Below are 128858 nucleotides of genomic sequence, written 5' to 3' on the forward strand. Positions count from 1 at the left end.
AATCAACAGTGAACCTTGACTCATCTGAAAACATCACATTGCTCCAGCGTCGATTATCCCAGTGTTGACGATCCCTACACCAACGACGTCTTGCCTGAATGTGATGATCTCTCAAACAAGGGATCACGCGAGGACGTCGGGCGCGAAGGTGACCCCTATGCAGTCGATTCCGAATCGTCTGGCCACTCACTCTCACACCAGTGTCTGTTTGAAGACGAGCGCTGATCTGATTTGCTGTGATGACACGATTTCTCAAGGCCAAGGTACGGATAAATCGATCCTGGGCTTGAGTTGTCGCCCTTGGTCGACCTGAGCGTGGTCTGTCCTGTACAGATTGTGTATCACGTTATCTGGACCATAGCCTGCTTATGACAGACTGAGAAACATTCATCGTCCGCGCCACAACCGCCTGTGTTGTGCCGATCTGTAGCATGCCAAGGGCACGTAACCTTTCATTTTGGGTAAGCCGACGCATATCAAAATTTGTTTTCTGGTCACTAAAACAATTAAACTGATGTTTCCACCCTGGAATTCAATGCCACAATGACTGTAACATTCAAAGTCAGAGTCGTGCAAATCTTGGGTTGGACCCCCATGATGATCCCAAGCATCACCTGCATTCCATGCGGTAGCTATTGGTGCGTTTGGGCGTCACATGTAACTGGAAATGTTTCTTCTGTTAGGTTCTATAGTGACTTTTTTCGTAGTCATTTGCATATTTTAGTATTATGCCCCCAAAATCAAATATCCCCTACTTTTTTTGAATAGTATAGTATGTAAGATTTAGGTAAAGAACTGGTCGTTCTTGCTATAGTAGTTAAAAGAAAATTATGAAAAATGAATTTATTGAAAATGTCAATCAAATTGCTTTAGTCTGTGCAAAGTTATGAGTATTTGAAGTTTTGACAAAATGTAGCGTAGATTGTTTATTATTGTAGCAACGGTACATGACAATCGAAAGTTATAGTCTCGGTTATCTATTTCATCGTTAAACTATAACAATTTGTAACGTTTGAAGGTAGAAAATAGGCAGATTTAATTCTTACATAATGCATCTTTACGAGATTTCTATAAGGTTAATATTGCACTGATGTATGAGGACAAGATTACTGTTAAGGTCGTTTAATAAACAAATGAAATTAAATGAAATGGGCTTTAATATCCTCCTGGTCTGCACCGAATGGGATAATATCAAAATCTATCTCAATTCGTTGCTTCTCGATATATTCATTCAAATAGATCACATGGTCTACCATTGAGTCAAGTGGCGTGGTTTCAGCCCACACTTGTACGTGACAAGGAGTAGGGTCCCCCAGTTCCCCCCCCCCCCAACTGCTAAAGATTCCTATGCGAAAGTGAACCATGTTAATACCGAAATGACTTAGTTTGTGTCGAGTTGACGTGTTATCACGCCCACGCGCCTTCTCTATCTCTCTCTTCATGAGGCTAAATAATCATCATACAGATAATACTGCTTTAAAAAAAAAAAAAAAAAAAAAATTACAAATGGGCTTTTTGATATTCAATTATTATTTATATAAATCACCGATAGCAATGTAATAGGTCTGATATTTAACTTAATTACTCATTTCAAAGAATGTATCATTTCTGGATAAGGAAATATGACGTTGGATGTATTTTCGTTATGGCTTGATAAGGGAAATTCATTTACCTTACAGGATGTGCGAAATATTTTGGGGTCGGAAACATAATTTCCAAAATAGTTATCTTAGAGTTTGGCCAATTGTTTTCCAGAAATGATTATTTTTAATAATGATGATTTTATACCGGGATTCTCAATTTACAAATCTCTAGAAATAAAATGGGGAATAACATTAAGCCCTATTTTTCGTTCTTTTTCTCTTGTCTGCACCCATTGGGCTAATGAAGACGGGTGTACGCCATACAGCGTACTTTGAATGCTGTAACCTGGGAGAAATGGGGTTTAGGTCTGTGCTAGTCAGGGATCATTTCTATAAGCTGAATCTGTATCCCTAAAAGTTAATTAAGTCACAATACGTCCGGAAAGGTAACTCATTAAGAGAAGTGTGGACAGTCGTGACGAATTTACGGGGCTGGGGTTGACAACAATATACGACCACAGAGAAAATCGCATTCACATCATTTCATTATTTCGAAATGACGACAATATAAATTTGAAACTGTATGGTGGTCAAAAGACACAGGGACGACCGAATTAAGGGCACGACATAATGCATTCACGTCTAAGGGCCGTCGGAAGCAAGTATGGGTTTATTAGTGTAATAACTGCATGGATGACAGTCACTCACCACCATATGAATTTCGTTCTGACGGGCATGGGGATTGGGTCTTTCATCCGGTAAACACAACTAAAACTAAGCAACGCTTTCCTAGTCAATTCCGCTCTAATGGGGCTTTGAATTGAGATTTACCTTTTTTTTAAAGGCCCGTGATACTCAACAGAACAGGGCACTGGATTCTTGGCTGCGTTAAGAGAATAACCTTCAAAATGACTCCATTTCTTTTTTAGAAAGTCGAGAAAAACCAATTTAGATGCACGTATGATCAATGTCTATTTTCACCCAGAAAATCTTTTTGTTTTGAATTTAAAATGAAAGTAACCATAGCAGAGGCGGATTCAATGGGGGCGCGAGGGGTCCCCCCCCCCTTAAATTTCGACAGTGCCCTTTTTTTAATGCTGAAAGTGCCTTTTCTCAGACTCAAATATGTCCTTTCCCAACCCGTTGTAGGGATCCCAAATGACTCAAACCATCGACTCGAACACACCAGTCTGGGAAATAGCTCTTGGAATGGCTACAGATGCAAGGAAATGATGGATAATTTTCTTGGGGACCCCCCCCCCCCCACAGCGGCGTGCCCCGTCTCCGAGGTCAATGCCTTCATTTTGCAGCGCCCCCCCCCCCTTTTCAAAATTCCTAGATCCGCCCCTGTATAGTGAAGTATAAATAAAACTATTTCACATAAACATTATTGTCAACCACTTACCAATCTAAAAATAAACATTTCAATATAAAGCTACATATTCTATTTGAAATGGGGGGTTGGATGGCTGAATGGTTAGCGTGTGCGCGCTGTATCATAAAGTCTGTCATTGAGTCGACTGGCGTGGTTTCGAATCCCCGGTTGTACGTGGCAAGGAGTAGGGTCGCCTGTCCAACCTCGTGGGTTTTCTCCGGGTCCTCCGGTTTCCTCCCACTGCTAAAGACCCCTACGCGCAAGCGAATTATGTAAATAAAATTAAAAACCATGTTAGTCCCGAAATGACCTAGTTTGTGTCGAGTGGACGTTAAACCCCATTTCTCTCTCTCTCTCTCTCCCCAATTTGAAATGTCATCCAAAGTTACCGTTCAATAAAATTTGTAGTCCTATAGAATGACAATATAATTGGTAATTTTGGTTAGGCTAGGCATTCTATGTGCTGATTAATAGGGAGGGGGAGAGTGTGCGGGGTTGTATGTATTTTAATTATTGCGGATTTATAATGGTCATCTTGATTTTTATTCTAATTGTGTTACAGTCATTACACCATACCAAGATGTTTAAATTGGTTCTTGGATTGAGGCACACAAAGAAGTTACCGTAGTGTAAGGGAAACAACTCTATATCATACACACAATTCAAACAAATCTGAAACCAAGTTCTATTCTAAAACGTTCAAATTCTTGAACTTTGAACAGAATTTAAAATCATACAAATCAATATGAATATATTGCTTTAAATTCATTTGCCAACTTAAAATATTATTATTTGTTTTATAATGGAAGCATTTTAAAATGTTTAAATAAAATAAGGAACTTTTGCATATAATTTGAATGAAATGGGGTTTAACATCCTACTCCAACTGGACTAATGAAGACAGGCATATGCAATACAGTGTGTTATGAGGGAAATTAGGCCAATTCCTATACAAAATTCCGACTGTCTAGTCCTCTTTTATGTGCATGCCAATGTGTAAAAGGGACTTCCGAATGACTAGACAGCTGCCCTTCGTCCAGTACCACTGGAAACACCGCTGGAAAATCCTGAGTTTCTTGGCCTACACCAGGCGTGAACCTGATACCTCTAAACTAGTGATTCTCAACCAGGGTGTCGCGAGATCTTCCTAAGTGTGCCACGAAATTTTCAACGGCACAATATGTAAATGCGAAAAACCATGTGATCCCAATGGAGTATTCACTGGGGTCTACTGGTAAATTCATAGCTGTGTTTTTCTTTATTTAGTTTGAATCATGCTCTGTCTGCCGTCTATGACTTGTCATGTTTTAATTTATACAAAATTCAAATATTTTTCATATATATTTAGCCAGGTGTGTTGCTATTTTTTCATGTGTTGGCAAAAAAAAGGCTGAGAGCCACTGCTCTAAGCTAACAAAGGGCTCTTAAACATGCACACCAATGTGTAGGCTAACACAAAACCTCATTTTTTCGTACCATCCAAACAACGAACACTTATATTTAATCTTTAGTAACACTAGTATACAAGCATTTTAGTATTTTCTAACCAGATTACAAATCTTTTCATATTTTCAAGTCTAAAAATAAGGCACCTGTCAAAGATACTGTCAGACATAAATTCACATTTTGTGAAAACACTACTCCTCTGGCGCCTTTCTTTCTTCCGTGTTGTTGCTGATATTTTTAATTTGTCTGGCACAAATTAAAGGTCAGGTACAACTAAAACGATTCTTCAATTATGTCAGGCACCAATTAAAAAAATTAGGGACAAGTTCCTTGTCAAGTACAGTGCTGAATTAGGTAAATAACGCATGTGCGAAAAAAAATCCAGGCCACTAAAAAATAAAGTAAACATTTTTTTTTTTTGATAATTATCAGGTGATAACAAAAATGCTACCCTATATTTTTATATAAAAAAAATGTCATCCTTCTTCATCTACGTGTTTGTCTTTGAAACCTTTTCATATTCTGTGTTGCCTGGCAACAGTTTCACTGGACGATTTGTCACTTTACACATGTGAGGTTTTGTTTACGTAAGTAATATTGTAAGTTTTTCACTTTCTCATTGATTTGCAATCGATATCCGATTTATATGTATTTCACGTAATTGTAAACATGCCTAGACCAACAAAACATTGCCGAGAACAAGCCACCGATCAAAATGTGCCTTGAGGCCAGCAGAAGATTAATCCTGCACTGGTCAAGTGCAACTAAAATCAGTATTGCTAGTCCTAACCTACAGTCATCTTCAGACACTAGTTACCAATTAGTGAACAATGTAATTCACACCATATTGCCCTGCTTGAAAAGTCTAATACCAGAACAAATCAAAAGACACTTTCACATTCCATTTGACCAAAGAAAGTTTTTCCATTTACTAATGGTTTTATCAACCAGGCCTGTCATTGGACATGTTTTGTGAAATATTTTTATCTGTAATTTTATCTGTTACATCTGCCGTATTATCATCGTGATCCACTACTAGTCCTTCACTTACTAAAAAATCTCTCCAACCAGAATTATAATACTCCGGTATAGATGGTAATAACTGAAAAATAAAAACAACAAAATATGGTATAGATGGTAATAACTGAAAAATATAAACAATAAAATATGGTAATCTGGTAATAAAAATCACTGAATAATAAAAACAATAAATGTAACATAGATTGTAATAATTGAAAAATAAAAACAATTAAATAGGATATACCGTAGTAATAACTGAACCAGCGGCTGCCAGGCAGGATACGCCCACATTTTGCAAGAGATGGATAGAGAACAAGCTAAAAACAAACAGGATTTTTTGTAATGCCCAAATGTCAAAAGGGACTGAGACCTTTGGGATATAAAGATATGTTTTGAGTTTCATCAAAATCGGATAAAAATTGTGACCTCTAGAGGGTCCACAACCTAGCGTACAAAGTGCGGCCATTTTGTCGGGCAGTTTCATTTTGATTTTCCAGAAATTTGAATTCAACCTTCATTATGGTGGAATGGTGATATATTTAAACAGTTTTTAAAATCTGAAAAAAAATTGTGACCTCTAGAGAATCAGTATGCTAAATATGCGATTTTTCGAACAATCAGGAGCCATAATCCAGGAAGTTAGGGTGTAACGGTGATATATTCGAACATTTTTTTAAACCAAATAATAATTGTGACTTCTAAGATGGACCACAAGCTAAAAACGCGATTTTTGAACATTCAAGGCCCATAATTCAGGAAGATACAATCTGATACGCACGAATATCGAAAGGAACCAAGATCTTTGGGTTATAAACATGTATTTTAATTTTCGTCAAAATCGGATCAAAATTGTGACCTCTAGAGGGTCCACAACCTTGATTTACCAGATGTTTGCCATTTTGTCTGGCAATTTTGGTCGGATTTTCATGAAACTCAACCTTAGACAAAATTACGGTGTAACGGTGATATATTCGAACGTTTTTTTCAATCGGATAATAATTGTGACCTCTATGGGATCCACAAGCTATAAACACGATTTTTCGTACAATCAGGGGCCATAATTGAGGAAGTTATGGTCGGATATGCGCGAATATCGAAAGAAACCGAGATCTGTGGGTTATAAACATACATTTCAAGTTTAAACCATATCGGATAAAAATTGTGACCTCTACAGTGTTCACAAGCTAAAAACGTGATTTTTCGTAAAACCAGGGGCCATAATCCATGAAGTTACAGTCCGATACATGCCAATATCGAAAGGAACTGAGATCCTAGGGTCATAAACCTATATTTCAAGTTTCATTAAAATCGGATAAAAATTGTGACCTGTAGAGTGTTCCCAAACAATTGTGGACAGACGGACGGACGGACAGGGGCGGCGACAATATACGTCCACATGAAAACAATAAAAATAATAAAATATAGTATAGATCGTAGTAACTGTAGATAAGCAAAGTTGTGGGTTGCCTCCCTTGTATTGAGGTTGTTATGGCCAATCCCTGGGGATCCATTCACTTCATTTGATAATACTTTCATTATTCATAACTGATATTGATTATTGAATGTCCATGAAGTGACAAATGTTTCTTATCGACATGTTTGTCTTCTGCCCTCGGACATCCATACCCTTGAAGTGAGGACCCTCTCACTGTGGGTTTATGTTTTGTTAATCTTTTCTCCTTGGCATTAATAATTGGAAAATAGGTCAAAATCCACCAATAATTTCAAGGCAAGCAATTTGTGCTACATTTCTCTTGAGCTAAATTCTATATCGAATTCCCTTCAATATAACAATCTATCCTACAAATGTTGAAGTATTGTTAATTAGCACATAATATGCAAATTTTAATTTTACCTTAAAGATCTGTAGACATTGTTTTGGTGTAATTGTTTTTAATGACTGCATCATAGAGAAGCCATCTTTGATCAGATACATACCACATCCTGGTACTAATTCTCTAAAAAGAAAACAAAAAAATCTAAATTTGAAACAAGACCATACAATGTTGTTAGTTAGTTCTTGTGGGACAGCAAGGGAGCAGGACTCCCAACTAGAATGTCAGTCGTTGTTTTTTGTATTTCAGAGGTGAGCCAAAAAAAAGCCCCCCTCAATCAACAATTTTAAGGGGAGGGAAAAACCCTCCCCTCAGTCGACATTTAGGTGAGCGGCAGGCGCTCGAGAGCAATCACTTGCCTTAACAAGAGCATCGCTAACGCAGCAATATACGTCCACATTCCTGTTTTGTTTGATATGGTCCAGTTTGCATTGAGGGTCTGTGAAATAAAACTGGGTTGTAGGACTGCTATCAGTATAACATTTCGTTCACATTAACAGAACACAATTTTTATTTTAAAACAATCGATGTCTTTATTCTAAAAGCATGACGTTTTTTTTTTGTTTTTTTTTGCTTGATTGATAACGATAAGAGAATACTTGTGGAAACGTCGTGCTTTTAGAATAAACTAGTGATTGTATCCCATAAAAACTGTGTTCTGTTAATTTGTTCCCTGATCGCTAAATGCCACTTAAAGAATAACTAGAAATGGGCGTGGCTCTGCCCCTGGGGGTCGGGCATGCACCAAAAACAATAGGGATCTTCCTTGGGGTATAAGGAATAAGTATACCAAGTTTGAAGAAAATCCAGTAAGAATTGCGCCCTGTAGGCGACACAAAGACACACGAAAAGAAAATGGGCGTGGCTCTGCCCCTGGGGGTTGGGCATGCACCCCAAACGATAGGGATGTTCCTTAGGGTACAAAGAATGTGTATGCAAAGTTTCAAGATTATTAGTTAAGAAATGTGGCCTGTAGACGACAAACAAACAAATACTAGAAATGGGCGTGGCTCTGCCCCGGGGGGTCGGGCATGCACCAAAAACAATAGGGATCTTCCTTGGGGTATAAGGAATAAGTATACCAAGTTTGAAGAAAATCCATGAAGAATTGCGCCCTGTAGGCGAACCACAGACACACACACACACACACACACACACACACATACACACATACACACACACACACACACAGACAGGGGCGACGGCATAATACGTTCACATTATGAATGTGGACGTATAAAAAACAATGACTGGAATGTCCCCTGTTCAAGCTTTCTTCCCACTTTTCAGGGGTGACAAGTAACAAGTAAAATAACGCAAGGTCCACTCATGTACATGTTAGCATGCATGTAAAAGAATCCTTGACATTTGGAATTTGATGAAGGGTAGGTGAATTCTCCACACACTTATAGTTGTTGTTGTTCTTAGTGTTTAATGTCTGCATCCATCGAAGGTGATATCGCAGACAAGTTGTCCTATTTCCTACGTGCAGGGGTCTTTCCAGTGGGAGGAAACCAGAGCACCCAGAGTAAACCCGGGAGGTTGAGAAGGTGCTCATATTTCCAAGCCACATACGCTCACACTGGGGATCAAAACCACAACCGCAAGCCAGATGTAACCGGCCAAGCTAGAGGCCGAAGCGCGACACTCTAGACCACTAGGTCATCCCAATCCCACTTACAGGGGACAGTGGAGTTTTTCTATGATCTGCAGTGGATGCCAAATGTTATAAAAATTTCAATTCAACATGCCTTTGTTAATATGAAACAAAATTGAACCATTTTTGGACTGATGTATTCTTTAGAGATCCAACTTTTACAATATTTCAAAACCATGAACTGTAAAAAACCAGTGAATATAACAACCAAAAGTGCCTTAGAAACTATCAACGCACTTTATAAATGACGATATTATTAGAAATCCCTCAAATCAGTGGCTTTAACAATTATTGTGGTAGCTTCTAATCATAAATGACAAACTATTCAAATAATTAACTTACTCCATTCGTGGAATCAATCTTTCTGAACTTTTTAGTAGAAGTTGTTTCAGAAATAAAATAAATTTATTTATTTCATGTGGATGAAGAATATCAAATGATTCTGGTTTTGGTGTGAACTTAATTAAATATGTCACATTTTCATTAACAGATTCTGCCTGAAAATAAACAAACACAGATATGGTAAATAATGTTTAAAGTCCTAAAGTCCCAGATCAGATATAGAAATAAAATGAAATGAAATGGGGGTTTACATCCTGCTGTTCTGCTCCGAAAGACGGGCATATGCCATACAGTGTGCAATGAGGGAAATTTTGCCCGGACAGTGACACTACAACCTACCCTTATATCCGATTCCACCTGCCAGGGGATATTTTAAGTGCACGCTTATGTGAACATGGGACCTCTGTTTTCAATCCTATCCAAATGTCTATACATTGTCCCTTGCCAGGTCCTCTGTCTGTCCTGCACCACTGGCAGGGAGAAACCATGTCGGAAAATCGCATTGGACTTTAAGATATATAAAATTTGGTACATTTACATGGACTAAAGAAGAAATTAGTTTTAATTATCATTGACAAACTTAATAATGATAGTTTAAGAACAATGTAGATAATACAAAATAAGTTAGTGAATTAACATGGTGACTGAAAACATGGAGCAGTGTACGTGATCAAGAGGTCAACAATATAAATGGTGGTGGTGTTTAACCAGACAGAGAAATGTATATGCTAAATGGAGATCAAGAGCATGTTCAAGAGGATTGAGACAGAGCCGATTGTTGATATAGAGCTGATTATGATCAAGAGGATTGAGACAGAGCTGATTGTTGATATAGAGCTGATTATGATCAAGAGGATTGAGACAGAGCTGATTGTTGATATAGAGCTGATTATGATCAAGAGGATTGAGACAGAGCTGATTGTTGATATAGAGCTGATTATGATCAAGAGGATTGAGACAGAGCCGATTGTTGATATAGAGCTGATTATGATCAAGAGGATTGAGATAAGAGCTGATTATGATCAAGAGGATTGAGATAAGAGCTGATTATGATCAAGGGGATTGAGACAGATGATTGTTGATATAGAGGTGTTGTGATAAAGAGCAGCAAGACTGTAATAAGGATAATGCTATTATTGTGGTGACCCAGAGCATAGATTAAGAGGAACAGAATAGATAGAAGTAAATGGGAGATGATGGTAATCAACGGGACAGAAATGATGATCAAGATCCAGATTACAATGACATGGGATAGAGATGGATATAAACTATATGACAGAAGACGGATAGAAAATGTAATATATAATATTTACCATTTTAGTTATCTTCATTTTGGAATATTTAGGATATATATTAGAAATTGGTACCTGTATATAATCATATAATAGTAAATATTAGATATACAATACAAATGTATAGTCAGTTCAAATTAGTTTATAATACATTGTTAAAATGCAATAATCTATACAATCTGAGTCAGTCCTTCTTTTAGTGTTTAGAGAGAGAGAGAGAGAGAGAGAGAGAGAGAGGTTTAACCTCCACTAGACACAAACTATGTCATTTCAGGACTAATATATTGTTCAATTTGTTTTATTTAAATAATTTGCTTGCGCGTAGGGGTCTTTAGCAGTGGGAGGAAACCGGAGAACCCTGAGAAAACCCATGAAGTTGGACAGGTGACCCTACTCCTTGTCACGTACAACCATGGAATCGAAACCATGCCAGTTGACTCAATGACAGACCTTATGATACAACGTGCACGAGCTAATGATTCAGCCACACAACACCCCTTTGGTGTTAAATGACAAGTGAATAGAGGTCAATAATAACCCAGTGGTTAAAGGCTTGATGCATCAGTTGTAATTTCACTAAAATATCAAATTTCTCACAACTTAATAAGCTCTATCGTTGGTATCCCCAGTGATCTCATGCCGTTCTACTCCACTATACCCTGGGTTCATCCGTGGGCTATTCCCTAATTCAAATTATCTGCCCTACGAACCAATCAAAAAACAGTTTACAAACCAGTCTTAGCCCCATTGTTTACCTTCACAACAATATGGCAACTGGTTTGTTGCAACAAGAGTTACTTCATTTCTTTGTATTTAACGATTTTTTTGATTGGTTGATAAAAAATGGCACATTGATCAAGAGCAGATAATTTGAATACATGTCTCCCCCATGGATGAACGCAGAGGTTAGTGGAGTGGAACAGAATGAGACCACTGGATATGCCAAGGATGAATACATGCTATATATATACCGTACTCAGGGTGATTACTATATGCCATTGAAACAATTTACTTAAAGATACATTATGTAAGATTTAGATAAAGAACTAGCCATTCTTGCTATAATAGTTCGAAAGTAGATGATGTAAAATGAATAAAAAAAAAATTTGAAAATTTCATTCAAATTACTCTATTGTCTTATAAGGATTATACTCTATTGCAAGCGAAGATATTAGCCTTTTAAGGTTTGACAGACGTGTGCAATAATTTAAACCACCGTACTGGTTGATCGAAGCTAAGTCTCGGTCCTCCATATTTGATTAAATCAAAGTATCGCTGAACCATTCTAATCTATTTAATATCGGAAAAATCTGATGCCATCGAGAGTTGATTAAGGCCTTGATCAGTTAATTAATATCTAATTAATACTTTAGAAAACATTTCAGGCCTAAAGAAAGACCTGCAATAGGCAGATTTAGCTCTTGCATAATGGATGTTTAACACTTAATTAAGAAAACAAAATCTCCTGGCTTGGATTCCATCCGATTTAAACTAAGCCTATCAGGTTTCTCCACAACCAATAAAAGATGTTGGTGTCTTGTTACGCTTGGCAGCATAGATCTATGAAATTTTAATTTATTTTAACTTTGTAAATACTGAATGGAACTGAACTATTTTGGGGCTGATATTCCCATAAGACATTCATCTTTCACAATATTGTTGTTTGCAAAGGATACCTATAGTGCTAAATGATCCATCACGCCTTTAAATAAAGATTGAGTTTTTTTCTGTTTAAGAATACAAATTCGATAAACTAGGCAATTAAAGGAATGTTGGTTTGCTTTAATTCAAAACATTACTTCAATTTACAATAATCTCCCAAACATAGTTTAAACACCCAGATTGAGAGACAAGTCACAAAACAAAATTTGTATTGCTATTTATGAGTGTTACGATCAAACTAACAGACTGAATAAAATAACGATATTACCTGATGGCAGATCTTGATATCGAAAAGTAATTCAAATAAAGTATCCAGCTTTTTACTTTTCTTACTGATTAACATCTGAAAATTTTGTAAAACATAAGTTGCCAGGCAATGAAAAATACACTCACATCAGATAAGACGTCCAAGCAGTCCACAAAGATTGCAGCATATTTATTCTTTTGTAGATAATAGATGTATTTAAACAACACTAACAAGAGTGTCCAGAACATTTTTCAAATTGATCAAGGGTGATAAAAGCGACAGTATTTATAGGAATCGTTGTCTTATGAATGTAAATACTGCGTATTTCAAGTAAATCCGTTGATAGCTTTAGCCTCTTAAGTGTGCACAACTTAATTCAAATTAATCAAGGGTCATAAATCTGCAGGTAATTATCGGAAATCATTGAAAATCAATGTGTCTTTAGCTCATGAACATAACTTTAGCACCAGAGGACGCTAATCCAACAAATGGAGGTGATGACAATAAAACTATTTTTAAATCTGAGATACACCCATGCACGAGGGATCCAAACTAAAAAAAACAAAAACATTCTTTTTTAACACACCTGAGTGAATGACTTACTCTATAAAATCTTGGTGAGACAAACAGAAACCACTGTAATCGTCCTGCCATAAATAAACCACTGCCTTGGCAAAACTCCTGGGCTATGTATGTCATGAACCAGGATTCTAACCTAGGATGTAATATTCCTATGATACTAGCTGATATATCTGCAAAAAAAAATCAAAGCATATAGACAGCATCAGCAAAGTCGTCCATTTTAGCTCTAAAATCTTTGTCAACAAACTTCGCAGAGCTTTTTATTCTGGATACACATGATTGATTTTCTCTTTATACATGTAGGTCTAACCCATCAGAACAAGATTCACATAAGGGGAGAGGGGTAGCGAATCAAAGCCAAAATGTTTTTTTTTACACTAATAAACACATATTTTGCAAATTAATGGGGAGGCTGAAGATTCCTCGGCCATCCTGGTTTTGACGGCCCTGGATCTACATTAATACAAGTACTTGAAGTATTTAAAGGGGCAGGACTCGTGTTAAACAAAATAAAGCATCCCATTCAACCATATAATTATTTGTATGTAGACACTGGCATGAACGTAAAAGAACCCTTGACGGTTGAAATTCGAAATAAGAGTAGGCTGTAACGCCACTGTGCGTGCAAAATTTCCCTCATAGCACACTGCATGGTATATACCTGTCTTCATTAGCCCAGTAGGAGCAAACAGTAGGACGTTAAACACCATTGCATTTCATTTTATTGTAAGATAGAGAGAGAGAGAGAAATGGGGTTTAACGTCCACTTGACACAAACTAGGTCATTTCGGGACTAACATATGGTTTAATTTTATTTCAATAATTCGCTTGCGCGTAGGGGTCTTTAGCAGTGGGAGGAAACCGGAGGCCCCGGAGAAAACCCACGAGGTTGGACAGGCGACCCTACTTCTTGTCACATACAACCGGGGATTCGAAACCACGCCAGTTGACTCAATGACAAGCTTTATGATACAGCACGCATGTAATGCAAATGAAATGAAATGAAATGGGGTTTAACGTCCTACTGTTCTGCTCCTATACTGGGTTAATGAAGACGGGCATACGCTATACAGTGTGCTATGAGGGAAATTTTGCCCGGGCAGCGGCACTATCGCCTACTCTTATATCGAATTCCAACTGCCAGGGGATCTTTTTCGTGCATTCCAATATATACACGGGACCTCAGTTTTTCGCATCATCCGAAGGACTAGACAGCTGTCCTTATCAGGCCCTTCGTTCTGCACCACTGACAAGGGGAAACCACGTCGGAAAATCTGGATGAACTTTCTCGGCCAATGCAGGGATCGAACACCTGACCTCCAGGCTAGCGAGCCAGTGTCTTAACCATCTAGCCACCGTGGCTCCAACTTTATCATTAAATGTAAAAGTTTAAAGAAAACAGATCTTCATCTTGCCTCAGCAATTTTATTTCTGACGTAATTTGAAAAGGGCCATCAATTAAAACCAGTCCTACCTTCTGTCCATGGTATTTTTGGTAACAAATCAACTATTTCATTCTCTTGTTCAAGTTTCTCATCATTTCTGTTTTTATACATATCAAACACATCATAATTTATTATACTTAATTTTTTATCGCTTTCGTTATCTTGCAATTCCTGGAATCAGAAGGGAAAACAAAATTAAAAGCAAGTAAGTTAAAAGTTCATTACTGAAGCTCTCAAAACTTGAACAACACATAAACAATGACACAAGACAGACAAACAATAAACAATCATAGTTCCGGGAGTGTGTGGGGGTGGGGTCAATTATAAACGTTCACTGCATGCTACAGTCCCGAGCATATAGTCATACAGGCTTCACTCAAAATGAAAACAAACTGGGAAACTGTCCAAGAAAAGAGGGAACATGAATCAGATTTAGCTGATGTGCTATATTGATAATTGGTGCTCTTCTCTATAACCTCAACAAACTTACCTGTATATAAGGTAAAAATTCTTGGTTACTTTCTACTGCTATCAAATTATCTGTAACAGTCTTTAGCAAAGACTGGGTTAAAATACCTGGACCTGTAAATATATATCACTATTTTACAAAGCTGAACAGTGTACAAAATCTTGATGAGGTTTTGTTTTGTTATTAATAAAGCTAAAGCTCAACATATTTCATAAACATGAACTACCAAATGTGCTCCTGGAATACCTTAACAAGGTTTTATAATCAAGGGGCATAACTCAGAAAACAGGTTTCCATCATTGTTCAAAATCCAATTAAAATTTCACAAGCTTTAAAAATTAAACGTGTCTGAGAATTTTCTAGTCTGGTTTCCCACTTGTCAGTAATTCATGACAGAGTGTCTGGCAAGGAAAAGCATCTTGTCATACGACAGCGCGAAAAACTGAGGTCACATTGGTTTGCACTTAAATAAAACCTTTAACCATTGAAATTCAAAGAAATATTGGAGATCAAACCGTATGTTTGACTATGGGGTGTGAACAAGAAGAAATGGATTGATATGATAACAAATTTACAAAATCAGAATGCAATTTAAATCACCATGTGGTAAGTAAGGTGTTTAACTTGATTATTCTTCCTAGGGTTATGTCGGAACCAAGTGTGGAGTAGGGGCTGTGTGTTTATGTGTTTATTAGTGTAAAATTTATCCCAGAAAAAACAACCCCCCAGGAACCAATTTTGGCTTCACAATAATGACAGCCCCCCGAATATGAATTTCGTTCCGCGGGGCCTGTGTCCTACAATGTTCATTCGATTACTTGAAACTATAATATCACCTGGATTTACTTCAACAATAACATTATTCCTATCTATATTCTCTTTAACAACTTCAGCTATTGAATCTGAAAGATAATATAATTAAAGTCATGGTTGAGATATATAGGTTTCTAACTAATAAAGTAACACGTTGTGCCATACTTAATATGTATGTTATTCAACAATTAAACATGCATTATGCAAGAGCTAAATCTGCCTATCGCAGGTCTTTCTTTAGGCCTGAAATCTTATCTAAATTATTAAATAGACATTAATTAACTTATCCAGACCATAATCAACACTCGATGTCAAGGCTAGCCTTCGATATCGACTGGATTAGAATCCTATATGCTGCAAACGCTCATTGATAATTAAATCAAAACAATGGATAATCGAGAATATGCTTTTTAACGTACTAACTTTAGTAATGATGAACGAGGCTAGGCGGAAATTTACAAAGCTGATATCTCGGTTCATAGTGGACCAATTTGACTGAAATTTTCAACAAATTTCCTTTACATTATCTAGTTTTTAACTATTATAGCGAGAACTGTCAACTCTTTATCTAATCTCCCATAATGTATCTTTAATTAAGAAAACAAAATCAGAATACCAACACTAGGTAATCCTTTAGCTTGGATTCAGTGGATTCAGTTGGATTTAAAACAGGCCCACGACAAAAATGGAGGCAGGCTTATTACACAGCGAGAAGCATAGCTCAATGAAATTCAATTCAACATATCTTCATAAATAATCTGTCAATATTGTGATGAGTTTTTGTTTTAAAAAAATATACATTCCAATGAAATTTATTATACAATACATTCCAATGAAATCTATTATACAAAACCCCAGAAAATACATTTACTTACCTGCTACATCTTCTTCCAAGATATAAAAGGCTTTTTTCTTATTGACACTTGGTTTTGCTAAACAGGGGTGATTTTGCACAAAGATATCAACATTGTTTCTAGTTTGAATGTCAGTACTATATCTACTATTGATCACATTTACTGATCGTAAAATCTTCTGTTTATTTAATTCACATATTAGCCGAGTAATTATTGTTTTTGTCAATAGAGTCATGTTGTCATTAGAGTGGCAATGTCATATATTTATATTATCACCGGAACACTGTTCACCAGCTAGTTTTATGCACCTAAAGTATACATGCTAGGACAGGTAGCTTAGAGTTAGACCAGATTTCATTAAAGGAGCTAAATCGCTAACATTTGGGACCTAGAAATTGACAAAAGTGGGTCGCAACGCATATAATACTGTAGTATGAATGTATATAAACTGATTTACATTCAATGGTTTCCATTTTTACTCCAATTTCAAATCAGTTATGTTCGGCTAACTAAGCCAACAGTCTCAAGCGAGTGCAAATTTCTAGCGTCTGGTTATTCCTGTCTACATACGCCGTTTGATTTGGTGCAATGTGTCTAGCTTCGTCCCTCGAGTCTCTTGATACAACTGGGGCTGAAGGGCATAAATTATGGTACACGATTCGTGTACCAATGGTAAAATGTTTATTTTGTCTTAAATATTGGATATCAAAAGCCCATCTTTTTCCGGTAAGATCACAACATGAATGTTGATTTAATTTGACAAATAAATCGTGTTTTCAATGTTGAGGATTTTGGATGATATTGAGTTAGAGACTTAGCTACTTTAATCTACTAGCAGTAGTTAAACAAATTATAGATTAAGAAAGCTAACAAACGGACACCACGATCAAAATAAAGGGTTGGTTCTGTTTGTTTATAGAAAACTGTGTCTGTCTACTCTAGTCTATACTATAAGAAAAAAGGTTCTAATCTAAATAATTCATTGCGTTTATTGCAAACTTTAGAAATCAGGGATCCTTGAGGAGGATCTTACTGTAGATCAGTTTGTGTGATTTAATCATAATTATTTCATAATTTAGCACTGTTACCATTCATTAATAAATTACACTAAGGTTGGAATTTTTTTTTTATTATGAATGATCAGTCGTAGATAATGAATAACACGTTTTAATGGGTGCCGCCATTTTAGATATCACGTGACAAAAACTTATTTTCCATAACTTGGGGACGTAAAGTTTTTAAGGATATTGTATAGATTGAGTATAGAACGTATTTTTAAGTTCTTTAAATTCGATTCTCATTATTATGAAAGTAAAATTTATATAAATAATATGGTTCATGCCGAAAAACAAAAGGAAAATCTGCACTTCCGGTCAAAATCAGCAATGGCGCGGCGTGAATGGTTCAATGAGAAGCGAACAAGTTTTATGTGATTTAATGAGTTACTTGTAAAAGAAGTAACAATTTTGGTTCGTGAAGTATTAGTTTACAACTAAACATTAACGGTTATGACCTTGGAACTCATAATACTATATATTTAAGCCAGTAATATAGGTAGCAATTCGATTTCTAGTAATCACCACACATTTTTATACTCTTCTCTTACTCCTTCATACTCAGTGGACTGTGACTCTATTCTTCTAACACGTCATTAACATAGTATCTTTTCACTGAATGCTCAATTTGTATTTAGATGGAGCTTGAAATATATGATTTGCCAATATGAATTACAAACATTTAGATAAGTCTTGATAAGATGTGGTTTTATTATTGAAATTTGAATGATGCGACTCGATTTGTTTTTGTAGTCTGTGGACTACGTCTAGGCCTACTAATGTTTCGGTATCATTATTCATTGCGAAACCTTCCGTGATTTTAATGCGTAATATCTTGATTCAATATATTGTTCGGCTTAATAGAGAATATGAAATCAGAATGAGCCACATAGCTTAGTAGTTAGCTTACTGTTAGGGGGCGCCACACACTAACATATTAAATGAGGATGCAAGCTATAAATAGAACGTGTCATGTGATTCAACTTAAGTAAAGGGAGATAATTTAACTTGAACTTCAGTTTATTCCGAAGCGAATTTAAGAAAACGTGTTAGCGACATATTTTTAATTTTCGTAACTCTGAACGCTAATAACTATGAAATTATGTAGTTCGTAATTATTGCGAGCAGTCATGGCTAAGCGGATGAGGAGATCGCCCACTGACCTGGAGGCCTGCGGTTCGCCGAGAAAGTTTCTTATGATTTCTGGTTACCTCTTGTCAGTGGTGCAGGAGAGAGGGTCGGGTAAGCCTAGATGTGCTCTTGAAAGAACCTTGATAGTTGTAATTTAATTTATCAATTAAATAGAAATTATTATTTTACAGATCCTGAATTCTTAAATGAAATCAATAGCTGATAGAGCAAACAAATAGTAGTGTAACTCTGGGATTTTAGAGCCCTTAGAAACTCTAAGATGGATCAAAGCCATGCTGACAAAGATTCATTGGATAACAAAGATACTGTTGATGGTCAAGCAGATGAGGATCATAATTGCGTAAGTGAGCAAGCTAAAGACAAGATAACATTAGCTCTGGAGGAAGAGAAATCAGAAGAAACTGACAACAGTGAAAAACTAGTCATATCTCTGTCATCCCCTGGACAGAAATGCGATTCTCCTCAAAGTGCTGTGCCATCTGATGGAGAAGATAAAAACAAAGATTCTGAAAAATTAGTTGATCAAAATCAGAATTCTTCTATATTATGTGATAAAGAAGCAAAGAATGCAGCAAATGACAAGCCCAAATTAGACCGTTCAGAAGTGATGGAAGTTAAGCATAAAGATAATCCTAAAAATACAGAAAATGGAAATGCAGATGTTACTGATGCGGAGTCGAAAACAAAAGCAAATGATGAATCAAAAGAAATATCAACATCAGCCAGTGAAGTTTATATGGATGTAGATGAAAATAGTCGTGACACAAGTACAAAGGGTAGTGTTAAGGATGACGAGACAGAAAGTCAGAGTGATATCTCACAGATAAATAATTCACAGCTTGATAATTCACAGTTGGATGAGTCACAAACTGATGGTTCCTTACTAATAGATGAAGATGATGGAAATGAAAGTGATTCATTAGAAACACTTATGAAAGATAGTAAGTGGATATCATGTTGAATATTTCTAATTGAATAAATCTTTTCAAATATGTAGTCATGACACAGGAAAATCTTTAGTTCAGATTTTTTAAATTTTATTTTGTACTACAGAAAGAATTTTCTCTATATTTTAGTAAAGATTTATCCATTCTATTTCTTTCGTCCAAAAATTACAAATTTACATTTTTTTTTTTTTTTTCATTACTTCAGTCCATAAATATACAGCTAACTTAGACATGGAACTTTTAACCAGACCTTTTAAAGATGGTGAGTAACAAATTCAACAAACGTTTTACCAATCTACATACTAAGCTGATAGTATGAATTCCAGTAGTCTGTATCATATTCTTGAAACAAATGGGTGACTTTTCAATTATTCATTTCAGAATCAGCCCTTCAGTATACTGTATGCGCATTATTGTTTCATTTGTAAAAATGTTTTTAGAAATTATAAATCAATACTAGTTCTATGGTACTGTCAGGCCTGGAAATAAAGAAATGAAATGGGGTTTAACGTCCTACCAGGCTAATGAAGACGGGCATACCCAATATACATGTAGTGTACTACATGTATAAGGGAAATTTTGCATGACAGCGGCACTATTGCTTACTCTTATATCGAATTATTGAAATAATAGAAGTAATCCATATGTTAGTCCAGAAATGACCTAGTTTGTGTCTAGTGGACTTTAAACTCTCTCTGTCAGTGCTTTATTTCCAGATTTGTAAACTACTGTTGCTGTAAAATGAATGTGTTCTTGAATATTTTTAGGATGGAAACGAGAAGTTGTACAGCGAAATGTCTTTCAGAAATATTCTGATACTGGAAAAAGAAAGAGTAAACCTGTTGATATTTACTATTTTACTCCTGAAGGAAAAAAACTGGTAAATTTGTTAGAATTGATTGACTTTATTGTGCATTGATTTGATATGAATGAGTGTTAAAGTGCATGTAGTGTTTGGTCAAATTTTTGATACATTCATACATGAATATTGCAATCTAATATTTTGCTATTAAAAACCATAAGATCTAGTCAATGAAAATCAATTTTGAAGATTTTATACACCCACATTTTCATATGGATGTATATTGTAGTCCCCCCTGTTTATCTACATTTTGTTTGTGAACATTCTACAGGTCACAATTATTATCCAATTTTGATGAAACTTGAAATATGGGTTTATACATGTGTTCTAAAGATCTCGATTCCTTTCAATTTTGGCATGAATCGGACCACAACTTCATGAATTATGACCCCTGATTGTACGAAAAATCACGTTTTTAGCTTGTGGACAATCTAGAGGTAACAATTTTATCGAATATTGACGAAACTTGAAACATGGGTTGTAATCCCAAAGATCTTAGTTCCTTTCGATATTGGCATGTATTGGACCGTAACTTCACGGAGATATGTTTATATCTCAAAGATCTTGGTTCCTTTTGATACTGTATTGTCTCATGTCAGACTGTAACATATTGGATTATGGCCCCTGATTGTACGGAAAATCACTTTTTTTAGCTTGTCCGTCTCTTGCAAAATGTGCGTATCTTGTATGGCAACCGCTTCTTTTTAAAAAAGCAGAAAATGAAATGGGGTTTATCATCCTACTTTTCTGCTCCAGTCGGGCCAATGCAGTGTGCTATGAAGCAATGGGTACCACTACCTCATTGCATGTTGTATGACAGTAAGACATTAAATCTTATTTCCTTTCCTGCAGGTTCCTTCAAGCGTATAAAGAGACACACTCCATTCTTTGACAGGATAAAAATCTCAATTTGACTGTAGATACAGGTCAATCAGGAATGTTAAATCTATGTTGTGTGCTAAATAGGAGACAACATGGCCAGTCAGTTTCTGTGTGTGATAATGACACCTCTTCTCATTTTGAGATACATATAAATAGAAAGTTAGTTTCAATGAATAGAGGGGATCACGTGGCTAAGTGGGTAAAACACTGGCTCGCTAGCCTGGAGGTCTGGTGTTCGATCCCTGCATTGGCCGAGGAAGTTCATCCAGATTTTCTGGTGTGGTTTTCGTTTTGTCAGTGGTGCAGGACGGAGGGCCTGACAAGGACAGCTGTCTAGTTGTTCGGATGGGACAAAAAAAACGAGGTCCCGTGTATATATTGGCGTGCACGTAAAAAATCCCCTGGCAGTTGGAATTCGATATACATGTAAGAGTAGGCAAAATGTACCTTATAGCACACTGTATGGCGTATACCCGTCTTCATTAGCCCAGTTTAAGAGCAGAACAGTAGGACGTTAAACCCCATTTCATTTCATTTCAATGAATAGAACAAGTGAAATATAATGTCAATATGTTAATTGTTTGTTTGATTTATTACAGAGATCAATGATACAGATAACAGAATATGGTAAGTTTCGTTTGTGGAATCAAACATAGAATTACCCATTAATTGCAGAATAAATTAATGTGTAGTACATGTATGTTAGTCAATGAAATTGTTACGCACTAACTGCTTTGGTCAACAAAATTGTTATGCTACATGTAGCTACTGTCATATTGTAAATTCACAGTAAATAGAATCGTAAAAAGTGTGCATATCAAAGATGCAGAGCTAAATCTACCTAATGCAGATCTTTCGGTTGGCCTCAAATGTTATATATAAATCATTAATTAGACATTTATTCTCATGCCAAGCCCATAATCAACAGATTTAAACACGATTTCCAGTTAATTATTTAATTTAAAAAAATATATTTGTTTTACATTATCAATATATTAACTATTATAATAGAGAGAAATGTCACATAATCTTACATAATGCATCTTTAAAAAAAAACATGGGAATTTTAATTGGAGACAAAAAAAAAGATATGTATAGTTACATGTATAGTAACAAATTTTGAGACATGTATACAGTAGAATCTGCATTAAGCAGCCACCCAAGGGAATTTTCACAACTGACCGCTTAACGGGAGTGGCCTCTTAATAAAATCTCGTTGCTTTTTGTGCCGACATAAATTAAATATTACGCTTGGATGCATTGGAAGCGGTAAATTTGGCCGTCGCTGAATCTTGCGCCGAACGAAAATTCTTTACTCAAATCTCGGACATAACTTAACGGGAGTGGCCTCTTAATAAAATCTCGTTGCTTTTTGTGCCGACATAAATTAAATATTACGCTTGGATGCATTGGAAGCGGTAAATTTGGCCGTCGCTGAATCTTGCGCCGAACGAAAATTCTTTACTCAAATCTCGGACATAACTTCTGTAAACTTGTCATTTTGTACCAACCTTCGATACTACTGTCTACCATTGTGATGCATTCGATAATATTTATCCATTTTTGTGAAGAAAATCGATGAATTCATTTTATTTTATCAAAAAAGCACATGAACAAAAAACATCGCTAATTTTATCACCTATTTACAGGGGGTGTAACTCTGTATGTAATGTTATAGGAGGCGCTAAGAGAGATACTAGATGATCGTGACAAAACTCGGTACTTTTATTTTATTCAATCAGTATCAAATAATGTGTCGTTACGCGTGAAAACAATGATCAGGTTAGTCGTTTAATAAAACAAAAGATTAATTAACAGATAATCCCGGGTTGATTGTTATTTTTACATTTCTTTTTACCTGATCAGTGGGGGTCCAGTTAATTAACTACTACTCACGGGATTAGCGGGGGTGTTACAAAGAACGACAAGATGGTATCATTCAACAATGGCCGTTGAATGGGCGATGTTTTGTTGAATTTATTAGTAAAATAGTGACCGCTGGCCGCGTTAGAGGAGTGACCGTTGAATAAAGAGATGAAACAACAGAATTTCTACGGGGGGAATTTATCGTGACCGCTTACAAGGAGATATCGCTGAATAGGAGTGGCTGCTCATACAGATTCTACTGTAGTTAAATATATAGTTACAAATTAGGAGACAAATTGATGTAGTTATAGTAACAAATTTGGAGACAAATCAAATTTGGAGATAAATTGATGTAGTTTTGTAATAAATTTGGAGACAAATTGATGTAGTTATAGTAACAAATTTGGAGATAAATTGATGTAGTTATAGTAACAAATTTGGAGCTAAATTGATGTAGTTATAGTAACAAATTTGTTTTATATTCTCGCACAATTCAGATATATATCTGATATTGATCAAATATTTGAATAATATTTCTATATCTTTACAGTCAATAAATCTGCATCAAATCGATTGCCTCTGGAATGTTTCTGTTTTATGAGAAAACCAATCTACAGAGAACCATTTGAAATTGTCCGATCTGCAGGTAAATCTCGGAGACCAGCTGATACTTATTCTAAGAGCCCTTTAACACCTAAAAGAGGCCGAGCAAAAGGTAATCGAATGAGCCCAAAAGTGTCATCGTTAAAACCCGGACGACCTCGAGCTTCTGGACCCGAACCAGAAGTTGTTATTGAGAGAGATGACGAAGAAGATTTTTTTGTGGCACCATATTTAGAAATGGCTGTAGAGAGTAGTAAAAAACGTAGTTTAGATGTGACAACTGGTTCTGGTCTAGAACCACCTGTTAAAAAGAAGGCCACAGCTAGAAAAAGTACAACACCACGTCCACAACAAGTTATAAAACAAACAAATCCAACGTAAGTTATTTTGGTTGTTCATTTTACAGATTTACCATAGTTTGATCTTGTTCACTTTGCAGATTGATCCAATCTGGTTAATACACAGATCCTATTTCGTTTCGTTTTTATAGTTCAAAATTTTGTTTTACTTGTCTTTACTACACTTGGATCTGGAAGACTTGTTATTTAACTCGTGTTCTGCTTGAAATGAAGGGTCGGTCAATCAAATGGTCGGTCGAATCAAGTGTTTGACCTTTTTTGCCTGGAACTGTGGGTAATCCACTAGTAACATCTATGCTGATTGGTTAATCAAATGTCTGATCTCTACGTCAAAAGTCGGTCTTTTGACCCCTGACGTGACCTATCGCTATAACTTGTCAGATCTTCATATAGTGTAGGCCATCGAAAGTATAAAAAAAACGAAACGAAATATAGATCTGTCTTTTAATCAGATTGCAGATTGACCTTGTTTAACAAATTGATGTTGTTAATTTTATAGTAGATTGATGTTCTTCTTTTACAGATAGATGTTCTTCTTTTATAGATTGATGTAGTTCCTTTACAGATTGAACTTGTTCATTTAAGGATGTTAAGGATCACCTGAAAGTTGGAATTCAAAATAAGAGTACACTTTAGTACTGCTGTCACCATGTTCCGCAGTCAAAAAACAAAATTGATCTTGATACAAGCGCTATCCTCATTGTGAGAAATTCCCACTAGGATGAATACCACAGCATGGAAGTATTGTAGTATTTGATTAGAAAGTTTCAAATTTATATATATGTTAATCTGGATATATTATTAAAACAGAATTGAATTTTACAGGATGGATGGTAGATCTGATGGTCAGCTATGTACAATAAATTGTCCTGGTTTAGAAGGTCAACCACCACAGTTACAATGTTGTATATGTATGTGTTTATTTCATCCACGATGTGTTAACGTACCAGATAATAATATACCATCCGTATTTAACTGTTTAGTAAGTATTAACTACTTGTTTTATACACGCTCATTGGGTCCATCTTCCTTAGCAGTAGGGAGCCACGGTGGCTCAGTGAGTAAGGGGAGATAGAGAGAAATCGGGTTTATCGTCCACTCGACACAAACTAGGTCATTTCGGGACTAACATGGTTTAATTTTATTTCAATAATTCGCTTGCGCGTAGGGGTCTTTAGCAGTGGGAGGAAACCGGAGGACCCGGAGAAAACCCACGGAGTTGGACAGGCGACCCTACTCCTTGTCCAGTGAGTAAGGTACTGGCTTACGTTCCCGTGTCAGTGGTACAGGACAGAGGGTATAGCACAGAACAGCATCTATTGTTTGGTTGGGATGAAAGACAGAGGTCCTATGCCTGTGTGCACCCTTGACATGCACATAAAAAAATTGACAGTTGGAATTCAGCTGCTATCCAGGCAAAATATCCCACATAGCGTATGCATTGGTTTCATTCATTCATTAGCAGAAAAAAAGTTCTGGCATTAAACCCCATTTCATTTCACATACCCATTCAGTTCATCTAAACTTTTTTACCACCCTTGACTATAGGATAGGGAATCTGGTAAAGTACATGTATAGGATTTTGGAGGAGATAAAAGATTGAGGTCCAGTTACCGACCGAGAAAGTTCATCAAGATTTTCTGGCGTGGTTCCCCCATGTCAGTGGTGCAGGACAGAGTACCTGGCAAGGGACAACGAATAGTCGTTTGGATGGGACTAAAAACCAGGTCCTTTGTACACATTGGCGTGTACGTAAAAGATCCCTTGGCAGTTGGAATTTGATATAAGAGTAGGACGTACTGCCGCTGTCTGGGCAAAATTTGTCTAATACATGTAGCACACTGTATGCCATATACCCGTCTTCATTAGCCCAGTCGAAGCAGAAAAGTAGGATGTTAAACTCCATTGTATTTCATTTCTGATTAGTGAAGAAAAGTCTGATGTTAAACACCATTTCATTTTATTTCTAAACTACCATTAATTTATCCAATTTATGGTTTGAAACATTTAAAAGTGATCTGGATGAACAGTTAATAAAAGCTGTATTTGTTAAAGATTTCCTGATAGCAATAATCATTTCTTGGTTATGTTTTTCAGAGATGTAAATCTGGCCATGGTAAAACAGGAAATGGTGTAGAAAAATCCAGTAATTCATATTTAAGCATACCAACAGCACCTGGATCATCTTCTACCGTAACAGTTGTATTTCCTTCTAGATCACTTGCTACATCTAATGGTGGTGTTTCTCCTACTGTACCCACAACACCTAGTTCCTCTTATACTCTAGCTAACAGTATCAATTCAACATTACGAACATTTCTGGATGCCAAGAGCCCTCCACCATTGAAACCTGCATTAAATTTTGAAATTCCACCTCTCCCACCCTTAAAACCTGCCAACAACCCCATTCCTCGTTCCATTCATTCTTTAACTAGTCCCACATCCATCACCATAGCTCCACCGCGGCTTACGGCAGCTCCAGGAACAGTCCAAATGCGACCAACTTTACCCCCACCCCCTCTTACAATGCCACCTAATTCACAGTTGGGTCTATCTCCGCAGACCCCTGTAGTGGTTCAGAAACCATCTAAAGAGACACCAGTTAACGCACAATTGTTGACATTACCCGGTGCCGTCACCAAACGACTGAATCTCTCGCAGCCTTTAGCTTTAAAGATCAACAACGTTCACATTGTCGTTCCTCCCAACTGTGTGATCAACTCTAAAGAAGGACTTAAAGTTGTGTTACCGCCCAACACATTTGGCTTACCCGTTGATCCAAATGCGAAACTAAATGTGACTGTTTCTAATAATAGCGGAGGAATGGAGACGTTTAAATCGGTAGCGGAGACTAATAATACAAGTAGTGATACAGGGAGTAATAAGACCATCAGTGATAGTGCTAATACTGTAAATAGTGTATTTAAAGTAAAGAAAACTCGTATTGGTATCAATCCTACTAGTTGTTATATGAAGATGTTATATGGTGGTTATGAGTGTATGCTGCATATATTTAAATATCTTACGACCTATGATCTCTTACGGTGAGTTACATTTACTTACATTTCAGACCTCTATATTTTCTAGGGGGGTTGGATGGCTGAATGGTTAGTGTGTGCGCGCTGTATCATAAAGTCTGTCATTGAGTCAACTGGCGTGGTTTCGAATCCCCGGTTGTACGTGACAAGGAGTAGGGTCGCCTGTCCAACCTCGTGGGTTTTTCTCCGGGTCCTCCGGTTTCCTCCCACTGCTAAAGACCCCTACGCACAAGCGAATTATTGAAATAAAACTAAACCATATGTTAGTCCCGAAGCGAATTATTGAAATAAAACTAAACCATATGTTAGTCCCGAAATGACCTAGTTTGTGTAGTTAAACCCCATTTCTCTCTCTCTCTCTCTCTCTCTTTATTTTCTAACATTATTTATTGAATAAAAAGATACAATTCATTTCACACTTTAATGCTGATGTTGAGAAGATCAGGTGGCCGAGTGATCTACATGCACTTTAGATTGAAATATCCATCGTCTGTGCATCCTCTTTCATTACACTGTTATGCACCTCAGGGGGGTTGGGAAATCTGGTTAAAACACAGATCCAATTTCGTTTCGTTTTTATAGTTCAAAATTTCGATTTTACTTGTCTTTACTACACTTGGATCTGGAAGCGTTGTTATTTAACTCGGTGTTCTGCTTGAAATGAGGGGTCAGCCAATCAAATGGTCTTGTCGATTCGAGCGTTTGACCTTTTTTGTGCAGAACTGTGGGTAGACATTAGCGGCAATAGAAATCAAAACAAAGCAAAAGTAGATAAAAAAAATACATGGCGGTCGCTAATTGGTTAATTGAATGACTGACGTAATCAGGTCAAATGTCGCTTGCTTGGTACCTGACGTCATAGAACGTGAACTCCCACTATAACTTGTTAGATCTACATGTAGTGTAGGCCATCGAAAGTATAAAAAACAAAATATAGATCTATATTTTGATTAGATTGGGGGGTTGAATGGCTGAATGGTTAACACGTGCTCTATGTCTCATTGATTCAAGTGTCGTAGTTTCGATTCACAGCTTGTACGTGAAAAGGTTCTCCGGTTTCCTCCCACTGTTAAAGACCTCTACATGCATGTAAATTATTTAAATAAAATTGAACCATATGTTACCCCGAAATGACCTAGTTTGTGTCGAGTGAACGTTAAACCCCATTTCTCTCTCTAGTTTATACACCTCTGGTGAGCAAGCAAACTATTTAGATCAGATATATCATTTGATACATGTACATGTACATTTCAAACCTTAATATTAGATTGGGTTGCCTGCGTGGGCTAATGCATACACTTTAGATCATAAGGTCTGTCATTGATGTAACCTCTCAGGGTTTCATCCCTGGCACACAAGTATATTATTAAGATGAAATATAGCATATTTTAGCCCTTAAATGACCTACATGTAATTTGTATAGAATATTTGTTAGATATAAATAAGCTGTAACGATTATGAGACCGGACTCAAAATTGGACAGTAAATTTTAGCTATAATCAAGATAAAAGTAATTTTATTTAAAAGATTTCCAGGATCTCGATAACCAGAATGTGAGGCATGATGGAGGGCTGACAACCACGGTGTCTATTCTGGAATTTCAAATTAAAAATAGAATGGTTAAACCCCATTTCATTTGTTATTTTCAGGGTGGGACAAGTTTGTAAAACATGGCACCACATATCAAAACAGTCATCTCTTGTAAGTATTTGATCTATATAAAATTATGTAGGTTAAAACGTGTCATAAATATAAAGCATTATAAAACAGCTATAGTACACGTTTCTAATTAATCTGGACACATTTTACATATTTCATACAGGCGTGTATAGTTGTCACTTGTGTCTGTCTCTTCGTTAACAATTCGGGAGCCATGGTGGCTAGGTGGTTAAGTCGCTGGCGCGCTAGCCTGGAGGTTGGGTGTTCGATCCCTGCATTGGCTAAGAAAGTTCATCCAGATTTTCCTAAGTGATTTCCCCTTGTCAGTAGTGCAGAACAAGGGGCCTGGCAAGGACAGCTGTCTAGTCCTTCGGATGAGACGAAAAACCGAGGTCCCGTGTATACATCGAAATGCATGTAAAAGATCCGTTTGAAGTTGGAATTCGATAAGAGTAGTCGATAGTGCCGCTGCCCGGGCAAAATGTCCTTCATTAGCCCAGTATAGGAGCAGAACAGTAGGACGTTAAACCCCATTTCATTTCATTAACAATTCTTGTAAACTCTCTACAGATCAATGATTTTGAGATTTTTTTTCCCCAATTTACTTGGATTGTTGGGCTAGTCGTAAACGGAATCCTTTTATAAACCAAAGTGGCCCTTAAATTTTATGCTCAGCTATTGCCCCTTACCAAAAAATTTAACAGCGTTTCTTTGTAATGCTGATGATGGGCATTTATTTGTTGCATGGCAAAACTATATTTCCTTAATAAGGCACTTGCTAGATGAATAAAAATTATTATCTCTTGATCTCTGCTGAGGTACATGTGCTAGCCATATTACACCAAATACAGGTTTCCAAACACTTGTTGTAAATATATCAGGATTTAATCAAATGAAGTATTTATATATTTGATTCTAGTGGAGATTGGTCAGGTTAAAAGATATGAAGATACCTGATTGGGAAACATCAACTAGATTTATACGACAAGTTGGTGTTGAAAGATTGGTAAGTATATCTCTACTGATGTTACAATTAACTGATTCATTTTACACTGTAATCCAGGTATCATTTAATCTTGTGTATTCAGCACTAATTTCTTTCACAATCATTCAATATCAGATCTTTGTTTAAAAATTCGTAAAAATCAATTAAAATCACCAAAAATCATCTAATTTATACTTGTGTCCAGTTTAAAACTGACCATTCAATTTTGATGAGCGCCCAATTTACAAGCATTTAATTTCTCAATCACTGTTAAGAAATAAGCAACCCAATTGATTATTGATGTATTATGATTAATATTTGAACAGTGGTCAGGAAATTAAATACTTGTAAATTGGGCACTCATTATCAAAATTAATCAGTCAGCTTTAAACGGGACACAAGTACAAATTAGATGTTTATAGGTGATTTTAAAGGGCCAATCCCGATAATAATTTGGAGAATAAAACTGCTTAATTGCGTGCTAAAATCCCTTAAAATCATCTATCTTATGGCCGAGCAACTAACTCAATATATGTGGTACGTTTTCAAACAACTTAATCCTGCCAGTCTTTATCTGGAAATGGAGACCGATGTTCCAAGCTGTATTATGCGGTGTCTGGATAAAACCAGACTTTTTATAAAACAAATGTGTACAAAAATGTAGGTGAAATTTACCTTTCGTTATCAAGCACAGCACATGGGCCATTCACTGTATAGACCTCTTAAGGAACGGGAATCGATGATCAGGTCACCCAACGAAAAAATTGATCCGAAATCTTAAAAAGGTTGCGTGTCCGGATAAGTGGGTTTTGACGTTCAAAAGGTAAATACAGCACCCCTATATACTTTGGCGCTTAAATTTTATACGTACTCGGAATTTAATTTTTGAGACTCTGTTTAAACCGGGATAGTACCTTTAAATGATTTTTACGAATTTTTAAAACAAAGATTTAATATCAAATGAATGTGAAAGAAATTAGTGCTAGATACACAAGATTAAATGATACCTGGGTTACAGTGTTACTCTTTGTATAAAATAAGTGTGCAGTGTTCTCAAAATGTAGCAGGGATGATCTAGAGTTCATTATGGGTTTGTCATGTGAATAAATGTCATAATAAAAGATTATTTAACATTTGAGGTCAGACAAAAGACCTATAATAGGAAGATTTAGCTCTTACATAATGTATCTTTAATGGTGTATATTTTATATCCTGGTCTGTGTTGATGTTATGATATAAATTATATTACAGAGTTTAAAAGGTTTACATCATTATGATGACAGAAATAGAACATGGCATATGTTAATGGCTAATTTACATAATCTGGTAGCATTACGAGATATACAGTTTGGTTTGGTACCAGCAACAGTTCTACATTCTGTCTGTGAGAAACTACAGAGTTTAGAAGTTTTCTCAGCTGAATTTATATCTGACAGTAATTCCGAACAAATGTGGTAAGTCATAGATTTTGTGAATGATAATCAATATTTAAGTCTGGTTTAATTGTCACATGAGTTATTTGAAATAATGGCAGGCCATCATCGAAGGATGGTGTTACATCTGTATTTTATGTTTAATTAAAGCCAAACTATTGGCTGAAAAACAACACGTCTACCTACGATTAATTGGTTTACTTATCATTGCCTTCAAATATCAGGCAAGAAAATATTTTGTTATGAAATAAGATAATTAATAATGCAGCTTGTTCCTAAGAACTTTAAATTTTATAATCAATTTAATTTGGGTAGAAAATGGCAAGAAAGTTCTGAATACTTTTTGGGCATTCTTATGGGATTCTTGCAATTAGACTTCCTGGTTTACTTTCAGGAATACACCAACAAAGATAGATATTGGTAAATTTTCTACATTACAACATCTACGTGAGTTGAGATTACGGGGTGTGGGAGGACTGGTATTACCTACCTTCTCTTCTACTAGTGGGTTATCACAACTTACACAATTATCACATTTACAAGTTTTAGTAAGTTCCGTTAACTTTATCACATTTACAATTTATAAGTACAGTACATAATGGAATGAGGTGAAAGATGGGTTTTGGTTGTCAAATGATCTAAAATACAGAGGGGGGGGTGGATGGCTGTGTGGTTAGCACATGCGTGCTGTATGATAAGGTCTGTCATTGAGTCAACTGGCATGGTTTCGATTCTCCGGTTGTACGTGACAGGGAGTAGGGTCGTCTGTCCAACCTCATGGGTTTTCTCCGGGTTCTCCTGTTTCTTCCCCCTACTAAAGACCCCTACGCACAAGCAAATTATTGAAATGAAATTAACCATATGTTAGTCCTGAAATGACCCAGTTTGTGTTGAGTGGACGTTAAACCCCATTTCTCTCTCTCTAAAATACAGCACTACGGAGTATGGATTTCTAATCTATGAAATCCTGTGATTATACAAAATAATGTTTAATGTCCTACTGACTGGGCTAATGAAGACAGACATACATATACACCATACAGTGTGCTATAAGGGGAATTTTGCCCAGACAGAGGGAAACGCCGCCAGAAAATCATGATGAACTTTCTCGGCCAACACCGGGATCGATACCTGCGACCTCCATATTGATGGTTACCTATTCAACCCTTTGGTGGTTAAGTTTCCTCACTATTCCAGCATGCTAATTTATGAAATAAGGATATAGCATGTGTTATTCCCAAACAGTTGTCACAAACAGTGAAATATAAAGAGAGAAAAATGAGGTTTGACATCCACTCAGCACCAACTTGACCATTTCCAGACCATATAGTATATGTAACAAATTGTTACAATAAATGTTTTATCTCTGCATTTCAGTCCTTGACAACATTGCGATCATTTCAAGATTCAGAATTCCATTTCCTGGGTCAGATGCAGAAATTAAAAACATTAGAAATTGGTGATTGTTCACCATGGTCCGAGGTAAGAAATATTATTTTACTCTCAGAACAGTTTAAACATATTACCAGTAATAGTCAAAACAGGCTACATTATATTTATTTCTGTAATCATTTACTTTTTAAAAAATTTGAAAATGACAGTGTTATACTTTTGATTGAAGATAAAAATGTGCATTCAGCTTCCAGTAAGGCGCCTTCAAAAATACCTGCGTTATTGCTCTGTTGGGGGTAGTTATCTGGTTCACCATGGATTAAAATGTATTGAATCTACATGTAAAAACCACACGTGAGATAGGCCATATTATATTCAACCTCTCTAAATGCAAAATATTCCAAATATGGGAGATAACTCCCAAGTACTCCAATAAAGAACAAAGGGGAGGGAACTCGTCCATGAAAGGTGGCATTACTATATGACATTATGGTTACTTGGCCACAAAAAATAAAGTCGTTCTGTCTGAAAATCTTTTATTTTTATTAACCATTTTACAAATAACTGTAAAAGATTTTTATTTATTTCCTAGCATTTTATAGCTTAATTACTGAGTAAGCTTCTGTAAAAAAAAAATGGCGATTTGGAATGTTATAATAACAAAATTTCAGTGTCTGCAGAAAATCATACCAAGACCCGAGTTACAGGACCTGGGAAATGAGAAAAAAAGCTTGGGATTATCAATGTGGGCTGGAAAAATAGCGTCAGTTGGGTAACTTTTTGGGGGACCTAATATGTAGCCTGGTCCATAAAGGCTTACCTGTTTATTCAGTAAACATAATCACCCCAAGATGGGGGGTTGGATGGCCGAATGGTTAGCACGTGCGTGCTGTATCATAAGACCTCTCATTGAGTCAACTGGCGTGGTTTCTAATCCCCGGTTGTATGTCACAAGGAGTAGGGTCGCCTGTCCAACCTCATGGGTTTTCTCCGGGTCCTCCGGTTTCCTCCCACTGCTAAAGCAAGCGAATTATTGAAATAAAATTAAACCATATTTTAGTCCCGAAATGACCTAGTTTGTGTCGAGTGGACGTTAAACCTCATTTCTCTCTCTCTCTCACCCCAAGAGGTAAATGACACTGATCAGATTCTAGCGTAACAAGCTCATATTCTACTGTATTATTTCAGACATATGAACATTTAGCTAAATTAACCAATTTAAAGAGATTACGTCTGGAATGTGGTGGTGATTTAAAGAATACAAGTTTAGCTGATGCTCTTATTCAAATTACAGGGTAGGTATTTATTATATTCACTAGCTTTTTACAACAATATAAATATCACAATAAACCTGTCAGCTACAACTCAACATGTTCCTAGTGTCAGTTATTGTCCTATGATTGAAAAGATAGAATTAAACAACTGTATTTACCTTAAGGAGACTTTTGATTCTTTTGAGTTAAAATAGTTATTTTTTATAAAATAGGTAGAAATGGGCGATTCTTCCAGTTATCCCAATTATTTGTAACTAGTTTTGTTCGTATTGAACTCTTTTTTATATTAGATCTATTATTTCAATGAGGCGCAACCTGCCTCTTGGAATGATCCAATGTTTTATACAATGTAGGATGACCACCCTGGACGGTTATCTCTCTCTCTCTCTCTCTCTCTCTCTCTCTCTCTCTCATTAAATCATAATTTCCATGAGGTGCAACCTGCCTCTTGGAATGATCCAATGTTTTATAGCATGACCACCCTGGAGGGTTATCTCTCTCTCTCTCTCTCTCTCTCTCCTTACAGATAAGCTTGGCCCTACAAGTAGTACAATATATTTGGTCACATCTCAATAATAATTGTTTTATTCGCCTACATGTTGCTGTATAATATTAGCATATAGTATTAAAGAAAGAATTTGAGGGATTTGTTTATATTTACAGATTAGAAGAGTTGGAATTAGTAATGTTTATTATACCAGATAATTTATCAAGTATTACAGAGAAACTAGAAAATCTCTATAGATTTATTGTTTGGCCTGATACATCTGAGGTAAGTTTATAGATGTGGTAGTTCCAAATTAAATCCGTAGCAGTAGATGTTGTAGTTCCAAATTAGCTGAACAGATCAAGGAATTTATAATTTGTCTAGGACATGCATTTGTGGACAGATTGGCACTTTATAGATATTACATTATTATTATGTCTGATTGACAATCGCTGATTGTGACAATATCATGAATATTACCTGGAGACTGAAGAAATTAAGCCTTGATGAAACCAGATATCAAATAGTAAAATCAGCATTCAGTTACAGTTTTGGTTTGAAGAGCTCGTCCAACCCATAGTGTATAATGTATGAGATTCTCACTATAATACAGGCGTAGTTCTTGGATGTTATCATCAGTATTACAATGAAGCTCTAGTGTGTAATGACTCATGAATTATTTAAAACCGTAAGTGGTGAGGATTGGGTCCTCTTTTGGAAATATGTCAATTTGTTAGGATGGGACAATTTACTGACAGTTGGAATTCAAAGATGAGTAGGTGGAAACTTTGCTGTTCAGGCAAAATTTCCCTCACAGCACACTGCATGCCTGTCTTCATTAGCCCATTTCATTTAAAGAACCCTTGACAGTTGGAATTCAAAGATGAGTAGGTGGAAACTTTGCTGTTTAGGCAATATTTCCCTCACAGCACACTGCATGCCTGTCTTCATTAGCCCATTTTATTTATTTAAAGAACCCTTGACAGTTGGAATTCAAAGATGAGTAGGTGGAAACTTTGCTGTTCAGGCAATATTTCCCTCACAGCACACTGCATGCCTGTCTTTATTAGCCCATTTGGTGCAGAAAAAAAGGAAGTTAAACCCCATTTCATTTATTTAAAGCATTTTTTTATGTTTTACAGGATAATGACAATGAAGTAGTGAAATCACCAGCTAAAGTCAACACGAACACCCTCAACAGTTTATCACAATTAAAGAAATTAGAATATCTAGAATGGGGCATTCTTAACAACACAGAATCATGTTCTAATACTAGTAACACCGATAACAAAGTAGAAATCAAATTTACACCTGGACAATTTGACTCAGAAACTATTACAATACATCAGCTAACGGAGAAATTATGTAAGATTATGCCAGACACGGAGAAGATACGCGTCTTCAAGACTCAACCATTGAGTCACACTAAGTATAAAAACAGAGAATCGTAATACAACTGTGTGTTGGGCTGTTTATAGAGATCTGATGATTTCATCTAACGATAGTAACTAAATGTGCATGATGTGAATTTGGTGTGTGATGTAAATTTGGTGCATGATGTGAATTTGGTGCTGTTTTTTTTTTTTTAAATATTTTGAGCAGTGGATCAATATTTTGTTAGAAAAAGAAAGATTTTTATATTAATTTGATATTTCTTTAATTCGGCATTTACTAAGGTTTTCTCAACCTCCATAATTAGACGTCGCATCTGTTGTGGTCCATTTCATCTTTCATAAGATGCTTTGTCATGGACACCATAAAAAGATTCATTTTCATAACCAGTTAAATTTGCAATAGGGTGTAGAAACTACTTACATGTATATCCTCTACTAATCTTATTCGATCACCCTCATTTTTCAAGCAAATGATCATTGAAGGAAACATGTATATCAATTGCACTTTATGAAAATGTTGACACAGGTAAAAAGAACTATAGTTTAAATATAGAGTTACATGAAGAGTTAGAGTGTGCCATAAATCTCAATGTGTGTATGTGTTTTGGAAAAGAGGGATTACATGTATATTATATATTTGTGAAATAGAGAATGTAATTATTATTAAAAAAGACATTGTAATATATAAATCATGAAAGCCCATTTATACATGCATTTATAAACTTTTTTTTGTTAAACTTCATTTTTATCATCCATTTTTTTTTTTAGATTTTGATTGATTTATTTTGTTAAAGATTAAAGATATCCGCGAATTACTCTTGAAAATTTCATGCGGAAAATGCTGGTTTTTTAGTTGCAGGATTAAAAAGTAATATAAATATTTTTAACTGATATGTTACTGGACCTTTCTTTATTCATTAAACCTTTAAACACTTTAGATTAAGGCAAGGCTCAGTGACTGTGTTTCAATCTCAGTTGTGGCCAAGATTTCCAACCTAGTTTCCCCTAGTCAGGGATCTGGCAAGGAAAAGGGTCTAGTTGTTTGGAAAGAATAAAAAAAAACATGCATACTATTGGCATAACAATACAGATCCCCTGTCATTTGAAAATTGAAATAAGTGTAGCACTACTGTCAAGGCATTAAATCCCATTTCATTTCTGTAAATTTTATTTGAACTTAACGGAAGTGCTTGGTTAACATATTGAGCTGCTGTTCATAAGAGGTGCAACAATCTATTTTAAAAGTTGTAATATTTTTAAGAATAAGGCGTAAGGGTTTCTATTAAACCAAAATTTACTGTGTTTGGATTCAAAATGTTAAGTCAACACTGTATTAAATTTGAAGTTTATTATTAGAAATATTATTTAATTGAGTTTGAAAAGATTTTTATCCAAATAAGAGAAAAAAGACGGACCAAATAAGGACTGATAATGGCTGTACAGCTTGTATATTGATTATTTTGAATGAATCTATTATAATGACTGTAAATTGTAAAGCTTTATATGTTTATAGAATGTGTAAAATATTCCTTCAACTATAAAAACATATTGTAATAAAAACAAAATATGCATTAATGTACATACTTATATTTAATGAATTTTTGTTAATAAATAATTGATCATATAATGATAATTAATGTAACATTGCCAGACTCACACCTTCACTCCATTGACCCGTTTCTAAGCTACATAAGGCTCCGCACCTTCACTGCATTGGCTGAATTTGTCATATATATTGACTGGATTATGGTTATTCCTAGGAAAATTCAATTCTTAGTGAAGTAATCCAACAATTGCAGTCTCTTGATATTTTTTCATTAGTTGATATTAAAAGTAGATTCTACAATGCAGAACCCAAAGTACAAATCATTTCATCTTCAACTGACATAGAATTAAGTTGCCGGCTGTGACATGTTGAGGGTAACTGTCATCAACTGTAAATAAAGAAAGCAGTGCACCTTATTCTAGTCATTTACAATAAAATACAGAACAAAGGGTCTGTGAATGGTACAGAAAACCAAGGTCCCAGGTGCTTATTGGCGTGCACGTAAAAGATTCCTAGACAGTTGGTATTAGAAATAAAATTAGGCCATAGGGCTGTCGTCTTGGCAAAATTTCCCTCATAGCACACTGCATAGCATTATGCCCGTCTTCATTAGCCTATTTGGTGCAGGAAAGTAGGATGTTAAACTCCATTTCATTTCATACTTCTGTTATTTAGTATAATGAGGTATGTAACACCTACAGGTAAAAGTTGTAAACATTAAAGGCGTGTCTTGTGATATTGTTATTAATAACAGAGAAGGAGTTCTACTATATATACCTTGTGTTGTATTGTTGAGATTGCTATTATAATGTTCCATCAAATGACTTTTCGGCAAATTAATGTGTTAATTAAAATCGAAATGATTTGTACTCTGGTATTGCAATGTAGAAACTATTCTAATACTGGACAGTGAATAAAATATAAAGAATTAGGGAGGTGAACTTCCCAATTTAATACTGTTCATCATTTTGTCATCCATTAAAATAAAATTCTAATTCACAAATACTAGAATATATTTGAAATAAGCACTAAACATCTGTTCGTCTTGTTATTCGTTGTTACAGTTATTCTGTATTTAATATAAATAAAGCTGAAAGATGTTTTGTTATTCAGACTATATATATTATTTTGTGTTTATATTAATGTAATAATATTATGATTATTATACATGCATTATAAGAATTAAGTAATAAATTGTTTTGATTGTATATATATTTATTAGTGTGGATATTTGTTTATTTTATTTTTTTGATATAATGGGCCACGCTCACACGAAGGCCATGTGTAGGTTCCCAGTGTTGGCGGAGAGAGTTCCCCGGGTTCTACCCGCGTGGTATTCCCCGTTGTTAGTGGTGCAAGGTGGGGCCTAGCAAAGAATAGCATTTAATCGTTGGATTGAACGGAAAACCGAGGACTGGTGTAAACTCTGACGTGCACATAAAATAGCACATCTCCCGATATAATTTCCCTCATATCACACTGCATATCATATCCCGTTTTGACTAGCCTGATAGAGCTGGAAAATGGAACGTTAAAACTAAATATGTATTTTGTAGTAAGAGTATAGTGTATCTGGATTGGCCTGTACAGTTCATGGATAATATATACCATGTAGTTATATGAAGTTTGAACTTTTTTATTACAGGCGAAGTAAAAAGTTTGCTATAGCCAAAAAACATATACAGATATAAATAGTATGCATTGTAATTTATATATACATAGATAACAGTATACAATATACCCCCCCCCCCCCCACACACACACACACACACCTTATCAGTACACTCATATCACTGAAAAATAAATACATAATTAAATAATCCCAACCTAAACCGACAGCCCAGCACACACCTAAAGAAGTTTCCCATTAGGTATGGTTATCTAACAGTTTTTTTCTAATTTTCGTTGACTGATACAGATATTTTCCAAGATTAAGCAGTTTTATATTATCACCGTGATTCATGAGTTTTTTATTATCACCGTGATTCATGAGTTTTTTTAGTTTTTGAAAAGAGATGGAAAGACCAAAAATATCGCGAAAAATATTTTCTACGGATGAATATATAAGCGGGACAGCAGAAAGTGAAATTCATCTTCCAACAGCTTTCATATTACAACATTTGCATAATCTTTTATATCTTTCAATTTTATTATATCGCCCGGATTCAATGTTTAGTTGGAGAAGACCATAACGAAAGTGACAGATAACAGTTTTTATACGCCCACATTTTCATGTGGACGTATATTGTCGTCGCCCCTGTCTGTCCGTCCGTCCGTCCACAATTGTTTGTGAACAGTCTACAGGTCACAATTTTTATCCGATTTCAATGAAACTTAAAATATAGGTTTATCACCCTAAGATCTCGGTTCCTTTCGATATTGGCATCTATCGGACCGTAACTTCATGGATTATGGCTCCTGATAGTACGAAAAATCATGTTTTTGGCTTGTGAACACTGTAGAGGTCACAATTTTTATCCGATTTTGTTGAAACTTGAAATGTAAGTTTATAACCCAAAGATCTCGGTTCCTTTCGATATTCGCGCATATCGGACCGTAACTTCCTGAATTATGGCCCCTGAGTTTACGTAAAAACGCGTTTTTTGGCTTGTGGACCCTATAGAGGTCATAATTTTTATCCGATTTAAAAAACCGTATTATTATATCACCGTTAAACCCTAAGGACGGTTGAGTTCGAATTTCGTGAAAATCGGTCCAAAACTGACAGACAAAATGGCCTCCGTCCGTTCTCAAATAGCGTAAAAATATGGTATATCAAGGTTGTGGACCCTATAGAGGTCACAATTTTTATCCGATTTTGTTGAAACTTGAAATGTAAGTTTATAATCCAAAGATCTCGGTTCCTTTCGATATTCGCGCATATCGGACCGTAACTTCATGAATTATGGCCCCTTATTGTATGACAAATCGCGTTTTTAGCTTGTGGACCCTATAGAGGTCATAATTTTTATCCGATTTAAAAAAAAACGTTTTTTTATATCACCGTTAAACCCTAAGGACGACTGAGTTCGAATTTCGTGAAAATCGGCCCAAAACTGACAGACAAAATGGCCGCCCCTCGTTCTCAAATTGCGTAAAAATATGGTATATCAAGGTTGTGGACCGTATAGAGGTCACAATTTTTATCCGATTTTGTTGAAACTTGAAATGTAAGTTTATAACTCAAAGATCTTGGTTCCTTTCGATATTTGCACATATCGAATTGTAATTTCCCTTGATTGTAGGAAAAATCACTTTCATTTTAGCTTGTTTTCTATCCATCTCTCGAAAATGTGGGCGTATCCTGCCTGGCAGCCGCTGGTATATTTTACTCGAGTCTTAATTCTCTGTGGCGAACTGTGATGATAGTGTATTAATGTAGACAGAACGAACCGAAATCAGGTCTTTGGTGGAATGTTTTAATTATTTCGTAACTTGATAAACTAATCTACCGTTTAAAGTCAGTGATAAGAGACTATATTTTCGTAAACAACTGCTTGAATTTATAAACCGGTAGACTTGCCGTCAGTCCTACATAATCAACCAAATGCGTCATGCCGACCAAATCTGAACGTTAAAGCTCATTACTGGCAATGGTACAGCCGTTAATATAATGTAGGCCAGTTACACCTGGGAAGGGAAATTAAAATGTCAGCGGATTCAGCACCGTACGTTCCCTGGTTCATTTCAATTAGTCTGGTTAATGCAGAAAAGTGGGACGTTAAACACCCAATTCATTCCGTTTCTCGTCCCACCCTAACGACTAGACGCACCACTGACAAAGGGAAACCAGTCTGAAAAATCCCGGGGCGTCCGCGTTAGTTGTTCCCACAACGAAAGTGTGAGGTTAATCCTAAGATTGTACATGCCAATTTAAATTTAAAGGAGCATTAAGTGGGATAAGATAAAGAGCTGGGAGTTCTCGTTATAATAGTTAAAAACAGATAATGATAAGAGAACATGCTGAAAATTTCAGTGATATTGCTTCACTCTGAAGTTTGATATTAGCGATTCCATTTTAGGCTAGCCTTGATCGTCATTGCTATTGTTGTTAAGATAATAAATAAAGTCTCGATTATCCATTTTCACGGTTATTTCATCAACCACAAAATGTATTCAAATCCACTAAACATCGCAGACATCCGTTGACTTGAGAGCGGATTATGATCTTGGTGAGTTAATTAATGTCTAATTAAAAATTTGGATAACATTTAAGGCCTTGAATAATGCATGTTTAAAAAAACATATTCTGCTATCCCCCGAAATGAACCAGTTCTTTGTAGTGGGCGTTAAACCCTATTTCTTTCTTTGATGAACTTTTACATTTCCCCGCGGAGAACCCGTATTTCCTACTGCCAAGATCACTTGCGTACTGCCGATGGTAGTCGTCCTCACCTGCGCCGTCTTATCTTTACCTCTGGCATCTTGTCCTGAATCCAATAGATTTGGCTGGGTGTCCGGGGCGTGGGGGGGGGGGGGTAGGGTGGCTCGGTTCAATCTATCTCTCTCGTTTTTGTCTCAAGTTGAACTAAACCTAAACTCTGGAAAAAAAAATAATCGAGACACACAGATCTAAAACAATATTTTATTTTCTGATAAATGATCACAGTTATGGCACCTGGCGAAATGTATCCCTGAACAAATAATACAACTCTGACAATGGATCATGATTACCCGTTCCTCTCAAAAACAGTGCCACTAAAATATTGAAAACAAGAATTGAATTGTCTAAAACCTATGACTGGTGATAATACTAGGAATAATAGGTGTTGGCAGGTGTTAGAAGGAATACTTTGCCGTTGGTAATAAAATTTCAATCTCCTAAAACCATCGTTGATTTTGTCTCGTCACCACGTAATATGGATTTTGTCTCGTCACCACGTAATATGGATTTTGTCTCATCACTAATGTGGATTTTGTCTCATCACTAATGTGGATTTTGTCTCATCACTAATATGGATTTTGTCACCACGTAATATGGATTTTTTCTCATCACTAATATGGACTTTGTCACCACATAATATGGATTTTTTCTCATCACTAATATAGATTTTGTCACCACATAATATGGATTTTGTCACGTCACAATACGGGTTTTGTCACCATGTAATATGGATTTTGTCTCGTCACCACGTAATATGGACCTTGGCTTGTCATCACGTAATATATATATAAAGACAAATAGGGTTTAACGTTCACACGACACAAATCAGGTCATTTCGGAACTAATGGCAGGCCTTATGATACAGCGCGCACGTGCTAACCATTCGACCATTCAACCCGCCACGTAATATAGCGTCTGTCTTGCCATCTTGTGATATGGATTTTTTTGCTTTGTGTTATGCTATAGGAAAGACGATATGATCCAGGTCAGATAACCTAGCTGAAAGAATCGAAGTGTGAGCTTATTCCTTATTAGTCGAATACTCACTATGCACAAATTACGATCGATTTTTAACCCAATAAAAAAGCCTATGAAACGTAGCGATCATGGCGAAATTAAATCCTGAAACATGTTGACGAGCTATAGTGGGATTCTCAGAAAGATAAAATGTAAGCAATCTGATTAAAATACAGATCTATATTTCGTTTCGTTTTTTTATACTTTCGATGGCCTACACCATAGAAATATCGACTATATTCTATGGCCTACACTACAGGAAGTGTAGTAAAGACAAGTAAAACAAAATTTTGAACTATAAAAACGAAACGAAATAGGATCTGTGTTTTAACCAGATTGAAATGTAAGCACCGGTATGTAACATATTATATACATATATTATATTTTAAACTATTTTATGATTTAGGCCATCAACTGGACAGCTTGTTATATCATGAATATCAACACCATAATAAACTTGATCGTCTTTAACCCAGGCCCGTGCCATTCTATCTGTGGTAAAATATTGTCCTATATCACCATCTTTACTAACAACTATAACTCCTCCAGAACTTTGAACACGTTTATACATATTCTCTACTGCTTTTACACTAGCTTCCTGGGCTGTTAAACCTATAACAAAAAGCGTGGAGGTGTTAACTGTTAAAGGCTCAATACCACTCTTGTTGTAACTGAATAATATGTCCCAATCTTTATCTGGTCAACAAATTGTACTATTTTACAATATTCCAATTAATTGTGATGATACAAATTTCATCTTAACACACCTAATTTAAAAAATTGGAAAAATTCAACTAAATGATTTGAAAAGCCTGACGTAAAGCTTTTCAAATGTGACTTGGATTTAAAAATATTTTTGAACCCTCTGGACAAGTAAAATAGGATTTAATGGATAATTTACACAACAGGTAAGACACTAATACATTTAGTACTTAGAATAAGGCTATTTTTTTTATTTTCTGGAGCTGTCAAGCCAGCAAGAGTGTTTTTGTCCCTTTAAGAGATAACATATGAAGCAGACAAGGGTGTGAACGTCGAAACTGTCCGCGAAATACAAGATTTGCCATCTCCGCAAACACTGACTTGCCTAATGAAGACGGGCGTACGTCCTATAGAAGGAATTTTTTCCCGGACAACGGCGCTACTGTCCCGCATCACCGACAAGGGGGAACCACGCCGGAAAATCCCTTTGGACTTTCTTATATTGCTTGTTGTTCAATCCGAATAAGTTTATCGAGCACAATATTGTTTAAACTAATGGCGCGAGCCCCAAACATTAAATCTGGCCCATTTGCCACCCCCACAAATAGAATATTCAAGAAAACCAAGGGGTTCAAAGATGATTGTTAACTTCATACTGGCCTTCATACTGGTGATCTCATGAAGCACAAATACGATCTAGTTTTAGAAGGAATAAAAGAGGTGACATTGATATGCTTACCTTGATCCATCAGGAATGTAATATGTTTAGCTAAGCATACTTTAATTATACCTTCACCATGTCCTGTTGTAGAAACCCCACCTGTTTCATTATCAGCATATCCTCCACAACCTGTCCATAATATAATAATAAAGGTATACATAATGGAACAATATGAAATTAAATGGGGTATAATGTCCAAGTGTAGCGACGTTTACACCTATTCATCATAGAATTCCAGATGTCAAGGGTTTATTTGCACGCCAACATGTACACAGGACCTTGATTTTCGACCCATCCGGACGACTAGACGCTAACCATGCAAAGATCTCTATACTCTTTACTGCTTCACTGACAAGGCGGAACCAACCGGGAAATTTCCGAGTAACTAAGTCACTGAAGTTCGTAATCTTTGAGACTAAAAGTTCGTATTGTTTTACACAAAAAGCTGGTAATATTTGACACTACGGGATAGAAATTTGTTTTAGCACTAAAAGGTAACAATTCTTATGCACTGTGGTTGGTCAGATATAAGAGGAAAAGTTTGTGACCGAGCAGTGGGGTTCTCGTGTTCACCACATATGTGATCCAATCGGACTACAAGAAAAAAACTCTTAAATTTGTTGGGCGAAGACGGTATTTCAACAACGAGCTTAATCTCGTTACCACCTAGGGTTATAATGCAAGTCAATTTGATTCGTCGTGTCTGTCTATAAGTAGAGTTGTGTTACCGTGGTCGTTTTCTCTCTGAAGAATAAAATAGTCGAACTTACCCACAAGAGGTGTATCACCGACTCTACCTGGCCGTTTAGCTGTTATACCACCAGTTGATGTTCCACACGCAACGTTACCTTGTGCGTCAACAGCTACAGCCCCGACTGTGTCATGTCCGGAATTAACTAATTCTTCTTTTACATCTCTATAAATATAAAGTATTAAAATTATAAAGTCAACACTTTTCAATTTATGCAATCTAATTAAAATAATTAAGATCTATATTTCATTTCGTTTTTTATACTTACGATGGCCTACACTACATGAAGATCTGACCAGTTGTACGGGTGGGGGGGTCCCGTCTGGGGTCATGCGAACGGCTTTTGACCCTATGACGTCAGACATTGATTAATCAATCAGTGTTGACGTTTCTAGGGGTTTATCCACAGTTCCGTAGAGCACGTCAAGATCTCGCCGTAACAGACAGTTTCATTGGTTAATTCATCACACCACATCTTAGGTAATAACACGTACTCATTTTTTTAAAACACACAGTATTTACTTGTGCCCTATAATTTAGTTGGGTTTTGACCCGGTTTGGTTTAGTGCCCTGTTCTATTTTAAGTTACAAAACAGCGGGTCTGGGTATGACATTTCTGCAAAATGATAACAGTAGGCTATTCTACTCAACAGACCGAAATTAGCCTCAGAATAATAGCAATAAGTAAACAGGAAAAATACAACACATGGCCAGAGAGAGAATGACGTCATAGAGCAGGTGTGATATATCTGTACTGTTCGTGACATTTAGTTTATTCCGGTACTTCGGGCGTCCTTTATAAATGGTGTTTTTATGCCATCGTGATCGAATTTGTCATTTTAAATTGTCCATGTAGTTTAATTTTAGGAAGTGGTGGGTCATTCAGTAGATGCTAGGCTACATGAAGGACATTCTGTCTATACAGCGGCGCTAGGCCTACTCTTATTTTAAATTTCAATCGCCAAGGTGTTGTTTACGTGCACACGGAACCTTGGATTTTCCTCCAATCAGAGCTACAAGATGCTGCTGCCTCGTGCCAGGCCCTCTGGAACCACGCCCGAAAATCCCGATGAACTTTCTATGGCAAAACCGGGAATGAACACGGGACCTCCAGCTTAGAGCCATCGCCTCAACTACTGAGCCATCGCGGCTCCACTTACCGGTGGAGATAACACGTCAGAATAATTCTTGGCTGCGATATCATAGCCCAGTCGGTGCAGAAAAATAGGTCGTTAAATTTCATTTTATTTTCTCACGGGTGTTAGAATCCGACCAAACTTATCAGTCGTTGGTTTTGAGTAGAATCTAGGTGAACGTGTCAATAATGAAGTATACCAAAGTCCATTCTATGTCGGTTTTTTGGGGTTTTTTTTTATACCTTATCATTAAAACAAATTCTGTGTCAAAAGAACATGTATAATTGTTTTGATAAGCATGTCTTTGATATATTGCGTCAGCTGGCCCAACTATCTTTATTACCTATTTACTCTGTCGAATAAAAATAGGAAATAGGGTTTACGTCCCACTTTTCAGCAACGACTGGGCTAACGAAGAAGAGCATGGCATACGCCGTGCATACGCTGTACAAGAAAATTAGATGAGCTTAATTTCTAATTCTGACGCCAACCAAATTTGCGCATTGGAGATTACCCTTGCCGCCCGGACAAAATATCCTGTGTTTGCAAGATGGCGGTATGACCTGAATGTGACGTCAAGTGTTTCTGATTATGTCAATCTTTATTTTATTTGAACTTTAACCTACCGTTTTTTAAACATGGTATTAACAGCAGATTTATATTCACTTTTTGAGAATCTTTCCCATTCTTCTCTAGCATAATCACTGATTAACGAGTCTATAGATACGTGTGGTACACCCATTTCACCAGCAAACTTATTAGCACCTTCACCCACTAATAGTACATGATCTGTCTGTAATAATAATAATAACATCTTATAAATCTAATCTTCTTTCTATAAAATCTAAACTTGATGAACATTACGAAAACGGTGTGTATGTATGGCGACGTTGCGAACAGATTTACCCACTGTTCTATACTATTCAGTAATTTGACTGAATTGTACATTTTTCAAGCATCTATAGAATGTGTATCTAATTAAATTAAATTCCCAGTCAGTGGCGTACATAGAATTTGTACCGTCCTTGAGTTTGCGTCAGGTGTGTTGCATACTTCCAATGCGATCAAAGTTGCCAACCCCAAAAAGTGCCACCCTTGGCGTTTCTTCCTTCGGCAACCCCCGCTTGACTGTACGCCACTATCTGAGATGTATTTTATCGCTGTTTTTATTAATAGTATGTGTGAAGTGGTTGTGAATACAGCTTGTAGAAGTTACAAGTACTGTAAGAATATTAAAGGAATAAAAAAATAGGTTAGTGAACGGGTTCAATAACCACTGAGGAAATCGAAGGTAGTCCTTTATTATGTTAACTTTATAATAGTGCGTGGAGTTTGACCTCGTAAAGCGAACCAGTTTATTATAGTTTATACTGTAACATAGTTATTGAAAAGGTTACAAAACTCTTCTTCAAAGGAGCTAAATCGCTAATATTTGGGACCTAGAAATGGACACAAATGGATCGCAAAACGCATATAATAATATAATATGAATGTATATAAACTGATTTACATTCAATCGTTTCTGTTTTTAGTTTAATTTCTAATCAGTTATGTTCGGCGAAATGTATACAGCAGAAGTCTCAATCGAATGGCAATCTCTGGGGTCTGGTTATTCCAGTCTACACCAATAGTATTTATTCCGCATGCTTTCCAGATAAGAATATGGCGTCATCGTTTGACTTGTGGAATATGTCTAGCCTCGTTCTTCGAATCCTTTGTTACAAATAGGGCTGAAATGCATTATGGTACACGATTCGTGTACCAACGGTATCATGTTTATTTTGTCTTAAATATTGGATATCAGAAGCCCATCTTATATCCATGAGATCACAACATCAATGTTGATTTAAATTGACAAATAATTCGTGTTTTCAATGTCGAAGACTTTGGGTGATACTGAGTTAGAGAATATCTGAAAGTGACTTTCACAGTTTTATCGAAGGATATAATTATTATTATGATATGACTGTTCTTGTTTGGATGGACGAGAGTGGAATCATAGGTCTATCATTGAGTCAAATGGCGTGGTTGAAGAGGAGTAGGGTCACCTGATCAACCTTGTGTGTTTTCTCCGGGTACTTCGATTTCCTCCCATCGTTAAAGACCACTACCCGCAAGCGAATTATTAGTCCCAAAATTACCTAGTTTGTGTCGAGTGGGCGTTAAACCCCATTTCACTGTCTCTCTCGTGTTTGAATTTCACCCCTACAAATGTTCAAATAGTGGTCAGTGGAATAGATAGACAAGCAATGATTGTCCAAATATCTTTGTCTCCCTCGCGCGGATTTTTGGTCGCGCCAGGCCAGTATGCCTCTGGTCATAGGCTTTGGCATTACAAACTTTCAAACTGCGCTAAACTTTTTAAGATTCAACTTTTCGTTTATTAAGTTCTTCGTTGATATTAAAATATATTTGTCAAGTACACGACTATCACGCTGAGGATTTGTATTGGTGTTAATAATGACATATCTAGAAAAGGGAAAACCCCACCATAATGGAGTTGTGGCATTATGTGGTGTCAATTAAATGATTTAAATATATAGATAAAGTCCTACCTTTTCCATGACCATTCTGGATAATTTGATAGGATTAGCTATACTATTTACACAGCCAACAGAACCAGCACGTAAATTACTGCCATCCATTATCATAGAATCCATCTCAACTTTACCATCAGCAGTTAATACTGAACCATTACCTGTAAAATATCAGCGAAAACAATAGCTTTGGTTCAATCATATTATATTACATGAATCCATAAATATTCAATTACCATTGGCCTAAACAAAAGTTGTTTCCCTGCTTAATATTGGGCGTAGGGATCCTTGACAGTTGGAGGGAACCGGAGAACGCGGAGAAAACCCACGAAGTTGGACAGGCGACCCTACTCCTTGTCACGTACAACCGGGGAATTGAAACCACGCCATTTGACTCAATGCCCACCTAATGATACAACGCGCACGCGCTAACTATTTGGCCACCTAAAACCCTGCGAATTATTACATGGTATGGATGAAGTATTAATTTTATACCCATCCGTGTTAAGGTACTAGTAATAAAAAAATGAGATTATACCGGGAAAAGAGTAGGAACAGAAAAGTGAGATTTTTTATGGAAATGACTCACAAAATAGATAGGTGTAGGCGGGAAATGCGATAATGTCACTGATCTGGCAACATTCTAATCATACCCAACATACCCGACTCAAAATTATGGACTGAAAGACAGTTAATTTAGAATCCAGGTATGTTAACACCTACACCTCGACTTACCCGCATCAAAACAAGGGTCATTTTCTAGAGCTACTATGGCTGCTTCAACAGCATCAATGGCTGATCCTCCCATACATAAAACTTTATATCCTGCCATTACAGCAGCTTTAACTCCCTCTTTATTGGCATCTACCATATTGTCTGGTATCGACCACGCCCCACCATGTACCATGATAACTGGTTTTATCATCGTGTTGGATTCTGCAAAATATTGTAAAACATTATGGACATGAATAAATATATATAAGTAGTAGTAATATAAATATGGATCAGGAACGAGCATGACGTCATAATAGCCGACTTCATAGAAATATATAATATAATATTTATATTGATACTGCCGACTTAATATCGTGACGTCGTGTCAAAAATTAAAGTCCTTCAATCGAGGGTCCGGGCCTAAATGGGCCGTATAAATATTCTGATTCTGATTTCATAAAATTCTTGGGTAATCCCCAAGACCTTATGCCAACCTTGGCGTTAGCGCTCAACCGCATCCCACCTCAAGTCCAATAATGTAGAGTTAATTAGATCATGAAATGCTGAAAATCTGAACCAATCGTGTTTTAATAAAACAAAAATAGAAAGAACAGGAGGACCACTGGTGCCTCGTTACAAATTACTTGTATTAAATCATACCTGCTTTACGGAACTTCAAATCAGAGATAAAGCTACGTCTTTACTGTAGGTCTATCGACGAGAGTGTGTTTACACCAGTGATAAACTGTACCGCGAAACCTTACTTTTTATACTGAATTTAAAACTTATCATGCACGGAGCCTAAAAATCAGGTGACCAGATTAACTAATCTCTGTAGAAGCACGTAATCTTGTTTAACTTAAAGCACTTTAACCGTGTTATACATTTAACCTGATTATCCTGTATAATTAAAATTATTCTAACTGTTGTCTAAACATTTCACACGTTTATGGGAGGATTTATGGACTGTGACATCTATTGGCACGGAGTAAAATATAATACATTATTTATATATTGATCATAATGGGCAATGAATTCGAGGTTCATTGTTTAAAATGAAATGAAACGGGTGTTTAAGGTTCTGTTTAACTAATTAGTGTCATTGTAAATGGATAAAGAACACCTCTCTCTCTCTCTCTCTCTCTCTCTCTCTGGATCACGGTGGCTAAGTGGGTAAGACGCTGGCTCGCTAGCCTGGAAGTCGGGTGTTCGATCCCTGCATTGGCCGAGAAAGTTCATCTAGATTTTCTGGCGTGGTTCCCCTTGTCATTGATGCAGGACGGAGGACCTGACAAGGACAGCTGTCTAGTAGTTCGGATGGGACGAAAAACCGAGGTCCCGTGTACACATTGGCGTGCACGTAAAAAATCCCTTGACAGTTGAAATTCGATATAAGAGTAGCACACTGTATGGCGTATGCCCGTCTTCATTAGCCCAGATAGGAGCAGAACAGTAGGACGTTAAACCCCATTTCATTTCATTTCATTTCTCTCTCTCTCTCTCTCTCTTACAAACTCACACGGTAGAACGACGTTTCGGCCACTGGTTAGTGGTTTAATCTTTTAGCGGCGGATTTAGTAATAGGGATAAAATAGTAAAAAAAAATCGCGTATTTAGGTTTAAAAAGTGATCTTTGCTGAATGCAGAATAAGGTTGTATTTGTTTATGAGTCTCAGTGCCAGATTAAAATACAGATATTTTCGGTTCACCGATAAAAGGAAAAAGGTTAAATTTAACAACAGAAAATTTATGACGTAGATGAAGGATGCCATTTATTTACATAAAAATAAAGGGAAGCATTTTTGTTATCACCTGATAACCATCCAAAACAAATTACTCACACTGTATAGTAAGTGTGATTTTTTTTATTAACAAGCAATATGATATGGAACCTGTCGTAGAATTCAGGAAGGGGGTGATTTTGATAAATAACAATTTTATCAAATCAATTTTTATTTCCAAATATAGCTTGAATTCAGTATTTCAATCTTATATATAGAAACCCAACAATTTCAATGTCTACAGTAATTCTGTTCTACAGGTCTAAAACACGGAATCTTTTAATGAAATGAGTTTCGTGTTACTTGGTTCTATAGAAGGAGTGAATGATCAATAATGTAATCTAGTAACCACGGAGTTATTTTAGGAAATAAGAATTATAAATCAAAGACAGCTATATTTCATTATCAAGACGATTGATCTTATCTACGATACCTAATAGTAAGCACAGGAAGACAACAAAACACATACAACACTGCATTACATTATGACGCAGGAGTAACTGAACAATTTGGCATTGTTGGACATTGATGGTGACTTTACTCAGAATTTCGTCGCTCTTCTGACGAACCGACGAATCTGATATATTTAAGTATTGAGAATTATGTGTTTGAAATTTGCGTTCTGTTGTTATATCTGTGGACATCAAATAATAACATTCATTTGTGATTTAATATTTCATACATATACATCAGGACACCGAACGCCATTTACATAAACAGAACGCAAATTTCAAACGCATAATTCTCAATCAGATTCGTCGATTCGCCAGAAACGTGACGAATTGGACTTCATCAATATCATCGAATCTTTTAGTGCAGTAAAGGCACGTAATAATTTGATAGAAGTTTGCAGAACTTCTGGAAAAAAAATCGACGCCCCAAAATGGACGCAATACGTAGCCAACAACCAACGTGCCCATATCAGTATGGGCGCCCTGCCGCCCCATAAAGCCGAGTGACATTGGTGAGGCGCCCCATAATGAATCACACGATTAAACACTAATTAATTGATAGTGATCTGTGGGGTGCCTTATCCAGAAGGGGCGTCCATAATGACATATGATTGGCTGGCGCCTTATAACGACAATGATTGGTTGGGCGCCCAAAACAGCATGATTGATGGGTGCTTCATCCCGGAGGAGATTGTTGGAAATTTTCCAGATTTAATTCACGATGGGGATGAGATTGATTGAAGCCCGCGCTAGGCGTGATGATCTTCAAAATTCAAACAAGTCGCACCATCGATTCCGAACTTTTCATTTTTCTCATAAATTACGCTAAGTCGTATTCCTTACTTCAATTTTTTTAAAAAAATGTTCATATCAAAATATCAATATGCAAATTCAGCCTCAAAATTGATATTTTTCGTCATTTTCATAGTCCCTCTCCTCAGGTGCAAACCGTTTTTTCCAAAATTTTCTGGGGAAAAGCACCAAGACCCTCCTCCGAAGGAAGGAACGTCCACGGTGCCGTTCGCCGTGGACCGTCAAATGTAGGTATTGGGCTTGCTACGGGCATGATTATTTAATTTTAAATCTGATGAATTATTGTACAGACCTGTGACAGGTTTCATAAATAGCTATATATATAATATCACATGCCAGTAGGCTTGAACTGTAATGACATGGCACAAAAAAAAACGTATATACAATGACATACAACCTATAAAATATATTACCACAGTTAAATATTATAATAGCTTTACGTTTCCTGAATCAGACATTTCTGTTATTAGAACGAGGTTCGAATATCATTTTTTAAATAATATATAGACACTGTTCTTCAGCGTTTCAATTCATTGTATGACATACCGCATATAAAATAAATTACCATTCAGTTATTAATATAATATATATTACCTGAATTCGCCATTTCTGTGATTATACCTAAGTTGAAATATGATAGTTCTTTAATAATGTATATAGACACCTTTTCTCAGTATATCAATTCCCTAGAATCGAAATTGTCCAAGAACTGGTTAGCTGAAACCAGAATTGGTTAATAATCTCCAGGCAGACGATTATCACGTTCCACAGTTCGCTAATAAAATAGTAATGTTCTAGGAATCGCTTATCTAGAAAGTATGAACGATATCGTAAGCCTATAAATATATTATTGTACTAACAAACGTACGCGGTCGGTTTATACAGATTCACTCTCGTTAAATATATATAGCGTTTTCATTGAACGAATTCAGCTGTCGGTCACTTATTGATCGGGGTGACTTTATGTCTAAGATGAAGGTCGTGTGTTTAATATATACAGAGATCTGCACTCCGAGGTCGCCTTCACAATGAACGGTTACTTTATTGTAAAATAAATTGAAATATTAGGGCGATACTTTGTTTGTGACGTATTTATTAACAAATGAAGGATGTATAAATATCGGGCAGGATGTAGAATTATACAGAGGCGTGTGTGTTAAGCGCCATGATGTAATATACAATAGCGGCCAACAGAGATTCTCGTAAAAACATTTTTCCATAATATGAAATTTATCAACATTAATATACCATAAAGCAAAAATTCCGAGACTATGTCCATGATGATGATTTTTAAATATGATATTAATTTATTATTTGGCATGTTCTCGATTACTATTCTAGAAATTTTAATCTTTGTTGATTTTTTTTTAAAATTTCAATGGACAATACTAAAGACGTTCAGTGTTCACTTTACTGCCGAGGGTAAGACTGTGGTTGGGGTCTCGGCTCTACTAAGGACGAAGTAGATTCTCTCGATCTCCTCGGGCGAGAAAATATTTTTGAAAAAAAAAAACCCTGATGTTTCTAGCTTATGTATAAATTTAGCATGTGGCAGTCTTCTTACCAATTCATAAAAAAACGAGGAAAATTCAAGACTAAAGAGCTAATTGAAATGGAGTTTAGTTTAACGTCTTATATAAAAGTTATAAATAAGAATTTAGCATTTACATGCCCTAATAATAATAAGTTACGGGAATAAAAGTTCGAAATTGTAAATTAAAAGTTAGAAATCAAAAGTTAGAATTAATAACTGAGCATTTACATGGATAAAAGTTGGAAGTTATAAGTTGGAACTATGGCATGTTATCTCCTCCATAATAACAGTCCGATTGAAAAATTGCATAAAAGACTGGTTAATCAAAAATCGGGCACCTGTTTAAAGTCATGACAACAAAGACTATTATAGGGGTATTCCGGAACTAATGTTTGGGTTTTTTTTAACGTCTGCTTAATTTATTGCCCTTTGTTACACAATATGCTATTATTCAAACATCACATTAATTTGTTTATCTTGTGAGGTGTGCAATGACGGAATAACCAAACAAATAATATGATAAGAGCGATGTTTCAAAACGAATGTGTTCGGCTATTGTTTACATGTTGTCATGGCGACGAAGGGGATTCCCAACAATAACTAATAACACAATCAAACAAAACCCGATTAGTCTGGTCTTGTCTATAATGAATGTCGGTGAGGTCTTATAGAGAACAGTACGACCTCTGAGATAAATCAAGAAATACGCACGATGGAACGACGCCAAGTAACCCTGAAAGAGAAACTAAAGGCTCACTATGATAACAGAAACTTTCAACCACAAGAAACGTCTGCAAACAAAGTTGGAGTGGCATTTTACTGGTTCATGACGATTTCCTTGTTATTCGAATCATTATTGATATTGATCCCAACTTTATTTAAAGACAACACTACAGTCAAGCTGCTATGCCAAGTGCTGGTTTTCATGGCTTTGGTAGAATGTAATGCCTGTTGGTTTTTAACCTATAAAGATGTGAGTAATTATGTAAGAAAGACTTTTATAGAGAAATATTTCACCCAGATCCAGGAAACCCCACCAGGTTGGAGATCCTGTCCTTCATGTCAGTTAGATGCACCACCCAGATCTCACCACTGTAAATTATGTGAAAAGTGTATATTGAAAAGAGACCATCATTGTTTTTTTACTGGTTCTTGTATTGGATTTTACAATCAACGTTATTTTATCATATTCTGTGTCCACATGATCTGGTCCAATGCGTTCGCGCTCTACCTCCAATTAACATATCTTAATGAAGCCATGCCAATATTTTCAAACTATTTTGTGAATTATTTACCAGGAATAAATGTGCTGTTATATTTTTTCGGAAATATACCTATTGGAATAGTATTAATAGTTATCCATAGTCATTTCTGTATCTTTTGTCTCGGAGCAGGAATCTTCTTCTTCGTCTGGCAAATGATGATTGTCAGTTCCGGACAAACTTCACACGAGGCATGGAAAAATATTAATCCTTACGGCAAAAGTGTACTGGATAATTTTCGGTCAGTGTTCGGACCATTGAAATTTAGCTGGTTGATGTTATTTTTCCCTGTGCCATTTGACTTAAGTGAGGACGGTATAAAGTGGGAAATACAACCAAAGAGTGTGAAAGGTCACTAATAAAATTCTAACAAAGGAATCGTGTCATTCTCAGTATCCTCAGTGGTCTCATTCCGTTCCACTCCACTAAACCCTGGGTTCATCCATGGGAATACCGAGGATGGAATCACATATGAACTATTGAAGTCGCTGATCGTCATTTGAGAGATTTAAAATTCTTTACAAACTACGATATATTGTGAAAGTTGAATCTCTAACATGGATTTTAGTTTAAAATATGGTTCAAATCGGTTCAGTATTTATAAAGATGTGAAGAATTAAAAACTTCACATTCAGTATTCTCTGCATATGATACAAACAAGCCAGCGGAACATATCAGTGTTGGGTAAAATCTTTTGATGGACTTCTTAATCGGATTGAATCCATGCTGGAAGATAGACTGTTGATATTTTGGTTTCGTTTTCTTAATTAAATGTTACAAAGTCAATTTGGGTACTGTTTAGTGTCGACAAAGCTTTGAAAATTAGATTTTGTCTGAAAATGCAAATGACGATCAGCTGCTTTAAGATCATGTCAATTATTTATATCATTTTATATTTATTGTGAAATATATTTTTATACTCTAAATATCATTTATGTTTTCATTTATCACTTTTTGCTGTTATTCACTGCCAAACTAGAATAAAATATTAGTTTTAATTTGTTCTTCTATTCAATCAAACATTTATAAACATGTTTAGTTCCAATACTGATGAATGATGATATTCATGTGTCCTCATTAAATTCTCCAACACTTATTAAACTTTGAAACATAATTAATATCCATAGTGATGGTAGACATTTTAAAAGTACAGCTCTGGGAGAGAGGGAGAAATGAGGTTTAATGTCCACTCAACTCTGCACAAAACAGGTCATTTTGGGACTAACATATGGTTCAATTTTATTTCAATAATTTGCTAGCACGTAGCAATGGGAGGGACCTGGAGAAAACCCACAAGGTAGGACAGACTGTCGTACTCCTTTGTCACGTGGGAGAGGGAGAAACAAACCCAACATTTACGTCTGCTATTATGTCTCTGTACAACCGCCCATCCAATAGATATTGTTCATTCATCCAATAGATATTTTTCATTTGAGGGGCTTTACGTTTGATTTCACTGATATCCCAGACTATCCCTCGACAGACATTAAACATATTACTAAATATGGGACCTCAGATTCCATGTGAAATCTTTCCCAGAAGTTGTACCGATTAGAAAATAATTCATTTATGTACATGTATATTGCCAAAATATACATTTCAATAAGAATCTTGTACATGGAGTAGGGTCGTCTGTCTAACCTTGTGGGTTTTCTCCATATCCCCCGGTTTCCTCTCACTGCTATATACCCCTACGTGCAATCGGTTTTTTTTAAACATTAATTTTATTCAGGATATCTGAGTGGAATTAGGGAACAGGGAACAGACTTAGCTTATGTAAAACCCATCTACGTGCAAACAAATTATTGAAATAAAATTGAACCACGTGCGTCATGAAATGACATAGTTTGTGTTGAGTGAACAGTAAACACCATTTCTCTGCTTTTCTCTCAAGATTTAACCCAAAATTAACCACTGTAATTCACTAAAAGATATCTGAGACAGAATCTGAGACAGCTTCTTGAATAAAAAAAAACACGACAAAATTATAATATATAACAAAATACATATTTATTTATAAATCATTTGTTTTGATGATCAATATTATTTATTGAACTGTGTCAAAGATCAGCATTCTTAACAAAATATCAATTTAACAGTCATTAATGCAATATTGGTTACATAGAATAAACTATTCATAAATTACAATTAAAAAATAACTAATTAGAATAAACTATTCATAAAGGACAAATAAAATAACTAATTACATTAAAGGCATGTGACAGTTGCTCAGTTCATAAATTTTTAATTTTATACCATCTGGTTAAAAAAACAGATCATATTTCACTTGGTTCAGTGTCCTCCCTCTGCTAAAAGATGCGCAAGAGAATTATTGAAATAAAATTGAACAATATGTCAGTCCCAAAATAAGATTTGTGTGTGGAGTGGACGTTAAATCCCATCTTTAACTTTTATTTCATTTTGTTTTCTATCATTCAGGGGGGATTTTTAAACACCCTGCAATCCATTTTGATTTTTGAGATTAGCCAATGAAATGGTCTGTTTAGTCCAGCTTTAGACAAGATGTGCATTGAATTATAGTGCAGCAGAGAAAAGAAACCAAAAGTTACATATAAATAGTTTAAACCAGGAATTTCCCTTTGCCATTTTGCCAGATGGTCAATTTTTGATGAATTTTGTTTACTACTGATCAACAAGATATTTTTTCCAGAGAATATATCAATTTTTAGCATTATTTCAATTTTTTACAAATATTTTGAAACATTTTTACACATGAACAGTAGAACACTATAAATCTTATTTAATTTTAAGGTTAAAACTCTTTGAAATTCTTACTTTATAATATGTAAACGGACTGATAGACAAGTTCTCTACTAGTTGGTTAATTTTACTACCAGTCTGTCAAGACTAGCAAATGGAAAACCAAGGTCCTATGCACATATTGACAGCTGAAATTCAATTGCCATCCAGGCAAAATTTTCCTCATAGCACACTGCACTTCATTAACCGGGTTGAACTTACGATCTGTATTTTAATCAGTGTGAATATTATAGGAAGATAAAAGCTCATTTGTAACAATTATATTTTAAATATTGTATAAACATATTAATAAAAGCCATCATTATTGAGACTTGGTAACTATTAAAACTGCTGATGGTACAAGGCCTGAAAGAAAAAGAATCGAATTTTGAAAGTATAACCTTTGCATGGCTTATGGACAAAATAATCACAAAATGTATTGAATCAAGGGAGATAATTTGATCTTCAGTACCATTGACTGTTTGAATTGACAAGTGTAATCTAATTCAGTGGAATTCTGTTGTGTCACATTCTTGCAGTTCATGGTAAGTTATATACTCAGAGTAGAATGCCCTATGGTCCCAACTCCTCTTGTTCACTCATTGTTTGTGAGATTTAAACTGATTAATTTCAGTTGATCCTTATTCATCACACCCACAAATCATGTCAATATTACAAAATATGCTATTACAAGCTAAGTGGAGCAACATCTCTTATATTGTACCAACATACAGTGATTTTTGTCCTCGATAGGTTAAGTCTGCAAGTCAGGAAAGGAGATTTTCCCAATATGTTCATGACACTTAGCTGAATAATACTGCTGACCATTGGGAAGTTATTTACATTGAAATGCATTACTGGCACACAGGGGATCACGTGGCTAAGTGGGTAAGACGCTGGCTCGCTAGCCTGGAGGTTGGGTGTTCGATCCCTGCATTGGCAGAGAAAGTTCATCCAGATTTTCCGGCGTGGTTCCCCCTTGTCAGTGATGCAGGACAGAGGGCCTGACAAGGACAGCTGTCTAGTCCTTTGGATGAGACGAAAAACCGAGGTCCCATGTATACATTGGAATGCATGTAAAAGATCCCTTGGCAGTTGGAATTCGATATAAGAGTAGGCGATAGTGCCGCTGCCCGGGCAAAATTTCCCTCATAGCACACTGTATGGCGTTAAAACCCATTTCATTTCATTTCATTTACTGGCACAGATCAAACAGTAATCACTAGTATTAAATATGACACCTACCTAACAGCTCTAAGGGTTTTTCCATATCTTCAGATGTAAAAAGTTTTCTAGGAAATGATGTCATTAATGTAAAAGGACCAGCGCCATCTGTTCGATTCATCTCGACATATAATCTAACGGCAGCTAACGATTCTTTAGCTTTAAATGTCTGTGTTAATGCCTGACCATTGGTTAATCTTATCTAAAACGAAAAATTAAGTGTTAAAGATACATTATGTAAGATTTAGATAAAGAACTAGCCATTCTTGCTATAATAGTTCGAAAGTAGATGATGTAAAATGAATAATTTGAAAATTTCATTCAAATTACTCTATTGCAAGTGAAGATATTAGCCTTTGAAGGTTTGACAGACGTGTGCAATAATTTCAACCACCGTACTGGTTGATCGAAGGTAAGTCTCGGTCCTCCATATTTGATTAAATCAAAGTATCGCTTAACAATTTTAATCTATTTAATATCGGAGAAATCTGATGCCATCGAGAGTTAATTAAGGCCTGGATCAGTTAATTAATGTCTAATTAATACTTAAGAAAACATTTCAGGCCTAAAGAAAGACCTGCAATAGGCAGATTTAGCTCTTGCATAATGCATGTTTAATGATATAAATACCTCCAAATAATATTTTACTTGGAAGATATTGATGACTGCAGGAAACATGTAACAGATTGGCAACATTTCATTATTACAATTGAAATTAGTATGAAAAAAACCCATTAGTAAATGATTTCCCAAATGGAAAAAATGGTTCGTCCACAAATACTAATATAATAAATAAAACTCATATTTAGCCAACATTTGATCAGTAATCAAGTAATATTTTGGTCAGTTTGAATGAAATGTCGCTTAAAAGCTGTATACATGGAAGAGAAATTTAAATGCCCTGATTTCTCCTAGTATAGGCATAATACTTAGCCTCAAGTTTATGTTATATTGAAAGATTTTTCATTTTACAATCACTTGTGATAATATTCTGGACCAACTCCTTGATTTCCTGTTGAACACAAAATTGACTTAGAAATGTGATTTAAAGTCCACTTGAAACAAACTAGGTCATTTCAAGATTAACATATGGTTCTATTTTATTCCAATAATTTGCTTGCATGTAATGGTCTATAGCTGTGGGAGGAAACCGGAGGACATTGAGAACACCCACGAGGTTGGACAGGCTACCCTGCTCCTTGTCACATACAAGTGTGGGCTCAAAACCAAGCCACTCAATGACAGACCTTTTTATTTAAAGCGCACATGTTAGACAATTCTATCATCCAACCCCCATCTCTAGAGAACCTACTTGTAATCTACAATCAGTATATTCTTTAGGTGCTGATGTTACTGGTGGTGTTGAAGATACCGTGGCAACCACGGGAGATGTTGAACTTGTCGTAGAACTTGATTTGGCTGCCTGAAACAATTTATACACACAATCTTAAGTTTCATCTTGACTAAAACAATTTGGACAAGCAGCCCAGTCTGTGCAGAACAGTAGGATGTTAAACCCCATTTCATTTCATCAATATCCCAAACCATGGAAACACAACTAATTTCTAATTAGTATTGAGTTTCATAGATATATCTTGAATGGTTTATGCGATATGCTCTGGAAACAAGACTGTGAAGGAAGGACAAGGCCCAGTTCAATATCCCTCCCTACAAAGATCAGCGAAAGATAAAAAATATTTCATTATTTTCAAAGAATTAAGAGATGATATTAGCAAGATGATAAGTTTGCTTTATATAAAAGAATTGCTAAAGTTACTTACCCTAGCAGCTCTTTCTCTTTTATCTTTTTCTATTTCATCTTTTACACGTTGTCTAAAATAATATATATACTTAAATATATTGACACAAAGGGGTATTAGCAGAATGTATCCAACCCTTATAAATAAAATCCATTACTATTATGTAGTAATACTAATATTAAGATCATTCTCTCCTAAACACACATTGAGGTATACACACAAAGATTGACCAGCCAGAAGCTGGTTGCTATAAATTAATTTTTTGTTTGAAATCAGTTTTTATGCCAAATTTATGAAAAATCTGCCAATCCTTCCTTGAGATACAAATGTGCTCCAATTACGAACTCTACATGTTTTTAAGGTGTTTTTAAGGAATTTAATGCATGCTAGTGTTCACTCCCAAGTAGGGCAGTGCTCGAGTTTTCTATGCAAGTCTAATAAGGTTATTACTAATATGGAATGCTAAAGATGCCTTCCCATGTACAAACTATCGAAAATTTGCTTCAAACCCCTCTCAAAACATTGTATTCTCAAGGAAATACCCTGAGATATAAAAAATCTATTTTAATAAGCCATGTTTGTCCCGTAACTTGATTGAGGGAGGGCCCATTCTGTGAATGTATTTGTCATAATTTATGTCAAGTTACCATACATATTGAAGCCTAAGTACATTCTTGGATTATCTGTTGCCAACTTGCGTTTAATTGCAGAGTCTGTTGTACTTTAAACTTCTCAATGTTCCCTAAACATAATCTATCAAGAAATAACAACCGCTCCCTAAGTCAAGCTGGAAGACAATAAGCTGTTGGACTGACAGTTAGTGATGCCTTGACATTTTTGTAAGACTGGGTGTCTATACTTTCCATATATACCAAATTTGCCATACTTTTATTGGAAACAACCACCCAATAAATATTTTCGTGGGAATGTATCATTAAAAACAAAATGTGATAAACCCAATTTGGTCAAAAAAGGTACTTAATAATGTGACATATATCCCACAATAAATTTTAATGGTTTTACTGCATTATGGACAAAAATTGATATCACCCAAGATATTTCACAATGCAGTTATCTCATTTTGGGTGGGAATGGCATATACATCAAATGTTAATAGACTGACAAAGTTTTGAAGCAATAGCCCTGATTGAAACATAACTTAAATTACTGCCTTTGTTTAATAATCTCCTATATACCTTGCCAATTTTTCTTCCATTTTTTCTCTTCTTCGCTGTTCAGCCAATTTCTTTATTTCTTCCTCTTCTAATCTACAAACCATTAAAAATAAAAAGGCATTATGTAAGAGCTACATTTACCCATTGCAGGTCTTTATTTTGCCTACAAATGTTATGTGAACTATTATCTAGACATTTATTCATTCACATGACAAGCCTAGAATCAACTCTCGAGACCATCGGATGGCAGAGATTTAATTCAAACATGGTGAATCGAGACAATTACTACAATAATAAACAATCTATGCCACATCTTGTCAAAACACCAAACAGTGATAACTTCACTTAGAATAAAGCAATTTGAATGAGATTTTCAATATATTCATTTCTCATTGTCTATTTTTGAACTATTATTATAGCAAGAACAGCATGCTCTTTATCTAAATCGAACATACTGCATCTTTAAGGCTGCACAATAAAAGTTTTACAGCCATAAAAATAACAACAACAGAAGGGTGTATTAATATCTGGTCAACACAATACTTTGGTCACTCTTTCATTTCCAAATGTCTAGGTTTTTTTTTTACTTGCACAAGAAAGTGTACAGGGGTAGACTTCTTTTTTTGTCCCTTCACTATGACTAGATACATGTACAAATATACACCATTCTTCTCTAGTGAAGGCAGAGTTAAAAAAAATCCTGATGGATCTTCTTGGCCTACATTGGGATTTGCACCTGGTACATTCTACATGAGATTACAACTGACGCATAAAAATAATAGAGTATCTTACTTTTGTTTGATGAGTGTCATATCTTTACCGGTTGTACGTCTGGCTTTTTCTCTGGCTATTTTTTCTTTTTTTTCTTCTTCTTGTTTTTCCAATCGTTTCTGTTTTAATCTTTCCTGTAACCTGTGTAATATTTTTTATATTTAACAAAGTCACTGAATGATGTAATAAATGTAATAATGCAAATGTTGTTAATAAACTGAAATAATGTGCATATAGCAGCTCTTCTAATAGAAGTTTACAATTTACTTTTCTGTACATGTATGCCAATGTGTCCCATTAGAATGACTAGAAAATTTTCTATGTCTCAATTAAGAATTCTAGAATACCATTTTTGATTTATTTGAGAAAATTTTACAAATGAAAATTATCTGAACAAAACAAATCTCATACTTGTCTAATTGGATTTTTTTCTCTTCTTCTGTTAAAGGTTTGATTTCTTCTGTTGATTCGGAGAAACTTGAATGTTGAGTTCTGGCAGCATGAGCTTGTACATCTAATTCACTTTTCATCAACTTACCACACCTATTAATACAATAAACTATATCAGACATTGTAATATACGGGATCATTGATAAAAAATATACATAATAATATTGAAATAACCCAACTACACTACATGGATAACAATCACTAGCAACTTTAAAGATACATTATGGAGAGAGAGAGAAATGGGGTTTAACGTCCACTCGACACAAACTAGGTCATTTCGGGACTAACATATGGTTCAATTTTATTTCCACAATTCGCTTGCGCTTAGGGGTCTTTAGCAGTGGGAGGAAACCGGAGGACCCAGAGAAAACCCACGAGGTTGGACATGCAAACCCTACTCCTTGTCACGTACAACCGGGGATTCGAAACCACGCCAGTTGACTCAATGACAGACTTAATGGTAGAGCGCGCACATGCTAACCACTAAGCCATCCAACCCCCCATACATTATGGGAGATTAGATAAAGAGCTGGCAGTTCTCATTATAATAGTTAAAAACTAGAGGGAATTTGCTGAGAATTTCAGTCAAATTGATCCACTCTGAACCGAGAATTTAGCGATTTGAATTTTGGGCCTACCCTCGATCATCATTACTAAGTTGTATGTTAAAAAACATAGTCTCAATTATCCATTTTTTGATTTAATCATCAATGAGTATTGAGCAGAAGATAGGTTTCTAATCCAATAAATATCGCAGGCTAGCAATGACATCGAGAGTTGATTATGGTCTGGATAAGTTAATGCTTAATTAACGATTTAGATAACATTTCAGGCCTAAAGAAAGATCTACAATTGGCAGATTTAACTCTTGCATAATGTATGTTTAATAGTACAATGTTTCAACAAGTCTTCTCTAGTTATTATCAAGTACAATGTAAAAGATAATATCATGCTATTAAAAGTTGCTTGTGATTCTTATCCATAAAGTCATGTTTGTGTTATTTCAATATTTTTCCTATCACTAAACTGTCCAACCTTGTGGGTTTATCCTGGGTCTTCCGGTTTTCTCTGACTACTAAATAGAGCCATATGTTAGTATCAAAATTTCCTAGTTTTTGTCAAGTGGACATAAAACCCCATTCCTCTCTCTCTCGCCCTATCACTAAATGCCTTACAAACACTACACATAATAATAGCTAATAATTGTAATGAGAGAACTGGAAGTCGAATTTTATGAATTTACAGTAAGTTTATTTACGAAACTGAACAGCTTATACAATAAAAAGGGCAAGTCACTCTTTTTGAACATGTTTGAACCTGTTATAATTGGGCCTTCAACTAGTAGACAATATCCAAGAAGTATCGCCTCAAATCATTTTGATAATTGACCTTACTATAAAGTCCATTTTGCAAACAGAAGACAAATACTTAAAACTTGTAAATAGAAGAAAACAAAAATTGGCTTACTCATCACATTTAAGAGATTTAGCTTCAGCTGGTGCATCTTCTGACTTTTCTTCTGATGATGGATTATCTCCCCCTGGAAAAATATACACCATAAAAATAAGATTGATGAATAATTATCACAGAAATTTTTGCTCTAATTTAGGACTTACCCGGTACTTGAATCAAAGATATGCAATTCCATTAAAAATGGAGATAACCTAAGAAACAGGGATCATACAAATGACAATCAGGCTGCACAGTTGGTCATAGAAAACCTGTATGGATGAATGTCTCATAAATTCAATAAAAAGTGTGAAGCAACATGATCAATGAATTCTCAGTTTTTCCATATGAAAACAGGAAACCAAATAGAACAAAATTGGTCCAGTGCACCGAGTCAAACTGTGATATCAATACTTCACAGGGTTCAATTTATGATTATTATGAAAATTTACCAGCAGTTTCTCCTAGCGTATGTCCTTTAGATGGCGCCATAGGTTCATCTATATCCGGATCATCACTATGAGCAAATAACCTATTGATAAACAAACAAATATTAAAATAGAATCGAATTTGACTAATAAAATAAGTTATTTCATTCCAGATTAATAATCTATTAAATTACTATGTTCTTTTGTACATGCAGGGATAACAATTATGACATTGACCACATGTGATGTGTTTTTCAATTTACATTGATATTTCAGTTTTAAAAAGGATTTCAAATCTAATTCAATCCAATTTCTCTTTGATTTAATATATAAATCACAACAAAGAAATCTATGTAAGGAACCAAGTTTATTAAAACCCAAAATTATTATATACTCTTCAAAAAAGTAGGGGATATTGAAATGCAAATACCTATGCAGGTTGTGATATGATAAATAGTCATGGACGGTTGATTAAGAGCATGCCTTGACGAATTGCTGAATGTCTCAGGATTGGTGGAACAATTACTCATTATTAAGACAAAAATCAAAAACGTCCATTTTCACTTTTGACAGTGTATCTCTTTGCGAGTGAAATGGGGCTGTCAGATAAGCCGCCCATATGAACTGTTTATGTTCATGTGTAGGCAATTGGCCTGTTATTAACATACACTGGTTACCTCTAATAAAAACAGCAGTGCATTTCCGCAGTTTTGTATTGTTTCTGAATATCCCCTACTTTTTTTGAAGAGTATATTTAGAAGTAGAACTGAACAGAAAATGTCGCAAATAACTGGAACATGTAATTACTACACACATAAAAGTTTCATAAAATTAAAATGCTTATTATAGTGATGGTCCGATATGGCTACTATCGTTTTGCCGATATCAGATATTGAAAGCGAAAAATATCGACCAATACAGATACAATTATTCTAGAATAAATCCACTGCATGACGACGTATGATATCAGCAAGCAATGAAATGGGATTAAAGAAAGGACTTTACAACACACATGTACTCCTGCGTTCTCTAATTCTATCATTTTGATCATCATGCAATGCGTTTATTCCATATTCCAGTCACATGTTTTACCGGGTGGACTGTTGTACGTTTATGTTTGTTCGCACATGCACAGAAAAGGTATTCTTAAAAACACGTATTGAGAGATGCAAACTCTCAAACAATGTGTGAATAAGGATTAAAAAAATAAATTAGACTGGTAAGGATTTTGAACCATTTATTATTTCCTTTCACGGCCTCTTTCAGTTTTACCGGGTGGACTGTTGTACGTTTATGTTTGTACGCACATGCACAGAAAAGGTATTCTTAAAAACACGTATTGAGAGATGCAAACTCTCAAACAATGTGTGAATAAGGATTAAAAAAATAAATTAGACCGGTAAGGATTTTGAACCATTTATTATTTCCTTTCACGGCCTCTATCAGTCTTGTATCATGTCTAAATAGTCACACACACGGCAACTAAAATAATCGTACTGAGTGTCAAGTAAAATAATGATTAAATTGTTCACAACTCAAATGATATTTTAGAGTTATTTACCGAGTCATTTTGAACAGATATCGGTGACTCCAGTATTAGGCTTATTAATGATAATATTCAATGAGTATGTTTGTTCTATTTCAAATCTTTATTTTACCAGGAATTCAAATTACATTAAAATTAGTACCTGATTACTGAAGAAAATAAATTTATACTACAAGTAATGAGATAGTCAAAATTCTACAAACCAATCCATAGCCAGTTGAACACTTTTATAACCAGTTTTAGCCATGGCTTTTTCACTAAAAGACAAAAAAATCATCTGTTTTGTATGACAATTTAGCAAATTTTAAATTAATATCACTTGAACAATCATACTGGCAAGGTTGCTCATTCTTAAAAGGCAAGAGGCCTTGAATAAACAAACAGTACTTCAGTTTGACTTGGTATTTCTGGCATGCAAGATTAAAGCTAAAAATTAAGAAATACATGTACATGTATACATGTAGGCCTACACTTGTTCAATTCCACAGCTTCAGAGATTAACTATTCCAGTCTGTATATATAGGCCTACTCCATTGAGGGGTTGGGATGGCCTAGTAATCTAGAGTGCCGCGCTTCGACCTCTAGCTGACTGGTCACCTCTGGCTTGTGGCTGTGGTTTCGATCCCTGGTGTGAGCGTATGTGACATGGAGATAGGGGCCCCTTCTCAACCTCGTGGGTTTACTCTGGTTTCCTGCCACAGGAAAGACACCTGCGCGTGCGCTAAGATAATAAGACTGGTCTGAGATATCACCTTCGGTGGAAGCGGACATTAAACACTTAGAACAACAACAGCCTACTCCATTGCCAGGTTTAACCTTCATTCTGTACGATTCCATTTGGCGGACTGTAGAGACTAGATTAAACACCAAGTAAATTTTATTGGGGAAGATGTTACGCTCAGATGTAATGTGACAGCTAGTGAAAAGTAGTCATAGGCTATGGTTGATCTCAACTAATTTCTTTTGTGTAAATTGGCTACATTCTTGGCTTTTGTCTTTGAGCCCAGTGTCACATGCTTCACTAATAACAATAAAAGACAAGTCTTTGGCTGTCGAAATATTGACAGCGTTGACTAGTTTTCATTTGCCGGTACATTATTGCTCAGCTTTAAAAACAAGTAAACCTTTGTACTGTGTTTCTACCAATCTATTATAAATATTATGACCTACGACGACTTCTTATGTATAGAAGAGAATGTTCAACTTCAAGTAGCCTATATAGTATGTACATGTAGGCCTACATATTTTGAAACAATCTAGAATTGATTTGGGCATAAACACCCGCATCATCTGTTTTTGTTTTATTTTATTGTTGTCATGTCATGGTGCTCTATAGACATCTCCGATCAGACACATCAATGTCGATAATTTCGTACCGTAATGATTTATCATCAACCAGTAGATTACTGAGTACACTACAGTGTCTACAGTATGATGAGTATCGCCAGCCCAGACAAGAAATAAAACAAAAACAAAAGAACATACGCTCTGTTTTGTGGAAACCCCATTTCCATCAATACTTCAACGTCAGTCGGCATATTGAAGTTCACTGCTAGGTATCGTGTTAGTTCTGAAGCACTTTTTGCACACAAATAAGGATTGAAACAACATAAACCCCAAAAAGCAAAAATCACATCATGTAGTCCTTTTTTGATTTCCAAGCTGGAAAATGGGAAATGGGGGATAACTCTTCACAAACATAATTAACCTTTTTGCGCCGTAACAAGATTAACCCTTTGCATGTCGAATATTTCTTTCGAGAAAAATTTCGAAATAATACCCAATACCCATTTTCCAAAAATTGCGAACTGAAAAACACTATGGCTAGTCACAGCTATTGTAAAAATAATTAATGATCCTTGAGCATAATTTGGTAATTTGTACATGCTTGTAACTTATTTCTATTTGAGAGTCCTATATTTCTAAAAGAAATGTCGAACCAGACTCAATATAATGCAGGATACTGCTATATTACCCGGTTATTTCAGGACTAATATATGGCCAATCTTTAATCAGTGGGACCCAACCAGAGAACCAGGGAATGCGCACACTCTGGGATCAAAACTTGACTCTATGACTGCACACTAGATCGCTCACCACTCAATCTCCAGCTTCCATCAAGGACCTGGTATCATTTGTTTTGTCACAGTTAAGAAATCGGATAGAAACACATTTATTTTAAACAAAACGATATACATAATAATTTATTGATCTATAATAACATGCCAATATAAAAACAATACAATATCACAAGTAAAGAAAAGTGTAAGTGCATAAGGCAGTACTAATTGTTGCATTTGGTAGCAATCTATTTATTTGTGAGAATCTACAGATATTTTATTGAAAACTGAGTCTAAACAGGTATTAATAATTTCAGCAAGAAAATAAATATTATTAATTTCATATAATATTAAGTAGATCACCATAGGTTATAATAACAACCTAATTTAAAATACAGATGTGACATCACCCTTTGATGTTGGAGTACCATTATTGCCAATCGTACATTATTTATACTAGTGAAATATTGGACTCGTGTGACGTATTTCACTGTAAAAGCATGTGCGGAGTGTGTATTTTAAGTCGTTTCTTGAGCATAAGACTGTGCGTAATATATTGTAAAAACACTCGGGCCTATGGCCCTCTTGTTGTTACAATATATTACTTAATGTCTCGCTCTCGACCATTAAACAATACTTAATGAAGTCTATATTGTCTCAGCGAAGGAATAACATCTGTTTCAAATTTTGGATATAATTTTGTTTCCTAAATAACATAACTCAAGGCATAGTACATGTTTTAACATAGAGGTAGAGGTAATATGGGTTGATATATATAAATATAAAGATCTATAACAATTAAATATTTAAAATATAAAAAATTAAATTTATGTAATATAGAGTTAAAACTAACCCTACTAATTATATGTCTAAGCGATGGAATAACAGATCAGTTCCAAATCTGATATACAATTTTCGGATAGCATTATCTAATTGCCCTTCACAACATAGAGGTAGGGAAAATAGGTTTACATAGATAAATAATAAATCTATAAGAATTAAATAGTTAAATTATAAAAATACATAAAATATAATTCTTTAATAACTAAACATGATATGGTCAATGGCTTGATATGGATGGAATTATACAACAATTTTTTTAAAACAAAATCCATATTAAATTAATGTCTAGTTTATCAGATACTCTAACAGAATGTTTCAGAAATTTGCAGAATAAATATAAATGGAAGTCTGACTAAAAACACAAATCTACAACATATCACAAATATATATCAATACTTCAAGAATAAAATAGATGTTATTAATTGTATATAATATCAAGTTAGAAATAACTGTAGATCACTATAATAACAACATATATTGAAGTCTCAGTGATGGAATAACAGTATTCCGAAATTTTATAATTTTCTCCTGCCTTTAGACATTACTACTCTTGTTATTTTGTTACTCTCCTGCTTTTAGCTTTCAACAATTTGGGTGAAAAGTGTCATGAAAAGAGTTTATTTAGGACGGACCAATTAATACAATAAATTTGTTCGTAATTTAGATTGACTAAAGGCAACATCATATATTTACAAGTACCAATTGTATAAAAAAAAACAATAAAAAACTAAAAATGTGTCATAGGTAAAATTACCTGTGAACCTGCACGAGATCTCACACTTATTACCAGCAGACCCAAATAGAGGGGGGGGGGTGCAGCTAGAATGGCATATGACACAAAACTGCCAATATATATATATGATATGTACCGGATCTAATGACAATAACAGTTAAGGCACTTTAGCTGCCATGTCCAAATTTCTCACAATTTTTCATTTTATGAATCCAAAACAGGATTCAAAGGAGTTAATAAATCTAATTAATTCTTTGTTAAGATTCTTTAGAGAGCCATCCCAGATATATTTTAATGAATCAAACAGGTTTGTAGTTTTGACAAGATGTGTGCATTGATTGTTTATTATTGTAACCACGGTGCTGGTTATTCGAGTCTTAGCCTCGCTTCTCCATTTTTAAATTAAATTATTAAATGGCTGAACCGTTATAATCTACATAAAATCGTAGCCATCCGACGGCATCAAGAGTTAATTATGGTTTTGTCATGTTAATAAATGTCTAATTAATAATTTATATAACATTTAAGGCCTAAAGAAAGACCTGCAATTGGCAGATTTAGCTCTTGCATAATGTATGTTTAATTTAAAATTTGCTAAATTGTCATACAAAACAGATGGTTTTTTTTTGTTAAAAGAGTTAATTTAAAGAGTTCATCAATTAATAATTTAGACAACATTTAAGGCTTAAAGAAAGACCTGCAATAGGCAGATTTAGCTCTTGAATAATGACTCTTTAAGGCAATTCAGCACTGGTAGTGAAATTCTTCTTTAAAGATGGGGCTATACTATATACCGGAAAACACCGAAAAACACCAGAAAACTACCGGAAAACTACCGGAAAACACCATGTTATACTGAATACCAGAAAGCACCGGAAAAACACTAAATACTGGAAAACACCCTAAATAGGTAACCCGAGCCTGGTTATCTGGAAAACACCGGGAAAACCTACCCCCCCACCCCGCACACAGAGGACCAGGCGCCGGGGTTACCTATTTAGGGTGTTTTCCGGTATTTAGTGTTTTTCAGGTGTTTTCCAGTATTCTGTATAACTTGGTGTTTTCCGGTAGTTTTCCGGTGTCTCCTGTATATAGTATTGCCATAAAGATGTAATAAGTCCCCAAATTCCATGTTCTCCACAGCCATTATCACAATTTCCTAGTCATTCATATGACTGAACAGTGGAATACCTTAAATGAAATCTGTAACCTCGTTAAGAAAATCTACAGTTCACTTCCGAATGACTCACTATTCCTCAGGACACACTTTTAGAAAGGCACTGAATAATCATATTTATCAGGTCACATAATAAAGGAACAAATAACATTTTTGTAAGCTGAAACTTTCAAATGCCGTAAACACAAACAAGTTTTTTTATTACCTTTTGGTGTTTGATTAGCATACTTTAACCCATTTGATTCAATGGTTACCCTGTGAAATCTGGGACTGCACCTTTAAAATCATCTTAATTATTGCATTACATATGTATCTACACAATATCACAAGTTAAAACTGTAACATTCAAATAAATGTATATGTTATAAAATGAGTATCATTCTATGCTTCTATTTTAAATAAAACAGACAATGCCAGACCTGTCACTTTTGATATATTTGATAGATAGATAGATAGATAGATAATAGATAGATAGATTTTATTACAAACAACACCCTTTTTGGGCAGCATGTAAATCATACATTATATAAGGAAAAATACATAAAAAATAGATGAAAAATATATTAAAAGATGTCAGAATAAGAAAAGAACAAGATTTTATATATGATCTAATATGTGTAAGAAAATACTGGAGAATCATGACTAAAATTAATTCACAAGCCATTACACTGAGGGCATTCTTTTTCTAACATGACTGAGGATGAGGTAGTTTACATAAATATATTTGTTCTCCTAACCATGTATTAAAAAAGTTTAGACTGAGGGCTTTCTTTTCCAAACATAATTGAGGATGAGACAGTTTACAGATATATAAGCTTTGAACAGTATAAATAATAAAGTTCACACTATTACCCTAACCGTGTATTAAAACGTTTTAAAATAACCTGTGTAAGAATATCCTGTTCTAAATTCTCATTCAGAATATCAAAATAGCATAGTGAGTGCAAGAGAATCACACATAAGATCACATGTTATTCCAGTTAAGACCCACAAGTTAAAAGGAAACTTCTATCATAGGTGTTTACTGGGAGTTAAAAGTCTGTTCACATATTATCTGGATCCCTTTTACTGTATTTTTTCGAATAGAAGGCAATAAATCTTTGTTTTTTTAAACGTCTTGTTGCATTTTATAACACAAATTCAAACGTGCGTAGCATCTTTAACCTTCTAGCACTAAGACCACCCCAAACCAGCCTAACCAGTGTTCCTTAGACCACCCCAAACCAGCCTAACTAGTGTTCCTTAGATCACCCCAAACCAGTCTAACTAGACTAAGTGTACCTTAGACCACCCCAAACCAGCCTAACAAGGTTTCCTTATACCACCCCAAACCACGTAACTAGGGTTCCTTACACCACCCCAAACCAGCGTAACTAGGGTTCCTTAGACCGTTCCCAAACCAGTGGCGCCCGTCCTAACTAGTAAATGGTCCTATAATGCGGAGAGCTAGTCACATATCTTGTGCGGTTTGAAGTAATCTAACGAACAGCAGCTTCAGTCTGTACCGGTATAAATATATCATTTTTCTCTAATTTTTTTTCAAGGAACTGGTGTAGTCAATATTTACATGTATCAAGTGCTATGGGGTTAAGATACAATTAAACCAATATTACGTTAATCTGTCATTGATCAGTTCACCTTCTAATTGTTCTATTTCATCTCTTAATTCATTCAAACCCTCTTTCTTACATACAGCAATGGCTGCATTCCACCAAAGTTGTTGGGAGGAATCTTTTAAAAATTGAACAAGTTTTTCATGCTGTTTAGTCTGGATATAATCATGTTCTATTGCAAGCTTATATAAAGAGATATCATTTGGAAATCTGGAATATAAATAAAACAATGATAATTACAATCCAATACAGTCGTTGTTGTTTGTATTTTAGAGGAGAGCTGAAAAAGGCTCCCCTTAATCAACAAATTGAAAAAATCGCTCCTCTAAAAAAGCTCTCCCAGTATCGATAAGAAGAGTGATTTAAAATTTAAGGCAAGTGATGATCTGATATTAAGGAAAGTGATTAGTTGTGTGTATGGGAAATGGTTCTGAAGTTCTATAACTGCATGTTAGAGGGTCATTCTTGATTTCATAAATGATAATAAGCCCCCGATGACTTTGTAGAGGAGAGCGATTTTCAATTTTAAGGGGTGGGAGAAAAACCTCCCCTCGGTTGACATTTAGGATAGCGGCAGGTGCTCGAGAGCGATCACTCGCCTTAAAAAACAATGACTGCCAATATTATCAAATCACCTTTAGATTGTCTTTTCACTTGTCATTCTTTTCTGCACCGACTGGGCTAATGAAGATGGGCATATGCCATACAGTGAGGCATGAGGAAATTTTGCCTGGACAGCTGCGCTACGGCCTACTCTTTTTCGAATTCCAACTGTCAAGGGTTCTTTTCTGTGCACACCAACGTGTATACAGGACCTCAGTTTTTCGTCCCATTCAAAGAACTAGACACTGTCCTTGTCAGGACCTCGTTCCAGTACCTCTGACAAGGATTGAACCCGAGTGTTCTTGATCATCGAGCCAGCGTCTTACTCAATGAGCCACCACAGCTCGAATGACATCACAAGAATTTGTGTTGAAATTAATACAAATGGCAATCACATTTAATACATGAATTGCTTGCTTCTTTTACAGTAGACCTACCTTTTAATAGCAGCATTAAGAGACAGACCGTCAGGTAGTTGTTGTCGTTTATCAGCAGGTTTATCATTATATAATTTATGAAATGTGATATATTCTGATGCTTTAGATTTACTACATCGTATTAATGGTATTAACTTCTCTGCTGCTTCTTCTTTTTCACCAATATCTATCAGATGATTAATCATCTTTCTATGAGCTCCAGGTAAACAGTTGTTCATCTGATTTAATTTCACTAAAATATTGACTGGAAAAAAAAATAAAGAATACATCTTTTATGTGTCACTTCAATTAAGGTTAAACCTAAATAACTTGGTCCACCCCAAGATACTGTTCCCAATAGTAGCTAGAATAGCTGTTAAGGATCGTAAACTAGTTTCTGTGGCTCAGACAGCTTGAGATGGTCTTAAATCCCTCTCAGAAGATTTTAATCACAAGTAAGCTACACTATGCTGCAAGAATCTATTTTTATCCGTTTTGTTTATCAAATGAAGAGATTGATGGAGAAACCATTTTAGCCTGCATGTTAATAGTCGCTGTCCTTTTACCATAACTATCAAAGCCTAAGTAAATTCCTAGATTATCCTCTGCCAACTCATTTTCCATCATGTAATCAAATGGTCTACTTGATGTTTAATTCTCTGAATTTTCTCACAACCGTTAGCATAAGATCAACACATAACGAGCGCTCCTTATGTCACTCTAGGCTGCTTTCATGGATAACCTCATATTTTTGTCTTGTTTTGGGTGTTTTTCAGGGAATCAAGTATTTTTTCTAGTACTGTATTCTTCGAGGTATAAGTCAATACTTTATTTTGCGGAAGTTGGGCCTTCGTCTCATAATTTTTAGCATCTATCGATGAAAGATTACTACCGAATTGAAAAACATTTGTCTTATGCATCATTTCGACTTATCTATGGATGGAGGTTGGAAAAACAGTAAAATATGACAATCCAACTTATACTCCACATTGATTAATACCTCGTAAAATATGATAAGATTGGATGTCTATACTTTCCATATACCAAAATTGCCATATACATATAGGGGTTACACATAGGCATAGCCTGTTCGCCAATCCAAATTCAGATTTACTGAATAAAAATATTGTTCATAAAAAAAAAATACTTTCATAAGAATGTATCTTTAATTTATTTGAATATATGGACATGAATCTTGAATGATTTAAAAATATCTCATGTAGGATTAACTTACAAATGCGTCTGTAAGTAGGTAAGGCTTCTGCATATTTTCCTTGCTCACAATATGACTGAACCACGTTTTCTAAGGCCATTCTATAATACATATCTTCATCAGTTCTGTCATTTTTCTGAAATAATTAATAACTTTTGTTGAGGAATGTGCTTATCGCTTGTTTACTTAAAATGGAATATCTAGTAATGTTGAAGGGGATTCAATATGAACTAAACTAGTCAATGACACCTAGGATAACCAGTTCTTCATAGCCACTCTTACGTCTTGAATGAATAATTTACTCAGTTTATCAATTATGTATATCAAATGTAGAAGCACTCTAGTACGGATACAAGGATTTTAAATAAGAGTAAGTACAGGAGAACTGCACTACACGCAAAACAAAACCTACAAGACAAAACTTGTGGCCAAGACAGCGACAAGACAAACCTGTGGACAAGACAAACCTGTGGACAAAGCAAGAAATAAACAACAAAATATCAAATCCAGTGAATGGATCTGAAGAGGGAAGGCAATGAAATGAAATGAAATGAGGTTAAACATCCTACTGTTCTGTACCTACTGGGCTAATGAAGACGGGCATACGTCATATCCGCATACAGTGTGCTATGAGGGAACTTATGCCCGGGCAACGGCACTATGACCTACTCTTATATCAAATTCCAACTGCTCAGGGATCATTTACGTGCATGCCAATGTATACACAGGACTTCAGTTTTCCATCCCATCCGAACAACTAGACAGCTGTCCTTGTCAGGCCCTCTGTCCTGCAGCAGTGACATGGGCGAAAACCACGCCGGAAAATCCTGATGAACTTTCTCGGCCAATGCAGGGATCAAACACATGGCTTCCAGGCCATAGTGGCTCCTGAATGGATCTGAAGAGGGAAGGCATCTAAAAAAAGAGAGTTGCAGTTAGTTGCACCTAAGAAAAGTCTATCAAACCATATTATTATTTTTTTAGACAAACATTGCTCAGAAACTTACTCATTATTCATTTAAACCTACTTACCACTAATACTTCAATACATTTCTCATTATATTCCAGTGATTTCAGATAATTCTTCCTGAACATCTCCAACGTTCCTAAATTCATGTATGTAACTGATATTACTGGATTATCCCAACCTAAAGCATTAGCCTTGATCACCAGGGATCTAAAAACGAGAAAAAAGACAAGTTTTATGTTGCTATCTTTCTCGAAAGAATTTAAATAAGAATGGCTTCCCTGTTAGATTGATCAAAACAAAAGCATCTATAGCTAACTATCCAACTACACATCTTAGTTTTTGGCCTGATCGTTTAATGGGGGGTTGGTTGGCTCTGGACTGCTACTGTTGTATCTTTCTTCATAAGGACTTCATCATTGTGTTTTCTCACCATACCGACTCAAATAAGTAACAGGAACAACGATAGTGTTTTTGCTAAACATTTTATGTCACAACAGTTACACAGTAGTCTACATTACAATATTTAAAATTAACATCTCTTTCTCTTCATGGCCAGCATGGCTAGACCCATGAAAACACTACCGCATGAAATAGCCGTCTAAAGAATCCACGAAATGAAATGAAATGAAATGGAGTTTAACGTCCTACTGTTCTGCTCCTAACCTGGGATAATGAAGACGGGCATACGCCATACAGTGTGCTGTGAGGGAAATTTTGCCCGGACAGTGGCACTACGGCCTACTCTTATATCGAATTCCAACTGCCAAGGGATCTTTTACGTGCACACCAATGTGTACACGGGAACCTTGGTTTTTCATCCCATCGAATGACTAGACAGCTTTCCTTGTCATCCCCTCCGTCCTGCATCACTGACAAGGGAGAACCACGCCGGAAAATCTGGATGAACTTTCTCGGCCAATGCAGGGATCGAACACCCGACCTCCAGGCTAGCGAGCTAGCGTCTTACCCACTTAGCCACGTGATCCCCCTAAAGAATCCACATGATTTCTCCCAATTATTCTAGCCCCGCTCCCTTATATAAGTGCATATTCTTTTGTCTCTGTTTTTTACGTAAACAACTGATATTCTGATAACAGCTAAATTCCAAATATGGAATGGACATTCACCCCAAACCTGTATATCGACAGGGATTGTTTCCTAATTTAGTCAACAAATATGATATATGTTTTATAACAAAGAAAAATGTAAATGACCAACATGTTCATTAATCTATAGCTTAGTTAACATATCAAAATAACCAGCATATACTTTCTATATTTGTGGTTTTTGAAGTTAGAAACAATAATATAAAAGATAACGCTATTGTTCTAGCCATCATATTTCTCCATTCTTTGTCTTTAGACCCCCTGTCTTGTTATTGTCACAATATTCATAAACAATTTTAATTTGCCTTTCAGAATTTAACGTATACCTTAGCTAATATTTTGGCAATAGAGAATAATTAATCAAAACCATATTATTATTTTACATAGCAGTTTCTAAGCACAAATTCTTTCCCTCCATATTACTACATGGCTTCTCAACAAGTAATAATTAAAGATACATTATGGGAGATAAGATAAAGAGATGGAAGTTCTCGCTATAATAGTTAAAAACTAGATAGTGTAAAGGTAATTTGCTGAAAATTTCAGTCAAATTGATCCACTATGAGCCTAGAACGAAGCGGGTGAAATTTTCGCATAGTCTCGGTCATCATTACTAAAATCATTAATATAAACAGCATAGTCTCGATTATCCACTGTTTTGATTTAATTATCAATGGCCGTTTAGCGGCCTATAGGAATCTAATCCAGCCAACATCGAAGGCTAGCCTTGACATCGAGAGTTTATTATGGTCTGGATAAGTTAATTAATGTCTAATTGATAATTTAGATAACATTTCAGGCCTAATAAAAGAAAGACTTGTAATAAGCAGATTTTGCTCTTGCATAATGCATGTTTAAGTCTTTGCAATTGAAAAAAAAGTAGATTGATTTATGATATCATAGTTTATTAATCAGCTCTTTCCAACATCAAACTATTGTAACTCACGGTGCATTATGTACCATGTTGAAGTTTGGCATCAAATGTTATATTAACTATTATTTAGACATTTATTCACATGACAAGCCTATAATCAACTCTCTAAATCGTCGGATGGCCGTTCACTATCGATTGTCAGGTTTTTTTGTTACAACAATAAACAATCTATGCTACTTCTTCTTGTCAAAATTTCAACCACTGATAACTCGCCTTAGAATAAAGTATTTGGACAGAAAGTTTCAATATATTCATTTTTGAACTAGTAAAGCAAAAACGGTTAGATCTTTTATCTTAATCTTACATAATGCATCTTTAATGACCCTGAAATACACACAAAGAAGATATCTTACTTTCTGTACATCTTCTCTGCCATATCATAATCTTTTTTACGTCTGTAAGCTAAACCAATATTTGTGTACAAGTTTCCTAGTTCATGAGGCTGTTGACCAAAATATATTTCTTCATATCCCTACAAACAAAAAAATATTGTAAGTAAAATCACCCCCGCTCTAATTAAACACCATAACTTCTCAGGATAGAGAGAGAGATAAATGGCACTCAACACAAACTAGGTCATTTTGGGAATAACATATGGTTCAATTTTTTTATTTCAATAATTTCTTTGCATGTAGGGGTCTTTAGCAGTGGGAGAAAACCCGAAAGGACCCAGAGAAAACCCACGAAGTTGGACAGGCGACACTACTCCTTGTCATGTACAACCAGGGATTCGAAACCGCGCCAGTTGACTCAATGACAGACCTTATGATACAGCGCGCACATGCTAACCATTCGGCCATCCAACCCCACATTCTCATCCTCGATGACCTCAAATCAACTAAAATTAAACAAGCCAAAAGTGAGGCTGATGTCCCCCGCCGAAATAGGAAAATAATTAGAGGACACATATAAAAATCAAATTGCGTATCGCTCTGCTTACCCTGAGCAGAAAATGCTCATTATCAAACTTAGTCAAGGTATTACTGTAATGAAACTATACACCAAGTTTCATCAATCTCACTTAATTAGAACTAAAGTTATCGTGTCCCAAAGCATCAACCAATCAAATTGCTTATCTCTGCTTACCCTAAGCGGAAAATGCTCATCTTCGAACTCCATCAAGGCATTGACCTAATCAACACATACACTAAGTTTGAACATTCTAGCTCAATTAGGAAGAGAGTTATCGTGCCCCAAAGTATCAACCAATCAAATTGCTTATCTCTGCTTACCCTAAGCGGAAAATGCTCATCTTCGAACTCCATCAAGGCATTGACCTAATAAACACATACACCAAGTTTGAACATTCTAGCTCAATTAAAAGTTATCGTGTCCCAAAGCATCAACCAATCAAATTGCTTATCTCTGCTTACCCTAAGCGGAAAATGCTCATCTTCGAACTCCATCAAGGCATTGACCTAATCAACACATACACCAAGTTTGAACATTCTAGCCCAATTAGGAAGAGAGTTATCGTGTCCCAAAGCATCAACCAATCAAATTGCTTATCTCTGCTTACCCTAAGCGGAAAATGCTCATCTTCGAACTCCATCAAGGCATTGACCTAATAAACACATACACCAAGTTTGAACATTCTAGCTCAATTAGGAAGAGAGTTATTGTGTCCCAAAAAGTGTGACGGACAGACAGACGGACAGACAGACGGACGGACAGACGGACAGACAGACGGACAGACAGACGGACGAACCCATTTTAATAGTCCCCTGCTTTCTTCGAAAGGCGGGGGACAATAATGATAAGACGGAAGCAAACCATTTTTGGAATCCAAATTAAAAACTCACTTGCTCAAACAATCTTGTGTAGACATGCATATTGTTTATTATTTCTAAAAGCTCTTTGATCATGATTATGGATGGATTTGATGCTCAAGAAATGGCGATTATTATTTTTTTTTAATATTATCTAAATTGGTATGTCAGTCAATTCATTTCAACTGCTGAACAGGCCCAGGCAATATGCGAGAAGAAGCTTGGAAGGCAAATGTAAAGATCTTGTAGATGTTTTGCTTGACCTCTTGTAAGACGTATGGGAGAATGAAGTGGTATCACAACAATGAATGATGGGCTACATTATAAGAAGTTGAAGATCATGTACAGACCAGGTAAGATCCTTAGAGGGCCAGAATGTCAGTCATCATTGTATGGAAAGTCTGTGTAATCAGTTGGAATTCGATATAAGAGTAGGCCGTAGTGCCGCTGTCCGGGCAAAATTTCCCTCATAGCACACTAGATGACGAATGCCCGTCTTCATTAGCCCAGTTCGGAGCAGAACAATTCTGTCATCAAGGTTTTTAATATGGTGAACAGACCAACAATTTGGAAATACCATGAACTGTATATATTGTCTATGAAAATACTAAGGCATTATAGAATACATGTTTGATCCAGTAACTATATGATGAAACAAACTGTCATGTGATCGACATCACAGAATCATCCTGGTCTTTTACTGTTGGGAGCCACAGTGAGTAAGACCGTGGCTCTCTAACCTGGAGATAACGTGCTAGATCCCAATGTTGTTTGAGAAAGTTCTTTGGGATTTTCTGCTGGCGTGGTTCCCACATGTCAATGGTGCAGGATGTATAGTTGTTCAGATGATACGAAAAACCAAGTTCCTGTGTACACACTGCCATTCACTTAAAAGAACATTTGACAGTTGGAATTCGATAGAAGAGTAGGCCATAGTCCTGCTTTCTAAGCAAAATTTCCCTCATAGCACACTGTATGGCAAAATCATGAAAATATGCCCATTTTCATTAGCCCACTCGGAGCAGAACAGTAGGTCGTTAAACCCCATTTAAATTTCTTTTATTGTTCTCAACTAAAACCTGTTCCGGAAGTGTCACATGATCTACCAACAATCCTCACTCATCGCTAAACTCCTTACTTGGATGGAGGAATGTGGTTGTATATGCACTCTGTATTCTGTTGAATAGGGGCCCTTTTATTACATTTTCGTGTTCCCACCCACCCATAATTAACAGAGAATTTCCCAGACTTAACATCTGTAGGGATAGGATGTTTGATGAGACTAGAATACTGTTGACAGTGAAGTAAGACGAGGATATCTTCTATCCCCTTCTGTATTGCTATAATATAAACATTCATCAATTTGTAGAGTCTCATATTTGTGTTGATATATTAGATATAAAAAAAGACTTGTATTTGATTATACATTTACCTTTAAAACTATATCGAAGTTTTCTATCGACTTGTCATAATTTCCATCATACAGTTCAACCAGACCCAAATTAACTGTTGCTTCAGTAACATGTTTTAAAGTTTCAGAAGATTTGTTTTCATTGTGAAGAGCAATTGATTCGGTTAAGTACTTTTTGGCCTGAAAAATATATTCAAATTGTGGAGTGGTCTGAAGCGAGGCAGTATAGAATGTAGGCAGTACCCAATGCTGTGACCTTTCTGAACAACACAAACAACGTTTCGCAGCAGTTTGATGACAGTTCAGACTTATTTACAACTTTTCAGACTCAGTCTGGCGACGTTTTGGACTCAGTTTCGGTTTCAATAAATAAATAAGACTTTCTTTCGTGTTTTGAATTAACCTATTTTAAATAAATTCATCACCTACTTCTTTTCTTATATCAAATAGTACAGATACAAAGAAACACATATTGTATAAAACATTCTTTTCGTAAATATTCAACATAGGAAATATCGCCGTTCCTTTAGAGGTCTATACAGTGCACGAACGGTAATTTTACCTACATGTTATTATCATAAAATCGTTTTTAGCTTATTGTAAACCGATTTGAAGTTGTTTTTTTTACCTTTCCTTTCAACATATTCCCGAGTCCAAAACGCCTCCAACCCAAGTCCAAAACGTCACGGGACTGAAATGTCATGTAATCAAAAAAAAAAGCTACACCTGAACCATGACTTATTTTGCTAATAAAATGGCAGGCATACATAATATACAATACAGTAATCATAAGACCATATTAGATCTAATTTGTAATAAAGAAAAATATGTAAATAAATAACACCCCAAAAAAATTTGTTGGCAGGTAATTAAAGAAACAAAAATTTTAAAAGATTAAATAACAGGCCTAACGGTATAAAAAATGCAACTAAATGGACATACTACTGATGTATTTTCAGTTGAGTCCGATGCACAAGAAACCAAGCTAAATTGGATACTTAGCCAAACTGTCACTTCTGATGTTGTATGTAGGATCAATGATCGTATGCAAACTATCATCATCATGTGTTACTTTTGCCATGTGGGAAAGAAACTCATATTCACTACTACAACTTCAGGAAACATTAGGCCACACAAAAAAAAAATCTAATTAGCAAAAGGCAACACTACTATCTTAGGTTGATGTCAGTTTTATGAAGATATCTTGAATGGTTTATGAGATATGCTTCATGGAAACACAAAAAATATAAATCCAAGAAATTCCTAAATAGCAAAAAGCACTGCTATTGTAATAGGTTGATGTGTGTGCAAAGTTTAAAAAAAAAAAGACATCTTGAACAGTTTATGAGATATGCTCTGGAAACTAAATCGGGACAGACCGATGGACAGACAGACTCCACTTCAATATCTCTCCCTAACTGCGTTCTGTGCAGGATAAAAAAACCCAAAACAGCCCTCCCAAATCATTTTTTTAAAAGGATTGTCTGAGAACCAGAATATTTTTTTTGTATGGCCTTATGAAAATGTTATGGTCAAAATTTTGAAAAGAAATGTTTTCTTAATGAATCAAAATAGAAATTACGTTAACAAAACAATTCTTACTGGTTCAGTTTCCTTCCTCTTTAAGTACATAACACCAATACCATGAGTGGCAAAGGCCTTTAACTGTTTCTGAGTTGTATCTACTTCACCTTCTTCAGCCATTCTTTAATTTAAAAAAAAATCATGGAGTTTAACATTTCATTAACAGAACATTTTTATTAACTATTTGTTATGAGTGCATGGCTAAGGGTATATTCTTTTAAATCACACCACCAATATGTATACAGGATTTTATCCCTTGTCATCCCAACAATTGTTACTCTTTTCGTAAAGCAAGCTGTTTTTCTTGATTGGCAAAATCCACACATTTCTTTCTTGCCCGCACCGTGGCCACAGATTCACAATGCCTACATAAATATTAACTTTATTGCATCATTAATAACAAACTATTAACTAAATACAATTAGGATACCTTTGTTATAGTATCCACAACCAAATGCTACATTTGTTATAGTATCCACAGCCAAATGCTTGATTTGTTATAATATCCACAACCAAATGCTACATTTGTTATGTATCCACAACCAAATGCTACATCATCAAGTATCCAAAACCAAATGCTACACTTGTTATAGTATCAAATGCTACCCAATTTGTGAGCCTAGTCATTGGTATGGTGCAAAACCTTGACATTTGGAATTCAAAGAAGAGTAGTCAGGTACCCCCCCCCCCTCACACGGCACCCATAACCACAGAAATGAAATTTACCATCTGTTAATCTAAAAACCCCATTCAATTTTATACTAGTATCAATAACTTTCTAATGTTACCAATAATCAAATAATAACTTTGTAATTGTCTCAATAACCACATACCAACTTTGTTATGGTACCAATAATCAAATACTAACTTTGTAATAGTGTCAACAATCACATACAAACTTTGATATGGTATCAATAATCCAATACTAACTTTGTAATAAGGTCAATAATCAAATACAAACATTGATACTAATAATCAAATACTAACTTTGTTATAGTACCAATAATCAAATACCAACTTTATAATGGTACCAATAATCTAATACTAACTGTTTTCTAGTACCAATAACCACATACAAACTTTGTTATGGTGCCAATAATCCAATACTAACTTTGTAATAGTGTCAATAACAACATACAAACTTTGTTATGGTGCCAATAATCCAATACTAACTTTGTAATAGTGTCAATAACAACATACAAACATTGTTATGGTATCAATAATCAAATACTAACTTTGTAACAGTGTCAATAACCAGAGTATGTAGTTCTAGACACTCTTCATATCTTTCTCTATCAGCATATAAACAAGCCATGTAATATTTATTCTCCATTAATTCAGTTATTCTTTTTTTTTCATCCATTTTACCTTTGACATTTTCCTTTAAAATAAGAAAATTATATTATCATTATAGGTTCTGAAATTTATCCACCAATCTACTATTCAAGTTTAATCTGTAACATTTTTGTATGACAACACAATTCCCATGTGATTTATTTTCTTTGCATTTTCCTGTTTCATCATTTGAATAACCAAATGTGGCAAATTTTCTATGACAATTTTTTAATGAAATGAAATGAAATGGGGTTTAACGTCCTACTGTTCTGCTCCTAACCTGGGCTAATGAAGACGGGCATACGCCATACAGTGTGCTATGAGGGAAATTTTGCCCGGACAGCGGCACTACGGCCTACTCTTATATCGAATTCCAACTGCCAAGGGATCTTTTACGTGCACGCCAATGTGTACACGGGACCTCGGTTTTTCGTCCCATCCGAACGACTAGACAGCTTTCCTTGTCAGCCCCTCCGTCCTGCATCACTGACAAGGGAGAACTACGCCGGAAAATCTGGATGAACTTTCTCAGCCAATGCAGGGATCGAACACCCAACCTCCAGGCTAGCGAGCTAGCGTCTTACCCACTTAGCCACGTGATCCCCCAATTTTTTAATGTAATCACTCTTGAAAGTATAATGAAATGAAATGGGGTTTAAAGTTCTACTGTTCTGCTCCTACTGGGCTAATGAAGACGGGCATATGGCAGACAGTGTGCTATGAGGGAAATTTTGCATGGGCAGCAGCACTTAGCCTACTCTTATATCGAATTCCAACTGCCAAGGGATCTTTTATGTGCACCCCAATGAGTACACAGGATCATGGATTTTCTTCCCATCCAAATGACTAAATGTTGTCCCTTACCAGGCCCTTTGTCCTGCACTACTGACAAGAGGGAACCACACCGAAAAGTCCTGATAAACACAGGATCGAACACTAGACCTCCAGGATAGCGAGCCAGCATCTTACCCACTTAGCCAATGTGGCTCCCTGTTGAAACTAATCTACTAGCTTAATTATAGTACAGTCGTAATGATTGAGATGAAATACAAATTTTCATCTTACCAACAGCTTCATATATCTCAACATTACTTTCTCATATCCAATAAAATCACAAGCTAACTCCAGAATAATTCCCATATTTCGTAGATTGTGCATCAGCTGTAAAAAGATGTAAATTAGACATAAATGAATGGAAGTCATCAGTATAATTCTTTTCACTAATCACAGAAAAAAATAGATGACACCCACATGCTATAAAAATAATAAGTCCATTTATATCGTGCTAATTCCACATATAGTCGTGCTCATAGCGCAACAAAAACCACAATCACTCTTGCAAATATTTCTCAAGGAGTCTAATGATGGACAGGATCTAAGTTTTTCAGGCAGCAAGTTCCACAAATTGGCAGCAAAAACACCAAATGAGCGAGCTCTAAAGATGCAGAGTTTACATTTTGGTACTAAATGAATTCCTAAACTGACAAATGTTTCTGGTATTGTAAACTGTAAGTCGTAACACGTTTTGAAAGAAAGGGTGCATTCTTCAAATTCGTAACACATCACAGCTAAACTGGCCTAAAAGTGATACACTTGTCCCTTCCACACCTTCCCTTAAATATTTTGTTTAATTTGAGGGTGTTTTAAGGAATGCAACCCAACCTAATAGAGCTATGTCTGTCATTGATACGATTTATGATACAGTAAACTGCGCATAAGTCGGATTCATGGAAGTCGGATCTTTGCTCAACTCGGATAAAATCGTTTGGACCCTTTGATCCTGCACGTTTTTCTGATTAAATTTCTGCGCTATGTCAGATTTCCTAAGTCAGATCTTTGCTCAACTCGGATAAAAATGTTTGGTCCATTTGATCAAATTCCGGCTTTTTTCATTCGCCTAAGTCAGATCGGCAGTATGTTAAAAGTCAGTTTCGTACCGATGGTCTAAAACGAGGTTAGGTATTCCATGCACAGAGCCCCAAAATACTTTCCCCTATCATTTTAACTCAAGTCGGCCTATTTAACGCGACGCAATAATAGAATTTTTGCAGAAAATTCGAAACTCGCTGTCTGCTGTACAGGACACTTTCCGAGAAAATTTAGGACATTTTTCAAAGATGGCGACAAAACGGAAGTTATCAATTGCACCAAAACAGAAGTTATCTACTCGCACATAAACGGAAGTTATCGAGTTGCACGTACAAACAAAAGCTTGAAATGTGCCTTTGAATCAATTATTATCCGGCTCTTGCAGTTTATTTCTAATCGAGCTAAGATTGAATTTCGGTCTTCGCTTAACTTGGATAAAATTGCTCAGTCCAGTTCGATCCGACTCATGCAAAGTTTACTGCATATAAAGACTATACTATAACACGTTTTGAAAGAAAGGATGCCTTCCTTAAATTTGTAACACATCACAGCTAAACTGGTCTAAAAGCGATACACTTGTCCCTTCCACAACTTCCCCCGACACATTTTGTTTAATTTGAGGATGTTTTAAGAAACGCATCCCAACCTAATAGAGCTATGATTTATGATATATAAACAATAATGTACTCACAGATTCCCCAGGTGTTTTTCCATTTTCTATCCCATTTTCCAATCTTCTAAGATATATGTTAGTTATTGTACGATCAAAAGATTCCAGAAACAAATCAGCTATTTTTTCCATCTTTAAACCAGTTTCTTTTATCAGGTCCAGAAGTTCATATCTCTCCGCTCTAAATTAAAGAAGAAATTGTTTCATGAAAAAATTTATTTTTTGATGGCACTTAATAAATATGCTTTTATTTGCTGTCGTATAAACAAAGAAACAAAATTTTGGAACAATAATCTTGACTTGAATTTGAAGCAGGTATGAGTCAGCTCTCTCATTCTATCATATTACCAAAACATGAAAATTTGTAGAAATATTACTGATATAAATTGGAATACCTTACAGGTATAGAATATGAAAAATAGTGAGGTGCAGCAATTTTTATTACAAATATTTTGTTGACACATAATTTTTAATTGTGGTCTGAATACGTCTGCTTAAATAACGATAAGAGTTATGTCCCTTTATTTTCGGTAAAAATGTCTGACAAGAAAAAATTTGAAATAGCAACATTGGTTCAATTACTTACACAATTAAATTACGAAAGACATGTTGATCCATCAAAGTTTGTGTTAAACCTTCTTTATCATTGATGAGTTTCTGGAAGTTTGGTAATTCACTTGCTATACGTGTCATGGCTGTATTACTTACAGGTAAACTAGATAAACCTTGGCTTGATATGTCCTGATATATAAATAATATCATTTAATTAGAACGAAAACATTATGGAAAACATTTACATAAAAGTTTAATTTAAAGTTTACATTTTAAATATTTATTCATCATCTGAATAAATATTTTCTTTTTTATTACCTTTCGTTTTTCTTCAAAATGTTCGATCATCTTATGAATTATCTTTTCTCTAAAACTGAAAAATGAATTTTTTGTTAAAAAAATCATGGGTCTCAAATGCAAATAACATGATATTCCAGATTTTCTACAGCTACCTTGGGGATTGATATTTAATTATATATGTGTAAGACACTGGATCAAAATTTTAAATCTGTGATCCCCGCATATCAAGGGCTTAAAATTCAAACTTACAATATTTTAAGGTTATTTCATTGGTTGAGGAGTGTTAAAATCATAGTACAAATCTAAACTCTTAGCCAATGAAAATTAGGGGATGCATTCTTAAAATATTTTTGTTTAAATTTTTCTGAACAAGGCCCAAGAGGTAATGCATATGTTTCTAGTTGGCTACAGAGACACTGTCAATTTGGATAACAGATTACAGTTTTTAATATTTCAAATTAACTAATTCTACGAACTCTACATTATCTGGTCTGAATATAATCTTCTAATTTAGTAAGTTAAAACCAGTACCTTTTATTATTGTGTAGATATCTTTCTTTTACAGCTTGCACTAATTCTTTAAAACCCAAGCTAGTAAAATACATAAACAAGATATTAATGCTGGTATTTACATATTAGTGTAACCAATTAATGCTGGTATTTACATATTACTGCTATCAATTAAATGATGGTATTTACATATTATTGTAATCAATTAAATGCTAGTATTTACATATTACTGCAATCAATTAAATGATGGTATTTACATGTACATGTTATTATCGCTATCAATTAATGACGGCATAATATTATACATGTTTTTATCGCAAGTGCCTAGATAATCATGTCTATATACTTGTCGAAGCTATAGTGGTAACTGATTGTTATGATAATCAAATCACTTACACAACTGAAGAATGAAATTCCTTAAATGGGTTACATTACCTGTTAAACAAATCTAGCAATCATTTCGGAACTGTTCAATATTCTAATTCAAAAAATTTAGGAAATAAAGAAACAATTCCTTCTTATTTTGGTGTTCTAATTCAAAATTTTTCGGAAATAAAGAGACAATTCATTCATATTTTGGTTTTCTCATTCAAAACTTTTAGGAAATAAAGAGACAATTCCATCATATTTTGGTGTTTAAAATATCTTCAAATGTAACCACATGGTTTAATGTCTGTGTCTCAAGCTCATTATCTTCAACATTAGAATATTTTAGAATATTACCAACCAATAGTGTACAATAAACACTTACTTGATCAACCCAAAGTGACTGATGGTGAATTTTTCTAAGGCGAAATACAGTGGAGACCAGGCATGTGATGTTATACCAAAAATAGACTGAATTTCATTTTCAGCTAAACCTTTATTAGATAAAACTAATGCTGTCATTATCTGAAATGAAGAGAATATTAGAGTAAATGAATGAATGAATGATTGAAATGGGGTTTAATATTCTACTCCTCTGCACCTACCAAGATAATGAAGACGGGAATGTACTGTGCTATGAGGGAAATTTTTCCCGGAAAGAAATTGAATTTCAAGGTTACATGAACGTCAATATGTACACAGGACCATGATTTTCGGTCGATCCAAATGACTAGATGTTTTTCCTTTTGCCAGACCCTCAGTCCTGTACCAACAATTCAAGAGTTCTTTTACATGCACGGCAATGTGTACACATGAATACGGTTTATCATTCCATCAGAGCGACTATACGTTATCCCTAGCCAGGCCCTCCATCCTACATCAATGACAAGATGAAACCACACTAGAGTCTCGGTCAACACCGGGGTCAAACCCCGGACCTCCTGGTTAGTGAGTCAGTGCCTTACTCATTGAGCCATTGTGTGGCTTCCCAGTAAATCAAACTACTGCATTATTACCTGTTGAACCAAATCAGCATCAGTTTCATCTGTATTATAATCTTCTTCTAATCTTTCTAAATATTTTACAAATAAAGCAGCAACACTGTCAAATAATAAAAATCAAATTTCAACAAAAAATTTCTATAATATATCAATAATTTTTAAATAAGTTCTATTCATTTTAGGATTATTCTTGTAATAATTTTAGGATTATACTTGAAATATTGAAGTTTCTAATTTTCTACATAGGTTAGAAGCAGATTTCTCACTTCACGCTTTCGAAAATTGAATTACACAAATGTTCATCCAACACAAACTCTCCACTCAACACAAACTAGGTAATTTCATGACTAACATATGGTTCAATAATTCACTTGCGCGTAGGGGTCTTTAGCAGTGGGAGGAAACCAGAGGACCTGGAGAAAAACATGCTTTGTTGAGGAAATGAAATGAAATGAAATGGAGTTTAACGTCCTACTGTTTTGCTCCGAACTGGGCTAATGAAGACGGGCATACGCCATACAGTGTGCTATGAGGGAAATTTTGCCCGGACAGCGGCACTACGGCCTACTCTTATATCGAATTCCAACTGTCAAGGGATCTTTTACGTGCACGCCAATGAGTACACGGGACCTCGGTTTTTCGTCCCATCCGAACGACTAGACAGCTGTCCTTGTCAGCCCCTCCGTCCTGCATCACTGACAAGGGAGAACCACGCCGGAAAATCGGGATGAACTTTCTCGGCCAATGCAGGGATCGAACACCCGACCTCCAGGCTAGCGAGCCAGCGCCCTACCCACTTAGCCACCGTGATCCCCCGCTTTGTTGAGGAGTAAGAGAGACTGCATTGTCTATTACTGTAAGACTAAGATTAACCTAATATTTTTCAAAAGTATCAAAATTGTTACCTGTCTGCTTCAAGTAGTGAATCTATTTTACCATCTAATAATCGAAAAGAACCAAACACAGATAATTCCTACAAGAATAATACAAATTAAATGTAAATCCATACAAAAATAATATAACAAAACATGATATATCTGGAAATCAATTTTAAAATCTACAAGCAATAAATATCAGTGCTTGTACTTCATGGAATTTAATAAAATAAATATCTAACTTTTTAAAAAGAAAGAAGTCCCAAAATTTGGTTGTAACTTAAAATCCAAGCTCCAATTTTCTTTTAGCACAGATAGGTGCCATGCATGGGGCAGAATATGCCTACTATTTTATAACACTTGATACCACTTTTTCATTAATCTAAAATAAAAGTAATAAAATTAGACTTACCCACAATATAATCATCAAATAAAGTGGATTATTCGTTAATTTTGCATTTAATACTTTCTTTAATTGATATGGTGATAATTCTTTTCCACTTTCTTTGAGTGCTCTCTGAAAAAGAAAAACACAGAAATTTACACCTGACAGTCAGTCCTACTACACATCGGAGTCACGGTGGCTCAGTGAGTAGGACATTGGCTCGCTAACCTGGAGGTGATGTGTTCGTTCCCTGCGTTGGCTGCAAAAGTAAATAAGGATTTTTCTGCGTGTTTCCCCCTTGTCAGTGATGTGGGATGGAGGGCCTGGCAAGGAAAAAAGTATAGTCATTTTGATGGGATGAAAAACCAATTTCCTGTGTACACAATGCCGTGCATGTAAATGACCCTTGACAGTTCAAATTTAAATTAAAAGTAGGACGTAGCGCCGCTGTCCACCCAAAATTTTCCTCATACAACACTCCATGAGTGTTTTTTTTATGGAGTTTATGAAACCTTTTTAAATTTACCTTAATTTGAATATGATACAGTCAAAATTACATTATCTCTACTTTCAGTATTGTTTTAGCTAAAGTAGGAGGGCTTTCACTTTCAAAATTTGCTTGTCAGTCAATTTTTGACTGATTGTAGTTATCTTTAATCTAATTAGCAAGATATTTTTTTTATCGCTTTCACTAAATGCCTTTCAAAGATACTATAAGTCATCAATATGGAGATGTGGCAGTAAAACAGATTAATCAACTTGTTAAATCAGAAGAGAAGCATACAAGGGTTAGCAACAATCTAACTTTTTTAAACTGTTAATTAGTTTATTGTTATTTATCCACTTGTATATTACCATCTGTAACATGTTTGATTGTATCATTGCTTGATAACAGTGAGAGTATCCTCATTGAAACTTTGCAGTTAATAAACCTAGTGAATGTTATCCATAAATCTGTCTGTTTATTATATTTTTCTTCCATAGAATATGTCTAATTTTAGAATACTGCAAATTTTGTTATATATTTTTAAGTGTTTTTACATACAAACTATAAATATAATTGTATTTATTGTGTTGTAAGGTTAAATTCTTTGAAATTCTAATTTTAAGGTAGGGTAAATTGACAAGTAAGATTTCCAGCCGGTCAATTTAACGACCAATCTGTTAGGATCGAGAAATATAACAGCAACAAAAGCCCAGATATAGCAATTTTCTATTTGGATATTATTCATTCTTGATTGACATTTGAACTTACCACACACAATTCTTGTTTGGCTTCGTTATCTAAATGTTTTATTTTAATAACTTGATATTTCTGTTCTAAAATAAAAACTTCATGAGCTGCCTCATCACCAGACGATGTTGATAAAACCATAAATACACCAAGCGGTAAATCTTTAGGTACCCAATAATATGCCTGAAGATTCATAAACATAATAAAATGAAGAAGGTCCTCATCTGAAAGAAAATTAACATCTAACCATAGCTATATGGTTGAAAGGAGCCAAGGCCCAAAATAAGTAACTTCTTTCAAATCAAAATGGGGTTAAATGCTTAGTTTTCTCTACCAAAAAGGGCTAATGATGATAGGCATACACGATGCAGTGTGCTATTTGGGGAATCCTGCCTGGACAGTGGCGTTTCTGCTTATCCTTCATCAAATTCTGTCATGTTTTGCTGATTCTTATGATAGGATTGTGTTTAATTAGAGTGAATCCAAGCTGGTAGATTAGCTACTGCTGATAGGTTTTTTTTTCCTTGTTTAAATGTTAAATAATAAATTTGAGTACATTTTAGCATGGATTGAGACATGGTACTATTACATTATACTGTAAAAAAAACTACAATTAATTGTCAAACCGTCAACCTCAGATTTCCTCATATGTACATAATTTATCATTTTATGGCATCAAACACAAAATAATATATCACCGTTGCTATTTTCTTTGGTTGTTGTATTTTATTAAGACCGTCTATGACAATCACCACTTTCTTTTCCTGGTGTCGAGCTTTTCTTAATATAAGATTAAGGTTTTCTAGTAATTTCCAAACGGCCATTTCCTCTTCACCGTCACCCTTTTCTTTCGATTTGTCATTTTTATCTTCCTCCTCTTTTAAGGCAGACGTCAAATCATTTATAATTCTGTTGAGAATTTGTTTTGGTACTGAAATATGAAATGAAATGGGGTTTAACATCCTATTTTTTTGCACCGACTGGGCTAAAGAAGATGGGCAAATGTCTAACAGTGTGCTGTAAGGGAAATCTTGCCCGGACAGTGGTGCTACAGCCTACTCTTTATTTCATATTCCATCTGTCAAGGGTTCATTTACATGGATGCCAACGTGTACATGGGACCTCAGTTTTTCATCCCATCCAAATGACTAGACACTGTTCCTTGCCAGGCCTCTTTGACAATGGGAAACCATACTTGAAAATCCCAGGGAACTTTCTCGGCCAACACCAGGAATGAACTTGGTTAGTGAGCCAATGTCTTACTCACTGAACCGGGGGGTTGGATGGCTGAATGGTTAGCGTGTGCGCGCTGTATCATAAAGTCTGTCATTGAGTCGACTGGCGTGGTTTCGAATCCCTGATTGTACGTGGCAAGGAGTAGGGTCGCCTGTCCAACCTCGTGGGTTTTCTCCCGGTCCTCCAGTTTCCTCCCACTGCTAAAGACCCCTATGTGCAAGCGAATTATGTAAATAAAATTAAACCACATGTTAGTCCCGAAATGACCTAGTTTGTGTCGAGTGGACGTTCAACCCCATTTCTCTCTCTCTCTACTCACTGAACCACTTAAATACAAAGTTACCCGAAGAATAGTGTTAAGTCCAGCAAAATTGTTTCTGATGAGAATACAAACGCTCTATTCATTACCTGTAGAGGAAATGGTGTTTACAACTTACAAGCTGTTTTCTTCCTTTTTTAATTTTATTCTATAACTACATGAAAATGGTGTTTACAACTTACAAGCTGTTTTCTTCCTTTTTTAATTTTATTCTATAACTACATGAAAATCTCAAAATACACTGTACTATTCAGATTATCATATGGGTTATTATCAGTGGGAGGAAACTGGAGGACCTGGAGAAAACCCACGAGGTTGGACAGGTGACCCTACTGCTTGTCATAGTAGGGAGTTAGATGTGTGACCAAATGGTTGCATGTTCAATCCTCACTTCAACCAAACTAAATATTCTTGTGTTCCAGGTTAGAGACAGACATAGGAAACTATTACCATGTCAGTGAAGATTTGGGTGATGAAAGTCAGAGAGCAATTCTCAGAGAGTCGATATTGAAATCATAATTTTACTTGTACTGTTTTTATATACATACAAGTACTTCCAGAAGCAGCACCAACAAAATGGTAGATCCAAATAGTATCATTATTGTTGTCATGACGATGTTGATGTATCCAGTTACTAAGTAACGCTGATTTTCCACTTCCTACATCTCCCATTACAATGTATGGCCGTGGATCACCTGTAAATATATAACAATTGCCATTATTCTTTTTTAATTACATAAATAAACAGAAAGAGAGATTGAGTGGGGTATAACGTCCACTGGACACAAACTAGGTCATTTCGGGACTAACTCATGGTTCATTCTATTTTAATAATTGACTTCTGTGTAGAGGTCTTTAGTAGTGGGAGGAAACTGGAGGACCCGGAGAAAACACACGAGATTGGATAAACATACATAAGCAGACCACAGCGGTGGGTCAGTGATAAAGACGTTGGCTCGCTAACCTAGAGTTCCCATGTTTGATCCTGGTGTTGGCCCAGAATTTTCCAGCTTGGTTTCTCCTTGCCAGTGGAAGGCCCGACAAGGGACAACATATAGTCGTTGGGATGGTATCTCCAAAAAACCTGACAGTTCAAAGCTAAAATTAAAAAAAAGGCTGTAGTATGCCTCTGAGCAAAATTTCCCTCATAGCACCCTGAATGGTGTATGCACATCTTCATTAGCCCAGTTGGTGCAGAAAAGTAGGCTGTTAAACTCCATTTCATTTGTTAATATTTGAATTAATGACTTATGCAAAGATTTTCACCTATTTAGTGACGATAAATAGGAGAAACTAAGTTACTGTCTGATTCATCGTAAATTTTAAACGGATTTCTTCGATTATGAACAAACTACTTAACTTTGGTTATTATAAACTTACCGTTCGATAAAATCCATTGCACAACTAATTATCACAACGATGAGAACAATTTCGCTCTTGAAAAATTTGAAAATTTACTTGTAATTTCGACTGAGTCGATGTCAACAATGTCTTCGTGACGTATTGGTCGAATCCAATATACCTGTTGCGGGGGTTGGTTAACATTGAAAGATAGTTTGACAGCGCGATCATTTTGATCGTATATGGGTTTGGGCGACGAAAAATATCAATTGAAGGCAATTACATAGGAGATTTATATGGAAACCATTGATCGCCAGTCTATCAAATTTTCTTCACAATTAAAATATCACTGATTGCACGGATACTCGTAAAAATAAAGTCATGAATAAACTATAAATATCCTATCTTCTTCATGTTATAAATAATTTAACAAGGATCATGAAGCTTACCTCCGAATTCTCTGAGTGTATTTTTAATTTTATACGCATTCTTTCGATCGAATAATAACCGCTTCAGTAACATATATAATGGTATATAATGCTACTAAGCCCGTATGACCCCGTAAGAACATTAATTCTCGATTCGACAGTTTTGACCGAAGTGTGATAAAGCCCGTAAAACGAATGTATAGTTGTGTTTGTGCGGCATGCGTGTTCAAAAGTAAATAATCCCATCCGAGTCGCTAATCAAATAATTAGAACAAAATATTTCAAAAAGTAAAGCTATAAAATTTGCAGAGATTTTACTAGAATGTAAAAGACGGTAACTAAATACAGGAATGCGGGTAGTTATGTGTGCGAACGCTCAAACTCAATGCCAATTGTCGTAGGTATCCAGACCACTCGGACCAAAGACTACTCGGACTAAGACCAGTCGGACCAAAACAAGACCAGTCGGACCAATTAAATTATATTATAAGGCTAGACAATATGCTATTTATTTATTATTAAATCACAATACAAAGAAGCAAATAATTCTTATACGGAATTCTTATATTTAGAGTTGTTTGGTTCAATTTTGTGTACGTAAATAAATCAAGGATTAGTTTTAAAATTAATTAATAATGGTGCCAAAAAAAAATATCAATCTAATTTTTCTTTACTCTTGCAATGAGACTCGGTATGTCCAGACTTTTGACAGTTTCTACATATACGGGTATACTGTTCTTGTCTGATAGCCTAATTTTACTTTTTCCACATTCGCGGTATCCCCAGTGGTTTCATTCCGTTCTACCCCACTAACCCCTGGGTTACTATATATGGGGGTGGGGGGGGGGGGGGTGGAGACACGTTTTCAAGTTATCCGCCCTTGATGCGTTAATATAAACAGCACATAATAATACGAAGACCGGACGTTTATATGCCCCTTTTTAAACGTGACTACAAGTGTGGTTCTCGATATTTTGCGATTTGGAATACAATTATCAATTTATTCAAACAACACGTTATTATTAGTTCGAGTAGTCATATTAAAACACACACAATTATCAATTTATTCAAATAACACTTTATTATTGGTTCGAGTAGTCATATTAAAATAAACACAATTATCAATTTATTAAAATAACACTTTATTATTGGTTCGAGTAATTATATTAAAACAAACGCAATTATCAATTTATTAAAACAACATTTTATTATTGGTCCGAGTCGTCTTTCTGTTGGGTCCGAATAGTCTTTTTGTATGGTCCGAGTAGTCTATTTGTTTGGGCTGAGTGGTCTATCACTTGGTCCGACTGGTCTTGAACCGAGTGATCTTTGGTCCGAGTGGTCATGGATTCTTGTCGTAATTGTACTTGAATTTCCTATGCTGTCACCCCTAATACGAAATGATATCTTCCGCAGAGTGACGTAACCATCTTCCACATTGGTATTTTTCTCTGGGAAAAGTTTGTGATATTTCAATTTTTCAAGAGAGAACTTGTTTTCATCGTTGTGATAATTAGTTGTGCAATGGATTTTATCGAACGGGAGTTCATTACAAACACACAGGTAAGTTTATAATAACCAACGTTAAGTAGTTTGTTCATAATCGAAGAAATCCGTTTAAAATTTACGATGAATCAGACAGTAAGGCTTGTTATATATTTGAATATTGTGGTATATTTGAATATTTTTATTTATGGTGGGGCACCTTAACAGTGGACTGGAACATCATGACTTTTTCTGACGATACTAACCTGAATATAGAGCAGCATCAAGTTTATTGATATGATCATCTTGTGGTAAATATATACTAACTCTAGCAGCTAAATAAGCATCATGTTCAGCTAACTGTCTCATACTCTCTGTTACATCGTTCTCCGTTATTAATAAATCATTGGTTAAATACTTCCAGATGGTATTAAACAAAAGTTTTGCGCCCTAAAAAATAGAATGGGAGGTTGTCAAGTCAAAGCAACTAATACACATAGTATCAATCAGGACCAGATTTACCTACTTATGGGCCCTATACTGCTGAGCCCTCAAATCTATACAAATGTAGACATGTTTTAGTATCCAATATATATATTTATTCTATAACTACATGCAAATACAAGCAAATATCATTGAATACAGCCATTGAATAACCTAAGGTTGTATTCAATGGCTTGAAAACGTACTACTTTTGTCCAGAATGATGTCACTTTCAGAATTACGTCAAACTGTAATGACGTCAACACTAGCAAACACAATTTTTGTAAAAAAAAAAGAAAAATGGGCGGAACCTATGATGAATTTTAATGTTATTGATGATTTTCTTTTTGATAATCTGAATAGTACAGTGTATTTTGAGATTTTCATGTAGTTATAGAATAAAAACAGAAATCAAGGACCATTGAATACCGCTCGGGTTATTCAATGGTTCACTCGAGTGTATCCCTGCATATCGGGCCCTTGATACCCATGGGCCTTAGGCCAATGACCAGCTATGCCTATTGGTAAATCTGGCCCTGTCATCAATATTGATTGTGTACTAGCATGTACACAAATTTTGGAGTTAGCAGCCATAACACTACAAATAATCATTGGGTGACGAGAATTAAGACAGGTTAAAATAGCTTTCATTTAAACCCACACATATAAGTCATTATTTTACAAGCCAATAATTTCATTATCCCATGTCATCAGAGAGAAAGAGAGAGAAATGGGGTTTAATGTCCACTCAACACAAATTAGGTCATTTCGGGACTAACACATGGTTCAATTTTATTTCAATACCTCGCTTGCATGTAGGAGTCTTTAGCAGTGGGAAGAAACCGAAGGACCCAGAGAAAACCCACGAGGTTGGACAGACGACCCTACTCCTTTTCACCCCATGTCATCAACACAGTAATCAAATGCGTAGACATATAAAATACCTGTTGCTTTTTTTGTGAAGGAAAATCTTCCATCTCTTTGCTTAACCATTACTTAAGAAATTCATATGACCCTACCAATGTTTACTATTTTTGTGATATATATATAACACATTCGGTGACTTCCAATGCCTCTATCTCATATGGGCAATTAACAAGAAGGGACCATTATATGGTTTATTTAAATTTACCTCTTCAGGATCTTTATAATCAACATGGACATCTAATAACTGAAGAGAAAGATATATTACATTATTTACAACTCAAAGATATACAGATAAGATGAAATAGTTCACATTCTACAATTAAACCATTTTAATAGTACTTTCAATTATATAATCCCACTTTTAATAGTCCTTGTACTGCTGGTCTTCTGTTTTAATTGCTATTCTAATAATAAAATAGGACCCAGTAATTAGCCCAATTGGCTCCCATGGAAGTTTAAAGGAGCTAAATCGCTAACATTTGGGACCTAGAAATTGACACAAGTGGGTCGCAACTCATATAATACTGTAATATGAATGTATATAAACTGATATACATTCAATGGTTTTCGTTTTAACTCTAATTTCAAATCAGTTATGTTCCGCGAAATAAGCCCGCAGTCTCAATCGAATGCAAATTTCTAGCGCCTGGTTATTCCAGTCTACAAAAGCCGTTTGGTTTGGTGCAATATGTCTAGCCTCGTTCCTCGAGTCTCTTGCTAGAACTGGGGCTGAAACGCATTATGGTACACGATTCGTGTACCAATGGCAAAATGTTTATTTTGTTTTAAATATTGGATATCAGAAGCTCATCTTTTTCCGGTAAGATCACAGCATCAATGTTGATTAAATTGACAAATAATTTGTATTTTCAATGTTGAAGTTTTTGGATGATATTGAGTTAGAGACTTAGCTACTTTAAGTAACTTGTGATGATGACCTGTTGATTAAGTCCAATGTAATGTCAATTTGTAATGGTCAATATGGTCACAAGGTTACTATTCTAATTGAGAGTTTATGTAGTGTGTTATTATTTTGTGACGAGCATCAAGTACTGAAATTGTTAAAGACTTTTCAGATATTCAAGAAAAAACTAAACAATTCCTGAATTCATCTGATACAAATATAATATACTAGCGGAGCATAGCATGGGTATAGTCATGAACCAGAAGTAGCATAATTCCGACACTGGAAATGGTGGTCCATCGCCACCAGGCCTATATGTTACTCCCCTCCCAGATCCAAGCTACCTCTATACACCAAATTTCAGCCTCAGGACAGTCACCAACCCTGAACAGACAAACAAATGACAGTCCCAAATATTAGTATAGAATTGACTAAATAACAAGCTTACTTTATCTTTAGTGTTGACGATGTCAAGTCTAAGTTCATCCAACATTTTCGCTGCATAATCACTCTCACTTGTATATTTAGCAGCTTTCTTCGTATCCTTTTCTCTTTTTGCTTCTTTGTGTAATTTTTCATCATACTCCTAATGATAAAATTGCCAATTCTTTAACTGTTTTGTCACTAATTATGAACAGGGAGGCAATTCTTAAGTCAGGGGGCTGATGCCAAACACAAAGGGGCATGTATACTACAGGGTTAGGGTATGTGTTCTCCAGGTATGTTTTTTAATTTTGTAGTCTCTCACAATTAGCCTTATCCTAATACTGGATAGCCAGTAGATTTCCCAATATTTATATTTTTTACATATGTACAGTACAGTATATTACAAACAAAAGTTTAAGGCCCTTTTCTGCTACTCATATGGGTAACATTCATATTTGATTGGGTCTAAAGTAGAAGGTACTTTTAATGTGCTGCAGAATGTTTAAGTATACTCAAATAACACACTATTTATGGATAACAATTACTGTGGTTTATTTCACTGCGACGTTTCAACAAGATTTCACAAGTCGTTATCAAGCATATAACACAAATAAATAAAATGAAAACAAAATAGCTATATATATATACACGAGCAGTGCGAACCCTCCAATGGGATGCAAAATCAGCAAGCATGAACAACTGTCCCAAGCCGTTAAATTAACAATGTACATAGATGGTTATAAACTGTAATTGGTATAGATAAGTGCAAGAATGAAGCCAAAGGATCAAACAATTATTAGCAGGTATAATGAGTCACGAGCAACTGGTCCTGACTGTAAAAACATATTAAATAAATCTCTATATATATATATATATATACAGTAATTAGTTATAGATGAAAGTAATAACAAGCCAACAGTGAGGCTGATGTCCCCCGCCGAAAAACATTTTAACTCAATTCGAAGGAGTGTGACGGACAGACAGACAACGGACGAACCCATTTTAATAGTCCCCTGCTTTCTTCGAAAGGCGGGGGACAATAAGCATACACACCAATTTTGAACATTTTAACTCAATTCGAAGGAGAGTTATTGTGTTCCAAAGTCTCAGCAAATCAAATTGCTAATCGCTCTGCTTAATCTGAGCAGAAAATGCTCATTATCGATCTTAGTCAAGGTATTACTGTAATGAAACTATACACCAAGTTTCATCACTCTCACTTAATTAGAACTAAAGTTATAGTGTCCCAAAGCATCAACCAATCAAATTGTTTATCTACTTAATTAGAACTAAAGTTATAGTGTCCCAAAGCATCAACCAATCAAATTGTTTATCTCTGCTTACCCTAAGCGGAACGGACAGACAAACAGACAGACGGACGAACCCATTTTAATAGTTCCCTGCTTTCTTCGAAAGGCGGGGGACAATAAGCATGAACATTTACTCAATTCGAAGATCAACCAATCAAATTGTTTATCTCTGCTTACCATAAGCGGAACGGACAGACAGACAAACAGACAGACGGACGAACCCATTTTAATAGTTCCCTGCTTTCTTCGAAAGGCGGGGGACAATCAAAGTAGGAGAGTTATTGTTTTCCAAAGTCTCGACCAATCAAATTGCGTATCGCTCTGCTTACCCTGAGCAGAAAATGCTCATTATCAAACTTAGTCAAGGTATTACTGTAATGAAACTATACACCAAGTTTCATCAATCTCACTTAATTAGAACTAAAGTTATCGTGTCCCAAAGCATCAACCAATCAAATTGCTTATCTCTGCTTACCCTAAGCGGAAAATGCTCATCTTCGAACTCCATCAAGGCATTGACCTAATCAACACATACACCAAGTTTGAACATTCTAGCTCAATTAGGAAGAGAGTTATCGTGCCCCAAAGTATCAACCAATCAAATTGCTTATCTCTGCTTACCCTAAGCGGAAAATGCTCATCTTCAAACTCCATCAAGGCATTGACCTAATAAACACATACACCAAGTTTGAACATTCTAGCTCAATTAAAAGTTATCGTGTCCCAAAGCATCAACCAATCAAATTGCTTATCTCTGCTTACCCTAAGCGGAAAATGCTCATCTTCGAACTCCATCAAGGCATTGACCTAATCAACACATACACCAAGTTTGAACATTCTAGCCCAATTAGGAAGAGAGTTATCGTGTCCCAAAGCATCAACCAATCAAATTGCTTATCTCTGCTTACCCTAAGCGGAAAATGCTCATCTTCGAACTCCATCAAGGCATTGACCTAATAAACACATACACCAAGTTTGAACATTCTAGCTCAATTAGGAAGAGAGTTATTGTGTCCCAAAAAGTGTGAAGGACAGACAGACGGACAGACAGACGGACAGACAGACAGACGGACGAACCCATTTTAATAGTCCCCTGCTTTCTTCGAAAGGCGGGGGACAATAAAAGATGAAAGGACAAGTATTATGGGGGGTGAAACTGAAGCCATAAGCAGTTAATCCTAACAGTGAAGGCAGTATGCAGTAAAGCAAATTGTAATTGATTTGAGGAGATGTACAAAGTTAAAAGCAATCCAAATATTAAAATTAAAGGATAGTTCAGAGACGATGTAAACTACATTTTAATGATGCGATCATACCCTCTTGGAATGTAAATTCCTGGGTCCCTGTTTAGTTTTGGTTCACGCCTGTGTATATTAATAGCTTCATGGGTTCTTCGGTTTCGTTTGTTGTGGCAATTAACAGCTAACTTTTTGACGTTAGTCCAGTTCACTCGGTGGCGCGGGTTTTCAAATAGGTGTTCGGCAATGGCAGATTGGTTGGTGGGTGTTTTCGACATGTGTTCTTTGATTCTGATGTCTAAGGGCCTCTTCGATTCTCCAATGTATGATTCCCCACAGCTGCAGATGACTTGGTAAACACACCCTTTTGGGGAGATGGGTTTGGTGGGGGTTATCTTACCATTTGCTTTTATTAAATCCTTGGTTGTCTTGCCTTTGAGATATGTGGTTTCTATCTGCGCTTCTTGTTTTAATAATCTTCTAATTTGGTGGGAGATGTTTCCGTGGAAGGGTATAAACACTCATATAGGGGCTTTATCAGGTTTTAGTTTATCTGGTTTTGGTAGGTCGGATAGTGTGGAATTAATAATCTTTTTGACCATCTGTAGCGGATACCCATTGTGTTTGGTGAAAACGTCTGTAAGGAGTTGTACTTCGTGGGGGAGTGTTTCAGGGTCACAAATGTTTTTGGCTCTTTTTGTTAGGGTGGCGACGACGGCTGCCTTAGTGCTGTTAGGGTGGTTTGATTTATAATGAATATACTGGTCCGTGTGGGTTGGCTTTCTGTATACTGAGGTAATTATTTTAGAGTCCTTTCTTTTAACTAGTATGTCTAGGAAAGGAAGACTGTTGCTGGTTTCATTCTCCATGGTGAACTTGATCCTTGGGTGTTGGTTGTTCAAATGGTGTAGTAGGATACCCGCATCATCTTGTTACATGCAGATACGTTTGGATACATTTCAATACAATCAACACGACTGCTACAACTGACCTCAATTTATGATAAGACCTGATAGGATCACCATGATTACTCCATCATTAAAACTACAATTTCAATTGTAGCTCGAATCATGATAGTGGGAACCAAGCATTACATGAGCAATGCAGGAGGAAACTGTGTGGGATAGACTTGGCATTTCTACCCACTCTTCTCCAAATTCTAACAGTCAGAAGAGTATAGTCTGCAGCCCAATGTGTAATATAGGTGGACCTAAATCTTTTGAGGAGTAAGACCACTTTCTTTGACAGCACTCAGGGTTTCCTTTAAAAGGAAGTTCGTAAAACACAAATGTAAATATAAATTATTTCAATGGCAATTAGTAATTGAACTGGGCCCTTATTCACAAAAACTTAAACTAAGATACAATCGAAATTTTAAGAAATACTGCAATTTGATTGGCTGACCAATATGCAAATTGGATATATGCAAATTGATTTTACTGGTTAGCCAATCGAATTGCAGTATTTCTTAAAATTTTGATTGTATCTTAGTTTAAGTTTTCGTGAATAAGGGATCTGGAATATACAGGTCACAATTCTATGGAATACAATTACTGCTTATTACTGAGTGAAATTTTAACTAGGCTTCTCCAGTCATTATCAAGCAATGATGATAAAGACTATATATTATAGAGAAGTCTGGTGGCAATTTCACTCATTAATAAGCAGTAATTGTATTCCATAGAATTGTGACCGGTGTAGATGTAAATATACCTTGCTCCGAAATGCAAAACAAGATGGAATATCACCAGGGTTATTTAGATGACCATGCATAAATTCCACAGCTGTAACACTATGATGGCGGACATTGTCAACCCATAGATGTCGACCAATAGCATTATCAAAATTCTGTTGCAATAATTTATCATCTTTACCATGCCATCCATATCTCTGAAAAACAGAACCATAATTCTTACATAAATTGTGGTTATTGCTTGTCTATTTGTTAAACTCATTTGTTATTGCAGGGCTTGCCACGAGCAAATTGGAGGCGAGTAGATGACTACTCACGCAAATATAGACTTGCGCGAGTGAGGCGAGTACATGTATTTACTCACGCAGAATGATGTGCGTGAGTAGCCATTTAAATTTCATGTGCCTAATGGCAATGCTCTTGTCACTTCGGTGGAAGCGGACGTTGAATAAAGCTATTTCACACACAATGACAATGCATACTCTTTTATTTCCTTGGCAAAAAAAAATATCTGTAAATCGTCTTCCCATGACAAGAACGTTGCAAGAGAAACTGGGCTTCCCTTTGTCATCGTTGGCATGCTGAGGGGATTCGGGTATAGCTTAGAAAGGTAAAAGAATTTTGAAAAATAGACTGTCGGAAATGCTCTACAACATGCAAGTTTATGACTGAGTGGGACTGTGGGATTTATTCACCGTAGAAGGTATTGATTACCAAAACGTATCAAAAATACTTTTATTTTTATTTTCTAAAATTATTGGGGGGGGCAAACAGAGGGCAGACCAGATTAATTGGGGGGCAAATGCCCCCTCCTTGCCCCCCCCCCCCCCCTGGCGCCGCCACTGGACATCAGACATTTGATTTACCAATCAGCATTGATGTTACAAGTGGATACCCACAGTTTCATGAAAAACACGCCTAAAGCTCGCCGTTACAGACCGTTTCATTGGCTTATCCCTGACACCATTCAGAACACAAGTTAAATAACAACTCTTCCAGATCCAAGTGTAGTAAAGACAAGTAAAACGAAATTTTTAACTATAAAAACGAAACGAAATAGGATCTGTGTTTTAACCTGATTGTAAATCTGCGTACCGCAATTATCAACCGATTTCAATGAAACTTACAGATTATGATAACATTAATAACACCTCAGCAGATTCAGTTCAGCGGTTTTGGAGACATCAGCAGAAATTTTGGCTACCTTAAGATATTATTAATGTTATCATGCATGTAAGTTTCATTGAACTTGGGTGATTATTGCGGTCTGTAGTTGTAGCCGTGCCGACGTCCAGGCAAAACTTAAACCAAATTTTATTTCCAAAAATGGTAAATAAAAAACAGGCATTAATGATTAAACCCTTTAGGCCTAATTTTTGGGTGTTGGATGGCCGATTAGCGCGTGCCCGCTGTATCATTATAAGGTCTGTCATTGAGTCAACTGGCATGGTTTTGATTCCTTGGTTGTACCGCAAGGACTTGGGGCGCCTGTTCATACCTTGCGGGTTTTCTCCAAGTTTTCCAGATTCCTCCCACTGCTAAAGACGGCCCGCGCAAGTGAATTATTGAAATTAAATTGACCATATGTTAGTCCCTAAATGACCTAGTTTGTGTCGAGTGGACCTTAAACTTAAACGGCGCTATTGCACTTTCGTACCTCTACCAGTTCCCGTGGTCGTAGGAACTTGAAATTATTAGAGGATGTTAAGGGGGACTAGCAATGACCACACACCAAATTTCAGCCGAATCGATCAATAACTTTTTATTTTACTGACCTTTTAATTTCTAACGAGAGAGAACTTCATCTGTTTGACGCCATTTGCTTTGTTTACTATTTAGACTCGAATAACAAGACACTAAGACGGAAACCGACACACTGCACTAGCTGCCTATCTCTGCAGTTCATAAAAATTAATATAATTTTCGTATACTTTAATTTTTGCGCGAAGCCACCATGTTCTATAAAATACTATTTGGTGTTGATCAGTGGATTGGCCTTTAGGTGTAAATATTGCCGTGACCTTGATTTTGACCTTGAGTCTTAACTTCCCATCCATATCAGGGCCTTTGCGTTTATGATTGCCGTGGCCTTATTTCTTACTGTATTTTCAAAGTTAATGTTCGAGGTGAAAGCAGAGACGACGTCCTTCAGAAAAGATACTTGGGTCAAAGTCGTAGGTCAAGGTCATAATACAGAAAACTAAACTCAAACTTTTCAAAGTCATTTTTTGAACATTTGACCTTGACTTACGACCTTGACCCCGTAACCGTTTTCGAAGGCTATCATCTTGGCTTGAATCATGGACGTTTACCTTGGTTCTGTCACACACTGCTCGGTCAGAAAAGGGTCAAACGCAGAGGGGCCGTGTCCGAAAGGAAGTCAATGGGCGTGGTCAATGTGAAAGGTCGTGGTGACCTCCACTAGTCACCGTTAACCATCCGTGACCTTGACCCTGACCTAGTGTCCGAACTTCCCATCCATCACGGGCCCTTTGCGTTTATGCGTGCCGTTACCTTATTTCTTACTGTATTATCAAAGTTAATGTTCGAGGTGAAAGCAGAGACGGCGTCATTCAGAAAAGATAATTGGGTCAAAGTCGTAGGTCAAGGTCATGTTACAGAAAACTAAACTCAAACTTTTCAAAGTCATTTTTGGGACAGGGCCAGGGTAAACGTCGATGGTTCAAGCCAAGATGATGGGCTTTGAAAATGGTTACGGGTCAAGCTCGTAAGTTGTCTTTGCTTTCACCTCAAGCATTAACTTTGATAATACAGTAAGAAATAGGGTCACGGCAAGCATAAACGAAAAGGGCCCGAGATTGATGGGAAGTTTGGACTCAAGGTCGAAGTCAAGGTCACGGATGGTTAAAGGTGACTAGTGGAGGTCACCACGAACTTTCACATTGACCACGCCCTTTGACTTCCTTTCGGACACGGGGCCCCTCTGCGTTTGACCGTTTTCTGACCGAGCAGTGTGCGACAGGGCCAAGGTAACCGTCGATGGTTCAAGCCACGATTATGGGCTTTGAAAATGGTAATGGGATCAAGGTCGTAAGTCAAGGTCAAATGTCCCAAAACTGACTTTGAAAAGTTTGAGTTCAGTTTTCTGTAACATGACCTTGACCTACGACTTTGACCCATTTATCTTTTCTGAAGGACGTTGTCTCTGCTTTCACCTCAAGCATTAAATTTGATAATACAGTAAGAAATAGGGTCACGGCAAGCATAAACGAAAAGGGCCCGAGATGGATGGGAAGTTTGGACTCAAGGTCAAAGTCAAGGTCACGGATGATTAAAGGTGACTAGTGGAGGTCACCACGACCTTTCACATTGACCACGCCCATTGACTTCCTTTCGGACACGGGCCCTTTGCGTTTGACCCTTTTCTGACCGAACAGTGTGCGACAGGACCAAAGTAAACGTCGATGGTTCAAGCCAAGGTGATAGCCTTCGAAAATGGTTACGAGGTCAAGGTCGTAAGTCAAGGTCAAATGTCCCAAAACTGACTTTGAAAAGTCCGAGTTTAGTTTTCTGTAAGATGACCTTGACCTACGACTTTGACCCAAGTATCTTTTCTGAAGGACGTCGTCTCTGCTTTCACCTCGAACATTAACTTTGATAATACAGTTAGAAATAAGGCCACGGCAAGCATAAACGCAAAGGGCCCGAGATGGATGGGACGTTTGGACTCAAGGTCAGAGTCAAGGTTACGGATGGTTAACGGTGACTAGTGGAGGTCACCACGACCTTTCACATTGACCACGCCCATTGACTTCCTTTCGGACACGGACCCTCTGCGTTTGACCGTTTTCTGGCCGAGCAGTGTGCGACAGGACCAAGTTAAACGTTCATGATTCAAGCCAATGTGATAACTTTCGAAAATGGTTACGGGGTCAAGGTCGTAAGTCAAGGTCAAATGTCCCAAAAATGACTTTGAAAAATTTGAGTTTAGTTTTCTGTAACATGACCTTGACCTACGACTTTGACCCAATTATCTTTTCTGAAGGACGTCATCTCTGCTTTCACCTCGAACATTAACTTTGATAATACAGTAAGAAATAAGGCCACGGCAAGCATAAACGCAAAGGCCCCGATATGGATGGGAAGTTTGGCCTCAAGGTCAAAATCAAGGTCACGGCAATATTTACACCTAAAGGCCAATCCACTGATCAACACCAAATAGTATTTTATAGAAAATGGTGGCTTCGCGCAAAAATTAAAGTATACGAAAATTATATTAATTTTTATGAACTGCAGTGTTAGGCAGCTAGTGCAGTGTGTCGGTTTCCGTCTAAGTGTCTTGTTATTCGAGTCGGTTTCCGTCTTAGTGTCTTGTTATTCAAGTCTAATTAGTAAACAAAGCAAATGGCGTCAAACGGATGAAGTTCTCTCTCGTTAGAAATTAAAAGGTCGGTAAAATAAAAAGTTATTTATCGATTTGGCTGAAATTTGGTGTGTGGTCATTGCTAGCCCCCCTTAACATCCTCTGAAAATTTCAAGTGCCTATGACCACGGGAACTGGTAGAGGTACGAAAGTGCAATAGCGCCAACTTAAACACCATTTGATTTCTCTCACCCTCTCCCCCTTTAATATTTCGGATCTCAGCATTAGTCTATTTTTAGCCTCAGCTCAACATGCGATGTAGAATATGGGTCAATTATGAATCATTTCAATGCTGCAAATCTACAGTAATGTACACCAATGAACAAGAAGCTCTAAAAATTGTTCACATCTCACCATCAATTTGCAGAAAAGATGCGGGATCGAAAGAATTGCTATTAATAGAAACGACAACATCCGCTCAATGTTTGATTATCCAGACACGGCAAAGGACATCCGCTTAAAAACCGCCTGGCAGTACGCGTCTCAAAGTATTTTTAGTAACAACAGTTGGCACTGGAAAGACACGCCGCGTGCGCAATAGTGCATCGATATGAAGGCATACAAATTGTTTACGGCTTTTTATATTACGATATTCAATTATTTCTGATTAAATTATTTTTTATATTTGCGCGAGTACTTAATCACTCACGTAAATTTGGTTTTACGCGAGCGTAGCGTGCGCGCGAGTAATTACTCGCGTCTCGTGGCAAGCCCTGATTATTGTACTTGCATAATTTGTTGTTATTGCATAATTTGTTTTTGCTGTCTATTTGTCTACTTTTTTGTTACTGTACTTGTTATTGCTTGTCTATTTGTCCTACATTTTTGTTACTGTAATTGCATAGCTTGTTGTCATTGCTTGTTTCATGTACATCTTTTTGTCCTTCCTATTTGTTACTGTACATTGCTTACTTGCTTGAAAACGTTATTGTGTACTGCTTCATTGCTAAATGTCTCTAAAGCATTAAATTACCTAATTATTTTTCCTAATTTAACCCAAGTCTAAGAATTTGCTCATTAGTTTTCCTTAGAATCAACTAGATCTATATATAGTACACATCAACATTTATTCTAATAATTACTTTCACAGCGGGATTAAATAATTAACTCAAGCTGCTGATTTAAAGGAAAAGAATTTTAACTAGAGCATATCATTTAAGCCTACTTTCTTCAATTTTCAAACTTAAATGCTTCTTTTAAATGCTTGTCAATGTGTACATCGGTGTAACTTGGCCAATAAGAATAACAAATCTCACTTTTCTACAACCTTATCAATAATGCAGATGCAGGGATCACACATGGCAAGTGGGAAGCAGCTTGAAAAATCCTGGAAGTTTTCTACAGGTCCTAGGACCATTCTCTCCAAGCACCCCATCCCTAATCATCTGACGACCCTCTTGGTCTACTGAATAAAGAAATACAAATTGATAACTTACCTTACCAAGGAAACCAACAAACACATCTGATCTGTCCAGTTCACGTAAACAGATATTTATAACTTGAGCATTTTCACCGGCTTCTTTGGTTATACCCCATCTCATATCAACTGCTACAAATTGTACACCATGAGAATTACACAGATGATGAATTTGTGGAAAATATTTTCTTGTTAATATTTCTCTTTCATCTTCCATCCCTCCAAATGGAGACGAGAAAAAAATTCGACATACTCTTTGATCTTGTAGTTTTGGTGGCTGAGGCAGTGCCATTTTCCTATCATTAACAGTTGTATTTCTTAGTTTAAAGCGACCATATTATGCCTGAAATAAACACTGATTGTATTAAATTTACCAATCTGAATTAACGCGGATGTTTTCTCAATATGCCTTTTTTTTATCTTTCACATTATCTTATACCAACCCCTTTAGCACTTGGTTACATGTAAAGATCGAATACCCAAATTCTTTGAAGAAAGCCTAGAAAAGTAATATTAATACCGATACATACCAAGAAATAGATTGCAGTAGAAAAGGACAATTTTGCGTGGGCCACAACTGTGTGTGTGTGTGTGACGAGGCTGTTTTGGGCGGTCTAAGGCGACCCAGTCAGGGCAGTTTGGGGCGGTCGAAGTCCTAAAAGGTTAACATCAGACACATTTTATCTTTTATTATTGTTTAATGTTCTTACTTGTTTATTGTAAATCGTCAATGTCACGCCAGGACATGGTCTACTGATTTATGTATAAACTCACAATAAGTCACCTAAATAATACAGCTGTTATGTATCATAACAAACACCAGATGCTTTGAATCATATGTTAGATTTTATGAGGTGTAGAAAATCAGAACCATATAAAGTCAAAACTAAGTAAAGATAGCCTAGAATATTAATTCGATTGAAAATCTTCTTGCCCATGTATGAAATAAACCCAAATATTAATCAAGTGCTATGTGATTTTGAAAAGGGTCTTTGTAATTATTCAATGAACAATGAATTCAAGCAGGTTTCAACCAATCTATTGACCATTGTCCAATATCAGGTTCACAAAATAAAAATGCAGGGTCCTTTTTCTCAAAATCTTAACTAAAGATAAAATCCAAATTTTAGTAGAATTTTGATTGGCTAAGCACTAAAATCAATCTAATCCAATCAAATTACTAAAATTTGGATTTTATCTTAGTTAAAATTTCGTGAAACAGGCCCCAGGCATACAAATAGATATTAAATCATGTTATCCTATCCATTTGAGCAACTTGTTGGGCAGGTTTATTTGCAGCTACTTGCTACAATAGTTCAACACTTGTGGTACAGAGCTGAAGTTAGGTGGGCAAATTCTCTTTAAAGATGCATGCAGCAATATGCGAGATTAGATAAAAGCTGACAGTTCTCACTATTACAGTTTACAAATAGAAAATAAATAAGGAACAGTCAAATTACTTGATTCTGAGCAAAGTTATGACTGTTTGAAGTTTTGATCATATAGCAAAGTGTCGATTTTCATTGTTACCATTGCTACCGTTGATACAATAATAAACAAAGTCTTGATTATCCATTTTTAAATTAAATTATTAAATGGCAATCAGGGTTCAACCATTAAAAATCACGACCATCTGATGGTCTATAGAGAATTGATTATGAGCTTGTCATGTGAATAAATGTCTAACTTATAATCTATATAACATTTGAGGCCAAAAAAAGACCTGCAATAGGCAGATTTCACTGTTACATATTGCATCTTTAATAAATGCTAAAGTCGATCATGAATAAGGTTTGTTTAATATATTCATCTATAGTAAAACATATAATTATGGATGACTATTAATGTCATATTAAATTACAAGGATTGGATTGGATATAAAACAATTCAGGGTGCATTGTCATTGACTGAGGACTGCCGCTACATGTACGTTTCACCCCACTCGTCCTACACAGCTATATCCCTGTAATGACAGTGACGTATTTAAGAACCAACAATTCCCTAAAATGGTTGGCAGGGACACACACATATCGCCGATCAGAAGGGGGATGTGTAGACCTACCCTTTGGCATGCACGTAAAAGAACCTCTTAACTGATGGAACTGGAAATAAGATGTAAAAGGTGGCTTGGTCTATTTGCCACATGTGGTAAATCTGCCAATCTGATTAAAATACAGATCTATATTTCGTTTCGGTTTTTTATACTTTCCATGGCCTACACTACTAAAGATCTGACAAGTTATAGCGATAGGTCACATCAGGGGTCAAAAGACCGACTTATGACCGACCCTATGACGTCAGCAGTGGCGCGCCAGTCGTCGGTGATTGGAGGAGCCAGCCGTCGGTGATTGGAGGGGCAAAGCTGGGGCACAGTCCAAGGTTAAGGGGGCAAAGGCACGAGTTTCAACTAGGGGTAGGTGGCCTCCCCCAGAAAATTTTGAAAAATAGGTTGCCGGAAATGCAGCCTGGCAGTATTTCAGGCACTGATCGATGAGGTAAAGTGTCAAACGAACGGACTTGCGAATCACGACGAAGCCCACTCACGAGCGTCAAGTAGGGAGTCCTCCCCCAGAAAATTTTGAAAAATAGACTGCCGGAAATGCTGTCTTACAGTATTCTGTCAGGCACCGATCATCGAGATAAATAGATCTGCCCAGATACCGTTCGTCGCCTGATCACTAGTTTATCCGACTAGAGGACAAAATGTCAAACGAACGGACTTGCAAACCTCAACGAATTCCCCTTGTGAGCGCCAAAGTAGCGAGTCCATTGGGGACCTCGCCAAGAAAATTTTGAAAAATAGACTGTCGGAAACGCTCTACAACATGCAAGTTTATGACTGAGTGGGACTGTGGGATTTATTCACCGTAGAAGGTATTGATTACCGAAACATATCACAAATACTTTTTTTTTATTTTCTAAAATTATTGGGGGGGCAAACAGAGGGCAAATGCCCCCCCTTGCCCACCCCCCTGGCGCCGCCACTGGACGTCAGACATTTGATTAACCAATCAGCATTGATGTTACTAGTGGATTACCCACAGTTTCGTGAAAAACATGCCTAAAGCTTGCCGTTACAGACCGTTTCATTGGCTTATCCCTGACACCATTCAGAACACAAGTTAAATAACAACTCTTCCAGATCCAAGTGTAGTAAAGACAAGTAAATCGAAATTTTGAACTATAAAAACGAAAAGAAATAGGATCTGTGTTTTAACCAGATTGTAAATCTGCGTACCGCAATTATCAACCGATTTCAATGAAACTTACAGATTATGATAACATTAATAACACCTCAGCGGATTCAGTTCAGCGGTTTTGGAGACATCAGCCGAAATTTTGGCTACCTTAAGATATTATTAATGTTATCATATTTCGCTTCGTTTTTTTATACTTTCGATGGCCCACACTACTAAAGATCTGACAAGTTATAGCGATAGGTCACGTCAGGGGTCAAAAGACCAACATATGACCCTATAACATTGATTAACCAATCAGCATTGATGTTACTAGTGAATTACCCACAGTTCCGTGAAAAACACGTCTAAAGCTCGCCGTAACAGACCGTTTCATTGGCTTATCCCTGACACCATTCAGAACACGAGTTATATAACGACTCTTCCATATCCAAGTGTAGTAAAGACAAGTAAAACGAAATTTTGAACTATAAAAACGAAACGAAATAGAATCTGTGTTTTAACCAGATTGTAAATCTGCGTACCGCAATTATCAACCGATTTCAATGAAACTTACAGATTATGATAACATTAATAACACCTCAGCAGATTCAGTTCAGCGGTTTTGGAGACATCAGCAGAAATTTTGGCTACCTTAAGATATTATTAATGTTATCATGTAAGTTTCATTGAACTTGGGTGATTACTGCGGTCTGTAGTTGTAGCCGTGCCGACGTCCAGGCAAAACTTAAACCAAATTTTATTTCCAAAATGGTTGGTAAATAAAAAACAGGCATTAATGATTAAATCCTTTAGGCCTAATTTTTGGGTGTTGGATGGCCGATTAGCGCGTGCCCGCTGTATCATTATAAGGTCTGTCATTGAGTCAACTGGCATGGTTTTGATTCCTTGGTTGTACCGCAATTAAATTGACCATATGTTAGTCCCGAAATGACCTAGTTTGTGTCGAGTGGACCTTAAACTTAAACACCATTTCTCTCACCCTCTCCCCTTTAATATTTCGGATCTCAGCATTAGTCTATTTTTAGCCTCAGCTCAACATGCGATGTAGAATATGGGTCAATTATGAATCATTTCAATGCTGCAAATCTACAGTAATGTACACCAATGAACAAGAAGCTCTAAAAATTGTTCACATCTCACCTTTCTTCATTGTCTACACGTTTATCTGTATAGCGCAAAAATAAGCAACTTGAATGTTGAAACCAAGGTAAATATTTTCCTAACAGTAAATGTAGTCTTGAACTATCAGAAAACAGACTGGAAGGCGAAGTCTACAAACAAAAAACGGCGGAATAATATGTGTCTCAAACAAAGCAGAAGAAACCAGTTTTAACTTTGGAGTATTGGACTTTTGATAAAAGAGATTATCACTGCAGAATGATTTCAATTTTCTGTAGAATTCTATAGCATTCTATAGAATCCCACAAAATTCTATCGCTATAGTATATTATATAGGAATCTGGGGTGTTGGATAGCCAAATGGATAGTACGTGCGCGCTGTATCATATTATAAGGCCTGTCATTGAGTCAACTGGCGTACGTGGTTTCGAATCCCCGGTTGTACGTGACAAGGAGTAGGCTAGGGTCGCCTGTACAACCTCGTGGGTTTTCTCCGGGTCCTCCGGTTTCCTCCCACTGCTAATTAAGACACCTAATGGTGTAAGCTAATTATTGAAATAAAATTAAACCATGATGTTAGTCCTGAAATCACCTAGTTTGTGTCGAGTTGACGTTAAACCCCATGCCCCATGTCTCTCTCTACATGTATATATATAAATACGGACCTATATAATAATATAGGCTACACTTTTTCTTTAAGACTTTTTCAAGGGCATAATTCTTGTGACGAGCACCCCCCCCCCACACACACACACACACACACGTACGTACATATACACATATAGCTGAACTTCTTTGACGGCCATACAAGAATAATTTTACAGGGAGAAAAGCTGTCAATGTAGAGGATATTAGTTTACAAGAATCCGGATTATTATAAGGTTACATGCCCTATTGTCAACGTAAGTAGACTAAGTAGCCTAAACAATGAATGGAAGGGGGTTTTATGATAGCCTACGTCAGGTCCAACCGGTCTACATTGTGCCAAAATGGTGAACATTTCGACAGGCTAAATCATATCACAATCAATAAATTTATATGCATATGAAAACAAATATCACAAGGTTTTAGAATTTAAAAACAGTATATTATAACTATGATAGGCCTGTAAATAGGTCTAAAATATAAAAATTCCCCCTGTTGAACCAATCTCCAAAGAGAGGCTTGATGTGATGAAGTCTGTGCTTGCAAGATCCCAAGACCGACGCCAGCGGCTATAAATGAAATGATTTATGCAAGTTTTGGTAGGGGAAGATCTAAAGGCCGTTGCCAGCGGCTATATATGAAATCATTTATGCAAGTCTGTGTGTGTAATAGCTTTATTTAACGTCCGCTTCCACCGAGGTGATATCGCAGAAAATTACATGTTATATATTAATATACATAGTGACATTATTTACAATGTGAATAGCGAAAAAACATTAAGTGGATAATTAAATATTTATATAGATATATGTACAGAAAACAATAAATGACGAGACGAGGCGTTATATAACGAGTGCAAAATAAAGAAGTGCGAATAAAGACAAGCATAGTCATTTTAAAGACAGACACACAACACGAATAGTTGACAAAACCGACATGAATGTTGACGAACATTTAGACCGAGGTATCCAAACACTTACCAACCAAACTATCTACATGTAAAATCAGTCCGAAAATTATAAACTTATCAGTCATCATCTCACAGATTCACAAATATGTTTTCTATTTTGGGGATTAAAATTTACACCAACGCCAAATCGAAATGAACAACTACGTACTACACCTATGGAAGGGTATCGCTGCCAATATTAAATGCTCTGCTAAAATGTCTTTTCCATTGATTACGTGTAAAAAGTACAGTGTAAAAAGTCTTAATACCGGTAATGATAAAGTCACAAAAACCTCTATGGCAAAGTTAAATGTAAAAAGCCAAATGTAATGTGTCAAGTGACAAATGTTTTATTGGAAAAGGCTGTTTTTTTTAAGTGTCTACATTTTACATTTCCTTATTGAGCTATGCCGCATCTTAAAACATTCTCACGTAAATAACGATTGAAAGAATGCCGTACATCCTTAGAAGAAGATAATGAAGATGATTGTGATAATCAAAGCAATCAAATTAGCATCATTAAAAATAAGTCAAAGACCAATCCAGATAAACGCAAAAACTTAGTGCTTGACGAGTTCCTAGATAAAATAGAGACATTAGGAGACATACGAGTAAAGCCAAACATCAACAATAAGGAGGTAAAATCAGGTCTGGAACAGCCGAAGAATAGCGATGAAATTATTATAAAAGAGTCCTATAAAGTCTAGAAGACAAAGACTACTAAAAATATGGAAGCGTATATAGGGGTCAATAGCGCGATAGATACCGCATTATTAAGTTGGTAATATGTCAACATATTGTGATTGTTCTGGTGATTTTATCACTGAAAAAACATTTTTTGCCGAGTTAATTGAATAATTCTTTATGTTGTATGTCGTCATTTCGATTTAAATGCACACCTCGACATAGCGAATGGCGATATTTCGCAAAAATGTCGACATATGCTACGGCGATATGGAATATGTCGACAAAGCTTCAGAATAGCAATAAACGAAATGGGAAATCTAACATAGCACGTTGACTCAATTAACTCGGCAAAAATTGTATTTTTAGAGATACTCACATCATACTTCTATCTATAGGCAAGACTGTTAACTTTTTCATTTCTTCAAAACAATGAATATGATTAATTATTGTTATTTATAACATTTCTGCCACACGAAACTACAATTAAGCATATAATCTTACCTGACATGGGTACAAATCATCTCTTTTAAATCAAAGCGTTTAAAGCTGACTTGACATGACATTTTGAAACGGAATAGGTTTGACATTTTTATGTCATCAAGGCAGGGCTAAATATATGCCATTTACAACAGCCAGTTTATAGGTCACGCATATGACTACCGTAATTATGTATGGCCTTATTTAGGCCTATCTGTTAGAAACAACTCTTGATTAATCCATTTCATGATCGTTTTGTTAAGCCCAACATTCATTCAGTAGGGTCGTTAAAAAAGTATTAACATTAGTGTTACTTTGCTCTTATTTTTTTTGAAAAAATTTTCACAAGTTGATTTCCTTTATTTTGTTAATGTAGAATGGTAATGAACTGCTCTTTTCATTTTCTTTGTTTTCTTTGTTTCGTTTGAATTTGATTTATCTGTTTAGTTTTTGATTGTTTAAAGTTTGTTAATGAAGTTGATTCTTTTAAACTTTTGAACTCTACTTGGTGTAGGTGTTCATCAGGTAATACCTCGACTGAGTTCAATATAGAGATTAGCCGGTTGATTTGTTGATATAAACCTTTGAATAATAGCGCCTAACAGGCAGCTGTGTTTAATTATGTTCTCCTGATTTTGATTATTTCTGTGTATTTGAAGTATATGTTTGTGATATGCGCTTAGAAACACTTCACGTGTAATGAAGCGCTATATAAATCGAACAATAATAATAAAATATGTCACAATATGTTGACATATTACCAACGGTATCTATCGCGCTATTGACCCCTATACGCTTCCATATGAAAAGAGTCGAAAGAAGTACACCAATGGACTGTAAAACGCAAAATAACGAGTCTTATTCATGAACACGGAAGTTTAACGAATGAGGAACAAGAACAAGAAAACGGCCTACTTCTATGGATTGCCTAAGATACACAAAAGCAAGGAAATCCAGCATGAAATTGAAAAACAGAATTCTGAGCTAATATAGATCTCAGGTTTCGCCCCATCGTTGGTTATCCGATTTTGTTGAAACTTGAAGTGTAAGTTTATAACCCAAAGATCTCGGTTCCTTTCGATATTTGCGCACTTCGAATTTTAATTTCCTGAATTATGGCCCTTGATGGTAGGAAAAATCACTTTCTTTTTAGCTTGTTCTCTACCCATCTCTCAAAAAAGTGGGCGTATCCTGCCGGGCTGCCGCTGGTTTAGCTTGTGGACCCTATGGAGATCATAATTTTTATCCGATTTAACAAACCGTTTGAATATATCACCATTACACCCTGAGGGTGGTTGAGTTCGAATTTCGTAAAAATCGGACCAAAACTGACAGACAAAATGGCCGCCCATCGTACTCAAATAGCCTAAAAATATGGTATATCAAGGTTGCGTGGACTCTCTAGAGGTCACAATTTTCTTCTGATTTTGATGAAACTTGAAATGTAAGTTTATAACCCAAAGATCTTGGTTCCTTTCGATATTCGCGCATATAGGATCGTAACTTCCTTAATTATGGCCCCAGATTTTACGAAAAATCGTGTTTTTAGCTTCAGGTCCCTATAGAGGTCACAATTATTATTCGATTTAAAAAAAACGTTTGAATATATCACCGTTACACCGTAATTTTGATTGAGTTCGGATTTTAGAAACCGTTTAAATATATCACCATTCCTCCATAATGAAAGTTGAATTCGAATTTCGAGAAAATCGAAATGAAACTGCCCGACAAAATGGCCACTCTTTGTACGAAAATTGTGTAAAAGTATGCGATACGAAGGTTGTGGACCCTCTAGAGGTCACAATTTTTAACCGATTTTGCTGGAACTTAACACGTATCTTTATATCCCAAAGATCTCGGTCCCTTTTGATATTTGCGCATTTCAGACGATCACTTTCTGGATTATTGCCCCTGATTGTACAAAAAATCGCGTTTGTTTTTAGGTTGTTCTCTATCCATCTCTTGCAAAATGTGGGCGTATGCTGCCTGGCAGCCGCTGGTTGTTGTACTTAATCATACATGAATAAACTGTCGCCTCTCTGTCTACCAACAAAAACAGTTTTCGCGAGTAAAGCGTGCATCGCGAGTAATGCGTGCACCGCGATAGCCTTACATACTAAAAATTGGATCCACTCGACCCGTAGTTTATTAGTAAGCTATTTCATACAATCGTAAACAATGGAAATATTAGCACGTGTTTAAATTCAGCTGTTCTTATAAAGCCCCGATTTTCATATTAAGTCAAAGGTCGGTATTTTGCATGCAAAGTCAACCTTGTTACACAACGTTTGGTCGAATCTCAAGCGGCTATATGAACACGTGTCAAACATGGGGTCAGGTCGGTATTTTGCATGCAAAGACAAGCTGGTTACACAGAGTTCGACAATGGGCAGTGTTATTTGATATGTGAATTATCATTTGCTATATACTAAGCAACAAAAATAAACGTCAGGTTGGTATTTTACTCTGAATAGGCGCATTGCATAAAACTTGCCAAATGTTTTTATTGTATGTATTTGTGACTACATCTCCAACTTCACCTGAGCTAGAAGGCTCCTTCCCAAACACAGAATTGAACCCAGGAAATGTTCTCAAATATGCAACCTGACTGGTAATGTGTTCTCAATGATTCTCATGTAACTCATGCTGCACACGCTGTTCACCGGGACCAGCCTATAAAATGGACCCCCATATACCTGGTTGAATCATTCACACTACAACGTCAGCAGCATGCCACGTCTCACGACAGCTCAGAGGAACCTGAGCCCTTATTCACGAAAACTTAAACTAAGATATAATCGAAATTTTAAGAATTACTGCAATTCGATTGGCTGACGAATATGCAAATTGGATATATGCAAATTGATTTTACTGGTCAGCCAATCGAATTGCAGTATTTCTTAAAATTTAGATTGTATCTTAGTTTAAGTTTTCGTGAATAAGGGCCCAGGCGCTTGGAAGACTCGAAGCTGGCCACTGCCCAAGCCGCTGCCAATTACTTCCAGGTCAATGTTCGGACCATCTACAGACTTCAGCAACGCTTTCGGGCCACCAAGACAACGGGTGATCGCCCCCAACCTGGTAGACCAAGGGTTACCACAAGGCGACAAGACTGCCATGTTGTGCGATAGCACAGCACGTGCAGAATCCCTTCACATGGGCATCTGAGACAGCACGTCAGGCAGTGGGAACACACGGAAGACGTATCAGTACCGATACAGTGCGCCGACGTCTCACCAGACAGAACATTGCGGTAGACCTTACCGTGGACCTATCATCACCCCTCGCCATCGACGTGAACGTCTTCAGTTTGCCAAACAACACCAGAACTGGCGACACGGCAATGGAGAACTGTTCTGTTCACAGATGAGAGTCGATATTGCGTATCAACTGCAGATGGCAGAGCCAGAATATGGCGTCGACGTGGTCAGCGTTATTCTGACCAATGTGTCATGATAACGAGACTCATGGGGAGGTCCAAGCATAATGGTTTGGGGTGGAATCGACCAGAACCAGAGAGTGGGTTCTGTGGTGTTCCAAAAATCTTGGTCCAGGGAGAGGAGGCGGACGGCATCACAGCAGTGCGCTACATCGATCAAGTTCTCATACCACATTTCGCACGTCATCGAAACAACGTTTTCCAGCATGTCAACGCCCGTGCCCGTTACTCGGGACTTTCTACAGCAGAACGGTGTCAACGTTATGCACTGGCCAGCCCTTAGTCCGGACTTAAACCCGATTGAACATCTTTGGGATGAAATTCAGAGGAGACTTAATAACGTCGTACCGAGACTAAACACAGCCGATGGATTGCGTCAGGCTTTGCTGAGAATGTGGTTCTAGGTGCCAATGTCGTTCATCAATCGTCTGGCCCACTCCATGTACAGACGCTGCGCTGCAGTTATTGACACTCGCGGTTGACATATCCAATACTGATGTATAGACTGTGTACAGACTCTAAACCTTCTCGTAATGTCTTGGAATTGTAAAGAATTAATTACTAATGTGTCAACATACTGTTCACAAAAAATTGCTTTGATCCATTTAGTAAGTCGTTTTCTAGAATGATTTGATTAAAGTGCCTCTCTGATTTTGAATCGTACTGACGTTTTTTTTTTGTGGTTTTTTTTTTTTGCTGTTTGGTGGGAATTACTCTTTTCTTGGATAATCCTATTTACAACTCAGGTGAGAAAGAGAGAGAGAGAGAGAGAGAGAGAGGGGGGGGGGTGGTGTTTAACGTCCATGACTCGGCACAAACTAGGTTTAATTTTATTTCAATAATTCGCTTGCGCGTAGGGGTCTTTAGCAGTCGGAGGAAAGCGGAGAATCCGGGGCTTGTTGGTGAGTGTAGGTGCTAAATCTGCTTGATCATTCCCCTTTTATATCGGCGTAGGGAGCCAGCAAAAGACGATGTCTTTGTTGACAAACTCGTAAGATAGTAGCAGACGATAAACATCTGCTATTAATGGGTATTCAATACTGTTCAGGCTGTTTATTGTTAATTGCTTAAAGCGAGGACATTGAATCAGTAAAGATGATGTAGGCTATACTGTGGTAACTTTATATTGATTGAATGAACTCAGCAGTAAAAATGGAATAAGCAGGTAGAAGACGATCAACAATGGTCTTAGATGGGGTCACGGTAGAGCCGAGGCTACCCAATCACCATCTCTTTCGAACTATATGTAAAACAGATAGAAAACGACAAATCTGGGGCGAAAACATGGTTACCCTAAGACAGCGCTATGCGTCCAGTTGAAGCGTACCCCGCCCCCTCCCCGATATCTAAATGGGCCCCTATGGCGTCATATTGCTCTTGCCGCAATCCAGAAGAATCACCCGTGTTCCACCATGAGTAAGGCCAAGGGACGTATGTCTAGACGGTAGCAGTTCTGTGTATCGAGTTGATGTTTTTTTAACACTAATCCCCAGGGCAGTTATCAACATTTTCGCAAGCCAGAAAGCTGGAAATATCTGTTGTAGATAAATCGTCATTGGTGTTAAGCATCTATGTGACATTTTGCGGAGTTTTTGATTTATCGATTGCAGAATCACTGTCTAATTGGAATTCTCAATCTGTATCGAAACGACTCTTTTCTAATTAAGCCATCGTCCTTGTTTTTCGTTAGATTTGGGCAATGAAATCGCTGGTTTCACTTTATATCAAAACTGTGGGGATTTAATTTACAAAATATTCTAGGGTGGTGAGCCCTTCTGTCCGGCCCGCCTGCTGCTGTCTGTTCCCTAATCCACCCCTACCCGTAACGACACAACACACCCACGCTGAAATATCAAGTCTTGGCTTGTTGAATACTAGAGAATCCTAGCCAAAACACGACTTATATAATAAACAATAATAACATTCCATTCAGGGACGCAATGACGAGCTTAGCGCCATGGTTTTTAGTTTTTGCGCCCCGGTTTCAATGCAGCTTTCAAAATTATAATTATAATGCTTAACCAGTGTTAAACATATACCGCGGCAATCTGTTTCACGGAGGATTACAAAAGTCTTTTAATAACTCTGTAAAAGATGACTTCCTTCAACACATGACGTCACATCATGCGGCGTCAATCATTTGCTCAATGGCGCGTGCATTGTATACATAAGACGTTACTGGTTCGGGCAGAATGATGTCTTTTACTCATTTTACATGCCCATTCACACTAAATAGGAAATATTTTTTACCTACATATACTTAAAACACCTTTATTTATTCTTCTAATGCTTAAAAAATGTTCTAGAATTTAATTTGCAGAAGGAAAAAAGTTAATATTGGGGAGTTATTAAGCCACACCGATGTCATCCCTATCAGTGATTGTAGCGAATCTGCTGGTTAGTGTGATATCGTTGGTCAATTGTGCTACAAATCGACTCTATAGCATGTTTCACACAGCCCAATATTACCCGGTGGCACTGAGAGAGACTGCCACCCACCACATCCCCCTCACACACGTCATATAAATATCATGCGTCACCACGCCACTGATTCCATTTAGATTGGCCTGTATATTTCCAGTTCAATTATTAAATGCAATTGAAACAATTTATCAAATAATACGACCTTTGAGACATTTGAAACCAGACTCTATTCATTAAACAATAATTAAGCAGTGTTATAGAAAATAAAAGGATACTATGTTATTTATGTCATCTATTGTATTTACTGTTATTGAAGCATGACGAATGATCTATCAAATTCTGTAGCACATTCCATGTTTACTCTTGAGAATATTGCTATATAAATAGCCCTGATTTCACGTGGACCTATATCGTCGCCCATGTCCACCCGGGCGTCTTTTCACATTTTTCTAGACACTTTAGTAGAGGTCACAATTTTTATCAAATTTTGTCGAAACTTAAAATGTATGTTTATATCCCAACGAACTCGATTGTGGCACATATCGGACCGTCATTTCCTGTATTATTGCCTTTGATTTAGAACCCACAATTTTTGTTCGATTTTGTTCGAACTTAAAATATAGATTAACTATACCACAGGAAATGAGTTTGATTTTGGTGGAAATCGGACCGTTACCTCCAGTTACAATCGTCCCGCTCCATTATGCAAACATTGGCAAAGCATGTGATCCTCTTGACCAATTTACATGAAACTTAAAACTTTCTTATTACGGATTAAAACGTGGTGTGCATCGGACAACAAATGGGTGGTCCGTTTGTTTGTTCATGGGGTTTTACGGCCACAGGGTGATATCGTAAGTTAAGGACCCTGCCTTTTATACTGTGTAAAATTTATAAGAAACTTAAACATACATTATGCAAGAGCTAAATCTGCCAACTGTAGATCTTTCTTTCGGCCTGAAATGTTATCTAAATTATTAGACATTAATTAAATTTTCCAGAACAGGCGACCCTACTCCTTGTCACTGGGGAATCGAAACTTCGCCAGTTGACTCAATGACAGGCCTTATGAAACAGCGCGCACGTGCTCAAACATTCGACTCCCCTCATCCAACCCCACTCAAATTGAGACAATGAAGGAATGAGCCCACTGTTCTCCGTCCATTTCTTGAAAATGTGTGCGCATCTTGCATGACATCCGCTTGTTGGTATTGATAAATAATTTGCCAACCGCTTTCAGTATACTGGATGGGAAGGGCGGAGTGGGGGTGTAAGTAACCTTTATCCCACATTTAAGTGAGGACGACCTCTATCGATTTTCTAAATACGGACATGAATAATGCTACCATTACACCAATTAGGCTGCTGCTTAGGGCGTATAGGGTGGTACTTTTTACCGCCGACTACCGCCGACTACCACCGACCGTCGTGAAATTACCGCAGACCAAATACTTTTTACCGCCGACCGCAATTGTAATGACTTTCGACCGTAATATAATTACCGCCGACCAAATACTTGTTACCACCGACCAAATGCTTAATGATTCTTTGTTACCGCCGACTATATAAAATTAATTAAATTATTAGTGACAAATAAATAGATTTGGTTAAATACACAGAGTTTGATAAAAAAAATATAGATTTTATTATATATAAATATGGTCAACAATCGAATACGATAATGTCCAACCTAGCACCAAATTAGTGGGACCTCATATTAGATCTTACATTAAACGACCACAAAGAGGGCAACTGACTGCATCCTCTGCAGTGAAAGGTCGATTCTTTGCCACCTCACGTCTCTTCTGCTGGTCAATATAAATCATATAAATTATTATTCTTTGGAACTACATTTTTTTATTTAGGCGGCCGATATAAGTTATGGGGTCGGCGGTAAAAAGTATTTGGTCGGCGGTAATTACACGACGGTCGGCGGTGGTCGGCGGTAAAAAGTACCACCGGGGCGTATATGCCAAATGTCTACAGTACTGATCTTTGGGATCAGTTTTATACAGTTTTTGTATCAAAGATTGATATTTTAATTTACAATAGTTACTAGTCAAGATAGACTCATACAACAAAAAATTTATTTTATTTGAAACACACAAAAATATAAATACCAATAACATAAAAATATAAATATTAAACATAGATGACAATGATAAATAAAATATGATACGCAAGCTAACGAAGATTGGCAATAGCTTTATACATGGCTACTCAATAATATATATAGAGGTGGTGCCAAAGTAGGTCGGGTTTCGATATTCCCGACCTAGCATTTGAATCATGAATCTCGGACGTTAGTTCCATCGGGACACAAGCTGTGTATTAGAATGTTGCTAGCTCTATAAAGAATTATAGCATTACTTGCCAGTGATCTATCGTTTAGCAATTGCTCTATCCATATGGTCCCAAAGTCTTGAAATTCGAGGTAACTTTATTTACTCTTTTGTATTTTATGTTTATTCTGTTTTAACCAAAATGATTTCTCTACATTACTTATCGTTAATCGTGACTGGCGAAATAATTGTAAGTACTTGCGAGTGCTCTATTCATATGGCCCCAAAATCTTGAAACTCGAGGTAACTTTATTTACTCTTTTGTATACATGTATTATGTTAAATCTGTTTCTAATCAAAATGATTTCCCGGCAATACTTATCGTTAATCGTGACTGACAAATAATTATAATTTACTCTCCTGCCCAGATATACTTCTGAGCTTTAAAACAATATCAAAATATCTCTTGGGTGTTATGTCTGGCTATGTCCTTTAATGATGACAGAAGTCTAACGGCGCGCCATATTCCGCAACATTAAATAAGAGGCGTTTTTGTGAACCGATTAGATTAGACCGATTAGCTATTATACGCATTTGTGAACCAAGTTGATTATGCTAATCGTTACATTTGTGAGACGATTTAACTCAACTGATTAGGCAAATCGACCTAATCGTCCCAGGAGGTGTTTAGGCGATTAGATTTGACTTTTTCAAAATGGCGGAATGTTCGACGTCGTAAGTAATTTTTAATGCTTATTGTTGTTTTTCTCCATAAAAAAAAATGATTTTTTTAAAACGCATTTGACGTGTTTAATGTTAACTTTATAGTCCACAAGAATGTTATATCACCTCTAAGCAATTTTATTCATTTACAGTTTTTTCAATATATTCCTCGATCCTAGAGGCGTTTTTGTGAGTCGATTAGATTAGGTTTTGATTTGCTAGTACGATTTGGTATGATTTCGATTTGATTAGCTATGGTCCACAAATGTGAAATTTGATAATTACGATTTGGTAAGATGGCTGCCATCACGGACACCGATCAGAAAAAAAATTGTCTCTGCTAACATGACGAGGGGGGCGTGTGTTTCACGTGTAGTCCAAGTTACCTACAGATTACAGTGACACTGCTGGCACCCAGAGGGCCAAAAATTGCTTAGAGCCAGAGGTGATCCAACATTTTTGTGGACTATAAAGTTAACATTAAACACATCAAATGCGTTTTAAAAATACATATTTTATGGAGAAAAACAACAATAAGCATTAAAAATTACTTACGATGTCGAACATTCCGCCATTTTGAAAACGTCAAATCTAATCGCCTAAACACCTCCTGGGTCGATTTGCCTAATCAGTTGAGTTAAATCGTCTCACAAATGTAACGATTAGCATAATCAACTTGGTTCACAAATGCGTATAATAGCTAATCGGTCTAATCTAATCGGTTCACAAAAACGCCTTAGGTTTTCTCAGGACACTTTTTACATGTTTTGTCACTTCAGTTTTCAAAAAAATACTTAAACTTGTTGGACATAGGAGATTGTTTCTAACGGCAACCATTTTCCTTTTTTGCGTAGATAACCTTCATTTGTCTTTAACAAGTAATCAATAATTAGCAGAGACAATTTTTTTTTCTGATCGGTGTCCGTGATGGCAGCCATCTTACCAAATCGTAATTATCAAATTTCACATTTGTGGACCATAGCTAATCAAATCGAAATCATACCAAATCGTACTAGCAAATCAAAACTTAATCTAATCTATGGAAGGGGATCGACGCCACATTAAAAGACATGTAAACACGAGTAGAAGTTACTATGTCAGCATATGAAAGTGTTGTTTTGATGATTTTTCCATGTTCGATTTTACAAAATAGAAAAGTATTGTCCACTAACGAAAAAACACATGTACAAATGCGCCTTGTAACGTTTGTGTTTTCTACATCTGATCTTTCAACTGTTGTAATTTCTACTAGTGCATAATCGACATATGTAACTTCGACATCGGTATTTTCTTCCAATGTAATTTCTCCACATGTCACATCCATCAAGGCGTGGTTCCTATTTTAGCCGAAGCTTGCGTCATAAAAACAAAACCTCCCTTCAAGTAGTCTCGGTCATCCAGACAATATGGCTCCTCCGCGATAGCTCCCTCGACTAACGGGCTTGGATGACCGAGGCTACCCTTCGAGGAAAGTCATTCCTACTACCAGAAAGTTGCATTGGGAGCATCAATAATTTTTAACGGAAGTTAACACTAACATATTGTTTTATGCTAAATTTTAATACAACTTTTAATAGTTTGCTTTCTTTGTTATTTTTATGTGTCTTGAATTCACCATTTCTGGTGTTCATGTCGTTTGTTAAAAGATAATTTTGAATGCATAGTTATAGTTTCGAATAAAGAACCGCCCCTGTCGTCTGCTCCACATTGGTGACATCGTTCAATCGTAGCCATGGACAATAATAATCAGGTATATTTATGTTTGAATATCTTCCACAAAAAACTTGTTCTTAGAGCACATAAGCGTACAAATATACTACATAAGTGACACAGGTCTTTCTTCTTTTTTTGGTTGTCAGATGGTAACACTATCTACACTACAGTTCTACACTCGTTCAGTCGTTGAGTCGTTATAGTTTCACGCGTAGACACCGTAGATACCACATGGTCAATGAAATGGGGTTTAACGTCCTATTTTGATGTATTTTTTGTATTGGCTAATGAAGACTGGCCTATACCATGCAGGGTGCAATGAGGGAAATTTTGCCAGGACATCCATCAATAACTCGCCTAGCCCTAGCTAGACTATGTCTATGAAATGAATCACTAGGCCTACTACTACTAGTACTATCAGTATCTCTAAGAATTTCCAACTGTCTGGGATTTTTAGCATGCGCCCTGTCCTGATGCAGCACACTGGACCTCGGTTTTTCGTCCCATCCAAACGACTAGGTGCTATTCTTTGCCAGCCCCTCAGCTCGGGTCTGCACCACTGTGACTGACAAGGAAGGGGAATCCGTCATGAGTTTTTATGACCGGGAATCGAATCAACAACCTGGACCTGGTTAGTAAGCAAGCTCCGTAGCCGCTGAGCCACTGCTGCTCCCCATATAATAAATAAGAATGATAAATAAATAGCTCTAACTAAATATCATGAATGATCATCTGATCTGGATGTCCATTATTCATCAAATATGCATAGATTTAGAAAGGGGTAGGGGTGAAGGTTACCTTGATCATGGCCTGATGCCCCCCTGAAATTGCGCCGTTGATTACAGTCTGGCTACGGGCCTGCATATTATATTATAATGAATCAAGGCCAATGCAAGGTAGATAAGCTCTTATGTGATTGAGTGTAGTTTAGCTTTATTATAAGATTAGTAAATAAACAATATTTTCGAGTTTCTATTAGATGGGGGTTGTTTTGAACATAACATGTATTACATTGGTCTAAAAAAAAGGGTATCAAATTCCTGTCCTGACAAAATTTCCCTCATTGCACCCTGCATAGTATATGCCAGTCTTCATTAGCCAATACAAAAAATACATCAAAATAGGACGTTAAACCCCATTTCATTGACCATGTGGTA

General features: G+C 36.1%; 6 protein-coding genes across 8 annotated transcripts; 2 read left to right on the forward strand and 4 right to left on the reverse strand.

Annotated features, from left to right (window-relative positions):
- Positions 1 to 1446: 1446 nt before the first annotated feature.
- LOC126821373 (dimethyladenosine transferase 2, mitochondrial) lies at positions 1447 to 17797 on the reverse strand. Its single transcript, XM_056101032.1, has 11 exons — positions 16644 to 17797; positions 15792 to 15857; positions 14977 to 15068; positions 14516 to 14657; positions 13063 to 13211; positions 12481 to 12555; positions 10572 to 10625; positions 9259 to 9413; positions 7280 to 7382; positions 5487 to 5548; positions 1447 to 1474 (listed from the first exon to the last, which is right to left on the reverse strand). The coding sequence occupies exons 1-11, from the start codon at positions 16855 to 16857 to the stop codon at positions 1447 to 1449; spliced, it is 1140 nt and encodes a 379-aa protein (XP_055957007.1). The 5' UTR covers positions 16858 to 17797.
- Positions 17798 to 17998: 201 nt separating this feature from the next.
- LOC126820299 (uncharacterized) lies at positions 17999 to 38768 on the forward strand. Of its 2 annotated transcripts, none has more exons than XM_050548151.2 (16): positions 17999 to 18091; positions 19000 to 19770; positions 19982 to 20038; positions 20544 to 20656; positions 22120 to 22147; positions 23937 to 24366; positions 25174 to 25330; positions 26446 to 27392; positions 29036 to 29087; positions 29965 to 30051; positions 31282 to 31484; positions 31858 to 32011; positions 32841 to 32945; positions 34044 to 34150; positions 34793 to 34901; positions 35759 to 38768. In XM_050548151.2, the coding sequence occupies exons 2-16, from the start codon at positions 19089 to 19091 to the stop codon at positions 36065 to 36067; spliced, it is 3540 nt and encodes a 1179-aa protein (XP_050404108.2). In that variant the 5' UTR covers positions 17999 to 18091; positions 19000 to 19088; the 3' UTR covers positions 36068 to 38768. The 2 variants fall into 2 exon arrangements, with proteins under 2 accessions (XP_050404108.2, XP_050404107.2); XM_050548150.2 differs by having other exon boundaries at positions 18007 to 18176.
- A 3359-nt stretch (positions 38769 to 42127) lies between these two features.
- On the reverse strand, positions 42128 to 53488 carry LOC126820318 (isoaspartyl peptidase/L-asparaginase). Of its 2 annotated transcripts, none has more exons than XM_050548184.2 (7): positions 53159 to 53488; positions 49540 to 49740; positions 48823 to 48965; positions 46894 to 47060; positions 45151 to 45296; positions 44399 to 44509; positions 42128 to 43569 (listed from the first exon to the last, which is right to left on the reverse strand). In XM_050548184.2, the coding sequence occupies exons 1-7, from the start codon at positions 53169 to 53171 to the stop codon at positions 43343 to 43345; spliced, it is 1008 nt and encodes a 335-aa protein (XP_050404141.1). In that variant the 5' UTR covers positions 53172 to 53488; the 3' UTR covers positions 42128 to 43342. The 2 variants fall into 2 exon arrangements, with proteins under 2 accessions (XP_050404141.1, XP_050404142.1); XM_050548185.2 differs by lacking the exon at positions 53159 to 53488 and adding an exon at positions 50179 to 50284.
- Positions 53489 to 54448: 960 nt separating this feature from the next.
- LOC126820323 (palmitoyltransferase ZDHHC22) lies at positions 54449 to 56358 on the forward strand. The gene has a single exon (XM_050548189.2). The coding sequence runs from the start codon at positions 54811 to 54813 to the stop codon at positions 55717 to 55719; it is 909 nt and encodes a 302-aa protein (XP_050404146.2). The 5' UTR covers positions 54449 to 54810; the 3' UTR covers positions 55720 to 56358.
- A 1380-nt stretch (positions 56359 to 57738) lies between these two features.
- Positions 57739 to 68589, reverse strand: LOC126820321 (UBX domain-containing protein 1). Its single transcript, XM_050548188.2, has 11 exons — positions 68409 to 68589; positions 67127 to 67180; positions 65402 to 65481; positions 64968 to 65040; positions 63462 to 63593; positions 63072 to 63191; positions 62301 to 62372; positions 61126 to 61177; positions 60657 to 60767; positions 59366 to 59546; positions 57739 to 58486 (listed from the first exon to the last, which is right to left on the reverse strand). Exons 1-11 carry the CDS (start codon positions 68459 to 68461, stop codon positions 58443 to 58445), a joined length of 972 nt encoding a protein of 323 aa, XP_050404145.1. The 5' UTR covers positions 68462 to 68589; the 3' UTR covers positions 57739 to 58442.
- A 525-nt stretch (positions 68590 to 69114) lies between these two features.
- LOC126820300 (TPR repeat-containing protein DDB_G0287407) lies at positions 69115 to 110195 on the reverse strand. Its single transcript, XM_056101288.1, has 25 exons — positions 110063 to 110195; positions 104263 to 104439; positions 100024 to 100161; positions 98877 to 98915; positions 97528 to 97711; positions 94556 to 94702; positions 93151 to 93383; positions 92474 to 92635; positions 91246 to 91350; positions 90864 to 90931; positions 89974 to 90058; positions 89343 to 89482; positions 88613 to 88672; positions 88100 to 88154; positions 87816 to 87970; positions 87251 to 87410; positions 85756 to 85851; positions 84591 to 84736; positions 83374 to 83476; positions 81793 to 81951; positions 78945 to 79063; positions 76614 to 76758; positions 75603 to 75717; positions 74390 to 74633; positions 69115 to 73559 (listed from the first exon to the last, which is right to left on the reverse strand). The coding sequence occupies exons 1-25, from the start codon at positions 110165 to 110167 to the stop codon at positions 73346 to 73348; spliced, it is 3354 nt and encodes a 1117-aa protein (XP_055957263.1). The 5' UTR covers positions 110168 to 110195; the 3' UTR covers positions 69115 to 73345.
- Between the last annotated feature and the right edge of the window lie 18663 nt (positions 110196 to 128858).

This window comes from Patella vulgata, chromosome 5, assembly GCF_932274485.2.
Source record: "Patella vulgata chromosome 5, xgPatVulg1.2, whole genome shotgun sequence".
NCBI classification, from domain to species: domain Eukaryota; kingdom Metazoa; phylum Mollusca; class Gastropoda; family Patellidae; genus Patella; species Patella vulgata.

Coding starts and splice junctions, on each gene's coding strand:
- LOC126821373 (XM_056101032.1), bottom strand. CDS start 16,857: ATGACTCTATTGACAAAAACAATAATTACTCGGCTAATATGTGAATTA. Junction 15,858..16,643: donor CTTGGAAGAAGATGTAGCAG/GTAAGTAAATGT, acceptor ATTATCTTTCAG/ATTCAATAGCTGAAGTTGTT. Junction 12,556..13,062: donor TCTCACCAAGATTTTATAGA/GTAAGTCATTCA, acceptor CAAAATTTTCAG/ATGTTAATCAGTAAGAAAAG.
- LOC126820299 (XM_050548151.2), top strand. CDS start 19,089: ATGGATCAAAGCCATGCTGACAAAGATTCATTGGATAACAAAGATACT. Junction 31,485..31,857: donor AGTAATTCCGAACAAATGTG/GTAAGTCATAGA, acceptor GTTTACTTTCAG/GAATACACCAACAAAGATAG. Junction 34,902..35,758: donor TTTGGCCTGATACATCTGAG/GTAAGTTTATAG, acceptor TATGTTTTACAG/GATAATGACAATGAAGTAGT.
- LOC126820318 (XM_050548184.2), bottom strand. Junction 44,510..45,150: donor CGGTGATACACCTCTTGTGG/GTAAGTTCGACT, acceptor TATTATGGACAG/GTTGTGGAGGATATGCTGAT. Junction 43,570..44,398: donor TACATTCCTGATGGATCAAG/GTAAGCATATCA, acceptor TTTTTGTTATAG/GTTTAACAGCCCAGGAAGCT.
- LOC126820323 (XM_050548189.2), top strand. CDS start 54,811: ATGGAACGACGCCAAGTAACCCTGAAAGAGAAACTAAAGGCTCACTAT.
- LOC126820321 (XM_050548188.2), bottom strand. CDS start 68,461: ATGCCGACTGACGTTGAAGTATTGATGGAAATGGGGTTTCCACAAAAC. Junction 67,181..68,408: donor GGGTTTCCACAAAACAGAGC/GTATGTTCTTTT, acceptor TTTGTCTTTTAG/TGAAAAAGCCATGGCTAAAA. Junction 62,373..63,071: donor ATGACACTCATCAAACAAAA/GTAAGATACTCT, acceptor AATGGTTTGTAG/ATTAGAAGAGGAAGAAATAA.
- LOC126820300 (XM_056101288.1), bottom strand. CDS start 110,167: ATGAGATGGGGTATAACCAAAGAAGCCGGTGAAAATGCTCAAGTTATA. Junction 90,932..91,245: donor ATTTGATGATTATATTGTGG/GTAAGTCTAATT, acceptor TTATTCTTGTAG/GAATTATCTGTGTTTGGTTC. Junction 87,971..88,099: donor ATTTTGAAGAAAAACGAAAG/GTAATAAAAAAG, acceptor TTTATATATCAG/GACATATCAAGCCAAGGTTT.